This window comes from Fundulus heteroclitus, chromosome 8 (assembly GCF_011125445.2).
Source record: "Fundulus heteroclitus isolate FHET01 chromosome 8, MU-UCD_Fhet_4.1, whole genome shotgun sequence".
NCBI classification, from domain to species: domain Eukaryota; kingdom Metazoa; phylum Chordata; class Actinopteri; order Cyprinodontiformes; family Fundulidae; genus Fundulus; species Fundulus heteroclitus.
In genome coordinates this window covers 33,819,881-33,963,625 of record NC_046368.1, presented here as the reverse complement: position 1 = coordinate 33,963,625, position 143,745 = coordinate 33,819,881, and the positions used below count along the sequence as shown (strand labels likewise).

The 143,745-nt window shown below is 42.3% G+C and overlaps 7 protein-coding genes and 1 long non-coding RNA gene across 9 annotated transcripts in view; 3 read left to right on the top strand and 5 right to left on the bottom strand.

Moving 5' to 3' along the window:
- Positions 1-7,397, bottom strand: part of LOC105918662 (RNA/RNP complex-1-interacting phosphatase) — a 15,647-nt gene extending 8,250 nt beyond the window's left edge. Inside the window, exons 1-3 of the mRNA XM_012853791.3 lie at positions 7,079-7,397; positions 3,867-3,942; positions 3,651-3,782 (exon numbers count right to left, since the gene is read on the bottom strand). Coding sequence (XP_012709245.2) covers positions 3,651-3,782; positions 3,867-3,942; positions 7,079-7,116 — 246 coding nt within the window. The 5' untranslated portion in view covers positions 7,117-7,397. The remainder of the gene's footprint in view (positions 1-3,650; positions 3,783-3,866; positions 3,943-7,078) is intronic.
- A 2,546-nt stretch (positions 7,398-9,943) lies between these two features.
- On the top strand, positions 9,944-14,282 carry LOC105918655 (caspase-3). Its single transcript, XM_012853783.3, has 4 exons — positions 9,944-10,405; positions 11,920-12,083; positions 12,206-12,332; positions 13,752-14,282. The coding sequence occupies exons 1-4, from the start codon at positions 10,201-10,203 to the stop codon at positions 14,063-14,065; spliced, it is 810 nt and encodes a 269-aa protein (XP_012709237.2). The 5' UTR covers positions 9,944-10,200; the 3' UTR covers positions 14,066-14,282.
- A 14,549-nt stretch (positions 14,283-28,831) lies between these two features.
- Positions 28,832-63,564, bottom strand: LOC105918661 (transcription factor 7-like 1-A). Its single transcript, XM_012853790.3, has 12 exons — positions 62,683-63,564; positions 62,486-62,555; positions 61,261-61,397; positions 46,122-46,199; positions 41,571-41,688; positions 41,407-41,488; positions 38,868-38,924; positions 32,150-32,260; positions 31,867-32,032; positions 31,586-31,693; positions 31,453-31,501; positions 28,832-29,680 (listed from the first exon to the last, which is right to left on the bottom strand). The coding sequence occupies exons 1-12, from the start codon at positions 62,854-62,856 to the stop codon at positions 29,193-29,195; spliced, it is 1,638 nt and encodes a 545-aa protein (XP_012709244.1). The 5' UTR covers positions 62,857-63,564; the 3' UTR covers positions 28,832-29,192.
- Positions 63,565-80,206: 16,642 nt separating this feature from the next.
- helq (helicase, POLQ like) lies at positions 80,207-102,459 on the bottom strand. 2 transcript variants are annotated; one of them, XM_021311271.2, is made up of 18 exons: positions 102,263-102,459; positions 100,742-101,369; positions 100,162-100,340; positions 99,142-99,342; positions 98,807-98,879; positions 98,625-98,722; positions 97,973-98,071; positions 96,546-96,691; positions 96,227-96,466; positions 95,888-96,029; positions 95,448-95,552; positions 93,904-94,114; positions 93,319-93,476; positions 93,145-93,243; positions 92,372-92,545; positions 80,860-80,973; positions 80,643-80,777; positions 80,207-80,408 (listed from the first exon to the last, which is right to left on the bottom strand). In XM_021311271.2, exons 1-18 carry the CDS (start codon positions 102,443-102,445, stop codon positions 80,373-80,375), a joined length of 3,021 nt encoding a protein of 1,006 aa, XP_021166946.2. In that variant the 5' UTR covers positions 102,446-102,459; the 3' UTR covers positions 80,207-80,372. The 2 variants fall into 2 exon arrangements, with proteins under 2 accessions (XP_021166946.2, XP_021166945.2); XM_021311270.2 differs by having other exon boundaries at positions 80,207-80,386.
- On the top strand, positions 102,405-106,015 carry mrps18c (mitochondrial ribosomal protein S18C). Its single transcript, XM_012860595.3, has 7 exons — positions 102,405-102,514; positions 104,199-104,288; positions 104,412-104,458; positions 104,536-104,619; positions 105,191-105,248; positions 105,322-105,381; positions 105,832-106,015. Exons 2-7 carry the CDS (start codon positions 104,228-104,230, stop codon positions 105,906-105,908), a joined length of 387 nt encoding a protein of 128 aa, XP_012716049.3. The 5' UTR covers positions 102,405-102,514; positions 104,199-104,227; the 3' UTR covers positions 105,909-106,015.
- Positions 106,016-107,804: 1,789 nt separating this feature from the next.
- Positions 107,805-120,401, bottom strand: abraxas1 (abraxas 1, BRCA1 A complex subunit). The gene is made up of 9 exons (XM_012853788.3): positions 120,264-120,401; positions 118,402-118,492; positions 118,117-118,153; positions 117,975-118,041; positions 115,389-115,585; positions 115,194-115,313; positions 115,035-115,119; positions 108,211-108,328; positions 107,805-108,143 (listed from the first exon to the last, which is right to left on the bottom strand). Exons 1-9 carry the CDS (start codon positions 120,342-120,344, stop codon positions 107,890-107,892), a joined length of 1,050 nt encoding a protein of 349 aa, XP_012709242.2. The 5' UTR covers positions 120,345-120,401; the 3' UTR covers positions 107,805-107,889.
- Positions 120,402-121,407: 1,006 nt separating this feature from the next.
- Positions 121,408-141,243, top strand: gpat3 (glycerol-3-phosphate acyltransferase 3). Its single transcript, XM_036140659.1, is given in 12 exon segments — positions 121,408-121,538; positions 122,984-123,163; positions 123,285-123,351; positions 129,815-130,103; positions 130,880-130,954; positions 131,932-132,021; positions 132,592-132,685; positions 132,753-132,868; positions 140,681-140,736; positions 140,834-140,878; positions 140,881-140,918; positions 141,047-141,243. Coding segments are annotated over 11 exon segments (1,173 nt in total). The 5' UTR covers positions 121,408-121,538; positions 122,984-123,019; the 3' UTR covers positions 141,206-141,243.
- LOC118563983 lies at positions 125,183-127,590 on the bottom strand. Its single transcript, XR_004931568.1, has 3 exons — positions 126,982-127,590; positions 126,546-126,632; positions 125,183-125,516 (listed from the first exon to the last, which is right to left on the bottom strand). It is a non-coding gene; the product is annotated as an uncharacterized LOC118563983 (long non-coding RNA).
- Positions 141,244-143,745: the final 2,502 nt, after the last annotated feature.

Here is a 143,745-nt window from a genome sequence, read left to right as displayed (position 1 = left end):
GGCCGCCCAGCTAGACCGACCCGGGCCTCAGATCCTGGACGTCCTCCCCCCAGGGCTCCCAGAGGCCGAGGGGATAGAAGATGACGCCACCGGGCCAGCCGTGGGACATTTTTCCCATCAGCAGCTACGTTTCTGGGCTGCTCACTCTGTGGATCCATGGGTGGTTGCCACCCTAACCCATGGCTACAGACTCCAGTTCCGACGGCGGCCCCCTCTCTCACGCCGGGTCAAAATGACCATTATCACCGACCCGGTGAAATCCTTGGCACTAGACCAGGAGCTTTCCGCCCTCCTAGCCAAGGGAGCAATCGAGGCTGTGGATCCTCTGCGGCAACCCAGAGGCTACTATTCCACGTACTTCCTCGTGGCAAAGAAGACTGGCGGTTTTCGCCCCGTTCTAGATTTAAGGGGACTCAATCAGTACCTGAAAGTCCTTCCATTCCACATGCTCACCACAGCAGAGGTCCTTCAGACTGTCGTGGCAGGGGATTGGTTTACGTCAGTAGATCTGACAGATGCCTACTTCCATGTACCTATTGCGGCAGAACATCGCCGCTTTCTCAGGTTTGCTTATCAGGGTCGCCATTGGCAATTCCGGGTGCTCCCATTCGGGCTCTCCCTTTCCCCGAGGGTGTTTACTCGTTGCGTGAAAGCGGCCCTCTCTCCTCTGCAGGCCTCCGGAGTAAGGATTCTGCCATACCTGGACGACTGGCTTCTCTGTGCTCCCACTCAGGTAGCTGCCTCTCGGGATACGTCCCGGCTTCTTCTACAGGTGTCACGGTTGGGCCTCAAAGTCAACCTTGCAAAGAGTTGTCTGGTTCCATCTCAGACAACCACCTTTCTTGGGATGCATCTGGACTCCACTACCATGAAGGCCCGTCCGTCTGTTCGCAGGGTGGACGACATACTCCAGTTTGTCGGTCGATTCAGGCTGGGCAGGCAGTTTCCTTACAGCATCTTCCTGCGAATGCTGGGCAAACTGACATCGGTCACTCGTGTCGTGCCCTTGGGTTTGCTCCTTCTGCGCCCTTTGCAGCGGTGGCTCAACAGCTTTCACCTAGATGCCAGGCTGCACAGACGTCACAGGCTCATGGTGACGAGGCTGTGCCTCCGTGCCCTAGCTCATTGGCAGGACAGGACCCTCTTGTCCTGTGGCGTTCCAATGGGGTTAGTGGTGTCTCGAAGGGAAGTGGTCACCACGGATGCCAGCCCCAAGGGCTGGGGCGCCGTGTGGCAACACAGAGCGGTTCGGGGTCTCTGGGGACCAAGGGAGCGCACCGAGCACATAAACGTGCTGGAGCTGCGGGCTGTGCACATGGCCCTCAGGTGCCTTCTGCCCCACCTAGAAGGACGGCATGTGTTGGTTCGAACGGACAACACCTCTGTTGTTTACCATATCAACCACCAGGGAGGCACCAGGTCAGCACGTCTCCTGGAGGTGTCCAGGGATCTCCTGGAATGGGCGTTTCCCCGTCTGTCCACCCTGCGCGCAGCATATCTACCAGGGCGGCAGAACCAGGTTGCAGACTCTCTATCCCGCCAGGCACCTGCTCCGGGAGAGTGGTCTCTTCACCGCGACGTAGTGCGCAAGATCTGGAACCTCTTTGGCCAGGCAGAGGTAGATCTGTTTGCCACAAAGGAGTCAACCCAGTGCCCCCTATGGTATTCCCTGACAGGGGTCGGGGGCGCACTGGGCCAGGATGCGCTGGCTCATCCATGGCCACAGGTTCTCCTGTATGCCTTTCCACCCCTCTCGCTGATTTGGCCTACTCTACGGAGGGTTCTCGAGGGAGGCCACAGGGTGTTGCTGGTAGCTCCGTTCTGGCCAGCACGCCCATGGTTCCCGCTGCTTCGGAGTCTGTGTCTCAGTACTCCATGGCGTCTTCCAACAAGGAGGGACCTGCTGTCTCAGTTGGGGGGACAGATATGGCACCCCAACCCTCAACGTCTCCAGCTGTGGGTCTGGCCCCTGGGAGGCTGACTGGGTGTTCAGAACCTGTCAGACACACCATTTTGAGTGCTAGGGCGCCCTCCACTAGGCTGCAGTATGACAACAGATGGCGTCTTTTTTCTCAGTGGTGCTCTGCCCACAATGAGAATCCGGTTACCTGCTCGGTGCCCACAATTCTGGAGTTCCTCCAGTCTCTCCTTGATAAGGGCCGCTCTCCTTCGACCCTTAAGGTGTATGTTGCGGCAATTTCATGTCGTCACCTACCTGTCGACGACCGTACAGTAGGGCGCCATGATCTGGTCTCTCTTTTTCTGCGCGGTGCTCGTAGGTTACGCCCGCTGCCGGCTCCACGAGTGCCCGATTGGGACCTACCATTGGTTCTTGCGGCCCTGTGCCATTCTCCATTCGAGCCTTTGGCACAAGCGGACCTCAAGTGGCTTTCTTGCAAGACCGCCTTTCTGTTGGCTATCGTGTCGGCTAAGAGAGTCAGTGAGTTACATGCTCTCTCTGTCAGCCCTACATGTATCAGGTGGGCTTCAGATGACTCCGGTGTTACCCTGTGGCCTAATACTGCATTTGTGCCTAAGGTGTTGTCTCCTTTTCACCGTAACGAGCCATTGCAGTTGGCTCGGTTTCAGCCCCAGTCAGGTGCAACCGAGGGGTCTGAGTTATTGTGCCCAGTAAGGGCATTGGAAGCATATATTTCGGCCACCGCAAGTCTAAGACGCTCAGACCAGCTTTTTCTGTGTTATGGGGGTCCGAGGTTAGGCTACCCTCTTTCCAAGCAGCGTCTGTCTCATTGGATAGTGAGTGCCATCTGCCACGCCTACGCTGTAGGTCGCCGCTCCCTGCCAGTCAGGGTGAGGGCACATTCCACCAGGAGCGTCTCTGCTTCCTGGGCGGCTTTGAGAGGGGTCCCTCTGGAAGCAATATGTGCTGCTGCATCATGGGCTTCCCCGACCACCTTCACGAGGTTCTACAACGTCAATGTGACTGTCCCTCATCCACTGGGTCAGGTCCTTTTACAAGGTTCTGCTGGGCCCTCTCAGTGAGATATGTGCTCAGGATTCCTTGTGACATAGTTGGCATTAGTCATTCAGTGCTTTCAGCACCGCCTCTGGCGGTCAGGAGGGATGAAATAGAACGAAAGTTACGTATGTAACTACGGTTCTATGAATCCCGGATGACCGCCAGAGCTTCTCTGTCACTCAGAATCCTTGCTTCTGCGAGAAGATTCTGTAGGAACAGAGCCAAGGATGACAGCAGGCTATATAGCCTCCGAGTGGTCATCCGGCGTCACAGGTGTGACTCTGTTGGTATAATTACTCGAACTGCGCATGCCCGAAGGGAACATTCAGTGCTTTCAGCACCGCCTCTGGCGGTCATCCGGGATTCATAGAACCGTAGTTACATACGTAACTTTCGTTTTACCCTAGTGTGTGCTTGTACTTGCAGCTGACATGAGAACATATTTTTCATATTTTACCACCAAAGTGTAAAGTGAGGAGCTTTTTTGGACCTCGCGTTTTTCTGAGCTAGGGGTTGGGTTTGGGACTACGGTGTCAATATGGCTTAGGTGAGAATTAGGGTCTGGTAATGGTTAGGGTAAGGCCCTAGAATTGGTTAAAAATTAATGGAAGGTCCTCAGTAAGCATTAAAACAAGGATATGTGTGTGGTGTGTGTCTAGCGTGTGCTCACCTGCAGTTTGTAGTAACGTGTGGTGAAAGTCAGATCGATGATCAGCCCCAGCTCTTGGTCGTCTTGTTTCAGAGCATCCAGCAGCTCCCAGGGCCCAAACACCTCAGCGCTGGGAAGCATCCGAGTCAATGCCTAGGCAGGAGCAAACAGAGTGTCTTACTGGGGAACACAGACCCGGTTCTGTTTCCACAAAGCTCACTGTGACACATTGCTCACCTGTTTCAGAGGCACTTTGAAGGCAATGAAGCGAGTCCCTTTCAGCCTCTTCCCCACAGCGGTGTAATCCTGCCATCTGTCAGAGACAAACTCCCAGTTAGACCGCCTTGCTCTGTCTTCAGAACTGTCTCGGCTTCTTTGGCTTCATTTGTTCCACAAATCACCAAACTGCACAGCGCTACAGGTAGCTTCTGACCCAGGCCTGTGTTAAAGGGCCATTTCCGTTTCTTTGGTATTTGGACTAACAGATCGACTCCACAACAACATCTACAACAGCCAGATTTCTGAAACCAGACCCCAACTGTCCAACACTAAATACAGATTCCTAAAGCTTGGTTTTTTATTTTTTTTTACATAGTTCCTCTGTGTTTTAGGGTCGTCACGATACAAAAACTTCAAACTCGATATCGATACCCAGGAAAATATTCGATACCCGATACCATTTCGATACCATGGGTATAAAAAGATGACTCACCTTTTTCGATCTCAACATGGAACATGCTTTCTCAACAGAGTCATAGATGCTAGTTAAATAAGTGTGCAAATAAATGCTAAATAAATAACCAAAATATAACACATGCCTAGTAGCATGCTAGTCACAGCTAATCACACAACATGATTGCAGACCATCGGTCGCGCTACCATCGCAGTGTTTCCCGCAGCACTATCTTGGCGTGGTGGCCGCCTCGCCAAACTCACGCTACCGCCTCGCCAATATTCCAAAAAAACGAACTCCATATGCTTGCATGTTTATTTGACATTAACACGCAGTTTTTTGTTGTTGCTTTCTTGCGTGCATATAGTGAATGGCAGGGAAAAAACAGGCAAAAATACATGGATACTTTGAAGCGAGAAGCAGGTCGACTTCACCGTCGGTCATCCGCGCAAAACTTGTTCCGGCCGACAACTCACCGCCTTGCCTAAGCAAACTCCTGCGGGAAACACTGCATCGGTAATGCATTTAATGTATTAAATTGTTAACATGAACTTTACTTCAGTAGGTTGTCGGGTTTCATCATGAAGACCAGGGTATCGGTCTTTGAGATGTTTGCCCAAGTTTGTTGTGCTGCTCGACTTTGTTGACACTAGTTTAATTGTTTGCAAAATATTTAGCGTTGATACCATGACAAATTAGTACTGTATCCGGATACAGCGTTTGGGTATGGATACTTTTCAGAGTATCAATATTTTTTGGAAACCTTACTGCATTTACAAAAAAAAGCGGTTCTATAAGTTGCTGGAGTCTCTAAACACAAGATCCCTGTACATTTCAAACCCAACAGGACCCTCAGACAGAGGCTGGTCCAACCTAAGGACAATAGGGAGTGGGATCCGCGTTGCATTGTGGGACGTGGCGGCCATGTTGATGGCTACGAGAACGTTAACATAACTCTGACATAACGTTGTTGAACGAAGAGACTTAGAAGTAGAGTTGAGAAAGAATAGATAGAAAAAAGATTATTTTTTTTTTGCATATCGGACGTCTTTGGCTACCTTGTTTGTGGTGTGAGCGCCTATACTTCAGAACAGTTCCGAAGCTACAAATCCTTGGAGTCTCATGTGCAGTTCATGAATGGATGGGTTCAGGAGCTGCAGATCATAAAGCCAGCAAACGGTGGGAACACAGTAATTCGTACAAAGGTAAGCTGTGTTCAGACGGGCTCTGGCACCTGCTAGTTTAGTAACTGCTAATCGTTGGTGCTAACAACCACTCACGCATGTAATGTACTTTTAACTAGCTGCTATGTGTTTCAAAGGTGTAGTCAGTAACGTTAACTGGCAACCCTCCCTAAACCCTCCGGGTTTCTCACATATTTGAGCCTTTTCCCGTCTCTGGGCGCGCCTTTTCTCATGGCGATCATGTGTTGCGCTGTTACAGCCCACAATATAGCAACGGTTTACCATGGTTGAAATCAAGTTAAGGTAAAATTAATCAAATTAAAAACACGGCTGAGAACGAGTACAGTACGCAGTAGTCATAGGCAGTAGTCTGAGTAGCGGTAAAGGAGGCAATCAACATGGCGGCCATGCAAAGTAATTACGTCATGACGCCCACACCCTATACCCCCAAGCCTAAGATGAGCGGAGAGGTGTATGCAGTTCAGTGCAGTGAGGAAAGTTCTGATCTTTATGTTGGAGAAACCAAACAACCTCTCCACAGACGCATGGCTCAACACAGGAGGAGCTTCCTCCTCAGGACAAGACTCTGCTGTCCACCTGCACCTCAAGGACAAATGACACTCTTTTTGAGGACCAAAATATTCACATTTTGGACAGAGAAGCAATGGTATGAGATGAGTGAAGGAAGCCATTTACGTAAAGCGAGAAAAAAAAAAACTTTAGACAGGGACTATGTCTCCCGGCTGGCCTGGGAACGCCTTGGGATTCCCCCGGAGGAGCTGGCCCAAGTGGCCGGGGAGAGGGACGTCTGGGCTCCCCTACTGAAGCTGCTACCCCCACGACCCGACCCCGGATAAGAGGGAGAAGACGGATGGACAGACTTTAGACAGAGGAGGAGGGCTCAGGTTTCAACTTTCACAGCTTACAACACAGCAATAGATTTGATTCCTGATAAGTTTCACCCCAGTTCACACCTCCATGCATGTGACCACATTTCTCCTGTGAGCCAGGCAAATGATGAGTCTAACGACTCTTCATCGAGAGAGGCTATCAGTTCCAGTACACGTGAATCTAAACTCTAAAAAGGCCTCCCAGCAGGCCCATAAAGCTTGGAACTCCACACTAAAGATATTTTGAATTGAGAAAGCTTCCTGAATGGGAAGCAAACGTCTTCAGCTTCAGAATAGAAGTCCAGTTGTTTAGTTTTTTACCTCTTTTTTTGATTGATCATGACCTGGATGACTGAGAATCTTCACCAACAGTTTAGAATAATCGGCTAAACGTCAGGGTCATCTGCTTTGATAACATAAACACGAATCGTTCTGTATTTTCTGCTGGACTGTAAACCTCTCTCCCCAATAAAGAGACAGCTTCCAGCTGAAGAACGAACTGATGTCGTGATTAATTTGCTCAAAGTTCCCCCTAATGAATCTGAGAGAGGTCCATGCGGAGGTTTGCCGCTGATTGGCGCATACACAACAAAAAATATCTGTGGAACGATAAGACTTCCTTCGTCGTGCATCAACAACCAGACTAAAGCCTGCTGAGGATGAGGAGGAGCACAGCTCTTCACCCGGCCGGACCCCTCTCACCTGTCCGGGATGTCGTTCTTCCTGTGCGGTCGGGACATGGTCGCAGCTTCCCGGCTTGTTTGCCGTGTATTTAAAAGTTCTAAAGCCTGTAAAACGCCGCCTGGAACCGCGTGAAGAGCAGCAGGAGCGCAGGAAGCGGTTAACACGGAGCCATTCTTCTAAAAAGCCCGACACACATCACGTCCTGTCCGCCTCGGTCCGGACGCAACTGCTCCTCATGCTCAGCGGCCAGCCTTTCTGATGACAAAAAGTAAAACTAAACTCAGCCGGACACAACAGCAGGCGCATTTAACTGACGTCACAAGGAGGTTCCGGTGCGTCTTCTTCCCATAGATTGTATTGGGGGTTAAACAAATGTAAGGTGCGCATTACCGCCATCTATTGGTAGGGAGTTTGTTGCAAACTGCTCATTCTATTAATCTGCTGGTATTCATAAGCATGTCCTATTTTTAAAAAAAACGTAATTAGCATTTGAATAACTTTACTTCCTGGTTCTTTTTGTGGTATATTTATTGCATTAAATGTTTCTTTAATCTTTCTAAATTCTATCATACATCTTTCCCTCATATTCAACACACTAAAATTACGAATGAATTGCAAATAGCGTACTGTTGAGTCATGTATGTCCAAATCTTAATCTTCTCTTCTGCTCTCCATTTCTCATCTCTCTCATTCTCTTTTGGATCTTAATAATACCATCATCTAGTGTTTTTTCATCAATCCATTCATTCTACCACTTCTCCATTAGTTATTGATCAGTTATATTTTTCCATCTGATTTGCATGTAGTTACTGTGAAGTTAAATAGTTTTTAGCCCTTTTTGCTGTTTTATTTCTTTCAACCCCAAAGCGTGCTGGAAGCCATAAAAATGTAACTGCTGATCCCATCTTTTTTATCCTAATAACGTTTGCTGTATGTCTAACAAAATGTCCCATCTGCTCTCTGTTTCATTGCCCCCTGGTGGCAAGCATGTGGTGTTGCAGAGACCATCATCTGCTCAGGTGGATGCTGTAGATCTGCTAGTAGACAGCAGGAGAGAAAAAGAAGACAATGTTCCAGTTAAAGAAAATAAACTTCCATAAATACCTAACGAATAACATTATAGCTCAGTCAATTCTTTGACATTTTAGTTAAGACAAAAAGAAAGAAAGAAAGAAAGAAAGAAAGAAAGAAAGAAAGAAAGAAAGAAAGAAAGAAAGAAAGAAAGAAAGAAAGAAAGAATAAAAAGAAAGAGAATTATTCCTGTATTCATAAATAAACAAATGCATTAATAAATACTTCTGTGTGTCCATGACTTCAGGGAATTTCGTAAAAGTTTTAGTCAAGTCAAAGTTCCCTAACAGGGCTCCTGAGTTCTAAGAGTTCTCTTCATGCTGACAGTTCCCTCTAAAGCTCCTAAAATCTCAGACCTTCTAGCATATCAACTATTCTGTTGACTGACAGTTTAAACAAACTTAGAAAACAATTTTTTTCCCTCATATCTGATACTTGCATGCATTTATTTATTTGTAGTTTTGATCTGAATGCATGTTCCATTCTTTATTTATTTAGATACAGCTGTATTCAGGTGTTCAGACAGAAACACACCTGTCAACATTTCATTTCACCTTGAGGATAAAATACTTTCTTGATTCATTGATAATTATACTTATATTAAATTTGAATTTATTCTAATAACAAAAATATGTTTGAAAATAATACATACAATCATGTTCATTACATTAGAATATTTTTGAAAAGTTCATTTATTTTCATAACTCCATAATTGAATAAAACCCATTGTATTGCTTATTACACACAGACCGCCATTATTAGGCATCTTTTCCAGTTAATTTTGATGATTTCTGCTCACAGCTAATGAAAACACAACATCTAAGGTTAGAATATTAAATTGGACCAATAAAAACATTTTAATACAGAAATGTGGACTTTATAAAAAGGATTTTTAATACCTGACTGAGGTTTGTTATTTTTAAAAGGAGCTTTTAATCTGACAAACAATCCTCATCAGGAAGCATTTTCTAATGTATTGAATTTGATTCTATAAATCAATAGTTTTTATTACCATCTTTATAAACCACTTCGAATTATTGTCTTGAAGTATTTGTAAAACACAGTACTGTATAATGGTATTAGTAAATTTCACAATATTTAAAAAGATTTTACATAATCACATTTTTGTATTAATCTCTAGCCTTAATAGGAAATTACAGCAGCTTTATAAAAACACATATGTTAACCTGTAACTAAAATTTTGTCGAATCAATAAACATGTCTAACTTAACACAAATCAAAATAACCAGATTAAGATGCTGATTAAAACAGCAGAGGAGCTAATTACTCTGCGTAACCTAAGGGAGTCTAACTATAAGCTTTATTAGAAACCTCTAAAACCACCACTAACTGTGCAGTCTGAGAGGGACGTGCTGGAAAGATAAGCATAAACCTGGTTGTTCACAGCAGGAAATGTTTGAAACTGTCTTTATTGCAGATTTTTTTATCTCTGGTTTCAGTTTCCATAGAAGGCGTCGCAGTCAGGAACAGCAAGATTCCTCTGTTTCGTTATGTGTCAACACAAATATTCCCAGAAAACTTTGCGCTGACGTGTTCCGACGGATCAGAAGGTTTCCGCCTGAGTGAAGTGTTGAGAAAAGCTCTGGTGGACAGCTTTGACGACAGGCTGTGATGGAACGAATGCTGAGCTTAATCAGATGTGACACAACCGAGTGCACTCGGAGTAGATCCCCGCTGAGCCTTCTCTATTTTTCCTTCCAAAGACAAGTGCTGTGCCACCTAATAAGTTGAAAAAGGCCCAGCTTTAAATCTGCTTCACAGCCTGTAGAACGGCTGAGTCGAGGTGGGCAGAGGAGTACGTGTAGATTTTCTATCACCGATTAAACAAATAATAGCATTGCAGTAATGTGACTACTTGGCATGTGACTTTACAACCTAACCTGTGAGGAAACTCCATATAGGGTGTGCTTCTCAAACAGGTGTGGCTAGAGCTTTACTGCCCTGCTTGGAGTTTAAATGGAGAGTGATGCCCAGACTCAAAGTCTAACAGTGATACTGCACACATTCAAGCTGCTACACAGCGTTCCACCTGGACAACCATCCCACTCATGGAACTCATGGAAGGAAGCGAGGAGCGCAACCGGGCCGTGGTGATGTCTGTGGCAAAATTTAACCATGGGGTGCCCTTGGGAAAGAGGCCTGGGGCCAACCGGGATGCCAAGTCGCTCCACCGCAGCCTGAGCAAGCTAGGCTTCAAGGTGGATCTGCACAGCGACCTGAGCAGCGAGGAAATCTACCAGCTGTTTTCTGAAGGTAACAGATTTATACATTCCCGCCGGTTTTTACTTTCCAATTCTTTGCATCCATGCAGTTTCCCTTTTACCACAATAAGGGAGAGGATGTCATTAGATCCTGTTTTTAGATCTAATGACTAAAAACTTCTTCATTGCACGTAATATGCAGTTGAAATAATGATGGAATATCTCCTTTTGAATTTACAAGCAAAAAAAAAATATCTTGAGAATGCAGAAAAATCTCTGTTTGATGGTTGTTTTCACAAGGAAACGCGGTTTTGAGGCCTGTCATACAGTTCTGGAGAAATTCACACTACTGCAAATGTTCTTATGAAATCTGCACCTCCCCATAACAGCCATTCTATTTCAGTCCGTTGAATCGAAACCGAGTCCCGCATCCACATTCTACCTAAGGAGTAGTGATCCGGTGATCGCCTGAGCCCAACAGCACCGTGGCAGATGGCTGGATGGAGAAAAATGTAGTTTCTTTGGGATGTTTAAGGTCCAAAAAGTTTTAATTTGGACATTTTGTCATTTACTGCAAATAAATGCTTGAGTTGAGCAAATATAGCTATAGAATTGGGAGAAATGGAGTCAATAATAAAAGAAGAATGTTAATTTTACCCAAAACACAAAGCTGAATTACATAAAAGTAAGATTTTGAAGGTGTCTCTTAAAGAGTTATACGTCTATGTAAAATATGAAGTGGGTTAATAAAGTAGACGTGGCAGGGCTGAGCCTCGGAGAACACCTGCTCCATTTTATTCCACCCCTCTCAGTGATCACGGGACCAACTTTAAGGGCCTAAAACCTCAAAGCCCCATATATTTCTCCGAATGAGGGTTTGCACTAGAACTCCTTCCTGGACCTGGAGAACCTGTTTATTGGGCGTGAAATTCCCAATAAACCTCAAATCTTGTTAAGTATAGACCTTAAATCTTATCCAACAGCCTAGTCGGTAGGAGGTTCCTATAACACTCAGAACATTGGCGCCTACTCATGACTGAACACCTTTCTGACTTATGGTATTGAAAAAACTACCAACAGAAATTTAGGACTCTTATGTAACGTTTCTCCTATTACTAAGTTGGATCTGGTAAGACAGAAGAGAAAACAGCAGAAAATTATCTTTAGCTCATTTATTCTAGCTTCCATTCCCTTTTCAGTGTGGGACATTAAATCAGAAACTGAAAATGTCTTTCCAACTCAGATAGAGAGCAAACTCAATGTTCAGACGGAGTTTATGTCATTTTATCACTAGCAGATAAAGCTTTACAGCCCCATGATTGATTGAAAAACAGGAAAGAGAAGGGCAGGAACAACCTGTGACACGTTTCCCATGAATGCTACCTGTTTAACATGCAGCCCTACACTTGAACGGCTGTTACACAGAAAGTAGCAGTGAGTGTGTCTATTCTTGACTTTTTGAACATTGTGTACATTCACATGACGCTTGTTGCTGGACCTGCTCCCTGTCAGTGACAGTCAGTGAGTGATACCTCTAATGACTGGCTTTGTGTCTGTCTGCTGCAGAGAGCAAGCGGCCTGTGAAGGACTGTTTCCTTGCTGTACTTTCGTCCCACGGGGAGGAGGGCTGCGTGTTCGGAGCAGATGGGGAGCCCGTCTGGCTGTCTCGTATCTTCACGTACTTCGACAATGCATGCATGGAGAAAAAGACCAAACTGTTCCTCATACAAGTATGCCTTCTTCATTCTTGGCAAACAGGACAACCGTGAAGATTTCATCAGAAAATAATGTACAACATCTCAGGCTGACGTGTTCTCTGTTGATTTGATGGGTCTCCGCTCTAACCTCACAGGCCTGCCGGGGAAAAGCTCTGGATGATGGAGTGGAGGTGGATTCCTGTCAGCAGCCACCCGACGGCAACTTCTCACACTATTTCTCTATCCCGGTGGATACAGCTGTGATGTTCGCCACAGCACCAGGTGAATATGCAGCTGTGCTATGAAAACCTTTGTCTAACCACTTAACAGAGATAAACAGAACCTCCAAAAGACTGACCTCCAGCATGACGCTTACATGATCACATGAAAACATTCTATAGAAACCCTCACATTATTCTCAATGGACACTCACCAAAGCCAGGCTGCGTCCAGAGCTCTCTCAGACACCTCCACAAAATGATGAGCCAAGCAGCCTTCTAAGTGATCACCACACGCTCCCAAACGCCTTTAGACAATAACTAAACCTTATTATTGCAACAAATGCTCTCCAGACTAATGGAAATTGAGTGAAATTTTCTCACTGTTCCTTTTCTGTCAACACATCTACATGCCAAGATTGAACCCACTCCTTTGGGAGCAGCAGGGAGCATTCTGGGGCCAAGGGTCTTGCTTAGGGACCCAGATTGGCAGTCTGTAGGTTTTAAAAAAGGGAACGTGCATCCCTCCCAGGAAGCAAGCGCCCTGCTCCAACACTGGGTCAGAACATCCGGCATGTTCTTTGAAACTCAACAACACCCACATGTGTGCCAATACTCTGCTTAATTTCCACTGACTTCAGTCGTACTGTAACCTGACGCCGCCAGATAGATTTGCTTCGCATATCCATCTGGAAACCTTCCGTTGAAGTAATTTTGGGAAGGGGCGAAAATACTGGTTAGCTGATTGGCCTATGTTGGTGATAGACAAGCCAAATAAACCAATCAGATCAACGAAGCATATGACGTACTCGTCAACATGCTTCGTCGTCGCTCGACGAAAACACAACCACAAGCCAAGCTACTCTTGCTGCTGCAGGTAAAGGCTCGTTAGCTCGGCAAAGAAATACTCTGTAATTCCGATAAAACTTGCTCGATAGCCACGCTAACGCTAGTTTCATCAGCTGAAGCCGCCATGTTCTTTAGACTGAACTGTCGCGCTTCTCGTTGCGTCACACCTCAACCCGCCTCAAAGCCAGCGCTGATTGGACGTTTGTTTGGTGAACGGCTCCAAATTTTCTTTAACGGAGAGTAGCCAGACTGATTTGCGAGTGAAACCTTGAAAGCTCGCGAGATCAGGATGGTCTCACGAGGCTAGTCGTACTGCGCATGTTCCTTTAAATTGTGCTATTTTCAGAGAAAATGCATGCCATTGTGCTGAACACAAACAGTAAAACTGCAACAAATGTTTTAATTTTCATCCAAAAAAACATCCTGTGCACAGGGCCTAAGACATTTGGACTGAGAAATCTGCTCTCCGGGAGCATTGCAATTACATTTTGGAACTAACCAATTCTGAGCTCAGAGTACGAACAAAATGCATCACAGATCTTTCAACCATGGCAAGATGCTGAGATTATAACATTATACGAGTGACACATGACCAAAATGAATCGGTGCATTAATCCTTTGTCTTTTCTATCAGGTTACGGTGCTTTCATGAACTTCTGTGGATCAATCTTCCTGCAGACGTTCTGCTCATTACTAGAAGAGGAAGGCTACTCGGGCCTAGAGCTGACCAGGCTGATGACCCGACTCTGCCACAGGGTCGCCTACACCTTTGAAGCCAAAGGGCGGCAGTACGACGGAAAGAAAGAGATGCCGTGTTTGCTGACACGCCTGACCAGAGACGTGTTCCCATTTGCAGACATGGGGAAAGACAGCAATGCTGCAAGAATATCAGCCACATCACTGATAGCTTCAGGGAATGTTAGAACACGTATTGCTTCACTCAGTTAGGAGCAGCTCACCAGTATGCGTGACTCAGCATTTAAGAAGACTGCCATTATCTGGAAGAATGGCGAAAGGTGACTGATAAATCAGATTCACCTACACGCCTCCTTCAGAACTTCTGTAGAAATTCAGTGAAGGAGTTTTTCCTCCTACCTCATGTTCATACTTGTATATTTGTTGTACGTGGGAAGGTTTATTTTTAAGTTATTGATCTTTTTATTGTTTAATAAAGTAAAACGAAAAAAACCTGTGTTTTATTTTGTCTTTTTTTAATAAACGTAAATGGAAATAAGTACAGCTTTAAAAAGACATAGCATGACATATGTGAAAGAAACGTAACTTGACAAGGGTCTCATTTATAAAACAGTGTGTAAGATTTATACTAAAAGTTTGTGCATGCCCAAAAATGAAAAAATGCCTTACACAGAAGAAAAAAAAAAAAACACATAAAACCACGAGCCCAAACACCAGCTGGCAATTTTTCGTTATAGATCATAACTGCATTCAAAATGAGTATTCTTCCCCATTTCTTATATTTGTTTCAAAGCATCCCAACTTTTTACCCAGCTCTAATTTTAAACAGATAGATATCATGTCAGACTTTCTCTGAAATGGGAAGGTTCCTAGGCTGTCTGAGTAATGTATACAAAGATGTAAATCATTGGTAGGGATGGCATTATCGAACCTCAGATATCATTAATGGGCCTCTGGTTTTAGAATTTTTACATTACAGTGATGCTCCCTCTCCTCCTGATTGGCTAGTCATGGAGATCAACTCTGTGAAAGCACTGTCTCTCAAAGCTCTGCTCTATTCTTTCATCCAATCTTTGACCACAATCTGCTTGCTGCTGCTTGTCGGGACTTTGATGTATTCAACTGGTTTCCTTATATAGGACATTTTTGACCAATCTGTATAATCTGACCCAATCTGTATAATATGATTGAACTTGACTTTGTAAAGTGCCTTGAGATGACATGTTTCATGATTTGGCGCTATATGAATAAAATTTAATTGAATTGAAATTGAATCTAAGCAAATAACAAAGTTATTAAAATATCCTGGGATGTGGGTTATATTTAGATGGTATTTTGACTCACAGTGTTACTCTGCACATGTCCCTTTAGCCAATTATTTCCTCCTCTCTCCACCCCCCGCTCCCTTACAGACAGATCTTTTTCACATTGGTCAAATTTTGGCATTAGAATATTCAAGGTTTTTTTTGTTATTTGCAAGTTTGCCATTTTGTTCGCAGTAATTTTGCTACTTTTTCTAGCTGACCTGAGGACCTGAATTTAGACTCTTTGCTTTTGCCTGTTTCAAATGTGCATGTTTCCATTTCATTTATATATAAACAGATGGCATCAATACATTTACACTCACACAGCCAAATCAGAACCCTCTGGGAGGGGCCAAATGTATCTGATAAGCTCTGGCCCCAATATTGGCATGAGTTCAAAAGCCCTCTATTTGTCCAAAACATAGAAACATAGGTTTGCTCAGTGCAAGCTGGTAATATTAAATGACCAAAGCTCGATTATCCAAAATATATGACAATGTTTCACTGACCTGCGATCAACACCTCTTCCAAACCTCATTCACATGTTTTGGTCGTGTTTGGTGCTACCGAGTTATTGGACTCCAAAGTGATTGGTGGGAACATCCATCCAAATCCTTTCACTGACTTATTTGGGGTTGTGTCTGGACCATCCTCTGTATCCTTCTCCCAGTGGAACTCTGGCTTTTATGACCCTTTTAGCTATGAGGACAGTCTCAGATGAAAAACATCACAACCTCCCTCTTTCCCACACCAGCGTAGAGATGTTCTGTATTTCCTTAGACTTGCAAAGATTACAAGGTCCTTGCATGGCTCCTCTGATAGATTTTTGCAAATATGGCACCCACTATTTCAGAGAAATTGGACAAATAAGCTTTCCTTCGAACCCAGACTAGTCTTATTATCATTCTTCCGTTGGTCAGTTCCGCTCCATTTGACCGTATACACATATTGGTTTTCCTCCCTTTTGTTTCTAAAGGTATTGTGGGCACAGAGTATGATCTGACTTGTTTTTTTCTAATACATCTCCCAAGGTGAGTGGAGGAGTAGAGTTTATGTTAGTTTTTTTTTTTTTTTTTTTTTAAGGAATGGCACTTTATTTTTGCTTGGAGATACACTACATGACATGATGAACTGTGACTCTGTACAATTTCTATGAAGAAAAAAAAACATCTGAAGGTTTCCCTACCTGGTTCCAACAGATGTTCTGCCCTCTACATATCCAGATTCATCCACAATACCATAACCATCTTTATTGTCATTGCAACATACATTCCGACGGAATGTGTCCTCTGCATTAAATCCATTCCTTGGGTAGTGGTGAGTATTCTGGAGCTTGGGTATTGCTCAGGGAGCCAAAGTGGCAGTCGAACCAGGAATCTTGAAGCTTTTCCAGGACACAACTACTAGGCCACCACTCCCCCACAATAAATGTGTAAAACAGAGATAAAAGCCTGATTTGGGTTCCACACCGCATTCAATGTGAGCCCGGCATCAAGGTCCTATTACAGCACTGATTTTAGGTTGAGGTCTGGCCCTTTGCATCATGGCGAATCTTTGAATTTTTAGCAGTCCTGTTGAAGATTTCCTGTTGTATTTCAGTTCACTTTTTCGTTGCGCGATCTACTTTGAACTAAGATCCTGCCGTTGGACCGATGGCTATACATTTTTCTCTAGAATACTTTGGTATTCTCTAGAAATCTTTTGCTTCATTTGTCTCCCACATACAGCAGCTCTTGGTCCCTTTTTCTTCAGATCCACAAGACTACGCAAGAGGAAAACGCATGTGAACATCATCATCTCGCTGACTGAGGTAAAGACTGAATCTTCAAAGAAACCTGGGATTCAGAATCTGTACAGTCTCCTGTCTGACCCTATAATTCCACATCCTCCGCTCCATTCCAGACCGCCTCTGTGAGTCTTCTGCGGTTACCCCGTCTAGCTCCGCTCCAAAGTTCCTTGGGGCCCAAGGAGAGCATGTGTGATCATTGTCATTACACGCAAAATGCAAATCTATTTGGAGAGGATTACCACATTTGAAATGAAATGTTGAAATAAAAATTGTCCTTATTTGGTGCAAAAAGAGAGGTTTGCATCCAATATATAGATGACATAGTTAATTTTCTTTGTTAATATATATATATATATATATATATATATATATATATATATATATATATATATATATATATATATATATTTATATATATATATAAACATTTTTATTTGTGGTTACAGATCTTGTAATGCACCAATAATTCAGTGGGATTATTGGTGCACCAATAATTATTGGAGACCCAATAATTCAGTGAGACAACAAATGTGGCTTTTAAGACTTTTATTAATGTGAGTCGGGAATGGACTGGAACACACTCTGAGAGCACTGAAAGGAGGACAGACAGGTTCATGGCCGAGACCAACTCAGTGGAGTGAAATAAACACTGAATGAAAGCCACAAACCTTCTCAATGACTGGAAGGTTGCACTGGTCTTCACAAGCGAGTCGTCGGGTTCCACAAAGAAGAATCGGATCAGCGAACTACTGATCCACTCATGCACGTCACAACAATTATGTGTGAAGGGGACGTGTCCCCCCACTTTTGAAAGCTATCTGATTGAACCCCCTCACATTTACAGAAATATGACTTTCTAGTGAGACTTTCCATTTGATAAGAGGATTGATAGGAGAATACCATAGATATTATAAAGGTAGATGCCCCACGGAGTGGCACTGCCTATTGGAGCTGACGTTCAGCTCAGCCGCCATTTTGGATGGGTCTCTCACGTGTCCCTAGTGCATTTATTTGTACTGAGGAAGCTGTTTGTACTGTTTGAGAGGTGAAAGCTCCACCACGACCTACAATACATCGGAGTTAAACATCCGAAAAAGCCTCCACTGCGGAGCACTGAGATGTTTAGCCAGCTAGTTGAATGAGCTAGTTGAATACCTGGTGACATCTAATCTCCACCAGGCAGCCACTGCACATCTGTCTGCTACACAGAGAGTGTCTGACGATGAGCATCCTTCCTGCTCCCAGCTCGGACCAGCTCAGTGAATCAGCTCGCCATTACACATAAAACAGTTAAATGTGCTAAGAAAAATGTAGCGAGTTTGTACAAAAATGCCGGGTGGACGTTCAGAGGTTTGAACACAGGCAAGGATGTGGAAGCAGGCGGCAGGGATCACCCTTGGAGTCATTCCAAACACAATTAAGGGGTTGTCATGGGGTTACTGAGAATATTTACACTTAACATTCACGGTAACTCCCTCATTGCACTTTTTTAAAAAATTTGAAAGCCCATGATTCGTTGTCAGTATACTTTATTTGTGCTGATCACATGAAGTAACCCACTGAATTTTATTTGGAGCAGGGACTCAAACTCCCCTAAACTTAAAAGGATGACACACGCTTCATACTTTAGAAAAAGACTACAGCTCTTTTTCTCACCTACACAATCATATATCAGGATTGATTATATACTAATTGTATACAATATGTCTCGAATGGAAATATTGTTTTCTCTCACCACACAATGGCTGGAAACTATATCCACCCTCCACATTGTAGACCAGGCAAAGTGCTAAAAATTTAATAATGGCCTTTCACAAAACGATGCATCATTTGCATTCATAGACTCAGCATTTAAGGCAGTCCTATGTGGACAATTAATACAACATTGCTCATATCCCAAGAGGAAAGAGAAAGACAGGTTGGCTGGGCTGGAACAACAACTAAAGAATCTTAGACACCAATATGCACACGAAGGCACTTCTAACCAAATAAATGCCTGAAGCTGTGAAATAAATAGTATTCTTCAAAAGAAAGTGGAATTTGCTCTGCTCTGTGCTAAACAGCAATTTTACAAATCTGGTGAAAAGGCAGGGAAATTGTTGGCTCACAGGGTTAAGCAACTGAGCACACAAAATCCATTCCATCTATTCCAAATAATAAAAACCAATTAGGTAGAGGGAAGAGAGAAACATGTAATACTTATCAGGAATGTTACCAGGAACTGAAATTGTCACAAAGGGGTATTTCTACAGACAATCTTAAGTGCTTCTCAGCTTTAGAAATCCCATCTATTTCTCCTAAAAGATAAGCACCTACTGGAAAGAGACATCTCTGTACAGGAAGTAAATAATGTTATCAATGGTATGAAGTTAGGAGGGACGCCTGGGGAAGATGCCTTTTCAGCAAACCTTTTGTAAAATAGTGTGTGACATACTTCCTCCTAGGAAGTCAGTGGTGTGTAACAGTGCACTGGAAAACAGCCAACTCCACATGAGTATGAGAAAAAGCCCCATTACACTGTTCCATAAAAGGGGAAAGGCAAACAACAATGCAGCAGCTACAGACCTATGTCTCTAGGAAATGGAGATTATAAACTCCTTGTTGCAGCACTGTCTAACAGACTAGAAAATGTGCTTCCAACAAAAATATATCCAGACACCCCAGGTATATGAGGGTTCCTGCCAGTAGCGGCACTAGAGAATTATGAGTGAGGGGGCAAAGAGGGATCCAGAGTTTTTATAGGGTGTCCAATGAAATTTGAAGCAGCAAATAATAGTATTATAGATATGAAGGATTTACTGATTCCAGGCTATAACAGGTAAAAATTGTGAAATGCTGCTACTGACTGTTAACTAACTGCTTTTAATGATTCAACAAATATCAAACAGAAGCTCAGACTAAGTTGAAACAAACCACAGAAAACTTCTTTCCCAGAGTGGAAAATATAGAGCATCATCCTGGACCTTGTCTTGGACCCTCATCTTTTGTCTTGTTATTAGTATTAATATTTCAGTTAATAACACTGTATAAATAAAATGGTATCTGTGTTTTATTTTGAATAAATCTATCTTCATTTAATTTAGTTTATCTAACATTACATATTACACATATTTCTCAGAAAAATAAAGAAATTAATTAATGATACATTTGTGAACAATTGCTATAATTTCTTTTTATTACTGCAACCCAGAGCTTTATGTTTTGAATTAGCACAGAAAATGTGGCAGAGGAGAGGGAGGCTACAGTTTGATAGACATGAAACCACACAGAGCAATCTTCAATGCCACGATTTGACAGACTTTGGATCAGATAAACAACAAACCCCAAAATATGAATCTTTAATCATTAACAATGCTGATCTTGGGAGGGGGGCATAAGGGGGCATAGTCATTTCGAGGGGGTCTTAAGACTCCCCATATGCACCTCTCTTCTGCCGCCGTTGGCTCCTGCAAATAAGATGGTGAAATATAGAAAATCCAGACCATGTCAAAGCTTATTCACTGGATGTAGAGAAGGCCTTTAATGGGTTGAGCATTTATTGGGCTTGAGCCAACAATATCAGCAATATGAACGTTACTGTAGAAGAAAATGACATTATGTCATGTCGAGTCACCAGGAGCATACGTTGTCGTTATATGCAGATGATGTATTAATAGTCACAATTAATCCCCAGGTTGTTGTTCCAGTAACGGAACACATATACTGTATCTGGTTATAAAATTAACTCAGCCAAATCAGAAATTATGGCAATATAAAAAACCTTTACAATCACTTTGGGGGGGAATGGGAGTTGAGATGGGTGCCCTGACTTCACGTGCTCCATATTACCTACACAATCCATTACAGAATTGTTCTCATCACCCACCAGTGTATTCATGGCAGTGCTCCAGAATACCTCCCCACACCTCATTCATCCATCCTCGCCCTTCACCCACAAAACGCCAACCTTCTCCATCCACCTCAAACTTAATTACAGATGATTGGTGAACAGGCTACACCACAGCTAACCCCATTCCCTGGATGATTTCACAGCTAACAGAACACCAGACCAGGTGTAGCTACTATGAAGAAACAAAAATGACAGAGAACAAAAAGGTAAAAGATGATATAACAACAAGCAATGCAAATTGGAGAACAGTAGGAGAACTCAGCAAAGTGAGAAAAATAGACCCTGATGTTCTCCAGCAGTCTATGCCTATAGCAGCATAACTACAGAGGTAGCTCAGCGTATGCTAAGCCACTCTAACTATAAGCTTCATCAAAAAGGAAAGTTTTAAGTCTGGTATTAAAAGTAGACAGGGTGTCTGCCTGACAGACCAAAACCACAGGAGAGGAGCCTGATAGCTAAAGGATCTGCCTCCCATTCTACCTTTACTCTATGAACCACCAGTAGACCTGAAGTCTGAGAGTGAAGTGCTCTGTTAGGAACATCCAGGGTAAATCAGAGCTCTGATATATGATGGAGCGTGATTATTAAGAGCTATATACGTGAGAAGGAGAATTTTATATTGTATTCTTTTTACATTATTTATTGTTTAGTCCTGTAGCACCTTTTTTTTTTTTTTAGGTTTTTACGGCACTAGTGGCTTGTTTTTCGTATAGTGGGCTGACAGGAGCGGGGGTATGAGAAAGGGAAGAGACATGCAGCAAAGGACCACAGGTTGGAGTCAAACCTGGGTCGGCCGCGACAAGCACTAAGGCCTCTGTACATGGGTTGTGCGCGCTAACCACTGTGCAACTGAAGCACGCCCCCTTTTCAGATGCAGACTTTTAGAAATATTTCCTTCTTAGACACTGTGTAGACTGAAACCTGGTCCCAACCCAAATACCAAAATTCAAAAGCTAGTACTACAGGAAGCTGTGTAAATTAAAATATAAGCCTTTAATGGCCTCCTTAGAGGAAATAATACCTAGAATGGAGCGACTCAAATTGGCATGGGAAAGAAATATTGGAGAACAACAATGGGACAAAGTTATATCTGGTTGGTACGCTTCTGTCAGACAAATCTGGACACATCTTATTAATTAAAAGATCCTCAAGCGATATGCCTGTGCAAATTCTCAATTATCCGGGTCATGGCAGCTTGCACAGAACTGACAAAAACTCCTGGATAGGTGTTGAAGTGTTTTCAGAAAAATACTGAGCTGTAGTCTGGGTGCCTTCAATTTAAGACTGTTTAAGTAATGATGATTTATGTTGCCGTTGCCATAAAGGACCAGGAACAATGCCACACATGATGTATGAATGTGACATATGATTAAAGGTCTATGGGATGAGATTCTGTCCCTTGGAAATTAACTTTGCAATGTTTCCTTAACCAAGAACCCAGCCTTATGTTTCCTAGGCACAGTACCCAAAAACCCTCATATAAAAAGGGATCTGCTCTGTTCTGTCTCTCTTCGAGGTCGGTCGTGTTTTTCTCTTCTCTCCAGCTTTCACCCGCCCCTCCCCCTCTCCTGCTTCTGCTGCTATGTCTTGTCTTTCTGAGCTCTTCCTTCATATCAACCGAACTCTGAAAAACATGGATCTGGTAAGCTGGTCTCTCAATGCTATTCATAATTTTTTTTCCACGGGTAGGCAACGAAAGGGGGACCCGTCCAGTCCTGATTTGACTCATTTTGTGGGATACATCCTATATTCTTGGATGGAAAACGGTGTGTCTTTCGATTTTGCCCTTCCTGGATGTTTGAAACGTTTGCATGTTTTGATTCAGGATATTTGGATTTCTACTTATTGGATTTGGTGGAGTTTTGATGTATCAGCAAATACAGCGGCCAATCGGTAGCCAATTGGCCACGATCAGGCTGCTGGCTGCATATGACACGCTCACTAAGGCGGTGAACGGACAGTCCTGGAAGGTGGAGGAGCAGAGCCAAAAAGCTGGATGTTCTGGTACTCAGACTGGCTTCGGTGGTTGAACTCAAAGAGATGATGGGATAAAATCTGGAAGTGAAGTGCGGAAAAGCCCAACAATTTGGAAAATTGGATTTCACTATTTGGAGCCAGCAAAAGACTTAAAGCTGACCGGAAAGTCAGTGCAGCTTGTCTCATAACAAATGACATATTTGGATTATGCCTTCCCTATCTAATCGATCCTGGTTTGTTATGTTGACAGAGCTCAGAACTGTTCCCTGCTCCCTGCTCCCTCCTCCCCCGCTGACACCTGCGGATGCTTTCTGAACTGTTGGCCGGCTGATAACATCAAGGACAATGGCCTCTGGAGAGCGTTCACGGAAATATAAACACTTTCACCCAAACAGACACACATAACTGATGCTCATATAAACTGATGAACTTACACATGACTAGTCTCAAATGTTTACCTTCTGCTATATGTCTCGTCTTATTTGTGCTTTTTGTGCAAGAGGTTTTTGATATCTCAAACTGTATCCTGTTACAGGATAGAGTATGAGTTGTGTTTTTTCTCTCCCTCCTTCCTTTTTGTTGCCTCTATCTTTTTCACAGAGTAAAAGCGGTTCCTTGGCAGCAAGGCCTCAGTAAATCGTCTCCCCCTTAAACGTTTGTGATGTTTGTGATGTTATGGCGATTGTACTGAAACAGCAATTTCCCTCTGGGATTATTAAAGTATTTCTGATTCTGATTGCAACAGACTGTGGTGCCAATCAGCCATGCCAAAAAGATGCAGAATCAATTTGAGACAATGGGAAATAACAGCACCATCATATTTTGAGGATTGGGTGGAGCTAATGTGTACAATGACAGCATGTGAGGAAATGACATCCAAACTGTCAGAACAACCACTCATTCTTGGGAAAATGGAGACCTTTTCCGGATTACATCAACACATTCTGATTTGTATGGTAGCACTTTAGAAGATGTCGCCCATGTTTTAGTAGATGCAAATGAGGACTACATATAACCATATATGTGTGTGCATGTACGTGTGTAATATGGTTAGCCCATACTCTCTTTTAGGGTATTACCCATAATAATAATACCTGTTTGACATCGTATGTTGTAACACCTGCTGTAACCAGTTAAACAGGAAATATGTGGGTTCGGAGAGGTCATTTTATATTGGAATGGTTTATTAAATGTCATACAAGTGTTTTGGGATTATCTGAGCTGCTTTGTAGCCTGCTGGACACAAACATATAAGCCATATAAAAAAACTGCTTTGGTTGGGCCGAGTGACTGTGGCTCTGGGTAGTAATTTTGTAATTTTGGTTGTAGGTTTGATTCCAACTTTCCCCTGTCACTTTTTGATGTATCCCAGAGCTGCTTCCTGCCAGCTGGCTTCGTTATGGGATTTTGATGTAGACTTTCTCCTGGTAATTTCCTGTATTTCCTCCTGCAACACTTTCTGTAAAAGTTCTCCTCCCGATTGGATACTCAACCTTGATTGTTCAACCAATCCTGAAAGAGATTTACTTACTTAAACAGGCACTTCTTTATAGATCGAGGCAGCTGTGTTTTGTTGTGCAGCTTGCCGTGTATACATGGTGTCTCCGTTTTTGTTATGGCCTTCGAACCAGGTTATAACAGCATTGTAGAGCACATACAGTGGTAAAATGAAGTGGGAGGGACCTAGCTTGGATTGCTAGGTGAGGGGCAGTGCCCGCAGATTATGACAATAATCAGGGTGTTTTCCAGACACCCACAAAACATTTACTTATAGCCAATATAAGTAAATATAGTTTTTTTTAGTGCTTGGACTATTTCTAGAAGCAACAGAAACCCAAATGGAAGTACATAAAAGTGCAAAACGAGTATTTTGCATAATAGGTTCCCTTAAAACATACATTGGCACACTAAAAACTGTAACATCACTCCATTGGTTCCAATTGTATTATCCATTTCTTTTCTCCACAGTTTTTTTTAATTTAGCTTTTTTTCATTTTTACTTAATGGTTTACTACACAGGTGTCAAACTCAAGGCCCGCGGGCCGAATCCGGCCCGTCAAGGTAATTTATCCAGCCCTCAAGAGCCAAAAAAAAGGCATATAATTTCATAAAGTAGAGGTATATATCCTTTTAAAGTGTATAAAGTGGCTAAAACTGTGCCTCATGTAAGTGTAACTCACCCCAATATCAACTTTTCTTGCAGATAAATTGGGCCTAAGGTTGCTATTTTACTGTGCATTTTTTATACTTTTATGTGAACTGCAATGAAATTATGAAATGAAAAGCATCGTCTATACACGTGCTACCGGCCCTTTTAATGACTTCATGACGCCAAAGTGGCCCCATATAGAAATGAGTTTGACACCCCTGGTTTACTAGTTAGTAGTTGTTTACCAGTGTTACTAGTCAAGTCAAAGTGCTGGTGAAGGTTCTCAGTCATCCAGGTCATGGTCATTCCAAAAAAAAGTAAAAAACAAAGCAACTGGACTTGTTTTCCTTGCAATGGCCTTTGTTGTTGTTTTTATCTAAGCCATTGCAAGGCCTTTGTTGGGCAATGGTATAAAGCTTGTTACTCCGCATTACTCCAGACTTTTTGAATTGAGAAAGCTTCCGGGAGAGGAAGCAAAACGTCTTCAACTACGGAAAACAAGTCCAGTTGCTTTGTTTTTTACTTTTTTTGTGGAATAGTCAAGTCAAGTCAAGAAAACTGGTCCACAAATTCCCTCCTTCAGTTGTTCTAGAATACCAGAGCTCACCAGGCAGGTATGGTATTCTACAATGGCTGGTATGGCTGTTTGGTTATAAATTACTAATAGTCAGGTGGTAATAATTACCTCTGGTACATATTGATAATGATTTATAGCTAAACCAATTATATTGTCACACAATACTTTCATTTCTGCTGCAATGTACTTTTGAGAGATACCAGGTTTCCCCTCTGTAACACTTCTAAATAAGCCAGTTATTTCATCGCTTCTTATAGTTTTACTGTAACACACTCGAACATTTAGCGTGCTGATTGGCATAATTTCCAATTTAGCCCAGGGAGTTAGAACCACTGCTTATTTTCCTCCTAAAAGCTAAGGAAGTAGAAAGGGTATACTTAATTTTCTTTAAGCACAGTATTTCCTTTTTGTTTTCTTTAAATAAATTTATTTTGATATATTGAATCTGTTTTTTGTTTTGTAAACTTGAAGTTTCCATTACGTAATTTCAGAACCTGGAAAATACCAGATCAGTTTGATATGTAAAACACTTGAGTTAAAACAGGGTGTGCTTATCTTTTATGAGTATAGAACACAGCCTGTTAATTTGTAAAATATACCTGTCAAACGTGTAAATAAGGACTGTGTATGGCTGTAATGTGTATGGAGGATTTGTACATTCGTGAGCTCATTTGGTTTGGATGATGAATGAATGTCTGCTAACTTCTGGGAAACGGTCCACCAGATATGAATCAACTGACCTCATCAAAGGTGAAAGTACTGGAAAAAATTTCTACAGCAGAGACTAATTCAGCTTTATGGAACTAAGCAACGTGACCTGATGAATGGAACGATGGGAAACTGTATTATCAGTAAAATAACTGGTTTATCAAGACAATGCTCAATGGAAGCCTGTAGGAAAAATGCAACAAATTTTAAATGTTAAAATACTATCCACTGCTACCACTGCTGATAATGTGCAATCCTTCTGCATTTAGCTTGAAATTTAAACATCTATGTCTGGCAAAGACAAGCAGAATGAGTCCATTAGATCTAAAGAGGCCTGTTAGTTGATGCAAAAATATTCTGCAGGAGTTAGGGGCAGATAAGCATAGAACTTTACTTCTATGTTATTTACTCATTCATTCATGGTTGCCAAAATGTCCCAGCATAACACTGTTGTGTTATGCTGGGACAATGAAAAGGCTCACACTGGTTTGCTCAGAGATGAGATGAAAGAAGGGTTGTACATGGATGTATACATACTTGCATAATGTTTGTGTGGGCTATAGTATGTAGGTAATAAGTGTCTGGATGTGCATAGGCACATATTTGATAATATGCAATCCTTCTGTATTTAGCTTGAAATTTAAACATCTATGCCTGGCAAAGACAAGTAGAATGAGTCCATTAGATCTAAAGAGGCCTGTTAGTTGATGCATATTATTCTGCAGGAGTTAGGGGCAGATAACAAAATGTTGTGTTATGCTGGGACAATGAAAAGGCTCACACTGTTTTGCTCAGAGATGAGATGGAAGAAGGGTTGTACATGGATGTATACATACTTATATAATGTTTGTGTGGGCTATAGTATGTATGTAATAAGTGTCTGGTTCATTTTAGATAGGTAAATTATTTGCTTGCTTACTTAAAGCAGAACTGTGCAAATTTTGACCAAATATTAGCTTAATTTGAGCTATATTAAATTATGTTTCAAGTCAAATCTCAGCACTTGGCACATATTGATGCTCCGTGCGCACTGCTCTTTTCAAAACTCACCTATGTAACTTGAGAGTCGGATTTGTCACTCAATGGGTCATCTGACTTCGAGCGCCACTTTAAGGCAGTCTGAGCTTCTCTTAAACGAGAGAGCTAACCTTACGTGCTTCAACTTATTGAGTCAAAGTTTGTCATGGCCAAGGGAAGCAAACAGAGAACTGTTTGAGGAGGCCAAAAAGAGAAAACGAGACAAGGATTGTTCCAAAGGTTGGAGGCTTGGATCTTGCAGAATCCAAGCAAATTGCTCATTGATGTTTGATGAAAAAGCTGTAAGAATGCAACACCCATTCTCTTTTTGCATCGTTATTAGACTGTTAACTTATCGTTTTGCCTCCTCTATGTCTGAGTCTATATTTTTCAAGTTTTGTAGGAGCTATATGCTAAAAGTTGATGTTAAGACTACAAAAGAGATATGGCACCTGATCAGGCATGTTTTTGGTTCTGTGATGAAGGATTTAATCTAGAGGGGTGAATGTGGCCTGATCTTTACAACTAACTCCATAATTTCTGGTCCAAAGTGGTCTGCTATCAGATCCCAAAACACAGAGGGAGACTGTTTAATTTTGGGACAGATCAGTGTTGCCAGTGGCCTTCAAGGGTGCTAAACTTGGAAGTGACAGGCCTAGCACAGCTAGTGACTAAACGTTGCAAACCTTTGTAGCATCAAGCAACATTGATGTGGTTCAACAGCAGACCAATTCTTAAATTGTTGGTTGTTGTATTTTTGTGACTCCAGGAAATGTTTTGGGAGAAAGAACTCTGCCACTTTAGGATCCTGAGGAGGAAGTGATCTGCTGGTCACTGTTCTCAGCACCAGGTTACACCCACTGATCAAACACCAGAACGGCCCACTACACCCAATTATGGCATCCATAATGGAACCTCCTCTCTGCTAGAGGCAAACCAATTAGTTTCTGGAAAACTGAACACTCAGTTATCTCCACCCATTTCAGGTGCTAGAATTGCATAAGTTGTCTCTCGTTCAGGCCGCTCAGACAACTTGGGAACGCCTCACACGTTTTTCACAACAGCATGAGTCGTTCTTTCCTTGAAAACAATACTTCTGACTTGCCAGGAAATAACTCGACTGATCAGGTGAGGAACCAGAAAACTGCAGCAGTGCAAAGCTGGAAGATTTGTAAAGAAAACATGGATTTTAAAAATTATTAATCAGTAGTGTGTTGATTCTTTGTTGAGTGATGGTCTGATTTCATTTATTATTTTTTTTAAATCATCAATTCTTTCTTAGGACTCTTCTGCCATTATAAACATTACACTGTTTCAATCATCAGGAACATTTCAACTTGCTCTTTTAGAAATGCTTGGGCTGCGCTGTCAAAGGCAGCTGCTAACTGACAACAATCTCTAAGTGTTTGTTTTCCAAGTTTTTACACTAGTTTAATGTTCAAAAGAGAAACCATTTTAGGCTCCTGTCAAGAGCTGATTATAGAAAAAAAAAAAACATTTTTGCTATTGAAAAGAAGCAAATGGCCAAATTAATGACATAAATCCAAACACTGTTAAAAAAGACAGGAACACCAAAGGGATCTAAAGGCCAGAATAATGAACGAGAGCGTGATAGCACTCAGTGGGAATTTATTAACACAAGGAACCAAAACCCTAGCTTTACATGAAGAACTACAATGTGAAAAAAAGCCTTTCTGAAACCAATGTTGTGCCACACGTCACATTCACGTCCAACAAATCGTTTCCTCCTCATCAGTAGAAAAAGTGAAATAGTCAAAAATACAGTTTTAAATGCAGTCAAATATTGACCAAATATGTCCTTTTCATACTAGTACAAAATATAATAGGTCTATAAAAAGGGTTTCTTTTTAAAAAGAAGCTTATTTACAGCATTTAGAAAGAGGCACGTTTCTCTGTTGTGTCAGATCCTTCAAGCTGACTGGCTGTTCAGAGCGAGGGAGTTGGCAGCTCATCTGTGAGAGGTTGTAGGAGGTGGGACAAGGAAAGGGTGAGAGACCAGCAGAGGAGGCTGTGGGGATCTCCTGGAGGAGGACGCGGGGGGTGAAGAGGTGGGTGTGTCTGTGGAGGAGGGCGTGGAGGGTCCTGGAGTTGCGACGTTGTGGCTCACAGGTTGGGCGGTGCGGCTGGGCTTGGTGGTGAGGGACAGCGGCTGCAGCTGCTCGCCAAACGGCGAGCTGTGTCCGCTGTAGCTGTAGGAGGAGTGCGTGTGCTCAGTGTGTGTGGCAGCCGGTCCGGCGGGGGAGGCCAGCGCAGTGGTGGGGGTTGCCGGGGAGTCCAAGGAGGAGGCAGGGCTGGCTTGGGAGAGATGGGTGTGCGTCAGATGGGACACGGTGTGTGGATGCGTCAGGTGAGGTCGCGTGTGTGACGTCTGTGTGTGTGGCGGCTCCTCCCGAGGTTTCTTAAGCTGTGGAGGGAAGTCGTCTGCAGCTGCAGCAACTACAGAACAGAACAAACGCATCAGCACACTGAGCACCGCAGAGCATCTGTAAGTTACAGAAAAGCTGAAAAACCCAACCCAATTAGTCCAACTTTCTTACAATCAGGAGGGAGAGGGAAAGCTATGAACAGAAAGTGGGTCTAAAAGGAAGGTCAACCCTACGTGAGCGGCGCTTTGTCAGCACATCTCTACAAAAAACATTACAAAACCCTACACTGGTTGCATTTTAATGGGATTCCATGGTTCTGGACCAAGACCATACCACTGTAGCTCTGGCTGTCCATTTAGGCGTACGGTCCGGCTGGAGGGTGTACCTCCACCCCAGACTTTTGCTGCCTCTAACAGGTTTTCTTCTAGGATTTAGCTTCATCCATCTTCTCATCAACTTTGACCTTCATGAACAAGTGTCCTAGCAGTATGCAACCCAAAGTTCTGCTGATCGCCCCCCTCCCCCCAAACAACGGGTTTCATCTTCCATAAAGGCCAGATGTGTGGAGCGATCAACTGACAGTGGTCCCACCCCAACAGGTGTCCCACCTGAGCCGTGGACCTCTGCAGCTCATCCAGAGATAGCAAGGCTCAGGGATTGAACAGTGCCTTGGGAGATGTTCAGTGCTAATATTGTTATAGAACCCAATCCTGCCTTAAACTGGACCAGAACTTTCTCCCTGACCGTCCTGCGTTGTTCCTTGGCCGTCTTCAAGCTGGTTATTCTCTAACGTTCTGCTTCTGGCTTCTGAGGAGGCCAGAAACAGAACACCTGCATTTATGCTGGACTTTATTTGGGGGTATTGAGGTAAATGGACCTTCATGAAAATATCCGTTTCAGATTTTTGTTTTTTTAATGTTGAAAACTTTCTGCATTTTCCTTCCATTTCACTATCATGAACTACATGGTGTTGGTTTATCACATAAAATCCAAAGAAACTGAAACTTTAAGGGTTTGGATTAACATTACAAGGCGCTGTGACCAGATCGCGTGTATCCTGGTAACTGCATGAAACCCAGAACCGTATGTTATGCTGATCCTTCTGAGCGTCTCAGTAGATTTCCAGCAGCAGAAAAAATAGAAACTGCTGCGACCAAGGAGCCTTTATGATCATGTTCACACAGCAGGCTTTAGCACTAATTTAGTGCGTCCTACAAAACTCAATTATGCAACGTTTGACCTTTAAATTAGGAATTTAACACAAGATTTGCGACCACGACCCGACCCCGGATAAGCGGAAGAAAACGGACGGACGGACACAAGATTTGCCTCCTTCAGCTTGATGACAATACCTTAAATAAAGCTTTTATTAAAATACAGAATTACAATCAAAAAGCCAAAGAATACAGAAGATAATTAATATTAAACCAACCTTCTCTTGATTTAATAGCCACACTGGGCCCGTCTCTTCAGAACAGTTCTACCTCACAGTGTCTGAATCTGTGGTTGTCATGGCCTAACTTGAGGGACTTCCAGGCTTTAAGGCACATTGTGTTATTTTAACCCTCGGGTCTTGATGTTATAATAGAGATTTGTTTTGTTACTTTGAACCACAGTATATAAACCAAGTAAATAAACTGTGCTTGTGTCATCTCATAGATAAAGTAAACAATGTTCACAAATGGACAAAAAAGTCCAGTTTCAGCCGTGTATGCCTGCAGCGTGGACACAGTATGAGGTCCTTCTGCACTGTATTCCTTTCAAACCCTACAAACCATCAAACACAAATAGACATCCGTTCACCACAACCAGGTCACAAATCCTTCCAGAACATCGTCTCACCTTCAAGCTGAGTTTCACTCTTCACCCTCTTCCTCTTCTTCTTCTTCCCCTACACAGACATTGATCAGATGAGCATCTAAGCCAACACGAGCTGACGGTTAAAGGTTGTGTGTTCACCTGTCAGCGGACTCACATAGTTGTCTCTGGCGGACCAGTTGGGGTACAGCTTGGAGTGAAGGAGTCTCTCTTTGCGAGCCAGATCATAATACTTGGCTTGTTCCTCTTTGGGCAGAGAATGCCACTGTAGACAGAGGACACGCGTGAGTTAATTTAGCAACAGGCAGCAGCTGCATGAAGGTCATGTAAGGGCCATCTTAAGGTCTTAGAGCATTCCTCTTTGCTGTGAATTCAACATGGTTTTTGACATGGATCATCTGTAACAACAAATGCTGACTATCTGGTGAATGGACTGACCCGCTGGCCCAGGATTTGGTTGATGGTGGCGCTCTCTTTCACTTTGCACTGAGCCACAACTTTAGGCCTCTCCTCCCTCATGTAGAGCATGAAAGCATTCAGCGGCTTCTTGATGTGGGGCTTTCGCTCCTCCTCCCTGTCATGCTCAGAGCTGGAGGTGGATTTGCTGCAGGGAGAAACAGAGAGTGAGAGCTTCAGAGGGAAACACCTACATCAGACCCACGGCCCCAGGGGCCATATCAATACATGGTGGGTGGGGATCCTGATGAGTGGTTGCCGTTACCCAGGCTGTTGGCTGTTACTGCATCCAGGCTCCTGCTTCACTGCGGCAGGATGAGGCATAGACGACTGGGGGGTCGGCACCAAGCGTGGAGAGAAGCTGCTCGACACCAGACTGTAGAAAAACATTCTCAGAGTTCCATCAAATCCTCACAAGCTCATCAATAGAAGAGCGTTACAGGAGCAAAAGCTGCTGATGATTTCATCATCATTGTAGCATTACATTAAAAGGTTGATTTTGTTTTTGAAGGTTGATCACAGGGTATTTTACAGATAAAAAGAATGAAACATTAACATAACTAAAACATTCTGAAGGTCGTTAATCTGAATCCCAAGAGCCGTGATAAACACAGGGTTCCCACACCAGGAGTCATTGGCTATTCTGGTGGCTTCACTTGAGCACCCTGCAGTTGCTGCGCTGCTGTTTTTAAGGACATGGAGGCCCATCCTCCTAGGTGCATTCTAAGTCAGATGCAAATCAATGAACCACCATCACTTTCCTGGGTCGTTAGAAGCTATCGCTTGGTGTGAGTGGAGTACGTGGTCATCTGAATCATGATGAGACTGCTGATGTAATCTCTTTGGACTGTGTTGGCAGACCGAGCTGTAAACATTGGGGAGTTGGAATCGCAATCATCTCCCTCTTTTTAGTGATGGTTTTTCTCTCTTGACCAAGATAGCTTCTTTCACCCCTCTTTCAGACCACCTGTTCTCCCTATCCAAAATCTGGACATCATCGTCGTCAAAAGAGTGCCGTTTGTTCTTGAGCTGCAAGTGGACTGCTGAATCTTGCCCTGGGCTGCTGGCCCTCCTGTGCTGTGCCATGCCGTTATGTAGCTGTTTAGTTTCTCTAATATAGAGAGCAGTTTGGGTAGTCCTCACTGCACTGGACCGCATACACAACGCTACTCAGCTGTAGTTTGGGTGTTCTGATTTGGGATGAACCAGTTTTTGTTTGATAGTGTTATCTATTGCTATGCTGTGTTTTGAGAAAATTTTCCTGAGTTTCTCAGACAGGGTTTATACAGGAATGAGTAACCCTATATATATATATATATATATATATATATATATATATATATATATATATATATATATATATATATATATATATATATATATATATATAGTACTTGATGGCCGTGTTCAGACAACAGAGCACCTCCGCATGCCGTGTTGCATTGGATCCAAATGTTGTTCGAAGACCGTCTGATTTCCCTACGTTAGTGGCGGTAGAGCTTGCTCCAGCTGCTGCTGTGCTGTTTGCGGTAGCTACTGCGGACATGAGTGCGTTGGTTACAGAAAAGTAACTTGACATTGTTAGCTGTTGTCTGCCCCTTGCAGCTGATCTGTGGCTGTCCGCAGTGGTCCCTAGAGAAGTGGGTATACTGTCAATGTTTGCCCTTTTAGACGCAGCTCAGAAACATGCCGTTTTAGAAACAATGACATGTAACACTGCTCTATTTAGTTTACCCAAAAATCCATGACTAGGGTTTACTCATTTTAGCCTAAAATATTTAGCCTAAAACATCTACATTAAAATATTTCCTTGAGCTACTACGTGAGGTGTGAAAATACTGTTGTCTCTTTTATAAAGATTTTTTGTAAAATTTTCTTTGGTTTATATTGAAGGACTTCCTACACTACATCCAGAATCAACATTTCATTATTTTACTGTAGGTTTTTCAATATAGACCTAGGTGATAAGGCATATGGAAAGTCCTAAATTGAAGGAGAAAGAGAATCTATAGAAAGAGATAAAGGTAATGATGAGATCAAAACTCAAATCACTTTGTCTTTGCAAATCATAAATTGTTAAATATACCAGTTGAAACACCCAAAGAACTGTAGATCCTGTTGATTAAGACCCAGTGAGAAATGAATGTTTAGCCCCTCGATTTTAAAATGATTTTAAACTTGACAGTCAAAAAGGAGCCTCAGTCAAGTCATTTTTATCATCATGTAAGGAACAAAGCAAAGGTATAACCTATTATTTCAAGGCAAAAATATGGAAACCCTACTGTAAGCCTTCATGGCTGGATTAGTGTAATTCTCTGTATCTCTGAATCGGTCAGTCCTCGCTCAAACGTCTGCAGCTGGTTCAAACGCCTTTTAATGGAAAAACACTTTACCCCATCTGGCCTCCCTTCACTGGTAGCCTGTTTATCTTAGAGTTCAGTTTAAAAAACTTTCATTTGTTTTTAAGGATTTAAACAGCTTATTATCATTGTTAATTTAAATTGTTGAGTCTTTACCCAAGTCGTTTTATTAGATGTTATTTTGTTTTACCTTGTGTTAAAGTGCTCTTTAAATAATGATGACAATGATGATGATTATGATCACAAGAAACTTTTGCATCATCACCCAGAAGCTGGTACACCTCACTTAGTAACTCAAGGAATTATTTTAAATTAAATATTAAACTGTTTATTGGTTGTTTTTTTTTCTTCAATCCCACCGTTGTGTTTAGTAATTTCTGCCAAAAGCTGCAGCATTTTCATTTAATCCATCTGAATGCAGTATTTGCAAGCCCTACTCTGATTGGATGGAAAGAAACCTGTCTGTGATTGGCTGGTGAGGTTAACAGTTTTTGAAGTCACGAGCGCACAGACAGAATCCAGTGAGCGCACAGCTGGTATTGAGCATGGAGGTAGCAGGTCAGACCGGGCAGACACGGAAGCGAGCGCGAGCATAGTGGGTTGAGAAGAGCTTATCAGATTTGAGCGCGCGCGCGTGATGTTTAAACGATGAAACCTGTCTCACTGTGCGCTCAAACAAAAGACACAAATATAGCTGCAGAAGTGGGTATACATAATTCTGGCTGAAAAATAAGAGGATATACGCTGTATACCCGCGTACACCCTGGACTACACTGTCCGACTTCATGTGAGATTGTGAAGCATTGACACCCATTGTGCAAAGCTTAATTTTTTTTACAAACAAGGCAAAATCCTTCGTCATCTTTACCGTCGACAGGCTGCAGCCATGTCCCGAATTCGTTTTTCATCCACTTTTGTTGAAATTTGCATTTTCCCACTCTCTACCTCTTTCTCCGCCTCGAGCTCTGAACATTGTAAAAACATGCGGCTTTACGATCAACCGGAAGCAGTTCCGCGCAAACACGTGGAATGAGTTATATCTGATAATATATCTGACAAAACTGTTTTTATGACCGTATTTTTTAGAAAAAAAATAAGGCATTTTTAATGCCACAGATAATTACATTTAATGACTTTTAATGCCAATAAAGGCCTTAATTTTAAACAATTTCATTTAATGACTTTTAATGCCCCGCGGAAACCCTGTCAGAAACTCCTGACACATATGGAATGACAAGGTCTTTGCATCTCTGTTTTCTCCTCTGTTTTCGACACAGGGTTGTTTTTTTCTGCCAACTTTGTTGGCTGATTTGACAAAGGCTCAATTCGGATAACGACGTGCTTGAGTACTTTTTGCTTCTCCTCTGTGGCAGAGGGAATGTTAACAGCCTGATAAATCAGAGTTCTGATAACAGAGAGTTGGCATTCCAGTGGGTGATGTGAATCAAAATGCAGATATTGGTCTGTGTGTGTGCGTGGGCTTCCAGTAAACCTCAGTTTTCAGACTCCCATCTTCCTCAATGTGGAAGACGATCCACATTCCAGAAAAGATAACATGTTCTGGGCCTCCTCTCTGGGAAACCTTATGTGGCTTTCCACTGAGTTGATGTCATTGGTGAATGCCTCCACTTCTTTGGTTTGGATTTTGACCCAAGAGTTCTTGATGAATCTTAACCAGTGAGTTGGTGGTGTTCCCTTGTAAGCACTGAGTACCCTGCTCTCAACCTCCTGCATGTACAAATTGGCCAGAATAGGTGATACTAGGGAGCCCATGGTACACCCATGTTTCTGTCTATAAAAGTTTTCTCTGTACCTGAAATATGTTGTTGAGAGACGGAGGTCCAACAAGTCACAAATCTGGTTTACTGTTAACTTTGGTCTATAGCGTTATTACAGTAAGTAACAACACTGTGACAAAGTGGGTGAGAACACCATTTGTCAGTTTAGATATTTTTAGGTAAAATTCTTTTTTGCTTGATTAAGCCATATTTTATTTAGTCTATAGTCTGCAAATGTATACTATCCCGGGTTTGTTTATGTTTTGCATTTCTACAGGAAATGTGTAATTATAGCTTCCTGTTAGTGCTGAGGTCACAGGAAGGGACCAAGTGAAGAGGGACAAAAGACAACCATTTAAATTTGATGTTAAATTTAGGCAATCTGTAAAATCATTCTGTGGGGATTTAATTTTACATTGTTATAGCCATACTCAAAAGATGTTACTAAAGCACATTGAAAGAAACTATAGTAAGTTCAAGCAGAAACTGTTTTAGGGGTACCTGTTTTTGGAAGAGTCCATTGGAGGCCATTTTGTCTGCCTGGAAATCATGGTATTTAAGCAGAAATTTGAAATGTTCAGGAGGGAGAAGAGAACCAGGGCAGTGTAGCTGAGTGGACTTGACGTTAATTTAGGTTGTTTTAAGTTCAGTTATGGTCTGTTGAGCCTGTTAACTTCTGAGTTACTTTTTGGGATTTTTGTAAATATTTTTCTACTATTTTTGCTGTAAATAAACCACCTGCTACACTGGACATCATCTGCCTACTGCCTTCTTTAGCCACTTTGGCCAGGCTATCTCACAGACACGTTGACAGCAGTTGTCCTCCATATAAAATTTCAAACCCCCAAAAAAACATTCAAGGACTTTCATAGAAGAGTGTATTTTTATGGCTGTTTTTAAACACCTCTAGGACCGTGAACCTTTTTTTTCCCCAAGTTCACAAACAAGCAAGAATTGCAAGGACCCATTGTAACCCTGTAAAACACATCCCCAATAATAGAAGGAAATCACAGACTGGAAAACAGAGCAACTCTGAGCTAAAACCAAGAGGCTCACAGAAACAGTGATGTGAAGCAGACGTGTTGTCAACATGTCATGTCAACAGGCAAACATGCCATTAATTTATGATGACTCATCAACAGGAGGTTCTCCATAATGTTCAAATAGTAGACACGTTTACGAAGGTGTTTTAACCGACCAAAAACTCTTTCATCTACGTTTAAACTGGAATTTAGAGCTCAGCCTGCTGAGAAAAGAGAAAACAAGCAGAGAAGAGGCAGGCGTACTAAAGTCATGTGATGCTGTGGCTCTGTGGAGCCAGCCACGGTGGGTGATTTTTCCAGAAGTTTCCCCAAGTCCCTGAATAACTGCGTATGTGCAAGAGCGTCTTAGCTTGCTCTTCAAAGGGATTGCGTGAAAAAAATCTCTCAAATCCACTCTGGTCTTATTTCTTTCTACTGAGTCTTTCCTCTTCCACACATAAACATCAAGGTGGTTCGCTTCTTGTGACTCTCAGCCATGTTTAAAACTTAGAGCAGTGAAGCTTCAATGAAAAGCTAACCGGATACATAAACACTAGAAGTGCGCATGCGCAGCCAGCAAGCAGGAACAAGCATGGACACTGGTGTTATGCAAGCGCGTCAGAATTCCCCACTGACCCAGAACTTTAGGGTTAGAGGGGGTGAGAGCAGGAACAAAATTATGACAAATATATACTATATACTCTTCAGGCCGAACGGGAGAGATTGGTTAGAGTTGTTACAGGCCTGTAGCTCCCAAAGAGAATGATTTTTGTAACCTCCTTTTTCTGAATACATAATGTATTAACTACTTTCAGGATGGAAGGACGATTTTGCCCAGCATTACAAAAAGTGTTTCTGAGCAGGATTACCAACTATAGCTTTAATATTAGCCCCTTTTCCATTGAAAGACCCAGGATTTAAAGCCCCAGGCTTTGTATTACCCTGGTAAACGAAAGCCTGGAGCTTTTGGGTTTTCCTGTTTCCATTAGCTAGGGGCAATTTATGTAAAACAGCCGAATGACGTGTGGGACACAGTGATGAAAAACTGCTGTAACACTCCGGTCCAGCGGGTGGCGGCAAGAAGACAGCGGTCAAACATATTATTATAAAAGAATGTGGACAAGGACACACATCATTAACTGCCAATTGGTAATAAGCTGTCTGTCTAAGGAAGCCCAGCAAGCACTCGGCATGAGTTTGCAGCAATCTTGCCTGCTAAGCAAGCATCTAAGAACAGCGGACGGGAAAGACTCAATTTAAACAGGTAAAAAAAAAAAAAACTCAAGCAGGACCAGAACCAGCAGCTATCTGCTCCAATCAACTAAGGGTTGAGCAGACAGGAGGCAGAAAACCCAGAAGCACAGTTGGGGCAGCAATAGATCTGCCAGTGAATTCTTGAAATCAATATTTCATGCTTGTTTTGTTAGGTTCCTTTAGAACATTTAAATATTTTATTCTATGTTTTTATGTCTATTGATGTTTATCATTTATTACTCAAGTATAATGCAGTGTTGGGTGTGTACCTGTGCTGCGTAAACCAGGGCTTGTATGGTGACTGACCTCTAGTGGCAGACATTTAGCACTAAAACACAAAGTTCCTCTGCTGAATCGGATCTCTGGGAATTTTAAACTACGAGATCAACAGAGCCTCTTCAGTGAGAGGAAAGTGTCCAGGCATTGTGTCTGATCATGTTAGAAGGTAGGAAATGGGCAGCTGGTGGAAATCTGACATCAGTCTGTGTCGTTCACAAAAGACAGTCTGAAAACAAAAGCTACAAAACGACAGACTGATCCGGCATCATTCAGCAGCTGATAGTTCATACCTTGACAGAGCTGCAGGTGAGAACCCCCCTGCCATGGGATACATGGGCTGGCCTGGCCTGCGGATACAAAGACAAACACATGGTTAATCCGGCTGCAGACGGCTGTGCGTCACCGATCAGGTTAACGCGTTGGCCTGCAGGAACACATTCTGCTGTGATATCTCACGTCTGACAGGTTTAACGAGTCCAGAGGAAAAAAATTATCTGTGGCAATGCCTGCTCTGAGCCCAGTGGCACACAGAGAACCCTTTCCCCAACGTCACTTTGTTCCCGCTTCATGACGGAAGGGTGAACAAGTAATGACCGATACGTGTCAACATAGTGTCTCCTGTACTGAATGTAGGTCTGGAACTCCTCCAGAAACCGGCTTTTCTAACCCAGGGTCACAACCCAGAAGTTAAACTCACATCTACAGCTGCATCACGTAAAAATATTAAACCTTTCAGTAAGACATTGTAAAAAGAATCCCCCCAAAAACCTAAAAAAAAAAAAAAAACAGCGTCAAACACTACAGAAAGTAGGTGCTCATCTCTTCCTTGTTAAAAACCAAAAAACAACTGTCATTTTCAGTTCTGGGATGGCAGAAAAGCAGCAAATTTTCTCAGCAACTAAGGTCTATGTGGGATAGGAACACTGCTGGTGGCATGGATCAGCAGCAGGGAGCATGAATGCTCTGTTGGATTTAGCACCTCCCAGAGATACAACCCTTAGAGATCAGTGATCAAAGGACATAAGCTGTGTAGTTTCACAACACGCTGATTGTCTTCTAGAAAACCTAAAGGGAGAAAACTGTTTATTTTACTGGGCTGGGATAAAACAGACCAAAGAACTGAAATACGGGGAACCACATTTACACAGAACAGTGGAGATGCATTGGAGATGCATTGAGCAAGGCCAGAAAAATACTTTTTTTTGTCTGATCATTTGAAGCGTCAAGTCTGAGTGTTGCTAGGTCCCACTGACGGCGTTGTTGTTGGAGGAAGTCTCAAACCTTGCTACTTTTAGTCTCAGCAATGAGCTGATGATGAAGTCAGATGTCACGCGGAGAGAAGCTTTTGATCAGGAAACTGGTTCCTACAACATGCCAGAGGTTCATGCAGGCTGGGAGAGAGCGAGAGAGAGCTAAACGTTCAGCGTATGGCGGTGAGGGTGAACAAAGCTCAATAGAGGAGCTTGGTTTTATTCCTGTAGGCGTTCAACAACTGTCTCAGTAATGCTACGTAACAGAAGGGATGGGTGACATGGACCATTAGGCTTAGCACCATATCTCATGGTGTTTACTGGAATATTGGTGATAAATAAAAATCCAATAGATTGCATGACAACTACTGAACATCCCAGCAGGCAAAGCCCCACAAACGCTCCTCCGATGTGTGATGCCTGCTGGCAGAAGCTCTGATACTGTTGCTGCTCTCATGGAGCCAGCAGTGGAAGAAACTGGAACAACTTGTGATCGATGCAGTTTTCAGGGCATGAAAACATCATCGTGTATAGTTTATTACTGTTGCGAAAAATTTGGCTTCTAATGACAATAAAACCCTTTCCCAATAACTGTAAAAAGTAAAATATCATCCTGTTTGCTGACAGTTTAAAACCCTCTGATCCTTTAGTGGTGTATTAAAATGCTAAAACCATACAGTATATCAACTGCCTTAAGACGCTGTGAAGTCTGTAGTCTGCATCAGGAGGCCAGAGCTTCTTACCAAAACTGGAGAGCAGAACTTTGACCTTTAGGGCGATTTTATAAAGGCAGGCCGATCGGTGCTATGTGGCAGACAACAAACATTCTGACCCTATGACTGATTCCAATCTCTCTTCAGCATGAATGTTTTAATGATCATTAACGATGCCTCCTAAAATCACTAACTGCATGACAGCATTACGATGTTCCTATTAAACATCACATGGTTCCATTTTATTGCCACATTTGCACAAGAAATGGCACCGTAACTGCTATCTAATATCAGTATCTGTCATCACAATCACACAGGAGTTCTTGGGTGTGATGTCTGGAAGCATGAAATGCTTCGGGTGCCTTGCATTGCTGATGTCCAGCCAGGTGGATGGCCTCCAACCCCCACCTGAACCCCTTGTAGTTCCTCTAGTGGCTAAGATGTTACAGCTGATGAACACTGATGACCGCGTGGCGTAACTTAGAGAACGTTTTGGTATCGCTTTGCAACCCTCAGCACCAACAGCATAGTTCCATGTTTATGGCATATTGTGTGTGGTTGGGAACACGGAACGGGTGCCTGAATAGAAAACACATGTTCAGCATCTCTCAGCCGCTGCACTCATTTTGTGGTGAAAACTACTTACCGATCCTGTGTTATTAGGTGTAAGGATAATTTTAATCGTAATGTTTGAGCTTTTGTGATCACTTAAAGTGACTGCAGCAAAGTAAGTGACCCACACAATAAATCACCACCAGAGAGATGCGGGTGTAGGAGAATCAGCAGCTGTAGATCAGGAGTACTGATCAAGTGTCCATGCTAACACTGTGAGAGACACTAGCAGAGTCAGTGTGTGCTTCACTCACAGCCATCCTAGTGGGTGTGGGAGGGGAGTCATGCCTCCAGGAGAAGATGGATAACAGGCCGTGTGAGGGCTCCTCGACATTCCTGCTTCCCAAACAGAAGCACAGCTCAGAGTCAGAGAGGAGAAACAATCTGGTGCAGCGATGTGTGGCAGCTGGAGGCTTACCTGGCTCAGGAGAGAACCCCGGTGAAGCCCTCTGCGGGGAGAACGCCTCAGGACTGTATGACAGCAAAGGATGGAGGTGGGTCATGTGGGGGTGCTGCACCACAGGGACACTGTTGGACTGGAGACGACACAAGGAAGGCTCAAAAACAACAAGAAGCAGGGTTTCTGCAGACATCACCAACTCACATTTAAGACTTTAAAGTGTAACTCACTCCCATGAAAAAGCAAAATCCCACCCCCAGACAAAACTTCATCAAAGTGGGCGGGGAAACGCGGGAACGGGAGGAGGCTGTGTTCAGCCGCAAGCTTGATTTGCCATATTGATTCATGGAGAGAGAGCTGAGTCAGGCTGCTAGTTACGCCACGGTTCGGTCTTTTGGGGTGGAGGATCTTTCACCCCCCTCGTCCCTGGAGGTTGAGGGAGGCTTGTGGAGCCCAGCAGGGCTGAACATTATCAGTTTGAGCTGCTGGCTCAAGGTGCTGACTAAAAGAAGCCCGAAGCCGGTGCTGCTAAGGCAGCGGTGGACAGGATCGGTCCAGTTCTATATTATAAGTTATTTATTTCCTGCTTTGTAATCCAGGCGGGATCACCGGCAGTTTAGTGCATCATGATTCATTTGTAATGTGGACATAAAGCAGGGTTGATCTTCTCTTTGCTCTGACTGTAGGTAGCTTTCAATACGAGGGAAGGCAGAGAGGGAAGTTTAGAAGTTTGAGCCGATACAGGGAGGCTGATCTGGGGCTGTCAATCTCTGCCTGCCGCTGGCTGTTGAAGCTGCGGAGCGCAAATGTCCAATATCCAACCTAATACTAACATAACCGCGGTTTCACACCAGCCCCTTCTCTGCTGCCTCAAGACACTAATGGCAAAACAACTGGTTGCTTTCACAGAAATTTGCCAATGACACATAAAAAGTTGGTTGATTTGTTTCCAGGCGCTTTTTTGAAGAAGAAAAAAAGTGGCTAGAGGGTTTGAAAAGTGCAGCAGTGCTCACTCTGGAGGCACAAGATGGAGGGAGCTGTGTTTTTTTTTTTAAGAGGGAGCTGTTATTATACTCCACAGCAGCAGAGCTAACGATGTCTATCTCTGAATTACCTCACTTCCACTGAAAGCAATGTTAATCCGAAATTCAATGCAAGACCCTCGTTTAACCTGAGGAGGGCGAACATCGATGATTTTAGAAACAAAAGCAAGATTTCAACAACTATGCACACATTTTTTCAATATAATGACCAGGATATGTAGACAGTACTATAAGACAACCATGTTAGCAGTTTATTGGCAAAAAAAAAAAAAAAGTTGATTTGGGGGTAAGTTACCCTTTGAAGGGGAAGTCCGGTCAACAAGGAAAAATCAGTGGCTCATTAGCTATAACTACAACAAATATGTTTGTGGTTATTTAATGAATTTAGCGTTAATAAGAAAATAAAAGCATAAATTGTCGTCTCGATTGTATGGGGGCGGCCATTACTGATCAAATATGGGCAGTAATGGCCGCCTGACATCACATCCTCCGACGTCTTTGTGCGGTGAGGCACTGCGCTTTACCAGCTAAATCAATAGGAGCTGTTGTACACAGCTGCGATTAACAACAATTTTTTTCAGATTTCCAGAGGACTTCACCATTGACATTCGCGAGAGCTATAGTTGGAGCAACAATGCTCACGTGCATGGGTGTTGGATGTAACAATACATCGGGTAAAAGTGAAAAAAAACAAAAACAGTTTTTTTCCACTTTTCCCATTCATGATCCACCGGGTTCGTTTTTTCTTGGAATAACTACCTGAAGAGAGAGGATTTGCCATCCAACTTGTGGCCAGAGAGAAACAACGTCATATGCAGCCAACATTTCGAAGAAGAATGTTTTGTGAATTTCTCCATTGTGAGATCAATAAAGACTATCTTATCTTATCTTGAACATGACATGAGAGCAAGGATTTTTGGTAGGTTATTCTTTTTTTAATGTAGAATTTGCTGGAACATTTGTTTACCTACCAGAGCGGCGGAGGGATACGACACACTTAGAAAGCATGCTCACTGCGGCGAAGCCCACTTATTTTATGCAACTTTGGTCTTATTTTTCACTTGTAAATTTCATGAGTTGCGGGTTGCAGATTTTTTTGGGCTTGTTTCTGAAAGTGAAGTCAATTGTTTGGGGTCTAAACTAAGTGACGCCGAAATATCCCTCCGCCTCATAATGCACTGCAGCTCATCCTGACAGCAACAGAGAGAAAACTCAGAAGGAGCTGATCTGACCGTATTTTCTGCAGTTTACGGTTGCAATAACAGATGATAACTGCTGAAAGTAGATTAGGCAGTGCAGATCACCATTTTGAGCAGAGATTGGTTCTAACGATGACTTTTATACTCATCTTTAACATTGCAGAACCCAACCCATAAACCGTACTTTAATGCTTGTCCCTAAAATGTAAAATTTGTATTAATTTAAATTGAAATGCTTAATACCATGTTCTATCTTTGTTTAAGGGGTTAAAAAAATATTTTGGCATGAAAACGGATATTTATTTACAAAGGGACAGATAGGGCATTGGGACTTGCTCTACAGCTGATCCCGCACAGTGACGTCACAAACTGGGAGGTGGCAGTACTGTTCATCACCAATATATAAATAATGAAGCGCACATAAAATCCTTACATTTTCTCATAAATTGATGGTGTGTCTTACAATTCGAGCGCCTTATACATGATTACTGTTGTGCTCTCTGACCAATTTTATGTGGTACAATGCGCACAAAAATCTGTTAAAATGTGTAAATGCAACTTTGTAAGCAGCGAATCCGCTCTGTTCAATGGATATTTAGAGCATAACGGTACATTGTGTCACTATCTGATCGGACCCCGGAGCTGTCTAAAAGATTGCCTGACTGTAAAAAACTAGAAGTGCATTCAAGTAAAGGCCCCTCATACTCGCGTGTAGTTCACTCCGTGGAGGTCCGTGCGTATTCAAGGCGTACTTAAGGAAGACTCCACGAATACAGGTACATGTCACACTATAAACTTCTCAGAGGCAAAAAGTCTTTATATCAAACTGTTTTATATCTGACACCGAGCTTGATACACTGAGCTGCTCCAAGCAGGCGGTCACAAGGACACACAGCATCACAGTCCCTCTCTGTTCTCACTGACAGGTGGGAGCCTGCTAGAAAATAAACGGCTCTAGCTAATAACACATTTTACCATCCATTCTGCTGATTTGTCCCATTGGCAGAAAGTATGGGAATTGTAGGAATTTGCCACAAGAAATGTAGGCAGTAGAACTATGACATCGACTATGAAGTGTAAAACGTCCGTGGAGAGTCAGCATGGAGTCTACTAAGCTCACAGCACGCCCAAATATGTGGGAGCATTTAGGCAACCAGTTTTTTCTAATCATGAAATAATTTGGGTTTTTCATGTCGATCAGATAAGACGCAACAAGTCAAGTCAGTCTGAGAAATGTATTTCCTCAGTGAAGAAACGTTTCTCTAGGTGTAAAGCAGGGTATATCAGTGTGCTGGTCACACATATTCTCTAATGTTAACATGTAGAAATGCTGGGAGCATGTTGATGTGTGGCCAGGAGATGAAAATCATGTTTAAGAAGAACGATAAACAAACAGCATGACCTAAAATGGTCTGTTATACAAATTTTAAAAGATGACATTTTTAATTCTAGTTGTGAAACCCTGTTTATTTATTCATCCAAACTGTTGTTTGGATGAATAGTTGTTTTGTCGACCGATTTCAACCTTTACCTTCACTGCTCAACTAACAGGATTTTAAGCTCCATGTTAGGAGACATACTGCCCTCTCCAGGCAGACAGGAGGTACAGCAATGATGGTTTATACTGGATTATCTAAATCCTCTAAAATCAGGGTCACCAACCTTGTTGAAACTGAGAGCTACTTCATTGGTACCATATCATAAGAAGGGCTACCGGTACTGACATTTGAACTAGAAGAGTCAGAATTCACCTGAACTTGAATAAAATTTTCCTGCCTCGTTATAGATATTGTTATTTTTAAAATCTATATAAATGCAAGTGTGATTAAACAAGAAGAGTACAGGAATAAAATCAAGTTTTAGAGGCTCGTGGGCACCACAGGTGGTCCCTGGGGGGGCTACACCATGTTGGTGACCCCTGATCTAAATGATCAAGCCCTTACTTCCTCCTTCAATTATAACCAAACTGAACTCTTACTTTATGCTCTCCAAGCTTGTTCAACATTCCACATCCTACCTGCTGCTAAGGCAGCATTAAATACCATGTTTATCTACAGAGCAACAGTTTACCTGCATAAGCCTTTTCAGACCCAGTAGATGGGTTTTCCTCAGAAATCCAAAATGCTGTATGTGTGTGTGTGTGTGTGTGTGTGTGTGTGTGTGTGTGCTCTTGTACTTGCAGCTAAACGAGAATTTATTTTGCTTACTTGTGGTTAGGTTTAGGACTAAGGTGTCAAGTATGTGTGTGTGTGTGTTCGTGCGTGTGTGTGTGCGTGCGCATGCGTGTGTGTGTGACAGAGAGAGAGCGAGACAGAGAGAAGTCTTACCAGGTGTGTGGGAGCAGCAGAATCTCTGATAGCTGATCTTCCTGGAATATCGAGAAGGGGCCACTGAAACGGCAGGTACTGTGAGAAAAAGGAGACTGTTACCAGACGCTGACCCGTTTCATCATGTTGTTCACACAAATGTAACTGCAGTATGAGTTATTAACAAAGACCACAGCTGTGAAATGGAATCTATTAAACATTAATGCCCCTGAGTGGAACATCTTGAAGTGTTTTTTTACCAGACATTCTGCAGATTTTATGAACAATTACCGTTGAGCGTTCTTTAAAGACTGATATGTGTGTGAATATTCCCCTTGTGTGAAGCCTACGTACAGGGCCTGCTCTTTTTGTCCCGTTACAACCACAAACTATCGGGCATTTTACTGGGGTATTATGCCAGAGCAAAACAATGCAGTTTTCCAACAGGCTTGACCTAAAACATACACACAGAGCTAAGAATACCAACACACACCACACTCTTCACTCTTTGTCTTTTAAGAGACTTATAAAGCCATGTTAATTTCCTTCCACCTCCTAATGGGGCACTGATGTATGCTGCTCTATCCCATTAAAACCCCATAAAATCCATTTATGGGTGGAATGAGACAAAATGTGGAGAAGAAGCATGAGGACTTCTGCAGGGTGACGCCCCCTGTGGTGATGAGGGGGGAAAGGCATGTTGGGAACTTTAAATGACCCTCTCTAAGAGAGGAAATATTTACCCAGCAAACCTAGGATGAGATAACACAGTTAAGTGTTCCTCATTTGCCACTTGTTTACATCTCCCCCCACCCACCCCCAACCAACCTTCATCGATGAGCATGCAAATTGCACAGGAGAAAGCTAGACTGCAGATAAGAGCTCTGAGCTGGGGCTCATGAGCACCATGACACAGAACAGAGTCTACTCCCTATATAGATCCTCGCCAAACTACCAGGACTACACCCCCACCCGTTACAAACAGAACCCCACTGCTGAAAAGCCCTTTGCTGCTCGTTCAGCTGTGACAGATGCCTACAGGCCCTCAACGGTGACCTTTGACCTTGACTGGACAGGGGGCAGCAGCTCTGGTGCCAGCTGACTTCAACCCGACACCTTCAGCTACAGATTAATCGTGAACATTCATCTTCTACGTTGTTTAGTGATCAACATTTTAGAGACGCAGAATTAAATCAAATTCCAGCTAAGTTAGTGAGGGCATTTTCTAAAAAGGTCAGCAGCCCTGTATTAGTCACTGTGAAAGGAAATACCGATGGTTTAACTCAAAATAAGCTGCAGCTACAGGTTCAACCAGTCGTTGCTACAGGTCCAATCATGCTGCTTCCTGTGGGTTTAATCGCTGCGAGGTCCTGCTAGTCAGACGGCGTGGTGGCCAGCGGGTGGCGGGGGACTCCCTCTGTGAAAGCAGGAGCTTTAGCAGGCTGCTGCGAGCAGACGAGAAAACTATCACAAGCCGGAGAGAAATCAGTGACGACCTCAGAGTCCTTCCCACGTCTTTAATTGATCTGCTCCAAGAAGCAAAACCGTTTTCTAGTTTTGGATCAGCCTCGTCGGTTCCGTGAAGGAAATATGACACCCTCAGCACCGGACCGCCTCGTTTATAGTAACTACGGTAATTTAGCAGAACAGAGCGAGTGCAAAAAAGAAAACTATACAAAAATATGGTCTTGATATACAAAGGTTTGAAGGCTGCTAGTGAAAAATATCACGCGGTTTACCAACGAACCGTCTTAAGATTTCAGTCAAAATGTAAAAAAAAAAAAAAAAAAGAAAAAAAAAGCAATTAGAAAATCCACAAATGAAATAAATCAACATTACAAATAAAGCTTTGTGCAGTACTAAATGAATGGCTTTATTCATGATTAGGTTTCTAAACAACACCGTTTATTTTCATTTCACTTTTAATAGGACATGTTTAGGGCTCTGACAAAAGGCAAACACTCCTTAATATAAGAACTAAATACAGGAGTTTGCAAAGTTAGGTCCACTCAACCTTTCTGTTTGCAGACTAACATTTCAATGACTAGACTCACCTACACGTTCATTCTAGTTCAAACAGCCAAAGCCTTTGTCCCAATGACTAAAGAGCAGCACAGCTACTCATGTTGGGCCTCATCAGTCCTGACTCTACCTTCAGGCACAGGAAGGAGCGCCACACCTCCCCCACCCGCACGACGTCTGACTGAAAACGAGAGCAACCCGCAGAAAATCCACCACCCTGTTTCTCCTTGGCCTTCCAGAGGACGCCGAGGCTGAGCGCTAACTGGATCCAGCTGTTGAAATACCGCCACACTGCACCTACTCCAGCACACCAAAGATCCATTACTGAGGGGAGGATGGGAATCTGTGTGAGCACTGGGGAAACTTGTTGGGATTACTGCTGTTCACAAGTGGCTACGGTTCTACACAAAGATCCGATAAGAAGCCACTGGAGGACAGCAGTCGGACTCAACGGCAGAAATCCTGAGATTTTGCCTTGTGTCATGATTAAACATCTTTACTGGCTCAGGTGATAGAATGTCTGAAAGTCAGACATCAGGGACAGTGTGCTCACTAAAGGTGGATGTAGCCACCAGATCTGAGAGAACGCCTCAGAGGAAGCATCTGAACCACATCTGGATTCATCAGAGATGTGAAAGGTTTCTTCTTGAACTCCAAAATAATATTTTATCACCAAGTAGCTACGTCCTTTCCTGGTTAATATGCTGCTTTTATCAACATAAACCTGTCTCTACACAGCTACAGTAGCCAAGTCAGCCACAATTAAAATAAATGACAATGAAGAAAGGATTTAGATGAGAATGATGAATGAAGTCATGCTGGACGTAAAATGCATCAACATCTAATGATGCAGAGCCTCAGCAGAGGTAGATGTACACCAAACCAATTCTGTGTACTGGTCAGACACAATGTTTGGCAAAAACAAGTCAGTGTAAAGACATGAAACAGAAGCAACAATGCCACAAATAAATGATAAACATTCACTGATTTTATCTTCACCTAAAAATTTGCAACCTCAGCAGAATCTGTACAAGTTGTATAATCAGACTCGAGAAGCTGACGATTTATGTTCCACCCTGAGTGAGGATCAGCTAAGGATCAATAAAACTGAGTTAAGCTGCTCCAGCTTATAGTTGGGCCTGAACACAAACAGCCACAGCTCCACTCAACTGCTGCTCTAACATCCAGATAAAGGACAGCATGCAGTCTGCCTGTGATTTTCTAGCAGTCCTCCCAGCCAGAAAAGTGTTACACTCTGTTCTAAAGTGGTTTCCTGACAACCAAAACTGCTACAATAGTAATACCCCATTTACACTACCCCTTTTTAACCGAGCCGAGACCAGTCCGAGCTCGGTAACCGCGATAACTCTCGAGTGTAAACGGTAAGCAGACTGAACTGAACCAAGCTAGACATAACTGGACCGCGCTAAATGCAGATTAGTCCCATATGTGGTCTCGGCCTGTTTTTTTCTGTCCTGGTTATCTGATAACGAAGAGTGCATGAGCAGACCGCATCATCCCCTTACAGTCAGCTGACTGTCTGCGGTTTTTCCGGCGTGTCTGGCTGCACGTCCCGATTCACACTCCATTCAGACAAATTTCAGACATTCATAAAAATACTAGCTTCCATGCCACACAGTTTCCAGAGATGATTCTGTTTAGCATTGTGATGAACATCAGCGTCTGTCGTTGTTTCCTGCTTCTGTAAATCCTTATTAGACGTTCGTTTGTCTTTTCCACGTCCCAAAAGCCGACTCTGTCCAACCATAACTTCCTGAATGTTACGGAAGCCGCCGTTTTGATTTGCTTTGTCCCGCCTTCAATCCCAGAGAACAGTAGTACCGCTGACCGGAGGGGGCGGGGGGAGACAAACTTTGCGCCGCTGACCGGCTGAGCGGAGCGGCGCTCATATCGAGTTAGGTTTATTTTTTTATTATTATTTTTTTGGAATGTCGGCTCGTTGGTAGCGTGAGGGAAACCCTACAATGTTACTTACAATCGCATCAGCAGAAACGCGAGGTCCGCGTCAGCCTTGCAGCCTTCTATGTTTACCAGTGTACGACTCCTCTCTCTGTCCAGAGCCCTTTTCCTCTTTCTTGCCTGCTCCAACATGGGCTTTCGCTGTTTTCTCGCTGGTTCCGCTATGATAACTGCACAAATATCGCCACTGCGCTACCAACGAGCACACCTTTCACTGCGGGCGTGTAGCAGTTCTCGCCGTAAAGCAAGACCGACTCTGGCGATGCACACGAGACTACTGAGCCTGTGAGTGCGGGCCGAGGGCTCCTGCAATTGCAAGTGCGGTATTTCCCCCACAGACCACCAGGGCGGCCGAGAAAACCTTAGTTCAACCTGAAATGACTTATTTAATCATCCAAAACGGTATGGAACATATTAATTAACTGAAAAATGTTGCATAGTATGCCTTTAAGTGCAGCACTGGCAGAAGACAGCTGATGGACCACTTCAAAAGGTCACTGTCCCCAGGCCCACTGCAGTGACAGGGTACAAGTACATGGGAGGGGTGGGCACATCTGACCAAATGACTGGAACAAATTCAGTCCATAGGAAAACCAGGAGGTGGTCCACCACTGTTCCAACATCTGGTTGACGTAACTGTGACAAACTCCTACGTCATCAACAAGGATGATGAGGTAGGAGGAAAACTTCTGACATGCCATTTTGCATTAACTTTTTTTTTTTTTTGCTTTTCATCGGATCCGAGTGCAAGATTTGACACAGTTGATCACTCCTGGAAACTTTACATCAGAGAACACAAAAATCTCATGTGGAGTTCCCCAAGGGTCCATCTTGGCTCTCCCACTAGTCAATATCTACATGCTCTCTCTAGCTCAGATTATAAAAAAACAACATCAGCTACCTTAATTACACAGACGACACACAACTCTACATCACCATGTCACCAGGTGACTATGAACCCATTCAAGCAATGAGTAAATGCTTAGAAGAAATCAATGCATGGATGTGCCAAAATTTTCTATAGTTTAATTAAAACAAAACTGAACTAATAGTTTCTGGACCAATGGAAGAACGATCAAGAGTTAGCTAGTAACCAATGATCAGGCCTTAAATCTGGGTGTAGTGACTGAATCAGAGCTAAACCTTCAAAGGCATCTAAAGACATCCCATCACCTGAAGAACATGTCCATTATTAACGGACTAATGTCTCAGCAGGATCTTGAAAAAAAAAATCCATGCGTTTATCTTTAGTGGAACTGATTATTTCAAGTTCCTGTGCAAGTTTTGCCAAAAAAAGTCAATCAGACAGCTGCAGCTGATCCAGAATGCTGCTGCCCGCATCCTCACTAAGACTAAGAAAGTAGAGAACCAACCCACCCCCCACTTCTGAAGTCCTCACATTGGCTCCCTGTATCTCAGATAATAGACTTTAAAACACTCCTATTAGTTTATAAAAATCACTGAATGACTTAGCACCAAAAGACACTTCAAAGGGATACTGCTCAGGTATGCGTAAAAGGTTTGCTGTAGTAAAACAACTCTTAAAACTCCTAGATACTTGAGCAAACTTGGGTCTGTGCAGACTTTAGGCGAACTTTGCACAGACAGGTACACGTAAAGTTCAATATTTATGACCGCATATGTGTACACGGTGCAAAACTATCAATTGCTCACCGGGAAGAACTGTTTATATCGAACAGTTTTATGTGCGACACTGAGACCATACACTCAGCTGCTCCAAGCAGTAAGTCGTGAGGGTACGTGGCGTCACAGCCCCTCTGTGTGTCTGCTCAAGAAGGAACGGCTCTAGGCACTCAACTAGCTCGTCAAACTTGCTACTTTATAGTTACTATAACTGTAGTTTATTTTTTGATTTACTCAAAAGTAACTTCTTACTACTTACCTCTGACCTTCATAAATCAGAAATCCAACCTTTTCCATCCATCCATCCATCCATCCATTTTCCAAACCGCTTATTCCCTCATGGGGTCGCGGGGGTTGCTGGTGCCTATCTCCAGCGTTCACTGGGCGAGAGGCGGGGTACACCCTGGACAGGACGCCAGTCAACCTTTTTCTGACTAGTAAATACACCATATCTAAACCCTGCCAGGCGAAACTGAAAACAGTCTTCGGTGAGAAGGTTGTTACCGAGGAAATATTTAAATTTAGCAAATTTATGCGTCATGTGATGTTTCAAAAACACAGCCAGAAGCTTCATAAAACTGTTTAGCTATGAAAAAGGAACCCTACATTCAGACTTCAACACAGACCTAGACTCCAAGAGTTGCCAGTCATTTTGCGCTTTTGCTGCATCGTAGGTTTGAGCTTGAGATGAATATTCCCAACATTCAGCTCATTCTGATAATTAGCAACTTAAAACCGGGTTCCAGACTGGGGGGGATTGTTGACCTTTATTTTTAAACATGCAGTACTACATGTATACAGAGACACAGAAAGAAGCCAAACACAGGAAGACACAGGGTCATGTGTTAATGTAACGCCCGTAAACAAAAGGGTTTAAAACAAAGCAGTGATTGTCTAGACTTAGCCCCCCCCCCCACCCCCCATCAGTTCTACCTAACCACGGGGTCCGTTTCAATGTAAAGGAGTTTTTGGTCTGACAGCAACCAAACTGAAAAATAAAGCAAATGAAAAATGTACCTACTCCCAACTACTATAAGTAGTTGGGAGTATCTGGATACAGCTGCTGCACCTCTGCATCCAATGATTGTCCTGGGATGCTTCTTGGACCACTGCAGTTCCCAATGCCAGCAGACCCAGAACTCAATGGAGGGTCTAAATAGGAATATTTTGTCATTGACATCCAGAACGCTCTTTCCTGGAACTTCAGCTTTCATTTACCCGGGCAGTTTTTATTGAGCATTTGGACTGTGGGGCGGGGTGATTATGTCAGACGGAGAGCAGTAATCCCTTCCACAGCAGCGGCGTCTGCAGACAGTGGGACAGACGTGCCCCGATTTAAAATCCCAGATTCTTAGCAAAAACTATAAAGCCAAAGATTCTGTGAAGAACTCCACAGATAGTTGTCCCCACGTGCTCCCAGAGACCTCTGGGTTCCCCCACCAACATGAGGGAAGAGGAGTGGAGAAGGGCCAGCTCTGGACTAAAACCCAGTGTTTTCTAAACATTTGATCAATTCACAGCATTCACACAGTGAACCTGAATAAAAAGTTTATTTGAGTCAGAAAAGGTGAGAAATGTTAATGAACCATCAATTTATTTGAGGTATTTTTTATCTCTCTGCAACACAAGCCATTCATGGTTCAGAACTAACTTATGGCTGTGGATGAACAATTCCTGATGGGTGGAGGTAAACAGAAATCTACCCATTGAAACCCAGTCTGGACTCTCCAGGACAGGTGAGCTTATTCTCAGTAAGCAGGGATGCTTTGTTTACACACCTAGCCGCTCACGTTGTGTACTCTCAGGTGCTGTAACGGTCTCCTTTACTCCTTCTGCAGCAGGTTGGAACCTAGATGCAACAATTGGTCCTAAATCAGGTCAGACGTCAGCAATAATTCAGACTTACAGCCGGTTTTCCTAAAATAGCTATGCTATGGATCACGTGTTACCATGGTGACGCAAGTAAACAAGGGAGTGCAGCTATAAGCAGAGATAAAATGGGAGCTGGCGTGGAAAAATTAGGTGATGACAGCAGGAATGAATCAGTGCTAAAACAAGAAAAACCCTCCGCTCATCACTCACATCCAGAGTCAAAAACCAGATATTTCCTTTCATTTTTGGCTGCCCACACTTTAATGATTGACTTTATCTATCAAACTGTCCCAAAATGTGAACAAAGAAGACTTTCCCCGTACTTGTGCATCAGGGTCAGATTTCCCTGCAGCTGTTCTAGAGCAGTGGGAAGGTTTGTGCTTGTAGTTCTCTGGAAAGCAGAGTTAAAGTTGTTCCAAGCGTCGTGAACATGCATGGGTTCCAGCGCTGCAGCCGCGTGTGCTGCTGTGAGGGGGAGGCGGGTGAGGAAGGGGAGCTTCAGGGAGGAGGACTAAGCGAGCAGACAGGTCGTCTCTCCACGCTGCCTCCTGCATCCTGCCTGCACCCATCAGCACAATAAACAGTCTGTATTATGGTTGGAGTAGCAAACAACCAGCGCCCGTTTGTTTACAAGGACTCTGCTTCAGATGGCCGGGCTCGCCTCCTCCTCCTCCTCGATAAACACGCGCTCAGTCTGAGGGGGCTTAGAGAGTCTCCTCTTTGACAAGAGGACTGATAAACAGCAGGATCAACTCTTGGTCCAAGGTTGAATGTAGCCTTCAGAGGAAAGAGTTTTTATCTGAATCTGGCCAAACTACACCAAGGTCAGAAGGCAGCGTTCCTAGCAGAGAAGGCAAGGAGTGTATGAAGTCAGCAGCTTGTCGCTGAATGCCCCAGAGGCCTGCTGCTAGGCTGAGGTTAAAGAACATGCATCACCAACACAACATTCAGTTCTAAACTAGGACCTATGCTGGGCGATAAATTGATTTAATCAATTAATACGAAGTTACAATTTTTTACGATTAAACTTTTGGAAAATCTGGATTTAAGTAAGTCATTGGGCTTCCATGAAGAGAACAGCATGCAATGCTGAATATGTTTAGGAAAATATATTGTCAAAATATTGTAAAGAGGAAACGTTTTTTTTTTAACCATAATACGAGGCGCTTTAAATTTACCCATTTAATTATTTTTTCTTACGTTAGTTTGAAGTTACATTAGTGAAGTGAAGCCTGTTCTTAGCTCATTGTGTAAACCCACTAGCAGCAAACATTTTGCTATGTGTCCATTGTTTACAACGGCGGGGCCGCCATCTTGTTTTACCAGCATGTTTCACAGCTTGGAGTTGCACTTTGAATTCAGCTCAATCACAGACGAAATGCTTGCAATAATAGCAATTTTTTTTTAAATTGTTTCCCTAATTTTTTTTTTGTGAAATGAAAAGCAGTAGAAAAAAACATACATTTGTGGGGTTTAGTATAATAAAATTATACTAAGATTTTATTTTTAAGCTATAATCACCCAGCCACACTAGAACTGGTCCTAGAAAACCACAGCAAAGAAATAGTTCTGGTTCCATTGCCAGAACACCTGCTCAGAAAAGTCACTGTGACCCTTAAACAAGTCTGGCTCTAGATTCTGTGGCTCTAGAAAAGCCTTCAGTACAGGCAACTTCACACTTCTAAACTGCGTTGAACAACAGTCTGGAGAAGAGAAGCGGCTGCTGACAGGTCAGCTGACTTTCAGCCTGATCCAATCATGTTCTCCACAGTGAACAACCTGAATATTTTTAGCTGTCTTGTAAGCGACCTGTTTTTAGATAGAGAACACACAAACACTGAATTCAAACTCAACCCTTTATTCAACCAACTTTTTACCAAAACTACAAGTTTTTAAAAAAGAAAAAAACAAGGCGTGCTCTCTGAACTCTTTGAAGGGGGCGGAGCTTGGTGACAGAGGTTCCTGGGTCTGGGTTTGTGATTGGTTGGGACGACGTAATGACTGTATTATTAACCTACATGGCTAGAATGGAAAAAGGAAGGAAAACTCTTATTTTATTGAACTTTGTATTGACCCTTTTTTCCTGTCATTGATATACGTCTATCGATCGATATATATTGTTATTGAATTATCATCCAGCCCTATTGCAATTACTAGTGGTCCCCATGCTAACTGCCTTTATAAGATGCAAAAGACAGCTTTAGTAATCAGCTCCATAATTATGTTTTATTTGCTGTTAAATATCAGTAAAAGCCTGTTTAAACAGCTCTTCCACAGAGACATGAGGTCGTCTCTGTCCTCAACATACAGGAATAACTGCTCATGGCAATCTTGTGAATGCTGTTCATCAGAAACCAGCCAGAAAGCAGGCTGGTTTTTCTTTCCCATTTTCCCTGATCATTTTCCTCAAATGTATTGAAATTCCTCGGCCCGCGCGTCACTTTCCACGGGCGCCATTGTTTTCCAGCAAACTCTCGCAGTACTGTCATCTCATTGGTCGGTTGTTGTGGTACAGGTATAAATTAAGCGCTGTTATTGGTGGAAATCTGGCCACATGCAAACCTTTAAAATGAGCCATTTTTGTGAGTGAATTTCATAAACGTTTCCAAAAACGAGACGAATCATGACAAAACGCAACTGCTACACTAGAGCTGGACGATAATTCAATAACAATATATATCGAACGATAGACGTATATCGATGATACAAAAAAAAGGGTCAATAAAAAGTCCAATAGAATAATAGTTTTTCTTACTTATGCATTCTAGCCATGTAGATTAATACTCATAATAGTCATTACATCGTCCCAACCAATCACAAAAAGCAGACTCAGAAACTAAGTGGTGCACAAAACCAACCCCTTCAAAGAGTTCAGAGAGCACGCGTTCTTTTTTGCTTTTTTAAAAACTTGCAGTTTTGGTAAAAAAAAATTGGTTGAATAAAGGTTTGAGTTTCAATTCAGCATTTGTATGTTCTGTATCTCAAAATAGGTTTCTAAGCAACAGCATAAAATGACCAGGGCAGCACTTAAAATATATGTTTTGAATTTGTTGATAATTATCTATATTGATTATTATGATTTCTATTTTATCTATATGCTTTTTTTTCTATATCGTCCAGCCCTACGCTACACGAAAGCCGATGATCAGGGGGCGATCTCTGCATTTCCTGTTGCATCCTTGGCAGTGACCACCACCCGTGCAGATGAGGAGGAGCGGCCAGAAAAACACCCCAATGGCCCGTCTAGGGAGGGGGGCGCCCCGCGCCAAACGTCACGGACAAAGCTGGTGGGACTGGTCCCCCCACATGGATGTTTGAGTAAGAATAAACAGAGCAGTAGTTTGTTAAGCTATACCATATGAAGGTAAGCATTGTGTATTTGCTCGCAATTGTTACCTTTCTACTAGTATTTGTACATATTGTTAGCAATAAAAGTGTCATTTGACCTTAAGAAGAACTTGGTGTTGGATATTTTATCAAACTTAAGTTGTATATTTAGAGTGGAGAGAAAGCTTGAGTTGCAGGAAATGGCCTCCGTTTGTACTTGAAACAGTGAAAATGCTCGAGCTTCCTCTCTAACGTACCGACACGGAGCAGGTCCTGGGTGGAAGTGGGCTTAGGGACCATTCAGCCCCGGCCACTGACGACAATGAGCGAGCGATGGAAGGGACGGCTGCTACAAAGCTGAAGAATGCAGGTGTCTGCGCGAGGAAGCCTGGCTGTGCCTAAATACGCAGAGGCACCACCTCCACACAAACCCAGAAAGGAAAAAGGAAAATGCCAAAGACAGCCAGTCATAACCGGACTGCAGCTCAGAGAGTCTCTAGATGCTGCGATGGGCAGCACTAAACGTCTACTTACACACTGCAAAAAGGAACTAAAGGGAAGTCAAATTTTGTCCTGGATTTGAGCATTTAAGTTTAGATGAGCTGCCAGTGGAACTTAAAATAGAAACAACTCATCTCCATCTTATTTGAAGTGCAGTCTATCCAATTATCCTATTTTAGGGGTAGAAATACTCATTGCATTGGTAGATAATCTTATTTATCTGGTCAAATCAAGGACAAAGACTAATTTCATGAAAACTTTCCTTACTTACTACCTCACTGTAGTTTGAACTTGCTGAATGATGTGGAACAACTTCAGCTCAGCTTTCTGCCTGAGGTCATCAACCCCAACTGTCCTGCGCAGCAACACTTCACCCTAACCACCCCCCACCCCTCTCCCCCACTTCCAAAGAGGCAACATGTTAAATATGGCTGTGAGCGCAGATGTATTAAAGCACCTAATCCTAGCTTATCCTCCAAAGAGTGGCCGGGAGGGGAAATTGGGCAACACTCTGCAAATCCTGCCGTGCACCTAGCAGCTAAAGCAGCTAATCTGCTGCAGAGAAGCAGACACAATCAGAGCTCATCCCTGCTGCAGGCCGAGTGTGTCCAGGCTTGTCTAAAGCTGCACCGTTACAAACCGCCTCGTCCGCACAGCCTGCAGGCGCGCACGCCGACACCCAGCCACTCAAACGCAGGCGCACAACAAGCCTGCAGGCAGCCGTTTCTGGCTCTCAGGCAGCTCAAATGCTACATTCCTGCCGCACGGAGCACAGTTTCAGCTTCGGACCTTTCTGATGGCAGCTTCTGATAACGTTCAAGTCCTTCCACATCCAGAAACCACAGAGCCCTGAGGCGTATGGTACGTCTACTGCTTAGACCTCTTCAGGTGGTCTCACGTCGCCACCACAGACTCCAGTGGCTTTCAGGAGGACTCGGTGTGGACGGGCAACAGGAAGCAGAGCAGAATCATGAAGCAGAAGGAAAACGATGCCTAGTTTTCAAGGTACTCAGGGAATGACAATCTGAAAAGTGTGATGTGCATTTGCATGAAGCCGCCTGAGATCTAGTCACAGCGGATAAACCTAGAGCAACCCAGCAGTGCAGCATGGTGTAAGGTACGCAGACCGTGTGTGCCAATGCTGATGCAAGTCATGACGGCTGAGAGGGGGATCAAACCGGCAACCTGACAATTGCAGGACGCACTCCCCAACTCACAGAAGTGGGATTTTTATCTCTAAACTACACCCAGTAACTGTACTTAATTCTATTTTCAAATACACTGATAGTTATTGATGGTCTGTAGGAAGCGACAGTGGAGAAAATGGCTAAATTAACAACCCTGACAATGTTGTGTTATTATGCAAATTTCCCCCGATAACAATAAAACAATGTCAGAAATGCCCAGCACTACTGGATGAACAAACACATACCCAAGTATCTGGTGCTAACCTCGTCCTGCTTTGGGTTCATAGCAACCAGACTCTAGCCAGGGACGAGTTTATCCTGGTTATTAGTCAATATATACAGCAGTCCAAGCAGTTCTTAGCCAAATTTCCCTTTAGACCATATCAGAATGGCAAAGGAAATGCCGTGTGCTGTGAAGCCATGTAATCGGGGGGGGGGGGGGGGGACCAGCTTTGGCTGCAAATACAGCAGCAAGTCTTGTGCGGTAGGCCTCTGTCAGTTACTGACAACATGGCTCAAGCTCAGAGTGGACGGACAGCATCTGTGAGGGTCAATATTTAAGAGGGCAACATGTTTTCTGTTGGATTTAGGACTGGACTTTGACTAGGCCACTGTAACACAAATGTGCTCTGATGTGAGCTATTCCACTGTAGCTCTGGCTGTGTGTAAGGTAACCGCTGGACGGCCAACATTTGCCCAGTCTCAAATCTGTTGCACCCTCTCACACGGTGACCCCAACCCTGAGGCCACGGACCGGTACCACTCCACAGGTCATTTAGTACCGGGCCGCACAGAAACAATAAGTAACTTTCATTATTTCCTTTTATTCCTTATTGATTCAATTCAATTTTATTTATATAGCGCCAATTCATGAAACATGCCATCTCAAGGCGCTTTCCAAAGTGAAATTCAACTATACAGATTGGTCAAAAAGAGTTTCCTATCTAAGAAAACCCCGTAGATTGCATCAAGTCTTGACAAGCAGCATTCACTCCTGAAGAAGCGTAGAGCTACAGGGACAGTCGTCTGCATTGTCCATGGCTTTGCAGCAATCCCTCATACTGAGCAAGCATGAAGCGACGGTGGAAAGAAATTGGATTGTTGGATTCTGAACCACGTTTTATTTGGAAAAATATCCGGATTGTCCCCGTTCCATCCGTCTATGACTCACTCCAGATGCGTGTCTTAACAAACGTGCTGACAGCAGCACGCATGGCAGCTAACCCTGTTGCTAAGACTAAGAAGGCATTAACCACAGGGGAAGAACTGGTCCCGCCGCCACCAAAGACATTTTGCAGGAAGCTTCCAGAAGAGGCGGCAGCGGCTCTAAACAGACACGAGGACCGTTGTAGAGACAGAAAGTTTAATTACAGAGAAGACTGGACGTCAGCAACACTTCAGGTGTCATGGTCTCACACCACCCCTAGGTGGGGCCGACTCGTTGCAGAGAAACAAGCTCAGGTCTCTCACAGCAGAACGGTGAAATGCAGTTGTCATGCACTTCATATCTGTGGATGTTTAGGTTAGATTTAGAAAATGACAGTTTTTATGCTGGTCACACCTATTTTACCTTAAAGGCCGGTCTGTGAAAACATCGCAGACATTCAGACACCAACCAGGCTGGTTCTGAGAGTAAATGACACACAGGTGACCTTAACTGAATTTAGAGGCAGGCGATTCTGATTTCCATGTTCCCCGTTTCTGTTGGAAGACGGCCCAACGAGTCGCTACGGGGCCATTAGGGCCGTGAGGTTGGAAGTCTCTGATGGTTAAAACTTGAGAGCTTCCCATAGGAACGGCCGGGGACGGAGTCATACTCTCATACTCTGCTCAAGTTATTCTGACCCGCTCAACAAAGCTGCTCCCTCAATCAATTCAACTCCAGCAGATGACTGATGGAAGATCAGAAAAACTACAGGAAGTCTAAAGAACCACTTCGGGTCATGTGAGTCAGTGTACAGGAAGCAGCTGCATCAGTTAGAACCCATCTGGGCCACTCAGAACCAAAACCTAAAGCCCAGGATCCATTTTGGTTCCCAGTGCAGCTTCGTTTCCTTATATATTTGTCCTTTCCATCCTATACAGTGACCAACTGCTTCCTATTGAACTGTCTGTCACGACTCATCGAATGATTCGAAGACCTCAATTCATAAAATCCATGGAGGCAAAATGATCTGCCTCCAAGCTTCGTGTTTATTTATTCAGAGCACTGTGCTTCGGCCAGGCGGCTAACGCTAATGATAGCCTAGCCTGCTAACGCATGGAGGCCCAGTGCGGTTATCCACCATGGAGGGAGACAGCGACGGGCAAAAAGCTGCACAGAGAAGGAGACCTAAAGTTTGAAAGAAGCGGGATCCCTTTAAACTTTAAAGCCTGGTGCTGCGCAACCTGCAGATTGTGCCAATTTGATTTTTACCCCGTTAATCGTCAGGATAATCAATAGAATGCTGGATTACAACAATGATCGGCTGCGACTCAGTCAAGAACCAAACAAGAGAGATTCAAATGTTCTAGAGAGGATTTGCAGACATTTAGGAACACAAGCAGGAAGGAAGCGCCGTAACATCCTGATGGTTAGCGCTCAAACAGCAAACTTTTATGAATCTGAGTGCAGGGGGGAGTCTTACCGTCCGGCCGCTCGAAGCGAGACCTCCGTTTGTGAGGTAGGGACTGCAGAGGTTCCCGAGGTCCGGGATCATGAAGATGGGATAGCCGACATACGGCGACGGCTGGTATAGGCCAGCGCCCTGCTGCTTCCTCAGCCCTGGGAAACAAGCTCAGCATCACATATTGGTCCACTTTGTTCCTGAGACATCCTACAACACGTCTAATTTGAGTTAGACCTATATAAACGGATTTTTTGATAAAGACTAAAAGAACTAGAAAGCAGTTCTTTAAACAAGCCTAACAGCTTTACTGTCTCCGTTTCATTTTTTTCCCCCCTTGGCTTCAGCACAATAAGAAGTCATTCTAATCAACAAACAGATAGAATGTCTGCATTTTAAATATCTGACATTTAACCAGAAAGGCTGCGCTTCTAATCCCCCCTAAACTGTGAGTTGATAGAAACGCTGTGGAACTGCCGCAGAGATCCAAAGCCAGAGCGCCGTTGGTGTGTGGCACACACGAAGGTTCGTCTGGTCACTGCTAGCTACACCAATGGCCACCAGGGTGTGATTGGGCAGCACACAGTTTAATGGACGTCAACAGTAACCTAGAGACGCACTAATCAGGCTTTTCCAAGTCAATGACAGACACCCATTTCCTAAGTCTATTTTCCCCCTAAAACTATAACGCATAAGAGAAAAAGCGTACAACAGGTATTTTGATAGTTAGTGGATTCTGACAATGAAACGGAGATGTAAGCTGATGCACTTTAATGTTTTAAAGCATATGTCGCTAACCATTATCTGATTTCTATTCAACTTCTAAGTGCTTTTATGTAGATTCTGCTGCCTGCATTTATAGACTAATAATGGCAGTTTAAAGAACGTGTAAAGAATAGGCAAAAAAATATGTCAGTGTTTCACCTACAAATTACTGATTTGAAGAAAGTAGTCAGCCTTTGTGATCTCTGATTGGTTCATCTCTATCACCAGCCCTACCTTTCCCAGAGTTTGTCAGACACACCGCCCTGAACCCACAATCTGCGTCTGCACATCTAAGTTCCACCATGTCAGACAGAACAGATTTCAAACTGTAGTTAATAATTGTGTGATTTTTTTTTTGGTGTGTGTGTGTGATCTGAGAATCTGTTTGCATGTTTTGCTCTGATAACGTTGAGAAACGTTTAAAAACGCGCAATCTAAAGACGAGAGGACTTTGCGCATTAAAAACCCAGCTTCTCCTTACCTTCCTCAAACAACTGGCCAAGCCTGGCCCTGCTCCCGGCATCTGGATGGGGCTTGGGGCGTCTGTCTGCCTGCGCGCGCACACACACACACACACACACACACACACACACACACACACACACACACACACACACACAGTGTGAAGACACCCGGAGCACAGCGGGAAACACATTCACGGACCTCTAGTGAACTCACCTCCGAATCTGAGCCGCTGGTGGTCTCGGACTCGTTGACCAGGGACGACTTGACGTCATCCAAGTCCCGCTCCGAGGACACGTTGGGCTTGTCCTCCTGCTCCCCCTCGTCTTTGAAGGCGATCAGCTCATCGCTAGCCCCCAGGTCGTCCCCGTCTCTGCTCAGCTGCGGCATGCTGGGACGCTAGCTGCGGAGGCTAACCCGGACCGAGTTTGTTTAAACAACCTGCGAGCCTGGGATAGCTCCCACAGAGCATTTAGCTCACGTCAGCAATATGCCGAACACCCCCGATCCCCCGTTTAGGCAGAATCACGCCTGTTGTGCCTCTCACGTCTGCCGGTAAATATCGAAACAACCGTCCAAAGTCGCTACCAAGTTAGCTAGCTACCTGCGGCGTTCACGGACCCTTCCGCTGCTGGCGTCCAATTCCTGAGCCGTGGAAGTCGCTCTGTCGTTTTTTCCCACTTGGAAAACAGTCCACGGAAAACACGGCTCTCATAAAAAGATTCAAAAGTACACGCAACTCATAACCCACTGGGAAGCCGTGACCATTATAGGACTGTGAACAGTCCAAAAAAAAGTTTACGTCCACTTCTGCTGCCCAGTTACTTTGTTGGAAAAAGTCGAGGCTCGGTCTGATTGAATTCCAGCATCTTTAGTCCCATCTGAAATGAGCATAATTCCCTAAAAAGTGGGGTTTCAGCCGTTCTGACTCCTTTGCAGCTTGTTGGTTTGGCGGTGCGGAGGCGTGGGAACCGCCAGCCTGGTCGGTGGCTCTGAGGTGGAGTGGAAGTGGAAGGAAAAGGCTGCGGAGTGGAGCTGCTGTTGGAGCCCAGCGGGGCGGGGAGGACTCTGACTGATCTGAGAGCAGCACAGCACAGCCTACTGCGCTGACCAACACTTCACTAATCTGATCCCACGCCAGAGCCAACAGGTTGCTACTAGTTGTTTGCAAAGAAAGGATGGGAGGAGTTTTAAAAGGAAAAGGGCACTTTAGAGTTTAAAGGAGCAGTTACACACTTTTCTAACCGGATGAGCTACGATTGGGAACGTGCTAGTCCTCATTCACCGCAAACCCCCATGGTCTTATAAACACATCTAAAGGTTTACAGATCGACTTGTAACGTTGGCTTGAGTCATACCAAGCAGAAGACACACACACAGCGCCAGTAAATACAGGCTTGTTACTTTGTCATAATCTTCCTAAATTCTTGGAAAAATCCTGAATAAGTTCAGTTCAGAATTTTTTTTAGCTACTATATCATAGACAGCAAAGGTTAGGAGAGTATAGAAGAATATGCTTTAGGTTCTTAAATAGTACTATATTGGTAAAGTGCTTATTTTAGAATTTGATTTTGATTTGTTCAAAGTAAAACTACAGATTCAACTGTTAAATATGGGGTTCCTCAAGGTTCAGTGCTGGGAACAAGGATGTTTTCCTTTGTATATTAAGAATCAAGCATCATTATTGTCACTATGTGAGGACATTTGTTTTGACACAGACACCGGCTCAGGATGTACACAGAAAACATATAGCACGCAGACCACTGATCTCTATTATACACTGGAGTGCTAATCGCCGGCTGTTAGAACGAGTCGCTTTGAAGTCACCAGCCGCCATATTGGTACTCCCTATTTTCCCCCAGTAACTGGGGAATATGTATGCTACAGCATCGAATAACAAGGATTTTCTCATGTTCGGGGGGAGGGGGGGTCTTAAAACTTTTAAAATGTAAAATGCTATATACTTTTATGTTATGTACTAATCAAGTACTGAGAAAGTCATGTGCTGAAATATTTTGCATGGTATTTGTATATATATATATATATATAAACATATGCACATATTTATATATACAGATATATATATATTTAATATGAATAACATGTAAAATATTTCAGCACATAATTTCCTAGTAGTTGATAGTGTTAGTACATCCACTGACTGTAGAATTACCTGTGAAACATTTTTCACACAGCCAGAAAACTGCTTGTTGTTGCAACCAAATCCTATGGGATTCTGTGAGAGTAGGGAGTAGCAAGATGGCGGCCAGTGACTTCCGTTTTTCGGGCAAATCAGCAATCCAGTGAATAAATAGAGATCAGTGACGCAGACACAACTGTAAACCTACCAAGACAAGGTCGTCCACCTAAACTCACAGGCCGAACAAGGAGGGCATTGATCAGAGACGCAGCCAAGAGGCCCATGGTGACTCTGGAATGACCTGCAGAGATCCACCGCTGATGGGGGAGTTTGTCCACAGTACAACTATTAGTCACGCACTGCACAAATGTGGTCTTTATGGCAGAATGGCAAGAAGAAAGCTGTTGTTAGAAGAAAATCTTTAGAGGTTCCATTTTGCAGTTTGCCAGAAGCCATGGTGGGGACACAGCAAACATGTGGAAGAAGGTGCTTTGGTCAGACAATACCAAAAATGTAACTTTTTGTCCAATATCCAAAATGCTATGTGTGGCAGAGAACTAACACTGCACATCACATAGAACACACCATTCCCACAGTTAAATATGGTGGTGGCAGAGATAGTGATGATGGTTATAGTTGGCGTGAAGATGGATGGAGCCAAATTCAGGGCAATCCTGGAAGAAAAACTGTTTGATTCTGCAAAAGACTTAAGACTGGGGCAGTGGATCACTTTCCAGCAGGACAACAACCCTAAACATAAAGCAGGGCTACAATGGAACGGTTTAAAACAAAACATATTCCTGTGTTAGAATAGCTCAGTCAAGGTTCAGACCTAAACCCAATCGAGAATCTGTGGCAAGATCTGAAAACTGCTGTTCACAAACACTCTCCATCTAACCTGACTGAGTTTGAGCTGTTTTCCAAAGAAGAATGGGCAAAATTGTCAGTCACTAGATGTGCAAAGTTGGTAGAGACATATCCTAAAAGACTAGCAACTGTAATTGCAGCAAAAGGTGGTGCCACAAAGTGTTGACTCAGCAAGGCTGAATACTTTTGCACAATGCCCGTATAATTTGTTTATACACAATTTCCACAAATTATATACATATTTTTAAAGAAATCACGTATAATTTTCTTTCTAATTCACAGTTGTATACCACTTTGTGTTGGCAGGGAGGGGAGTCAAGAAGACAGTCTGACCTGCTCCACAGTTTGCCTGACAGACTTAGAATTTGGGTAACCTGACTCTAGCCAGATTAATATCGCTCCGCCTAGCTTCACTCACATCCATCTGGGACATCTCCCATAGAGAGTGATTTTTCCAACCAATTTTATTGTCCAGCCAATCAGGACGCAGGGCTGGAGTTTCATAGATGTGATGTAGTGGAGAAGCGACCGTGAGACTGATTCAGACAATGGCGGCTCGCATCGAGGAAGCAAGCGCATTGATGCTGCTATTTCTTCCGTGTTGTCCAATCTACCTAATATTGTTTCATTAAAAGAACATCAGAGAACGGCCCTGAAGGCTTTTGTTGGTGGAAACCATGTTTTCGCCCTTCTCCCGAACGGATTTGGCAAGTTTTGTTTTCCGGCCCATGGCGGAGCGGTTAGCACGGACCATGTTAGGAGGCCTTTAGTCCTTGACGCGGTCGGCCCGGGATTGACTCCGACCCTTGGTGCTTTGCCGCCTGTCTTTTCCCCCCTCTTCCTGCCAGCTCACTGTCAATAAAACGCGTGCCACTAGAGCCGCAAACATATTTAAAAAAAAAAAAAAAACGTTGCTCTCACAGCGTCACGGGTTGTCTTCGGTGTGAGTGGTTGAAATAGCACGTCGATAAAGATGACAGACAAGTGGCTTATCCAATCATATGCAAGGATTTTTGATAAGGCCCAGCCTTCAATAAAGGCAATTCCTATGGATCAGTCCCAGATGGATGTGAGTGGAGCTAGGCGGAGCGAAATACATCTGGCTAGAGTCAGGTTAGAATTTAGGGCCATATAATGACATTTTTGCCTCAGCCATGGTGAGAGCGACAAGAAGTACTTTAAAGTGCAAAACCGCAGGGTTTTGACCGCTGTGAAATTCATTTCATAGGTTGGATATTGGATATTCTCGCTGCACTGATTTCCTTCCTCCGTTTCCTCTACTGCAACCAATCAGAGAGCCTGCCTTTTGCCGCACACACAGGGGCCATGCACTCTTTAGGGACAAAACATAACACCTTTCATTGTGTGTAAAATAAGAGAAAGCCTTGTTAAATCCACCGATCTGATTTAGGTTATTAAATACAGAACCCCTGTCTGAATATAGAAAGCTATATTTCATTTGGACCCACTCCGTTCATGGTGGTCCTTAATGTCAATGCTTTAGTTTAACTTTTCCCTGGACTTCTTCAGTGAGAACTTTCTCATTTCTCCTGGCCATTGGCCAATCATTAAACAGCATTGTGTTCAGAACTCGGCTCTATTCTGCTCTGATGGACCCTACTCCTGAGCAGGGACGGCAAAAAACAGCCCAGGGCTAAAAGAAGTTGTTGCTGTAAAAGAAAGCGGGCGGAGCTGAGTAGAACCCGGTCAAACTGAGCCAGTGGAATTGAGGCTATTGAAAACAAATAAATTCACTTTCAGCGTTTCAACTTAGTTCTCATTAAGCTTGAACTTAGAACACCAATTAAGACAGACTATGAACAAATAAAAGCCAGGCTGTAACTTTAATAGATCCTGGAATTCTGAGGAACTGCTGCCTGTGGCAGACTGGTGACTAATACCCAATGGACGCTGGAGATTAGATCAAAAATGATTAAAGCACAGAAGGATTTATACGACACTGGTGAAAAGAATATTTCAGCCTCCCAAAACTTGTGCTTTAAGAGCCCAGAGGAGCCTTAGGGTCTGTGTCATTGCAGAATATGCTTTTGAAAAGTTTCAACTCCAATTCTTAATTTTCATTTACATCATGCAGGTTTATTCTTCAGCTGTTTAATTTGATTAAAATGAGACATATCAACCTTTCCTTCTGTCCATATCAGAGAGTTATCACACTGTAAAGGTGCAGCAGGCAGCAAGACACATGAATTTGCCGTGCTGCAGGACAAAGAGCACATAAACATACCCATTATTGGTCTCACTTACAACTCAATTGGGCCCCCCTGCAGAGAGCAGCCTGGCAACAATTAGGATGCATTACCTTGTAATCCACCCTATAAGTTTCTTTGTTAGTTCTCTTCTCCTTTTTAACATTCTTGTTTGCTCTTTGTGCAGCTTGGCTCACAAATTACTAAATTAATGAGGTCACAGTTTTCTACCAGATTTGGTTTTGCTTTTATTATTAAAATGAGAAAATAGATATTACAGGTTTTTAAGGTTAATTATGATAAGAATATTTACTTCTATGTTTCTTTTTTGTACAGTTGCCAAACTTAAGCAGTCACAGCTATGTTGCTACATCAATTCCCTCAGCTCTCAGCAAAATGACTTTATGCAAATATATATAAATAAAATTGATTCTAATAAAAGTACATAACTGAAACTTAAAAACTTCTACCTGTTAAACGCTTCTGAAACATTAAATAAAAAGATGAATGGACTCAAAAACTTCTTTCCAAAAGCTGTCACCCCCTGCTGAGAAGTTAGTGGTCTATTACATGTTATAAACACCACTGGTAATGCCTGTTTGCACACTAGTTTCTCAGGGAATGTCTGGCTGGACACCCATCCATGCAGATTGCGCAGTTCAGTAAAACGAAGGTTTAAAATTATTGCACAGTATTTACTGTGAGCATGAGTGTATCATCAATGGAGCGTTTGGGTAATTAATTCATGCAACAACACAGTAATTTGTATCGTTTGGACTCAGATACAAGTTTGATCAGACTCTAAAGACTATCTGCATGCTTTAAGATTTTCAGGAGGCATGTTGGTCAGTGCAGTCCATGGTTTAAATAATTCTGAAATTTTCATTAGTTTTATTATTTTCATTATTTTTGACTTCTCATTTTCAATTCTATTTTAGTTTTAATTAGTTTTAATATTTGTTTGCTAGTTTAGTTTTTTATTATTTGAAAATGCTTAGTTTCAGTTTAGTTTTTATTTGTTTGAGTTATAGCTTTAGTCTTTTATACAACTTACATACCAGGGGAAAGACAGACAAAAAAAAATTGTTGTGTGTAACAAAATCCCTAAAAACAATCAATGCAGTACAGGGAAAAAGCAAAAACTGCAACCCGAAATTAGACTTAATGTTAATACATTATGATAAAAACAGACAAATGAAAACTAAATACATCTTCTCTTAATATTCACATGGTTTTAATTTGTTTTGTAAACTCTTATTACAGTTTCGTTTTTTTTTTTTTTTTTTGCAAGGTCTTGTTTTTATTTTTATTTCAGTTAACTAAAATGTTTTTTACTTCCAGTTTTTGTAATTTTGCTCATGTCTGATGAATTTCTGATTTGTCACTCCCCTTAAACTTTAAATAAATAGAAATGTTACATTTAAACTGATTTTAAATTGCATTCACTGTTCAGACCAACTTTTCAAATGAAGCTTATGCACAATAATTCTAACTCTAAGGAAGTAATTCATTCATTCACAAAACTCCTGTGCAGCTTTGGTGGCAAATGGTTTTAAAATATTAGGCCCTTGAAATCAGTCACATTTTTGCATTTTTGTCATCAATGAATGACAACATTTTGTCGGTAGACCAAACTATACTTTGCACTTTGTGATTTTATGGAAAACAGTCTGCAGTGCTGCTAGCACATCCCCTGCTCAGTGGGGATTTCTGTTACGTGAAGACCTGGTGAGGATTTAGTTTAGATGTCATAATATATGAGACTTGGAAATCAAAGAGAAGTAGGTAACAAACAGGAGTAGATGGTAACAAAATGGAAATGCCTGGGTAAAGGGAGCTGGTATGTAGTGGTGAAGGAAATAAGTGACCTGGTCCGGGGGTGAGCTCACATTTGATTATCAGGACAGCATAGGTCCAATCAAAAGCCTTCTTTCAGATCTCTTAATGGGAATTTGGACCATAATTGGGATGAACCTGAACACATAGACAACAGTCATCTTGTTCTCGTAGTTATTAATGCTTTCTGATCATTTTGGACCTAGCATTGGTCCTTCTAGTTGCTCTTCAGGTCAAACAAAAAGGATTCTTTCCCCTCCATCTTAGCTGATACCCAACAACACACACAGCCCAAACAGGGTTTTTTCCTCTTGGTCTAAAATTAACTGCTCACTGTGCAGTCCAACGTCTTTTGTTTGGAGGTAAACTTGATGGGTGTAACTGAACAAAGATATGCAGCAGCCACTCCATGCGTCTTCCCTGTCTCCTCCCTGGGTAAAGGATCTTCACAGTCTGGAGCTCTGCCAAACACTGAAGCCTTTTTATAATCCCCTCCTGCTGATACACACAGCTGCTGGTGTGTACGCAGCCCCAGAGCACAATGGTTGTTTCAGTGTGCACAAAGTTTATGTTTTTTTTTCCTTCAGTCTGCCTGACAGGGCTGCAGAGACCCGTGAGGAATGAAATGGAATTCTGGAGCAACACAAACCCAACTCTCTAAATCAACCGTGAACATTTGCAGGTCTCAGGTCCGTAACCCCCTTTTCCTGCTCGTAATGGTGGATGTGAAACTGGAGACCCGGGGTGTAGTCCTGAATCCAGATGTGCTAATTCCCTCTCTCTCTGCTTTTCATACTTATTCGCTGACTGGAACACAAAGAACACTTCTCAGATTGGGGTAAAGAGTTGGTGCAGCAGAAACACTGAATGAAGCTACTGTCTGGAGAAACAAATAGATTAAAAGTCAAAGGGGGGGGACTGTTAAGTGCCTTGAGATGACATGTTTCATGAATTGGCACTATTTAAATAAAATTTAATTGATTTTAATTGAATTGTTATAGCCTCTTGGAATATTAGTCCAGCTTCTATATAGGACAATTTCTTTAGTAAATTTCTATTGTTTGTTTTTTACCAAAAAATGCACAACTGCACAGTGGTGCAGTGGGGTAGCACTGTTGCCTTGCAGCAAGAAGGTCCTGAGTTCAAATCCTGTCCTGTTTGTCTCTGTGTTGCTCTGTGACAGACTGGGGACCTGTCCAGGGTGTACCCCCCCTCTCGCCCAGTGAACACTGGAGATAGGCACCAGCAGCCCCCGCGACTCCATGAGGGATTAAATGGGTCAGAAAATGGATGGATGGATGGATGCATGGATGGATGGATGGATGGATGGATGGATGGATGGATGGATGTTTTTTACCACTTCGGTAGTAAGAGTTTATATCTGAGTTTGGTATTTTATTGTTTTTTCACACTCCATCGTGTTTTCCTAAACTGCCTTCAATTGTTCACTGTTGCTTGCCTTGTCATTAGTCTGGATTTTGGACTGGTGATGTTTGACTTCCCTGCAACATTGCATTCCCCATTTTATATTCAATTCAGAATTTGGTTTTGAGCTGTTCAGTTTCTGTATTGTTCACAAGAACAACTATAGATGTGTTCCTTATAAGTTGTTACTTTGTTGCAAATACAATCTCAGGTTAACAAGAGGATATCTTGCATATTTTACATTATTATAAGACCAAATACGGAAGTTGTGTTTGAAAAAAAAGATAAGTTCACCTTGTGATTCCATAACTTATAAAAACCACCTGTCACATTCATACTTTCCATGAATGACCCGGAAGCAACAAAAATGGAGACGGTAATGCAATATGAATGGTTTATTCTGAGGAAGGCAAAGAGGGGATAGTGGAAGCGGACTTGGGTTCTGGCCGGCTGGGAAGGCTCTGGTCGAGGACTGTAGGAAGTTAGAGAAGAGACATGAGCACCAACAAAAGACAAACCAGCTAGATGGTGCATCAGAGGCTGACTTATAGAAATGGTGGTGGTTGATGAATTGAAGGGAGAGTGGCAGGTAGTGGTTGCTGATGGTGAGCAGAGGTGTGGTTCTGGGATTGATGGTAGATCCACAACGGAAGGCGGACAGCTCAGGTGAAGATTTGAGGACGCCAGCGGGAATGGAAGAGCAACGACTGACTGGAGTGCCAGAAAGGCTCTAGGGATTCGGAACTGCCATAAGACTGGATGATGTTGTCCGAGGGGAGTTGGAACCAGACTGGAACAAGGTAGGATCTGAGTGGGAGGGGAAGGAGGTAATTATTTAAAGGGAGAATTTGGAAAGAAGGAGAAACCAGGAACTAGGATGGTCAGGTACTGCTCAGGTGAGCTAATGCTCTGACACCTTCCATCCATCTCCAGCCGCCTCAAGTACTCCTCCTGATTGGCTTAGGTGAAAAACACCTGTGGCTGACGTCCACCTGTTGCACCCTGCAGGAGCAAGGTAACAGCAGCGTCACACCTCTACTTCACAGAACTTCATACCTGACACCACCATGAGAAGCAAAAACTGGATATCTGCAGTCTTTTACGGTAGTGTGGAGAAATTCTGTCCCAGTTCATTGAGGTTAATATGCGCACATCTCACTTATGATTCCAGCACATTTTGATCAGGTTGAGGTCTAGATTATGACGGGGCTGTAGTAATCCCCGTGTGTGTGTGTGTGTGTGTGTGTGTGTGTGTGTGTGTGTGTGTGTGTGTGTGTGTGTGTGTGTGTGTGTGTGTGTGTCTGTTATTACAAATTACTCCTTTTAAACAAACCATGCGTGTACTCTGTTTATACATGGTTCTCTCTCTAAAAAAAAAGTACCAACCGACTTCCTAATGAATGTCTTTTGGAAAAAGCAGACCAAAGATGTGCCTGGCTGGAATCTACAGAAGCAAGTACAGAAACAGCCTAATACAGCTCCAACGTTCAGAGACAGGGGGCTGGTGATTTGGGCCTGTTCTCCAGTAATTGACTAGACCATGCCCTCATCTGAAAACCAAATTATTTAAGAGTCAGTTTTGAGGTCATCTTTGTCATCTGCCTTTTGGCTAATGGTTATCCCAAACTGGGTACACCTGTGGGACAATGATCCAAAACACAGCAGCCAATCTATAGCCGAGTGGCTGAAAAAAGAAAATAATGTAAGGGACTGATTAGGTCATACATGACAGTTGGGCTATCTAACTGATAATACTGTCTTTCTCTAAAGGAACATGCTCACAAACAGATTGTACATGACTATGTGTGCCACTGGTTTACCCCCTTAACTGGCAACGGGTCACCAGTGACCCATCAGAATCTATTATTGACTTCTATTTTAAAAATTCTTGTTTCAAGATGTTCATCTTGGGCCTCTGTCTTTGGTTGACACCTGTTTTGACCAACTGTGTTGATCCACAACAACCAATCAGTTTAGACGCTGATTACGTGAAATTACCGTCACGTGGATGCATCGCTTGTGGGGCAGGACACCTAAGACTCCATAGCAACAGCATGCGTAAAGTTCATCTGGTTGCTGTACTCTCGGTACATCCTTGTGTGTTAAAGTCTGTTTTTGGTTTTAGACGTACGTTTTTACCAGGAAATATATGTTACGCTTCTGAGAAGACCCAAATAGCAACAGAAGAGCAGGTGGAGTTTGTCACAATGATTTTTCTGATTACTTATCAGAAAGGTTTTTGGAGAGCGCCTAGACATACTTACAGAAAAACAGGTCTGGATACTGCATTCAAATTTTAACCTGTCACACAAAAGACAGGCTCCCTTAGTTTTCAGCTAGAATCTCCTTGCATCAGCCTGCAGCTGCATGTTAAAGAAAGAAACAAGAAAATAAGAGCAATAAAATTGACAATTTGTGTGTTCCAACTTCAATAACTGGAGCAACACAAACCAGTGTTGCTCCAGTTATTGAAGTTTTGTAGATTCATAATTCATTATGAATCTACAAAAATGGAACTAGGTAAATATTAACAACGGTAAACCTTTAATTCCAACTTTATCAGTATCAGTATGGTGTTCTGGTTACCAGAACACCATACTGAACATCTTAGTTTAAAAAATTTAAGTGTTACCTCTACAGAGACACCAAATGTGTGCCTCTACTCCAAAGGGTTCAAGAGCAGCATCTAATTAAATTTGGGTTTATTTATTTTTTTGCCGTTTTTGAAATTTAGGGTTCATCAGTTCATTAACTAGATACGACCGAACTGCTCCCATAATGAACAGTTTATTCTTATACCTTTCTGTGGTTTATATCAAATAACTTACTCGGGTTGGCTGGGGAGCTTCAATTGTCTAAATAGTAATCTCCTCTTCAGGAGACATAAATTTGATTGTCTAAGTTGTAACTTGGGAATCTAGGGCTCCACAGCAGCACAGTTTGTAGCACTGTTGCCTTGCAGCAAGAAGGTCCTGGGTTCCAATCCTGGCCTTCCTGCATGGAGTTTGCATGCTCTCCCTGCGCATTTGTGGCTTCTCTCTGGATACTATGGCTTCCTACCATCATCCTACCATTGTCCAAAAACATGACTGTCACCACCAGCAGGACGTTTGTCTCTATGTTGCCCTGGGGTGGACTAGCAACCTGTCCAGGGTTGTACCCCGCCTCTTGCTCATTGACCACTGGAGACAGGCACCAGTCTCTGCACCCTGCACAGATAAGTGGGCAGATATTTGATTGAATTTGACTTTGTTAAGCTCTCTTGTTCTCTTGTTAAATTACATGTGTTGTGAATTGGAGAATTGAATTGAATGGAGAAAATCGATGGACAGAAGAACTTGGGAATCCCAACTTTGGACAATAGATAAAATCATCCCCATTATTGCTTATACAGATGGCTCTCGAAGCAGCAGAATCATGGAGTGGTCACATTGCTTCTGCACTCTGGATTGCTTTTTGTTAGAGAAAATAATTTACTCCATAAAACATGAGTTTGATTAGTTACATTTGCTACATTAATTTCTAAACCATGTTCCTTGTGGGGTTTTTGGGTCTGTTTTTGTCATGAGCAGTTTTTTACAATAGTGGAGATAACTGTGGCCAACAAGCAGTGCTCTGGATGTGAAAAATGGCTCGGCAATGAGGTCATGGACAGCTGTAGAGAAAGCTGGCTGCTGGAGGAAGACAGCTGGTGGACAAGCACCTGGAGCTGAGCATTAACATCCCCCAAAGTGTCTGCTCAGGGCCTCTAACTCAAGTTTTTTTCCCCTCTTGCAGTTTTTCTACAGATTTATGGATCGCGGAGTCTTCGAACAAATCAGTGCAGACAAAAGCTGATGTCGACGATGCTGCAAATGGCTGGATTATTTCCCACAACGGTTATACTGATGTCAAAGTCAGGGAAAACAGAGTTCAATTGTACCATATCAGCTCCCACCATTAGCACGTTTCAGTCGGACGTTTGGGCAACAAGTCTGGCTTTTATAGTTAAGTCTTAGCCGCAGCTGTTGTCAAAGGAAATGCTCTAAAACCTCTTCACACAATCTTTAAAGCCATTCTTATGTGATCATCTAGGGAATTTAGAAAATTTGAAGAGATGTCGTCCTTGGCTTACACAGATTCACAGATCTTCACTTATTCTGCTTTAGGTTTCTTATTATTAATAGAAACAATTAAGTCTTTCTGTATATTTGTTAATGTATGAAAGAAGTCTAGTCAAGGATTTATTTAGCTTATTCCTTTGTTTTCATATGTCTGTACGGTTTTTCTGTTCATGTACAGGGATCAACTGCAAATTTCTGCTTCAGATATGCAATGTTTTAGATTTCCGTCAATCCCTTTATACTCAGAGAAAGAAAATCCCAGTTACCGAGATTGAAAGGTAGAGATCCAAACATCTCTTATGCAAAATACGACAGCTAGTTGTTGGCATAAGATCCTATTAAAAAGAGCCAGAAAACAAAATGTAGGCAAGACAGGGGATGATTATAACATGGGGAGAGCTCAAAAACCCTTCAGTTCCAGCAATAAATACGTAGTTCCCTAAAGACCAGAAGTAAGTGACTCCAGAAATTCACCATGTTGATAATATAACGGTTTATGGTGTTACCTGGGAACAGCGGTACTAGTGGCATTACCGAGGCTTTTATTCCGGGAGCATTTTCCATGCGCTATGGCTTTGTCAAGTGCTGGAGTGCTTACAAAGACACATTAGATTATGTGACCATAAAAACATACGAAGTAAAGACACTTGTTACTGGTATAAATCCATACGAGGTACGAAGTGGACAAATGCAAACTGTCTGCCGAGTTGGATTCACTCCCAGCAGTCACCTATTTCGAAATTATACATTATTAATGTCATGGTTATGGTTCTGTTTAGTTTGATTTTACACTTATGAGGACTTTTTCTGTTCATTCATTCACCATTTCAGCCACCAGCAGTTATTCCCTCCAGCTCAGTCTGCCTCCAGCCACCACCCCACTGTAGATTATCTCCACCTGTTCCCACTAATTAGTCACTCTGCTCACCTGTTCACCAGCCTACTCATACCTGCCTCTGCCTACCCTTCTCTGCCAGAACGTCTCACTCACTTCCTCCTGCTCCTCATCGCTCACTCTCTTCTTCACCCTCCCCACGTTAAGTAAACTAATGCGCCCTGTTTCAGCTGTAATACAACAGAAAAAGGACACATTTATCCTGATACATCTTCACGGCTAGTGGCTAGATGCTCAGCGCTCCTGACTCGGTGGGAGTTCTTAGTGCAGCCATCCTCAGCACAACATTTACATTACATTTACATTTTGACCTTGTCTGACTCACCACCCGTTAGTGTTGAGTGACATCAGTTTCTCCAAATTATGTCAAAAAACTTTTGAACCAATAGTAATACGGATTTGCAATTTTAATGCAAGACCACCATTTAACCTTAGGAGGGCGCCACACTGACAATTTTAGATACAAAAGCAGCATTCCAACAAATATGCACTATTTTGTCAAAAACAGGTACAGTTATCGGCTGGGTACAAGGATGGATGTAGTATGACAAAATATGAAAAGGTTCAAGGAGTATACATTTTCAAGGCACCTTTGCAAAACATTGTTTCTTATCAAGAACCTTCCACCATGGAAGCCACAACCTCTCATGACAATAATGTTCTGTAGGATAATGCCCTCTGTTGCACAGCGAAGATAATATTACTGTATATAATATGTCAGAAATTCTGACTCATGGAGGTTACACCTACAGCAACGGGCACCAGCAGCTTGGGGCAAATTTACACCATAAGAAAAAAAATTCAGTACGGGTATTAGTTATAATAAATAGTATAAATGAAAAAAGTGTGTAAATGAATAGGGTAATTTAAACATTTTTTTTTACAAAACATTTGTGACAGTGTTTGGGTGATGTGTCGCTTGTGTGTTGTCTTTAGGTGGCCACTGGAGGGTGCAGCTGAGGCAAAGCTGAGCAGGGCACCTCTGCACACCTCTGGTTCATCTTCATCATGAGAGGAATTGGCTGCCAGTCGAATAGAGATATCTTTTTTTATGTACATTTACTTTTCCCCTCCACATCTAGGGAGGGCAGCGCCCGAGCGCCCCCTATGGGCCAGCCGCCACTGAATATATATATATATATATATATATATATATATATATATATATATATATATATATATATATATATATATTGTATAGTGAACCCTGGCTATATCGCGGTTCACCTTTCACGGTCATGCTGCTTCATGGATTTGCGTTGATGAGCCGTTCATTACAGTTGTCAAACATATTCGATGGTGGCATGTTGGTTTATAAGAATATTTTTGCCCAGAAGAAAAAAGAGCAACAACAACTACCGATAACTATGTTCTTTCCCAAAAAAGAGCTTTAGAAGAAAATAAAAAAACGCTACAGAGCAGAGTCAGGATGCAGCGGCTCAGTCAGAAGAACAGCGAAATACACGTCTGTCACTATTTGTCCTACTGTACTTCGTATTTTTTTCATAATCATTTTTCATTTTCTCCCGTTCTAATCCAATGACTCGGGTCGCGGTGGGGCGGTGCTGATCTCCGCAATTTGAAGTCTTCATTTCGTATTGATGATGAAATTATTATTTTACAGCACAGTAGGCCTATTTATTTGTAAAAAACAAAACAAAAAACAAACAAACAAAAAAATAACGTTTATACAGTACTTTTATTTGTTAAAAAAAATGCTTGGGCCTGTAAAAAGGGTTTGTTCTTTGGTTTCAATGTATTATGGAGTATTGTATAATCACTGTAAAAAAATTTTAAATAAAGGTTACTACTTCACGGATTTCAAGGGTCCTATCCTATTTGGAACTTGTTTATATATATATATATATATATATATATATATATATATATATATATATATATATATATATATATATATAGTGTGTGTGTGTGTGTGTACATAAATATGTGTACATGTACAAATGTGTTTGTTTAGATAGTAATAAAAAACGTGATCTGTTATCAAGTTTTATACACAAACGAAGCACTAAAAAAGTAGACCAGTTTGGTCAGATTCGATGCAAAATGGGGGGGATAATGAAGATGAACTTAACAAATATTCTTTAATATCTTCAAAACCAAAACAGCACAAACGCTAATTTTAACGGCACAAACCTGCACAAACAAAGCACACAGGGGTGTCAAACATACGGCCCGCGGGCCGGTTCCGGTCCGCCGAACAATTTAGTCCGGCCCGCTGGCTAAATGCATTATCATTATTGAAAAATAAAAATCTTTTTATTATTATTTATTTTTTTTATCCAGTGTCCTGTCTGACAATATGGCAATAATATTTAACTTGTCTTAATGCCAAAAGAGGTCATCAGATTTGACTTTCACAAGTGGAGCAGTACTGCTTTTGCCATAGTGCTCTGCTTGATTTATAAATGTGAATAGTTTTATTATGATTCATGCGGGGAATATCTCAAATGATATGGACACTACAATGGGAAAGTAGGACAGGAAAGGAAGAACAAGAAGAAAAAAGAAAAGGTGAAAGAAAGAGGAGATAAAAGGAAGAGAATGATAAAACAATTATTGAAAAAAACATGTACTTCGTTTAATTGAAAATCTGCAGTTCCTATATTTACCACGAGGGGCACTGTGTTTTAATCAGCAGATGGTAGCACTGAGCTTTAGATGTGGAAAATTTATTTGAAATCATTTCTTAATTTTTATCTGTTGATGTATTTTGTCATGCAGGACAGTGTTTTTAAGTCCCAAAAAATGTGAATAAATGTTTTTCAACATTGTACAATCACTGCGATCAGTTCTTATGCATAATGCACTTAAGTAAATGTTTAACTGAGTAAAAGTATTGCTGAAATTGCACATACTTTTCTTAAAAACGCTGAGGTTATTCATAATATATTGTGTAAAAGTGAAATTAATTTAATATAAAAATCAACAACAAGTTCACTTTTATTACTCGTGTAATAAACAGTTTACTCGTGTGGCCCTCTTGAGATCAGATTAAACTGAATGAGTTTGACACCCCTGCACTAACCATTCCGTCTATTTAACTGAGTTTTTTCTGTGGGTGGGGAGTCAGCTTCACGCAGCTCAGACCGAGCACTGTTCCAATTGCCGAGAACGCCAAACCGAGAACGCGCCGATTCCCCAGATGTCGTTCTCCCCCCGCCCTCTTTATCGAGCATGCATCAGAGCAGACCACTGAACTATTATTGTTTCATTCATTTTAATTCATCAGAAAAACATGGTATACTATTTCGCACAGCTATGGAGTATTTTAGAGTTTGTGTTGGCCGATATGGTGACCTCTTTCAGAGGACAGGTTTATTCACATGGCCATTTTAACTACAAGCCATATATTTTGGACACTATGGACACTTTTGTACAAAGATTGACTTGTATTTCACAATGTTTGTGTGTCTGATGGAGAGGATGATGGCATGAAATGCTGCTTGAAAGAGATTTGAATTCCTCTATGGAAAAACCCTACTTAGCCCCAGATTATAGATGTCATCTACTCTGCTTGTTGTCATAATTAAAGACTTTTGTTATATTTATTGTGATGTCTCTTACTTCAATTTCTGTCAGAAAATGTTATGTAAAATTATTAAAATTGTCAAATAAGAAGTTAAAAAAGTAATCTGTCCAATCAGGTTTGTATTTAGCAAATGACTGCAGGAGATAGGCACCATTCTCTATTCTACGTTCAGCTGATGGAGTGAACATTGCTCTGAGATATATATATATATATATATATATATATATATATATATATATATATATATATATATTATATCTGTATCTATTCAGAGTTTATTACGTGAATAGAAGTCTAGCTGGTGGTTGGTTGCACCAGATTTCATTGCATTTGCATTTTGCACTGGTTTGTTGGTCTCAAACATAAAATGCTAATGATTTTGGAAAGTGCCTTGAGAGGACATGTTTCATGAATTGGCGTTATATAAATAAAATTTTATTGAATTGAAAATAAATTCACAACATAATCAGATGTGAAAATGAGAAGTGATGTGAACACTTCTATCAGGCATAGAAACCACATGCTCTCTCAAAGTTAAAGCAAACCAAACTGCTCATCTTGCTGCAATATATAATTTTCATCTTTTTACATTTTCAGCTGAATTGAGTAAGAATAATTCAATAGTCTAAAAACTTAAATTCATACGGCATACCCTTAAACAGGAAGATATTTATCTAAATAGTGTGTATCTATACTACTACAGAAAACACAGAGGAATCTGGATTATACAATATTTTAATAGGAAAACCTAACATTCAAAATAAACATCTGCAACAGTCAAAAAGCAAAGAATTTGGGCTGTTTGTGGGTTTAAAGCTGCGGCGGCAGGTCTGCGGGCAGACTCAGCAGCTCGTCTACTTCCTCCTGGAGAGCTGAAGCCTTCTCATTCAGGAGCATCTGGAAGAGAGAGAAACGTCATCTGACGGACACAGTCGCAGGTTATTTTCACACCCTCAAAGAACAGACTGCTTCTGTCCTAGTTTACAGAGATCTGCGGTTGAGCTCCTGGTATTTTAGTGCAAAGTGACAGATAATGTTGGAGCAGTGAAGCCTGTGTGGAGTTCTGCTGCACCTCATTGAATCCCTGACCTTATCAAAGCATCTTATCACTCAGGAGCAGGCTCGGCTCTACGGGGACACACAGGACACTCACTTTAGCGGATGCCACCATCAGGTCGGCTTGCTTCTTGTACAGGTTTTCTACTGTCCGGCAGAGGACGGCTGGATCCGCGTTGGCCAGGTGAGTCAGCGTCTTGTAGCCAGCATTATACAGCTGCTTTGCTCTGAACTGCACAGGAGGAGAACGATGAAGAAAGGGTTCCAGCTAAACATGTAAAAGCCCAGACCTCCAGGACACAACAGCTCCTGACCTCCAGAACTCCTGCCACCTCCATGAGAGGAATGAGCTTGTCATTCACGCAGTAACTCAGACGTTGAGTCAGCTCCACCAGTAGAGCTTTAAACGGCCACAACTCCTCCAGTTCCTGGGCACAGACACAAACAATGTTTATTTATTGTTTCTTTCTGACCTGAGATCAACCTCAGGCCTTAGAATCACTGACAGCATCATAAGAACAGGGATAGTCAGGGATGAGGACAGGAGTCATTTCACTGTCTCCCTGCTTCTCCTCTTTCTCACATTGTACCAGATGATGCAGATTTTATTGAGCAATAACCGATTCTCAGAATCAGACTCAAGTTTAATCGCTAAGTAGGTTTGCACTTACAAGGCATTTGACTTGGTGTTGATGGTGCAGACAAAAAATAAAAATACAATAAAATAAAATGGATATATATACAGAGGCTATATACACTCAGTAAACTGTGCATTAATGTAACGCAGAAGCTTGTAAGTCCTGGACGGGGGAGAGAGACAGGTAAGAAAGTAATATTTTTGGCATACCTTGTTTAGTCCTTATACAATTGAAAATACAGTCTTATCTCCTTACAGAAAAGTAGCATTTCTTTATTCATTTTAAGTATGCCTAGGTAATATAAAATAAAGGCAGAGATGATGATTTACAAAAATCGTCTGGTCTCTATTGTGAAACATTACTTGGAACCATACTTAAACAGTACGTATGCCAAGAAAAAGATTGAAATTTATGAAACCATGCACACACACACCAGCGTGCAATTTCCCTTTTAAGATCCCAGCTGGACCTGAACATCTGTGTACCAGGTACCCAGGGCCGGATTATCCATAAGGGCCAGTGCCCAGGGGCACCAACCATGGGGGGGCACCACATGACACATGCTTTAAAAATATATTTTTCATAAATTGTTATATTATTTACTTGAAATTGTTGAAAGACCATGCATTATTCGTTTTGTGAACACTGATGTCACAATAATAATAAATGATAAATAAATCAAGATTTTTTTGATTTCAACATTTTAAAATGAGATATTTGAATATTGCTCACTGCTCATATGCCTACATGTAGTTGTGTAAGTTAGTAAATAGTAAATTACATTACAGAAATCCCCTTGATTATGTCTGCTGTTTTTGACCGGAGGACAGCACGGGTAAGGGGGGGGGGGGGGGGGGGTGTGGGGTATAGTGCCCAAGGGCACCACATTGTCTTAATACGGGCCTGCAGTTACCGCCTCATGTTCTGCCCTCTACACACCCAGATTCAACCATAAACGGTCAATGCAAAGCACCTCATGAATGTTGATGTTGATTAAAATGGGTCAGCTGATCATTTTTGTTTTCATGGTGAAATGCAAAGAAACTGAAAACATTTCACATAAAGGAATTTATTACATGTGTAAACCACTTTTAGGAAGTCAATGGGACGCTATGCACCTCCTCTATGCTCAGGGGTTTGGAGAGCATGTTAGGACTCAGCACCTGGGGGGTGCAGCCACTTTCCCCTGTATGTTACAGCAGAAGGCAATGCTTAGAGTCTAAAGCGGCCAAGAAATCTTTGATCCCTGAAACTGTTTCCTCCTAATTCAATGTCCAATCTCCAGTAGTGCCAATGCATCCACCTCGCAGCATTATGCCCAAGTATATTTGACTGTTTTACAGCAATTAAAGTAATTGCCGCACACCTTGTCATTATTATGTGTTAATCTGTGGTACACAGATCACGCTGGTGAACACTGGGGAGAGGAACCTGATGGTAGAAACCCCTGATTAAATGTTGTGTGGACTTTATATTTAGAATTCAAGATGGATTATGGGCATTTCTTTATTATTTATTGGAAAGGTTCTTATGCTTTAAAACACAAAAAAAACAAAAGTTAGTCTTTGGGGTGGGGTGGGGGTGGTTGTTAGACATTTGATAAACCACTGGGTAAACCTGGGTGGATGCTAGCAAAGTCGCCTGACAAATTTGAAAACATTTAATTTTTTTGGTACTTACTTATCCTTTCTTTTACGTTAGGTTTGCTTAGCAATTGCAGTAGCATATAATGCCAAGCCCAACACTGAGGAGAACCGGGTCAAATTGAGCCCTGCATTAGTCACAAGTTTTAAACACAAATATAGAAAGTTTCTTCGAAAACCTCTGACAGGTCATTGGAAGGCACAGCTCTGAAGACAGCTACCTGAGAAATGTAGATGAAACTACATGTAACAAAAGTCCAGTCACCAGACCGTTCTTTTGCATGACCTGGGGTCAAGCAGGTGGGTGCTATGACATCAGGTGAGAGGATGGATGCAAGACGAACACTTCTCTCTTATTCTTTGATCACTTCATAAAACCCACAAAGACCATAAGAAGGTTTTGCTTGTGCTAGATCACCATCGTTCCCATTTATCAGTGAAAGCCAGCAACTTCTGCAGAGTAAAGGGGGGTTATGCTACTTACCTTCCCTCCCCACTGCAGTCATAAAGTTAGGCCACTGAATCGCAGCGTCCATCTAACATTTAAGAAGATGGTGAAGAACACTGCAAGTGATGCCTTGAGTTTATACAGGAATTGCAGAGTTGAATTTACTACCTTGTGCTTTTTTTTTTTTTTTTTTACTACCACTACAATATGTTTTGCTACCAAAAAATGTAAACATTTGTCGAATAAGCTCTGATGTAGTGAACATTTACCTCACATGACTGATCAGCTATTTCTGCTGCCGGCGTTTTCTTGAATGTTCCCATAACGCTTGAAAACATGGCTGGAAGCAAGAACAGGTATGTGTGGACTGATGAAGAGACTCAAGCATTTTTTTAGTCTCATCCGTCAAAAAAACAAATAGCAATACTTTAATAAAAACCTTGATCTGATTACTGATCTGTGGTCTATGCTAGTTAGCAACCTCTACTTCCTGTTTGTTACAGCACAACGTCAACTTATGACATGTTGCCTCACGTCCCCTGGTTAAATTACTGGAAACCAGTAGATGGAAACACCTCTGATTGGTATTTTTTTATGTTGTTTTCCTCTTATTTTGTAGAAGTAGTTGCTAATTTTTTACAAAGAAGGCTGACAGGAAAGGTGGTTTGAGAGAGGGAGGAAGACATGCAGGAAAAGACCACAAGCCGGAATCGAACCTGGGTCGAGGACTAAGGCCTCCGTATATGGGTTGTGCACACTACATTTTCTTTTTTGCAACGTTTCAAAACTGCGCAGAAAATTAGAATAAGAATTGGATGGAAATACAGCCAGACAAATACACAGAGATAGAAGACAATCCAGAGACAAACGAACAGCAGTGTCCCCTCGAATATTTTCTTCCACTAAACTTTCTATTACCATCTCAGAATACTGCTGTATGAGCAGCCAGCTTCTGTCTCTCTCCATCTTTCCCTTATGCATCCATGTCTACTTTTGTGTTTCTGTCTCTGTGATGTTTTTATACAGGGTGATATTATGGAGGCATCTCTTCTTTCTTACTTTATTGAATGAAAATTTCTTTAAATCTACATCTGCCAGAGTTTAGAATAATTTTGAGTGTAACTTTATTCAGTGTTTATTTTATTTTATATGAAATCTGTTTCTGATCCATTCATGTGGTCTAAAAAATGTTTTTTTTGGAAGAATAAAGTATTAATCTGTTTTCAGACTCAGGATGGTGCCTTTTTGTTTCCGGCAGGCAGACTTTTGGTGATGTGCAACAATCAGAGCAAACTGTGTTTTTGTAGGATACCTAAAAATTACCATAGAGCCGTTTACTTGTAGACAACGTGCTATTTTTAGCATTGTTTATGAATCGAGTTTAAGCAGACGCAATCATCCTCGTATTTGTATTAGGCAGACCCGGTCCCGATGCGAGGAGATACAACTTCTGTCTGGGGTAGTTGGGGCACTCATCGCTCTGATAACTGCTGCATGTTTCCCCCAACAGAACAGGCTCCGCGGCTCGTAGACGCTTAGTATTCCCGACTCTGTGAGAGGTTTTAATGCAGCCATCGTCAAAAATTTGGTAGACTTAAATAATGCAGATATTTGCCAAAGCACCAGGCGACCCTGCTCGCTCTCTTCTGGTGGGAGTGTAACTCAGAGATGGAGAGCTGAAAGAAGCAACGACATTGAGACAGAAATAGTCTAGAATGCGATTTGGCCGGGGGCATGAAGCTCTACTGGGGCATTGGCCTCCTACCGCATACACCCCCCCACACACACCCCCCCCCCACACACACACCTACCTACTGCTACATTCTTACCAGAATGAGATTAAGGCTGTCAGTTTTAACGTGTTATTAACGTGTTAATTTTGTTATACCATAACGCTGACATTTTTTTTCCCGCACGTCAAAACACACACACTGTTCTTTATGTTTTTTTCACCGCAGCACTTTCCAGACTGTGTTTCTTTTACCCGTGGCGTTCCAAGAATCATAAGTATGCTGTACATATTTTAGCATAACAGAGCCATGCTCACTGTTGCCAAGTCCGATTATTATATGCGACTTTGGGCTTCTTTTTTCTAAAGTCGCTTTTAAATTTCACGAGTCGCGAGTTGTGGTTTTTTGGGCTCATATCTGAAAGTGAAGTTGTTATTTGGGATCTAAAATAAGTGACGATAAACAGGAGTTATAAAGAGACCTGCTTCTGCGCCGTGAGTATAACCAGCTGAAATATCCCTCCACCTCATTATGCGCTGGAGAACATCCTCCTCTAGACGTAGGAGCCAATGAGAGTAAAGGCAGAGAGAGCAACTCTGCCTGTGTTTTCTGCAGTTTACAGTTGCAGTAACCGGTGATAACTGCTGAAAGTAGATTATGTGGTGCAGATAACCATTTAGAGCAGACATAGGTTCTGAAGTTTTTACATGCTGATAACATTGCAGAAACCAATCCATAAACCATACTTTAATGCTTATTAATTTGTTGTCTCTGTATTTGACAAACTAAGGCTGAATTACATTGCCAAATGGAGTTACAGTGTCAGCACATGAAGCTGTGCTAAACAGTTCTCTTTCAAGTATATTAAGCTCCTGCCCCAGTTGCAAGCAAAGTGTAAGACTCTGGAATGACCAGGAAATTTTAAACCTTTTTCCAGGCTTTAAAAAAAACCTGTGTGTGAATGTGGCGATAAACAGCATGCATAAATACACAAAGAAATTATTGTTGTTGGTGTGAAAGCTCAGAATTAGATGTATGAGAGTGAAAAAACTAACAATAAAACTTGAAACTTTATTGAAATGCAAAATGTATTATTTATATGTTAATGTGTAATACCATGTCTATCTCTGTTTAAGAGGCAAAAAAATATTTCAGCATGAAAACAGGTATTTATTTACACATTTGTTTACACATCGTCTAAACATCAGGCCGTTATGATTAGTGATTTAGCCATTATTGGCCAGAGTTTAAAATTTTTTGGCACCAGGATGTTTTCATTCCAATTCCAGTGCTTGAAAATAAAAAATAAAAATATTTTTTGTACAAGCAGGTTTTTTATTAGTGTCATTTATTGCAAAATTGCATATTAAAATGCTCAAATAGGCTTTTACACTTTCAGAAATAAAAAGATAATATATGCAATTAACTATTGACATTATGCGATTAATCGCGATTAAAATTTTTAATCGTTTGACAACACTACTCAAGGTATTAATGGGTGCAAGAGCATATTTATTGTAACAAATGTGAACATCTTCCTCAAACTCTAGGGTCACCTGTGGAGTACCACAGGGTTCAGTCCTTGGACCAATTCTCTTTACTATATATATGCTTCCGATAGGCAAAATTATCAGACAGCATAGGATTAATTTCCACTGTTATGCTGATGATACTCAGCTATATTTATCCATAAATCCTGATGAATCCAATCAATTACTTCGACTGCAGTCATGTCTTGATGACATCAAAAGCTGGATGACTTTAAATTTCCTGCATCTAAATTCTGACAAGACCGAAGTTTTAATCTTTGGGCCAGAGTCCTCAAAAAATAAACTTCTTAACCAATCATTTAATCTGGGTGGCATTAACCTGGCCTCTGGTAATAAAGTAAAAAATCTTGGTGTTATTTTTGACCAAGACATGTCATTTAAATCCCATATTAAACAGGTTTCCAGAGTTTCCTTTTTTCACCTCCGGAATATCGCCAAAATTAGAAACATTCTGTCCAGGAGTGATGCTGAAAAACTGGTCCGTGCATTTGTTACTTCAAGGCTGGACTATTGTAATTCTTTACTATCAGGAATTCCACAAAATGCAGTTCAAAGCCTTCAGCTGATCCAAAATGCTGCAGCAAGAGTTCTGATGAAAATCAACAAGAGGGATCATATTTCTCCAATTTTAGCTTCCCTTCATTGGCTTCCTGTTAAATCAAGAATAGAATTTAAAATTCTTCTTCTAACGTATAAAGCCCTTAATAATCAAGCTCCATCATATATCAGAGCTCTGATTACCCCGTATGTTCCTAACAGAGCACTTCGCTCTCAGACTGCAGGTCTGCTGGTGGTTCCTAGAGTCTCTAAAAGTAGAATGGGAGGCAGATCCTTTAGCTATCAGGCTCCTCTCCTGTGGAACCAACTCCCAGTTTTGGTCCGTGAGGCAGACACCCTGTCTACTTTTAAGACTAGGCTTAAAACTTTTCTTTTTGACAAAAATTATAACTAGTGACTCATGTTACTCTCAGCTACCTTTATAGTTTTACTGCTATAGGCTTAGGTTACTGGAGTATATCAGGATCTAATTTTCTCACTATATTGAGTTCTACCGTTCTTCAATTATGCATTATGTGTTGTCATTTCTGCTTTAACTTTCTGTTCTCTCTCTTTTCTCTTCATAGTAGGTACACCTGGTCTGGCGTTCTGTTAACTGTGACATCATCCAGAGAAGACGGCTCACCTGCTACTACCATCTAATGTAGAACAGATTACTAGATCAATGTGTGCTTCTGTGCTTTTTTGTTTCTCTTGTTGTGTCTCTGTTCTGTCTTCTGTAACCCCAGTCGGTCGAGGCAGATGACCGTTCATACTGAGCCCGGTTCTGCCGGAGGTTTTTTTTCCCGTTAATGGGTGGTTTTTCTTCCCACTGTCGCTTCATGCTTGCTCAGTATGAGGGATTGCAGCAAAGCCATGTACAATGCAGATGACTCTTCATGTGGCTCTACGGTTCCCCAGGAGTGAATGCTGCTTGTCGGGACTTTGATGCAATCAACTGGTTTCCTTATATAGGAAATTTTTGACCAATCTGTATAATCTGACCCAATCTGTATAATATGATTGAACTTGACTTTGTAAAGTGCCTTGAGATGACATGTTTCATGATTTGGCGCTATATAAATAAAATTGAATTGAATTGAATTGAACATTTTTAACATGGCAGCAAAATAATGTAAGCCATCACAAACTATGACAAATCAAAAGTCTCCTCATATACATTCCATAGTAACTGAACTGAATTTTTTATTCTTTGAGCACTAAAGTGTACCACTTTTTTTTCATTTTCGCAAAGCGGTCAATCCTTCCTTCTCTACTGCTAAAATAGCAAGATGATGAAGCCTGTCTTGTCCCATTGTGCAGCTCAGCCAAGTGTGGAGCTGTCTCAACACACTGAAGGACCTTTCAGAACTACAGCTGTTGACTGGGATTGTTAGGGAGATCTGAATGATCTGCGCCAGCGTTGGAAACATGGTGTTATCCAGCAAGTTGAAAATGCACTGCATATCTTTGATTGCAAGGCTTTCTTTTTTGGAGGCTAGATCATTTTTGGCCACTGAAACCTCCTGATTTCAGACCAATACTGTAATGATCTGCCAGACCTGTGGAGTGCTCCTCAGAGAGAAAGCTGTCTGATTCTGGGTCACAGGCCTGAATACCTCTGAGAATTTGTCCATTAAGAGATGAAAAACACTCATCCATCTCAGCGACCATCCTGTCAAGGCAAGGGAGATACAGCTTTCTTCCAAGCTTCTCTGAATCACTGAGGTCACTCACTGCTCCACAACTAGACTCCACCACATAAACATCAGCTTCTGCTTCCCCTTTGTCTGCGTGTAGGTCATGATTCAGGGATGTGATTTGCTGCACAGAGGGTCTTCACTGTATGATACAGCTGAGCAGCCTTCTCGTCTGTACGCATCAGAGTATCCCACACAGCTCCCTTGTACTCTGTAGCCTTAGCCAGGTCTCCAAATATTTGTGCAGATTCTTAGTTACAGACAGAAAGACCTTGCACATCAATAACAGGTATACTGTGGAAAATCTGCTGAGTTTCATGTGGAGTTCCACCGCCATGGAGGTGTTAATGCTGGAAAGGCACTGAAGAACAGCAGGGAAGTTCTGTAAGAGGGCATTCTTTGACAACTGGACAAGTTCAGATGGCTGCAAACCCAGCTGCTTTTGCACCTCTCTGAAACTGTGATGGTTTACAAGAGAGACACTTACAAATGAGTATAAACTCTGCAAGAGGTCAAACAAGTTTCTGGCCTCAGGTATTGGTTGGCAGATGTGAAACACCACTAAATGTAAGTGATGTGCATGGCAGTGCACATAAATGGCATCTGGATGCTTGACCCGGCATTTGGCTTGGACCCCTCCAACTGCGCCACTCATCACAGCTGCACCATCATAAGCTTGTGCAACACACCTCAGACCTTCAATGCCATTACAGATCAACTGGTCTTCACTCACAGTAGTTATGCTTTCTGCATTAAATTCCCTCTATTCCACCACTGCCAGTAAACACTCCCCCATTACTGATGTAAACGAACACATATAGCCAACTGCTCTCTTTCAACCTCTGGCTTCATCTGCAATAACTGAAAACCAATAGCTGCTGTAACCTCATCTGCACAGCACTCAGTCATCTCATTTTGGGATGATGGGGATACATATGTACTATGTGATGGGGATGAGTACGACTGGAGAAATGATTGAGCTGCTTTAAAAGTTTCATGCACTAAAGAAAATGTCCCTGATTGTGGCTTGATGCTCCCTCATGGTGGCCAGGGGATGGAATGTTTGTTTGGGTCAGAACTGTGTCACAGCCACAATACAGCAGAAGTGTTCCCCTCTCTCCTTGATTTCTACCTCATGTGCTGAATGCAGCTGTTCAACTACACTACCATGAACAGCATTGGCTTTGAAGCTGTGCCATGCCTTTGTACTTTCTTTATGGGCAGGTGTTTTCTCATGCTCTCCGAAGAGACCCAGAGCTTTTTTTTTTACAGTTAGTTAAACCAGTGCTCACAAATGAGTCATGTTTCACATGTTTACGAAACATCCTACAAGAGAAACAAAAAAGCTGCATCTTTAGTTACAGAACATTCTAACTAGGGAGTTTCAAATTATTTTGAACGCTTTTTTTTACCCCTAAAGCTGCGCTGGGGATAGTGGGAAAACTTCAGTTGTTTAGCATCATCATGCATTCCCCCTGAGTCACTAATGTCCCCTTCTTGTTTGTGGACACCGGTTGCTGCTCTCTCTTCTTGACTTTCATCTGTTTCTCTCGTAACTGCTCCCTCTTCATCTTCAAGGTGCTGACTTTCACCTGTCTCTTGCCTGTCAGTGTCTCCTCCTCCACCCTCCCATACTCTAGCACCTTGATCCTCAATCTCTAAAGCAGCAAAAAAAAAAAGAAAAAAAAGAAAAACAGCTAGTAGGCATTATGTTAATAGACTTGCTAATAATGTTACTAACTTAACTGGCTAGCTCAAACAACTAACTCATCACCAGACCTTACCCTCTCTCTCTCTCATCTCTTCTTACTGCTTCCCTGTCTCTACAGATTGGTAGGGGAAACATTGGACATGAAGGAGGAGAAAGGTGGGATGAAAGTGTGATCTCTGAAAGATTAAAATGGAACCAAAGTTGTGAAAACTTACATTTTCCCACGGTGAGGCACGAAATGACTCGCTAGTCTCAAGATATTAAGCGGTTCCGACAGTACTGGACGGCAGAACCAATAGAACCTAACAACGTCGGCTCAGGTCCTGCCGTAGTAATATGTTTTTATACAGATTTTATAGTTAAACAAACTTAAAACAAAAAGTCAGCATCAATAGAAATGTCAGAATATATTGAAGGGGTGATGAAACATGTACTACCAAGTCAGGTTCTGTTTAGCTTTTACTGGCCTTAATTTGAGCTAATTTAATTTACCACCTTTTACTACCGCACGGAAACCCCATACCTGGCTGAAGATGAATCCTGCCGAAACAACGGCGAAATGACATTCCAGGTGTTATGAAGACTGCTCAGACGTCACCTGCAACCCCCAGAAACATTCCAGCTGGTTTCCAGCCCAGGTATTTGTCCCTTGGACCCTGACATTTTTGAGGCGCGTGACTATGCATCCTGACCAGACCGCCCAGACCCACGTTCATCACAGACAGGTGCTACTTTCCAGCCGTACTCTCCTCCCACTCACCTGGCGACAACCTCTTCTCCACAGGCTCACCTCCAACCCCTCTATTATTCATGACGTCACCTTGTCCCATAGATCAGTCAAGCACCTCAGGATCGTCGACAGGTCAAACATTCAGTCTATCGGACATACAGCCATTTCCAAATACAGGGTCAAGGAAATCAGCTGACAGGAGAACAGACCTCACTGATGTCTAACAAGCACTGATGGGAGAGGAACAAAGAACAGGGAGCAAAAATCCAAGATTCTCCTACCAAAGAATAGAAGCACATTAAAGACAAAGAAACTCCCAAAAACCGTTGAACGCAAATCCTGAAGATTCTGAGAGCTCAGAGGACGAACATGTGTGTGCCATTGGCATGGAACTATTTGGCAACTCAAAGCCAAGGGAAGAGTTAGTTAAACATGGCCTCTGCAGTCACCTTTTCGGCCCATGAAGCTTGCCCCACAGGGCCAACATTCGTTTGACAACATTGTGAATCAGATTAAGAATCCAGACACACACACGCACGCACTGACACACACACACACACACACACACACACACACACACACACACACACACCCACCGGTGTTCTCTACACCGAGACAATGTAGTGGGACATTCTTTAAGCACTCATATACTGTGGCAGGTTGCAAAAGAGGAGCAACAGGTATTCTATATTAAAAGTCAAGATCGCTGATAGTTTTTGCAGGGTTTTAGAAATAATTTATAGAATGCTAATGTAGTCTTTTAGAATAAAAGTTTGAGAACTATAATTAAACATGGACATGGAGGTCCACCTGAACTGACAGGATAGGCAAGGACAGCAATAATCAGAGAAGCAGCCAAGAGGATGATGGTGACTCTGGAGGAGCTGCAGAGATCCACTCAGGGTAGCTAAATACAAATGCAGACCAAACTTTTCCGATTTTAATTAGTAAAAAAATGTAAACCAGGTATTGTTTCACTTCCAGTTCACAATTATGCACTAAATTATGTTTTAAATGAAAAAAAAAAAACAACACACATTGAGGATTCTGGTTGTAAGGTGGCAAAAGGAATCCTATATATAATACTTTTGTAAAGCCCTGTTTGCAGAAGTGTGTGTACTAATTGGGGTGGAGGGTACCTCAGTGAAGTGCAGCACACAAGAGCAGAAGGCCGAGGCGGAGCTGAGCAGCGTCTGCACGAAGCCTCTGCTCAGCTGGAACCTCTCGGCTACGCTCCACACGTTGGTCTCCTTCAGCAGAGAGAAAAGGACAAGAGCCAGGTACATCCGCTTCACCACCACCAGGTCCATGTTCTGAAACACACGGTTGGGTTTTCCACTTACTAACACTGTCACGCTGCTGTTGGGCATTGCTTGGTGCAGTGTGGCATCACTGTACAATCCATGCTGGATACGCCGCCTCATGTCAAATTCTATCACGGTCCCAGATTCTACTGTAGATTTCTTTCACCGACATGTTGTTAAAATGTTTACGTCGTTACGATTTTGAAGTTTTTCAAATCTTTTTGTGCTTGCTTCCTTGAAACATTCCAATGAACGTTTCCTAATTTCCAACTTTTCTCACAGGCAGTGCTCTGAGGTTCACCTGAGCAATGTGTATGTTTAGCCCACAGGACTGAGTTTAGGTCAGGATCTTTATGGCGGCGTCTCAGAGCCATTCAGTGTTTGATGACGTTAGCCCTCTTACCTTCTTTTTTATACTCTTTTTTTCTGGGGGTTTTTACGGCACTAGTGGCTTGTTTTTCATACAATCTGACAGGAAAGGGAGTTTTTAGAAAGGGGGAAGACATGTAGCAAAGGAAATCGAACCCAGGTCAGCCACATCTAGGACTAAGGCCTCCTTAATGGGTCGTGCTCACTACCCCTGTGCCATCCAAGCACGCCGCTGTTACCTTCTTGACCGTCTGTCCGGCAGCTTTTCTGGCCACAAAGCTCTCTGGGACTCCAACGGCAGAAGCCATCTTCTGCTCTGAAGCAGACAGCAGGGTGAACTGCAGACAGGAAGCGGCTGGTTAGCGGGGAGCACCGAGGACCAGCTGGAGAGTTGTCTGAGGGAGGCTGCGTACCTGTCTGAAGTAAATGATCCAGTCGGGTTTGCACTGAGGGATCAGGTCGTAGGGGGTCACGAGGTAGACCAGGTGCAGGTAGCTGTTGAGCAGCAGCCCCTCCAGACCTTTAGACAGGTCTTTGTAAAGGACGTCACAGTAGGTCAGATCCACTGAACCTAAAGAACACAGGAGTCCCTGTAAAGACAGGATGTTCTGACCAGGCTGGCCAGCCCTGAGCACACACTGTTTGAGCAGGGGCTGTTTACGCTTCCTGGAACATAGCGGGTTGGAACCATTGGCTTACACCAGTGACGGTCACAGAACCAAACTGCTCAGAAACAGTTTAAAAAACCTAACCTAAGAATGGCCACGTATTCAAACACTCAGTGCATTCTCTTATAGAATCCTACTTAATAGTTTTATTCTAACAAAGTAAGATGAGTACCAAAACACCACCAACAGCTCACAACCCAGAGAACCCCCAGACCCACCGTGAGCTCAGGGAGCACTGACAGACCCCACCCAGACCCCCAGCCCTGTGGAACATCCCCGTTAATGGTCGCTCGTCTCTGTCCACCTGGTAAAATCTACAGAAGAGTTTACCTTTGTAAGCCGCCCGGCCCAGTTTGGTTATCTGCAGAGTTGGGCCGAGTGCATCTGCTTCCGCGACGGCGATGAGGTCTTTCCCCCTCAGCAAGTCGACACACTGCTGCACGACGTCCCGCAGACTCCTATCCACGCATAGCTGCTGCTGCTGCACGAACAGCAGCGTGCCGCACAGGAACTCCTCTATCTGCTGCAGCGACGAGGCGATCTGGAACAACATGAGACCGGCTCAGATTCATCAGCGCACAATCACAAGTTCAACGGCCACTTCAAGCATTTTCTCATTCCTAAAAACCCAATCATCCAAAACTGGCAAAGAGATCAACTGGCGCAGAACAGTAAGAAAGATAGAACTAAATAAATAAATTGAATAAACAAAGTGTTTTAAATAGGGTTGAAATGATCAGGATTGTGCTTCCAGCTCTGCTTTTTGTTCAATGGTGACCTGTCTCTTTAAGAACTAAGACAATAACAGTCACTAGTTCTACTCATATTCACCCAGCCTCACTCACAACGTGAGTACATGTAGGCACAGGGGGTTAAAATCCCTTGCACAAGGGCACGTGTTGAGGAAAGCTGGAATCTTACAGAGCCACTGCTGCCTCCCACTGTTTCAAACAAAGACTGAACAATTACCACTGATTAATAATAATAATAATAATAATAATAATAATAATAATAATAATTCCCAGTGGAAACCATCTCCAGCATCTTCTAGTAGTGGTTCGATCTGTTAGAGCAGCTGCCATTCCAAAAGCTGCTGTCCGTGTGGATATTCTCCAGTTAATATAGAGATCTCCAAAAGGATTCCAACATTCCCAGATCCGGTATGTTCCTTAACAGCAGGATAAAAGGCCTACTTGGCTATAATTTGTTCAGCCTTTCTGTTCTGAAGGCCTCACTCTCTCCTGAGAGCCTGAGTGATCTGCAGACGTGTTGTAGAAAATAGTTTTCTGTTGGATAGCTCCTTAGCTCGCTGGGCTTTTCCTTTAAATTCATTTTTAAACAACTCACTGATAGGGGGGGGGGGGGGGGGAGAGCGCTTCCAGCTCCCAAGCATATACAACCCTGTCCTAAACTCATTCCAAAGAGACTGCATAAACTGCTTCATGTCATTGGTTTGCCTCTGCCTTGGAATGCTCCTAGGAGGATGGGCCTCCAAGTGCCTGAAAACAGCAGCGCTCCACCTGGAAAGACTTCTGGAGAGGTTTCTCTGAGCCGATGTCTAGTTGCCTCAGACTCAAGCTCGTTTACTGTTGCTGTTTAGGGACCTGCTAACCGGTTAACAACACTGTCTTCATGGGTCATTCTTTTCCCCAGCTGATTCCTGGGAGTTTCTCTGGTTGAAAACGTAACTTTGTGATGAACGTGTCCAGGACCATCTACATCCAACTTCTGGATACCAATAAGAATAAAACACATCAGAGCTCACATAGCAAACAAAAAAAGACGTGAAAAAAAAACCCTGATTTAACTGCGAGAATGTTATTTTTGCTGCACGTGCTTCATTCAAAATAAAAAGAAATAGGACAGAAGCTTACGTTTAATCCGATCAGTGACAGGATCAGGCTGAGGACGCCTTTCCCGTCTTCTTGCATCAGGTTGCTGTAGCAGTTCTCCATGGGGGCACACACCAGTTCTTTGGCCTAAAATAAAACCACAATCTGTTAGGTCAACCACCAGCTGACTTTTCGATACTAGTAGATACTAAACATTTGATTCTGGTTCTGGTCTAAGCGGATAGACCCCTAAATCCCCTAAATCCCTTTCTATGGGTTAGTTAGCTCCATGGTTCCGTAGAAAATAAATGTTTCTTATGTGTGCAAACTAACCCTTTATTATTCTCAACAGAGTTTGTGTTAATCTTCATCCTATGTTGTCATCCCTTGTAGCGACGGGCCCTGGACATCAGGAGCAGAAGGTACTGCAGCCACGTGCCTTCAACATTCCTCAGATAAAACCCAGCTGGTGGTGAAGTTACCATATTCCTGTCCTTCTCCTGTAGGATGAGGATGCTCTCTCCGACTGTGTCGATCCCGGCTCGACCGGCCCTGCCGACCATCTGTTTGTACTGGCTCCTCTTCAGGAAGTCCGTGGCCACGTACGGCGAGTGCAGGATCACCCTGCAGGCAGCACAGCGATCGGACAGGAGCAGAAGCGGTAGCGTTAGGGGAAAAAGCTGCTGTGTTCACTGTGCTGGTCTGAGCATGGGGCGTTTTAAAAAAGAGGGGCAAACAGCAGCGACATCATAAGAATCAGACTCAAGTGTGGAGGCTGCAGAGGGGTTTAGGGCTGAGGAGTGAATACGTTGTGGTCTGACCTGCGGGCGGGGAGGTTGATCCCTGCTGCCAGAGTGGAGGTGCAGGCGAGGAGGCAGAGCACGCCGCTGGAGTAGGCCTCCTCAACCAGTTTCCTCTCCTCCGAGGTGAGGCCACTGTGGTGGTAGGCCACACCGTAGGGCACCACGTTCCTGAGCACCGGGCACATGGAGCCATTCCCACCGTCCTTCAGCGCTCGAAGAAGGGTGGCCTTCTCAGCCTCACGGTGCAGCAGAAAGTCTCTGAGAGAGGACAGGGAGCTGTGAATAGCAGCCGGTGTGTCTACGGGTGTAGGGAAGAGACGGTGGGCGGTCCACTCACTTCTTTAGGTACTTGCAGATCATCCCTGCCACATTCTCGCAGTTTTTCTTCGTAGGGCAGAAGACCAAACAGGAATGCACTGGGATGACTTCAGTCACCAGAGCGATGATGTGATCCGGGTCGATCTTCTGCATTGAGCTGGAGTACTGCAGAAGGAATCTGTTATTATTAAACCGTCCCTGGAGCAACCATTTCAGGAAGGTGCCCCACAGGTTTCTGCTAAAGCAGAAAATCTACCGGCTTTAATTAGGGACTCTCTCTGTTTGAAAGTCTGGATGACCATTGATCCAGACCACTTAACATCCATTCCCCCAGACAGTACTGGGTTTTTCAATTCAATTACATTTTATTTATATAGCGCTAATTCATGAAACATGTCATCTCGAGGCACTTTACAAAGTCAAAATCAGTCATATTATACAGATTGGGTCAGATTATACAGATTGGTCAAAAATGTCCTATATAAGGGAACCAGTTGATTGCATCAAAGTCCCGACAAGCAGCATTCACTCCTGGGGAACCGTAGAGCCACAGGGAGAGTCGTCTGCATTGTCCATGGCTTTGCAGCAATCCCTCATACTGAGCAAGCATGAAGCGACAGTGGAAAGAAAAACTCCCCATTAGCGGGAATGAAAAACCTCCAGCAGAACCGGGCTCAGTATGAACGGTCATCTGCCTCCACCCACTGGGGGTTACAGAAGACAGAGCAGAGACACAACAAGAGAGACAAAAAAGCACAGAAGCACACATTGATCTAGTAATCTGTTCTACATTAGATGATAATAGCGGGTGAGCTGTCTTCTCTGGATGATGTGACAGTTAACAGAACGCCAGACCAGGTGTACCTACTATGAAGAAAAAAAAAAGAGAGAGAACAAAAGGTTATAAGCAGAAATTATGACAAGCAATGCATAATTGAAGAACAGTAGAACTCGATAGAGTTCACGGACCAAAACTGGGAGTTGGTTCCACAGGAGAGGAGCCTGATAGCTAAAGGATCTGCCTACCATTCTACTTTTAGAGACTCTAGGAACCACCAGCAGACCTGCAGTCTGAGAGCGAAGTGCTCTGTTAGGAACATACGGGGTAATCAGAGCTCTGATATATGATGGAGCTTGATTATTAAGGGCTTTATACGTTAGAAGAAGAAGAAATTAGAAGTTTCACTGATTTGTTAGAGCACAATCGAAGTCTGCACTGTGCGATGGTCCGTCCTGAATGCAGAACATCAATATCGAATGGAGATCTTGAGTGATCAATATGAAATATGAAAACATGTAAATCAGCTGGAAACGATCGCTTGCGTTTTGGAAAACAGATTCAGTCAGTTTAGTATGGGTCTCATTCATTTGTTCTCATCCTGGTAATTTGGGGGGGGGGGGGGTGCAGACAGATGTATTACATGTAATAACTGAAGAAAAACTCACTTTAACATTGAGCATTCGGGAGAATCTGAAGCAGTTCTCTTCCTTCGGGTCAACTTCATAGATTGTGTCGTTTAGTTTCACGTATTCTTTCAGCTGGACCTGGAAGAGTCAGAGTGGAGTTAATGCAGGTGAGTCGGACCAGTCCGGCTCACACAAACACATAGTTCACTCAAACTGCACAGTCAGGGAATTTGTCCCTGATACCAATCAGTCATCGAAGGATAATGATCCCAGTCAGACACTTTATTTAAAACAACACCAGGTAGATGCGTAGATTTACTCACTGCTTTGATATGACTGGTGACTTATGAGTGCAGACAAAATGTTGAGAAAAGTAACTACCCCAGTGCTGCATTGGCTTCGTGCTTTGCTTTAAATGTCAGTAAACTGAATTAGTAGTAGTGTCCGCACACAGTGCAGGTCCCATCGCATAGACGGGAAGCTGAAGCTGCCCATCCAGCCCGTGTTTCACTGTTACTCTTTAGATCAACAACGTCCTGAGGGCAACCTTTAATACAGCCAGGCTGCGTAAATGAATAGTCGGATACAATTCTGCAATCAAAGCGGACCCCCCCCAGAGACACTCTCCAAATCACAGGTCAGCCCGGCGCCGTTCTGTTGGACCCAGTTGGCTGTTTGTTCCTTCACTTACGGGCCTGAAGTCATTCGAGTAGTTTTCTGCCCCCAGAAACGTCTGCAGATCCGTGATGTTTCCCAGAGTGGCGCTCATTCCAATAATCTGGGTTGCTTCTGGAAAAAACAACAACACAGCAGCGTTTCACCTCCATTCAATGACGATCGACTCTACGGCGTTTCCCAGGAGGAGCCACTCACTGCTCATGTACTGGACTTTGGCCAGAGTCATTTCAATGGCAGCCCCCCTGCTGCCATCACCCAGCATGTGGAGCTGCAGAGGGAACACAAAACACTGCAGTAAACTTTCTCTGCCGCTTTCCCTTCGCTTCAGTTGCCACTAGGGCAGCAAAGAAGGTTTTAAATCCTAAATGCAAAATGTCCATATTGCTACACAGTTCTGACTTAACTGCTCCTCTGAGAGGGTTGCTCTTTCAGCACATGGCCTGTTTTACGGTCTGTATATGTTTGAATAATGAATGAATCCGATCAACTGTCTCAGGCCTAGCTGCTACTGAACTGAGAAGAGTTTGCACCTCATCCACCACCACCAGCCCGAGGTTCTCCAGCCTGCCGGTCTCTATCAGCGAGTTGACCAGACTGTGGGCCTTCTCTATGGTGGCGACGTACAGGGACCTCCTGTTTCTCCTCTTCACTGGCGGAAACCGGCCCTTGCTGCCGGCGTATTCTTCCACCATGAAGTCTAGCTCCAGGCCAAACCTCGCCAGTCCGCGGACCTAGCACGCAGGATGACAACCCCAAACAGATTGGTGAGAAAAAGGGGAACTGGTGTCACACAAGGCTGATATACTGGTTAATCCTATAAGCCATATTTGATTACAATGCGCAGACTGAAGACTAAATCATATGTGAAAATCTGTTTCTCACATGAGTTGTGTTACACAAATAGCTACTGAAGGCTTTGCAGACTTGCAAAGCATTCAAACCCGGGTATAGAGCTGGACGATAATTCAGCAATACATATCGATCGACAGATGTATATTGATGATAGAAATAAAGGTCAATAAAAAGTTCAACAGTAACAGTTTTCCTTCCTTTTGCATTCTAACCATGTTAGTTAACATCATAGTCGTTACATCCCTTCAACCAATCACATACACAGACCCAGGAACGCTCCGCCCCCTTCAACGAGTTCAGAGAGCATGTGTTCCATTTCATTTTTTAAAAACTTGTAGTTTTGGTAAAAAGTTGGTTGAATAGAAGGTTGAGTTTGAATTCAGTGTTTTTGTGTTTTCTGTATCTAAAAATAGGTCGCTAAGCAACAGCATAAAATGGCCAGGGCTGCACATAAAATATACATTTTGAATTTGTTGAAAATTATCGATATCGATCAATATGATTTCTATTTTATCAATATGCTTTTTTCCCATATTGTCCAGCCCTACCCGGGCAACCTCGATTCCACCTGTCAGTGTGTTGCCTATCCTCCGAAACTGCTGCCGTGTCATTGCTGTGTGTGTGACCAGAGCTGCTGGAGGAGACATTCGCCTCCACAAATGATGAGGGGCTGTTTGGGCTGCGCGTGTGGAAAGCACCTTCTCCTGCACCAGAGATATGTACGGTAAGATGAACAGGCAGTCCTTCCTCCTGCACAGAAGCTCCCTGAGGATGAGGATCTCTGCCACCAGCGTCTTCCCTCCGCTGGTGGGGAGGGAGTAGATCAGGTTCCTCCTCTGCTGAACGCAGTCCAGGTTCAGACAGGTCTCCTGCCAGTCTGACACACACACACACACACACACACACACACACAACACACACACACACACACACACACAAAACACGTTAGAACTCTTCCTTTCAGACGGACGCTGCGCTATTTGGTAAAACCTTGTGGTTCTTTAGAGGCACGCGTCAGTGATTTAGTACAACATCCTGAACTCCTTCTCAGCATCTAGCTGAGTAACCGATGTGTTTCAGCCGCAGGCCTCCCAGTCTGCTAGTGTACTGTAGGAAAATAATCCTGGAGTAGTGCAAAACATCAACAAGAGCATTCTGGGAAAAAACAACAACAGAGATTTTCAACCACCTGCCCAAAACCATCAGGGTCACACCCTGGGATCATGACAGCTGCATGCGTTTCTGCACAGGGCTTCTTCTGATGCGTGGTGTTCTCACCATATAAGCTCTGGATTCCTCTCAGTTTGTGCATTAGCTCTTTGACTTTGCTGGGGAGTCCAAAGAAAGGCCCAAGGTCGGTGGTCTCAGCGGATATTGTTTCCATGGCCTGCATGGCGACACTGATCTCCTCAGAAACGACCGCCTCCTTCAGCACCGTGATGCGAGACACACCGACAGGAGACGCTGCGTTATGGAGCATCGTCCTCTTCAGCAGGTCCGAAACTCTCCTCGTCGCCTTGCTGGGTCTCTGGTCTGCATCCTCTGTGTCAGCTCCTCCTGCAGCCTCGGTGATCTCACCAACGCTGTGGGACGGTGTGGAGATTTGGTTTCTGACCTGCAGTCTGCTTTTCTTCGCCCGATCTTGGATTTGTTCCTGAAACTGCAGCTGACTGGGCGGCAGGTCCTCAAGAGCGTTGTCCTCCAGCTCGTCAGCCGCCGGGTCGGCGACACAGCCCTCGGGGGATTGGGACACACGGCCTTCGGAAGGTTGCGGGGTCCCGAAACTCTGCAGCTTCTCTGATCGCAGTCTTTCGTGTTGATCTGCATCGTCCAGCTTGGCAAGGATGGAGCTGTCCTCGAGGATGCTGTCATAGTCCCCAAAGAGATCTTCGCCATCACTGCAGTACTGACACCGACAGGCAAGAGGAGAGACACAAATCGTCAGTAAGCAGCTAACAGGAAAGAGACATTCAATCCTCCCTCTAAAGCGGCCATTGGGAGCTTATCAAGGTGACTGTTGGCGTAGTGCAAACAGAACCACCCTTGGTCTGGCTTTTGTCTAGTTGTTCAAGTTAGATTGGATCTATTTCAAAACTAGAGCTGGTAGAAACAATTATTTTCTAATTTTGAATCAATTCTCATATTAATTCCTGAAGATGGATTCATATAACTAAGGAACGATTATTTTTTTAAATGCATTTTCCACTGTAAATGTGTGAGCCGACACTTCTGGCTCACACTCCGCTCCAGGAGGTGAACTTTTAATGTAATAATGTCATTTTTAAGAACAGACCAGGGTAGTGTCCAAACAGATGTAGATATCTCTGGTGTCCTCTGGTTTCTACCCTGGATCTGTTTGGGAATTCTGCCCCACAGCATGTATGTGAAAACAGTTGTCTCAACATTCAGGGAGAGGGTTTAGTCCTTACAGCCGCCATTAACTATCATTACTTTACTAATCTGCTGTTGAATGTTAATATAATACTAGTATCAGTATGCTGCACAGCTACACAGTCATGTAATTCAAGTAACACCTGAAAAAATGTTTTAATACCAGCAATCCAACTTGAGATCGAATCAGATAGAAAAGATTCAATTCTAAATCTGGAGAATCGCAATGGAATCGATTTGTAAAATTTGAATCGATGCCCAGCCTTAATTAGAACTTTATAAAGCCCAGATCGGTAGTACCGTGGACACTGAGAGGGAGGGAGAGATTCTCCTGCTATCACAATGCATTCTATTTAGTGCGGTTCTGGTTCGTTCATCCCAACCCACTGACCCACGGGAGCCCGGTACCTCCACAGCAGGAGGCTCTGCCATGACTCTGCTGCTGCTCCTCCGGCAGGGGGGGCGTGGCGGTGACCCTCCTCCCCCCCTGCCCTGCTTTCGGACAGGTGTCAGGTGAGTCTTCTGAACGTCACGCGACCTCTTCCTGGAGCAGACCCGTTTTATTCTGACCTGGAGCCTCCCGGAGCTCATTCCTGCCTCACATCCTGCTAACGCGGACTTCCTCCCAGAGCAACAGGAGCTGTCTGCTCCCAGCAGCTGGTAACGTTAACCAACAACTAGGATGAAGCTAGCTCTGGTTAGCTGTGACCGCCGCTCTGCATTCACATTCTGTTTCCTCCAACGAATAAACGGCCATAAAAAAAACAAAAAAGCTCGGTTTTAAAAGGTGAAAGCACAGTAGGCTAACTGAGGAGGTGCAACATTAAAAACAAGACGCACAGACCGCTCCGCACATTCAAACTGATCACCGCTGACGTCAGAGTAAAGGGACTCGCCGAGAGCGGAGAGGAAGCCGCCGTTACTTCCGTTTTCGTACTTCCACGTGTTGGATAATGTTTGAAACCCGCGCGTCGTTTTCTAAAATAAACTTATTAAACAAAATAAATTGTAAGCTTAAACTAACTTTGATCTAACCCGACTGTTGATGGGGAACAAAAACAGTTGAATCCTCTGATTCAGCCTGTTGCTGTGACTGAAAGGTGCTGACTTAGTCCAGTTGTTCTGCAACAAAGTTCTTTAGTTTTGCTGAATAAACAATGTTTTGTCCTTAATATATTTTCATTCTACATAAAAAAATCTAACATTTGTTAACGGATTTTACCTAAGAAATGTAAGAAATATGTTCACCTTTTCAAATAAACAAGTAAATTTAGCAGTTCTTTTGCATGATGCAGATTACCATTGCTCTTGTAGTTATGAATCATGTAGTTATGAATTAAATAATCTGCTGTGAAGTTTCAAAAGCCCAACTTTGATTTGATGTAGTCATTTAATAATTTAATTTCTCTTTGGGATCAATAATTTTTTTTTTTTTTTTTTTAGTTTGAATTCATGCTATCTGAGTGATTATTTACTGCTCAGTTGTAAATAAATATACTATCGGTAAGTATTTTTTTTCTTCAACGTGGACAAGCAGCAGGTGTTAAACAGGTGTTAAACAAATTGTTGTGTGATAGCATGTAGTATACTAGAAATGTCCATAATCCAGTAATCTGTCATATTTTACATTACAACGGGATTTACCAGGAAGTCTACACTCTCGTCTTTTCAGGAAGTCTTAATTTTTGTGCCCTGCTATCAGCCAGTTTCCATCCTCTTATTTCAGCAATGGAAAATCATAAATACACACTACGTGTTAGAATACTCTGTTTGGTGTCTTATTTTTATTTGTCAGGCTTAAGTGACAAAAGTTGGAAAAAGACAGATTATCTTGGCGTTTAAAATAACACAAAACAGCGTAAGAAGACCTCGTTTATTTTTATTTTACAATTTTGTAAACAAAAGCTGCCGATTAAACTGAATGTTACAACCTTGACATGATTATATGAGTTGTTTTACCGAGAAATCGTGAAAATGGCTGCAATGCGCGCTCCCTACACAGGGGGAACAGATTTTCACAGGGAAGCTGAGTTTCGCACACCGGGTTGTGTGGACCTGACCGAGAACCGGAGAGTGCAGCGTGCTTTAGGGAGATATCCATCTTGTCTTGGATTCATCTTTGGAGGAACAAACATAGTCCGTTGCGTATTTCTGTCCGTCACTGAAAAGTGGAAACCGTGAATGCGGATGCGGTACTTTTTAAAGAACACATAAATACAACATATTTAATGTAAACAAACAAAGGACGTTGACTTTTAGAAAAGCTAAAATAAAAGCGCAACTACGGAAAGACTGGGGATATCCGGAACCATAGTGACATCGCCGGTGTTTCCTGTCGTCCCAGTGGTTCTTCCTGCCCTGTGTCAGGTCAAAATGTTGTGTGTTAGAGGGCTCCAGAGGCTGAAGGCTGCCTTATATCTACACAGGAGCAGCAGTGAGTATCTGTCCGGGTCGGGACAGCCAAACGTGGCTCCGCGGTGTGATCCCGCCAGGGTCTGTTTGTTGGTCTGGGTCGTTTCTCGGTGTGATCGGTACTGATCCTCTGTTCTCTTCGCAGCACACAGGAGCCTGACGTCAGCCGCAGCCCTGCAGAAAGATGACGCTGTAAGTGAGCTACGGCTAGGACGTGGTACCTGAGGCCGCAGAATGAGTGTGTGATAACAGCATGTTTGTCTGTGCAGCCGATGAAAGCAGAGACTCCGTCCAAGGAGCCTCGGAGGGGCTGCGTGCTGTGCAGCGTCACTGTGGACTTTAAAAACGTCCAGGTGAGTCAGTGAAACTTCAGGGTTCCAGCATGCAAGCCAGGACAACCGCAGCGCTGGTTTTCTGCTTCTATCAGGGTTTTTTCTCTTCTTAAACCCACTTACGTGCATTTCTAAAGATTGAAGCCCTGGCTGAAAATCTAGACTCGCAGCTTCTGGGGGATGATCATCGTTGATCAGAATCAACTTTAATCACCAGGTTGCTCCACATGTGACCAAGTGACCCTGGTTCCACTTTGCTGTCAGCGAAGTTATAAGGGAAATAAAAAAAATATATATATGTGCATATTCAACCCCCCCCCCCCCTCCCACCCCCAAGAAAATAACAAACAAAACACTAATGTACTGTTATTTACAGTAATATGCTTTAGCTCCTCCTCAGTTCATCCAGCTGTTCAGTGCCTTAGCTTTTTGTAATGTCTATAATTAGGAGTGATGAGAGAAATGTGACTATGAGCAGCATCTAGAGCAGCTGATCTCATCCTCGTGTCTGTGCGGCGTAGCAGCATTGTGTTTTACTGAGGTTACACCGCGAGCACACAGTGACCTGTTCTCCCACCTGTCCCCCCCCCAGCTGCTATCCCAGTTCATCTCGCCTCACACGGGCAGGATCTACGGCCGGCACATCACAGGTGAGCTGCTGCTGCTCACGGCGTCCCGCCCTGAAGGCTGCTCACGCTCACAGTGTCTCTCTGTGTCCTCCAGGGTTGTGTGGCAGAAAGCAGAAGGAGATCTCCAAAGCCATAAAGAAGGCTCACTCACTGGGTAGGTAGTGAGAGCTCTTCAGCTGTTGGTTTGTAAGAACACACGCTGGCTGGACCCGTTTAGCACCCAGACAGAGGGGAAATGAACTACAGCTGCGTAATTACCAGGCTGATGTGAAGCCAATGCAATAACCACAGTGTGTGGTCAGATGGTTGATAGGGTGGGCAGCGGGAGCAAGCTGGTGGTTCTGTGTCGGCAGTGGTCTCACTGCTGCGGGAAGTGACACCCAGCAGATCCGCTATTGTCTTGTTCTGACAGAACATGTCTGGGAAACAGAACGTTTGAAAAAAAGCTACAACTATAAAACTGATTCCAGGGAAAGAAACTAAAGACAACGTTGGGAATTTTCTTAAGTCATTTCTATACTTATAGAAGTTTGATTGACCTGCTTTGTTTCCTTATTTTGTTTAAGGTCAGTAATGATCTTTTATTTTTTCCTCACACCCGCAGGTTTCATGCCGGTGACCCATAAGCACCCTCAGTTCATGACTGATCCCCGGATCTGTGGCATCAAACATCTGGATTAGAGGATCGCTGTGTGCATCCTGCTCTCACTGTGTACAGTTTCCGTTTTTTCTTCAAGCAGGCTTTAGAACTCTACTTTGTATTAAACTTGAAATCTTCCAACATCTCACTTCCTACTCTTTTCTCTTTGGTCTGCCGAAGCATCTCTGATGAGATATGTCACATGGTCATGCCCAACAGAGGGAGGACTGAGGGAGGACTGAACAACAGGCCTAAACAGACCTGTTCCCATCAGTCACATACTCTGAATACAAAAAAAAAAAAAAGTTTAACTGCTCTTTGAAAATTGACCAAAATCAGATGTGTTGAAGTGGAAAATAGTGTGTGAAAAATGTTTATCCACATATAAACATGCAGCGCAGCCCCTCCAGGAGAAAATAAACTATGTACAAGAGACAAACTTGAATATTTGTCTCAAAATCAATTAACGGTTTTAGAAATACGTATTCTGGCAAAGTCTAATAACATCACATCAAAAACGAAAGCGTTCTCGTAACTTAGAATTGTTTATAAATACATAAACCACTGGGTGGTGCCATGTTGTGTTGCTACTTCTGATTTCAGATGCCAAAAGGGGCCAAACCTGTTAGCTTTACACATTTTGCCTGTGTTCTATATGAATACGTGCTGTTGGAGTATAAAACAAGCAAAGACGGCCGTAAATCATTCTATTTGCCATTTTCTGTTTAAATGAGAAAGTAACCAAGAAAAAGGGAAATCCTGCTCTTGGCCAAACTGAGCTAGAAGACTCATTACTTTTTTTGAGTGTATTTTCAATTTTTACTCCTAGAGGGGGTGGTGTTTTCTGGGGTTGACAAGCCCAGCCTGCAATGTAACACCTCATACTAGTACCCTTAAGTTTGTAAGTATGGGAGTGATGGATGTTTATCCATGGAAATGGTGAGCAAGATAGAGGTTTTTCAGAGCTGGGGAAGAGTAGATGGATTCGACCTTGGTTAGTAAATGGGTTTAGCTTACCTAGTCTAAGGTAAAATTAAAATGTGGGCATAGGAACCTAAAACGGGCCTTACTAATTAGTTCATGCTGATTATTGATTTTGTCTAGCCCATTTTTCATTGTGTGCTGTGCCATTTGGGCACACCAACAGGGGGACTGTTACGGCTTAAGAGATTACAGATGCCGGAACTGCAGAGAGCAGTTAACAGAAACAGATAAACCCACAGACATTGGAGGCTAACATACCTAGATGGGACAGAATGACTGTTTAGGTGTAAATGGGCCAGCTTGTTCAAATCTACATTAAAGTACATTATCCACCAATGTGATGCAATAAACAGTCAAATTGTGCATGCCCTTGTAGAGGTGTGCACAGTTGGTCCTACTTAATACTTGTGAGTGATGAATGGACACTCTCTCTTAAGCCTGGAAATCTACATGTCTCACACTGTTTTATGTATGAGAGTTCAGTACTGTAAATATCCCTCTGCCTTGTTAAATATGTTAATGTATGGCAGTTTCAAGAGTCTATATTTCTACAGAAGTCTACAATAAGAGAACACTTTCAGTTTACCTGTATTGTTTTTTCACAGGAGAGAGGGGTAGCCATATTTGATAAATGAACATACCCATAGTTGTACAATCGTGCTACAGTCCTGGAGGGCTCTTTACAGATTTGTAATATTTGATTTTTCACACAGAAGCCATTCACCAGCCAGAGTCACTGAGTTGGTAAGCCAGAAGTCCATGACTTTGTTTAGCAGCTCTGTGGCAAATACTGTGATGCAATTGTTCAAAAAATCTAACAGAGAACACTGAACAACTGAAAAATATGACCCAAGCAAAATATTTGTCCCCTTTAAATTTATCTGAGAAAGAGAAAAGCTTTCTTTCACAAGTTTTAATAGAAAAATTATTTGAAAAGAAAACATATCTACACATTTTGAAATGCAATTAAGCCTAGTATTTATTTGAACTGAGACTTTCCACAGAAGAAATTGGGAGGGTGAGGTGCAGGATGGGGAATCAGCAGTTGTTCCTCCTCCGTTTCCTCCCCCTCCCCTGCAGCGTCTCCCTCTGCTTCTTCCCGCAGCTGTCCAGTACCAATGGACCCTGGTCAGGCTCTGAGTCTGAGTGTGCTGGAAAAAGGTGTTTGTGGGGAACAGGGAAGGCCTGTGGGTTCAGAGTCTGTGTCAGGAAGAGAGGAGAAGAACCAAGCAACGCTCTGACGGCCTCCAGCAGCAGCTGGTTGTTCTTTGGCGGCGCTGGAATGGCGGTTCCTGTGGAAACACACTGGGTGAGGACGGGCCTGGAGTTGGGATGGCTTCAGGTGGCTCTGCGTCTTACCGGCAGCTTCCCTCGCTGAGCTGTGCTGCTTCTCTCTGAGGCTCCTTCTCAGGGCTGACACCTCCGCCTGAAGCGCTTCTACTGCACGCTCACTCACCTCCACCTCTCTGCACACTTTCTGTCCATAAACACACACAGAGCAGGACCATCTGAATATAACGGGTTCCCATACATTTACCAGGTCCAAGTGCACACGCAGATTAGAAGAGCCCCTCTACCAAAGGTATTTCAATCAAGATCAAACCTAAAATAAAACCCTGTAGAAACTAGAGGAAGCTGAAGAGACAGCAGCTAAGAAACCGGGAATCAAATGTGGTTTATTGAACATAAGATCTCTCTTTAAAGACTTTGACCTGATTTGTGATACTCTGATTTATTGTGTCAGAAACCTGGCTGGAGCAGAAAGTTTTAGTATAAATCAACTCAACTAATTATTTACATTTTCAATTCAACCATCTCTTAATCAGATTAATTTAATAATCCCAGGACAATTAATAGCAACGTTTATTTCATATTTCGTTTTCGCTCCCAAATGGCAAAGCAAGAAAACCACTTGGCCTCATCTTTCAGTATTTAACCCCGTCTCTCTCCTAGCCTAGTCATGGCTACTGGCTCAGCTTTTTCTGTGGCTACGCCCTGCTGCTGCGTCAATACAGTGATTCCAGAACATCTGGTGCTTTAGGTAAAGTCGCTATTAAAACAAAAAAGTTGCTAAAAGTCATTGTTGCTGGTCCTTTTTGAAAGAAATCTACCAGAGGAGTCTAAAAAGTCATTAAATATAGCAACAAAGATGCTAAATGGGCAACAGTGGACTGTCGCCTCTAGTTTTCCTTCCCTCCTGAAAGCAGCGCAGTAGCCACTAGCAGCTTCCCAGCCAGACTGGAAGAAGCAGGTGGTGTTGGTTTATCAAATTAAGGTACATTTTAACTTTTCATGATATTTAAAGTCATTTCAAACTCTGATTAAGGATAGTATAAGTGTGCCAATATAGGCTAAACATAATATATAACATTAAAAAATTAAAATAACTTCTTTCTGAAGGTGTGGCGGCTTTAATTTTGCCGTGGCAGTGCGCAATGATCCATTACATGAAGCTGAATCCCTGAGCCTTTTACTTTTCTCTCACATACAAGGTACTCCTGGATCAGTGCTGCCATCTTCTCAAACCCTCAGTCAGTCGTGGCAGATGGCCGTTCAAACTAAGCCTGGTTCTGCTGAAGGTTTCATCCGGTTAAAGGGGAGCTTTTGTATCCACTGTAACCCTAACCCTACCTTAAACAAGAACATTTGAACCAAACTGAATAATAAACTAAACTTGATTGCTGTTGTGATGGCCACACCTGCAGCCACACAGTCGGTAACCTCACAAACCACTTTTTCACTTTAAGTTTTCATGTACTGAAGTATAAATACATAGAATTTTTTTTTTTTAGTGTGACAATATTGAAGGACATTAGTTCCAATTGTAGCGCACACATTTGGTTAACTTATGTATATATAATTTTGTCACATACTTAACATCTGTTTGTGCTTTCTTTTTTGGTGTTGAGGGGAGTGCCTTCAACTGGGCTGAAGCAAAGGACTCTGGTGGGCACATTCCAATCCCTGATTGAGTCACTGATTGGGTGGTACCATCTGGAGTTCCACTAGGGGGGAGAAGACCATGGAGTCCTCATTCTAAGTCTGTTGCATAATCTTTCTTTTGCTTTTGTGATTTGTTTATTTAGTTAATTTTGTTTAGTTATTAGTCATTTAAGTTTAATCCTTAAACTAACTGTTTAGTTATCTTCGTTGTTGCGTAAATGTTCCCTTTCCCTCTTCCTCAGTGTGTCAGTCTGGTCTGATCAGCCAGTATTTAAAGTCTAACTTCTGGACTGAATGTATTTTAACGCAGATGCATTTAAATAGTCACCAGAGTAAAGAAATGTATATTATATGTGAATTATGTGCGCCGTTTGGAAGTAATTTCGATAAAACTTGCTGTATAAGCGAAAGAGCCCGAACATTCCTCAATCAGGCTGCTCTGGAATGTGACGTCACAAACAGAACTAGTACCGTGCATCCGGCTGCTAACACTACGACTTTAGCTACCGATTTATTAAATTTAATTAATAACTCTTACTCTACGTACAAAAACTTAATTAAAAAAATGTCTGATACATCTACAAACCCCACCTCAAGCATCGGCGACTCCGATACCGAATATATATATGAAGAAACGGAGTTTGAACAAGGTGAACCTAAGGAGACTATATCTAACCTGCCCAAGACATAGAGCCCATGCTCCATTGTAAGTACCCCTCAAAATCCTCGCTCGTGTGAATTGCATAAAACACTTGTCACTGCCGGCAATCCAGTCCTTTCGTGTTTCTTTTACGAATTTATCCCATTTCTTTCGGACCTTTTGATCCTTCGGCCAAGTATGTAGCGCTACTTTCTGGCCTGCAGTAGACCGCGGTGAAGTTGGTTTGACATTGGACATTCAAGCTCCGCGGAGTCAGCGGAGCACTCTTGACAAACAAATCAAATCAAATTTGTTGACGCTCCCACCGCATATGGGAGAAGGGAGCAGCTGAGAGACGCTGGCCGAAATCGGAGTCCTTCAACCGGATCAACCGTGAGCTAGATCCCGCTGACTCCGCGGAGCTTAAATGTCCAATGTCAAACCAACTTCACCGCGGTCTGCACTAGGCCTATAAGCGAAACTACAGCCACCAACTACGCACCTAGAAGGCATTTTATTGTGGACTTAGTTTGGCGATTTTTTTTTAAAAGCGCTGGCTCAAAGTAGATGTGGATCAGCAGATTTGGTGTGTGAAAGAAGATACTGGAAAACATGCATATATCCTTCGTCACCGTACCGGTTGTACAGTGTAAACAATGTGTGTTTCTATGCAAGTTCGCTTCGCGCATTCTTGGTGTTCTTCAACTGACGTCACACGTCGGAAATGGCCAATCGTAAACGGAGGCAGCACTCAAACGCAAAATACCATAATCGGTGTAAAAAATGCGCAATATTTCATATTTAAACTTAATTTGAACACTTTTGATACATGAATATTCAAAGTTTACCTTGTTCTGGAAGTTATTCAACGGTTTTCAGGATTTGTTTTCAGTCCAAGAGTTAGACTTTAAGCCCCCTTTGTTTGTTGTGTCATGTCTGTTTGTTTGTTTGAGCAGTTAAGTTTGAGGTTTTTGTTGTGTTTAACCTTGATATGTTTGACTTGAGTTAGTTTGTTCATTTGACCTCTTTTAAGGGCCCTATAATTATTGTTTGGAATTTTTGTTACTTTGGGGAAATAAAACCCAGTTTTGAAAATGACCACTGTGTCCTCATGCTTGACCAGCTCGGTCCCTCATAGCTGTGCTAACTAGGATCAAATTAAATGGATGTCCTTCACCCAGAACCTGTCTGAGTACGTTTAGATTGACTAGAAAGTGGCCGGACCCAAAATTTGTCATAAACTGCTGCTTTATAAATAAAATTAATTGGATGTAGGAAAGAAGTATAAAATGAAGAAAGGATAGAAGAAAATTTAAATAAGAGAGAAGACAAAAAAGGAAAAGAAGAAGATTGTTCAGGAGAAAGAAGGAAGGACTACTAATGAACCTTATCAAACAATTCCATTACTTTGCATCGCCCAAACCCACACTAAATAAATTAATTTTGTGTGAACCAAAAGTGCATGGATCGGGTCATACATAGACAATTTTTAATTAGGAGATCAACGTCATAATATTGCCAGAATAAAGCAGTAATGATATGAGAGTAAAATGGTGATATTACCAGAAAAAAGGTTCTAAAATAAGAAGCTTTGATAATTATCAAGAGCTGACATGATGTGATCAAACTGCAGACACGGCCTGAGCCGAGCATTTTATCGCAGGGGTTACACTGCCCTCTCTCTTCAAGCAGAGATTTTAGTGCAGCAACGGTTCAGTGAAAAAATAATATTAACATCCTGCTTTGTAGACCTGAGGCCCGTTCTTCGTACGTTACTTAAAACATCTGAGATCAAATGACACATCCAAGATGATTTCATCCGGCTAATCCTGATCCGGCTAATTGGGTTCTTCGAACACACCTGTTGTTTATGATTAGTATGGCTGGATTGAGTTATCTGAGATAACTGCGCGTTCATGCGTTTGTTAAAAAGGGGAAATGTTTTGATAGTAGAAACATTGATCAGCAGCGCTGCTATTGGCTGTTCAGCATGGCCAAAGAACGCCCACAGTTTTTCTCTCAAGCAGAACACGAGCTTTTAATGGAAGGTTATGCCGAATTTGAGTCATTATTTAAAACGACAGGTAACACCTCAAAGTCTGTTAAAGCCAGGAGAGAGGGCTGGAAAAAAGCAGCAGACAAATTAATGCGTAAATACTGTCCATGGTAGATGTTTCTATCACTTTCTACAGTATGTATTTTTGCATTTTAATAATTTCATATTTACTTTGTTCTTTTATTACAGAGCCTCCACGGGAGCCACTAAAACATGGGGAACAAGTAAAAGTGAAATACAAGAATATTCTACAAAATGGTAGCCTTTAATTATTATACTTTATTTTAAAAAGCCACTTGTTATGTCAAGAGATCCAATATCGGTGTCATTCTTTAGACACTGAAAGTAAAGGACACGTGCAAACTGGGAATTTTAACAAAAAACTTATTTATCTATAAAAAATGAAGTTTTTCCTTTTCCAAGTCATCCACAGTTTACACGGTAAAACTGTATTGCTCCGTGTCTAGATAATCCATCCATAGTTTTTTCTAATACAATATACGGCTCGACAGGAAGCAAGCCTTTCAAAGTAAAACTAAACTTCACAATAAAATGGCTTGAACAAATCTTCTTACTGAATATGATAAAAATAAAAAGCAAACCATCATACAAATAACTTAAATATTTTCTATTTATGGCTCTAACACAACTTTTTCCTCTTTAAAAGCCACTGTTAAATGATGTGCTTGTCTGTTTCTAACAGCCACCAAAAAAAAAATCTCTCTACAATTACTGTCGCGCTGCGCTAAAGGATTCTGTCTATTGCGCAATACGCGATTAATTCGAAAAAATCTGCAAATTATTCTTGCACCTTCCGCAACAGGTTGCTGTCATAAAAATGGACATGGCTACGACAGACTTCCCTATCTCTTCTGCTTATACTGCCGTGATCTAATCTTGTTTACATGAAATAAGCCTGCTCGCGAGCAGGTTTAAGCTGGCGCACATGTTGCTATGACAACAAGTCCAGGATGAGTTTCGAAGAACCGAACAATCCGAGATCACGCCAAATCGTCAACAATCAAATCCAGCTTACTGAGTTAGCGACGTACGAAGAACGGAGCCCAGGGCAGGATCAGCAGCAGCTTTGCATGTGTGTGATTCATTTGAAACATGGACACACAGAGGAACGAGTCTCCTTCAGCAGGCGGGCTGCAGGCAGCAGCAGGACAAAGCGCTGACTTCAGTGCTGGGAAGGTGGGAGGGGCGGGGTCTGCAGCAGCACTTACTGCTCGCTAAAAACACTATACTGCAGACCGCTCCATGCTTTTACGTGTTGTCGCTGAAGTCACCAACAAAACAGAAAAGTCGCTAGATTTGTCGCTTTTCTTTAAAAAAGTCACTAGAGGGGGCAGCAAACTCACTAAATCTAGAGACAGCCCCATTTGCACAGGATTAGTTTTGCTGGGTAAATACATCACCCCCCTACATCAGCTTTTTATGTGGCGCATTCACACGGGATAGCCAAAGTCGGAGATTTGCTGGAATGTACGGACATATTTGCTGCTTATTATGCATGTGAGTGGCTGTATAATAGAAGCAGTGCAGCCAATAGCTGCTTATAAGTGTCTCTGGGCTCTAATTTTTTCTGAAGTTGCCAGTAGATTTTGTGAGTCTGGCTCGCTTTTTTTTAATGTGCAGTCGCTTAATTAAGCTTGTTTTTTCTCTAACAGAACCCCTCCTCCTGTCTATCGCACTGTGCAACAACAGCTATGTTGCTCTGCTGTTGCATTATACAGACATTCAGAGCCGGTTAATGTCTGTCCCCATACGTAATATGTATTACGTACCCACCCACCCCTGACAATTTCACAAACAGGAAAAGTCGTGGAGGGTAAAAATTTAACACTAAATGCATTAATTTATACATTACAGAAACGGGATCTGTATTACTGTGTGGCGGGTTGCTTACTGGGCTTGTTTTCTGACAGGGTTCTGCCGGACCAGACCCAGGGTTTTCTAAACATGCCAGTGCAGCTTCTATTCTCCACCAAACACAAATAAAAATGAGCCCAGGAAACAAAAAACCTGCCACTTCACATATCAGATCCCGCTCATATCTGTCCAAATCACAGGGACTCCCATTTGCATTGGATTAGTATCATCACAGGACAGAATAAAGCAGTGAAATATTGTAGGTAATTTATGGGGGATTTTTACTTACAAATTACTGAAATGGTGCATTCGCACCACAGACAATCTCCATGATCATTACAAATCACATGTAGACCCTTAGTAAAACTAATCCCATGCAAAAGTTGCTGAGTTGGCAACAGTGGTTGTTTGCACGTGAGTTGGACTGAAGGTGTATCGTTCACAGCAGGCTACAAGCGGTGGGAATTTCTCGTTTTTATCGTGAGATGAGAAATTATTACCGTTATCGCCCACGATAACATATCGGCCATCCCTAGTGTGGATGGATATGAATATTTTCCCACACTCATCTAGAACCAGAAAACAATGAACTGAAATTCCAGACTTCTCCAGTGTGAGTAGGAACCATGACGACGAGAACGTTTCAACGCTCCTTCACACCTCCCTCACCTGCAGCTCGGCCTGCAGAGAGTCATTCATCTTATTCATCTCATCCACCTCCTTCACCAGCCCACTGGAGCAGAAAAACCTGGACCTGGAACAGAGGCGGGAGCTTTTAGGAGCAGGAACACGGATGCTTTGTTCGAGCAGATACCCGTGGAAAGATACCCATGTTTCTTCATGGTGAGGCTGTAGCCTGAGGCGGAGCATGGAGCGGAGACCTTCCAGTAGCCCTGCTGTTCCAGCAGACCCAGGTTAGTCACCAGCACAGGGATGTTCATAAAGCGTCTGGGGAAGAGAAGACACGGACATTAACGCTCAGCTGAAACCATTGTTCGCGGGTAGTCGTGTGAAGAGCGCCACCTGCTGCGAGACGTGAAGGCCGAGTACTCTATCCGGTGGGTGGAGTCCGTCGGAGTAACTCTGCTGGAAGTCAGCAGCAAGAAGATCATGTGAGGGTTCTTCAGAGCGCTCTTCATCTTCTCGTGGACCAGCTTCTCCCTGAACGTCATGTGCTGCTCCGAGTGCCTGCGCTGTCGGTACCAGCCGATCACACTGTCCTGTAGGGTTGGGAATTGATATGATTTTCACGATTCTGATTCCCTTATCGATTCTGTGAAACGATTCGATTCCTTATCGATTCCAATTTGGAGAAATTTTTTTAACCTCTTAAACAAAGATAGACATGGTATTGAGCATTTAAATTTAAAGTAATACTAATTTGACATTTTAGAGACATAAAAAGACAACAAATAAACATTAAAGTACGGTTTGTAGGTTGGGTTCTGCAATGTTATGAGTATAAAACTCATCTTTAGAACCAATCTCTGCTCAAAATGGTGATCTGCACCGCCAAATCTACTTTCAGCAGTTATCATCAGTTATTGCAGCCGTGAACTGCAGAAAATACGGTCAGAGCGGCTCCTTCTAAGTTTACTCTGCTCCTGTCAGGATGAGCTGCAGTGCATTATGAGGCGGAGGGATATTTCAGCGTCACTTAGTTTAGAGCCCAAACAAGCGACTTCACTATCAGAAACAAGCCCAAAAAACTGCAACCCCACAACTCATGAAATTTAGACTTTAGAAAAAACAAGACCAAAGTCGCATAAAATAAGTGGGCTTCGCAACAGTGAGCATCAGCATTCTATCGAAGTGTGTCATATCACTCCGCCCCTCTGGTCGGGTAAACAAATGTCCCGGCAAATTCTACATTATAAAAAAGAAAACCCTACCAAAAAGTCTCGCTCTCATGTCATCTTGAAGACATTCTTCTTCGAAATGTTGGCTACAGATGACGTTTTTTCTCTCTGGCCAGAAGCACGATGGCAAATTGGTAATCCAACAAGAGAGCCCGTGGTGTATCATGAATTGGAAAGGTGAAAAAAAATAATGTTTTTTTCACTTTTACCCGATGTATTGCAACATCCAACGGCCATGCACGTGGACATTGTTGCTTCAACAATAGCTCTCGCGAATTTCAAAGGTGAAGTCCTCTAGAAATCCGAAATAATTGTTGCTGATCGCAGCTGTGTACAACAGTTCCTATTGAATTAGCTGTCGCAGTGCCTTACCGCGACATTTCATCACAGGATGTGATGTCGGGCCACCCTCATACAGTGATCGAGATGACAATTTATGCTTTTATTTTCTTAATGATTAACCCTAAATTAATTAAATCACCACAAACGTATTAGTTTTAGGTATAGCTAATGATCCACTGATTTTTCCTTGTTGACCGGACTTCTCCTTTAAAATGAAGCCAAACTTTCAATCGCTTTACCCGATGGGATGGCATTTCTTTTGTTTTGCTTTTCTAGACATACACCTGGTCATGTCGTACTTGCTTACTGAATGCCGTGTGCGTAACTTGCATGAAAAACATGACGTAAGTCGTGCTGCCCGGCTCTGGTGCTGCCTGGAATCGATAAGAGAATCGTTAAGCGAGCTGCCAAACGGTAACCTGACTCAAGCCAGACGCATGTCGCTCTGACTAGCTCCACTCACATCCATCTGGGACACCTCCATAGGAATTGCCTTTATTCAAGGCTGGGCCTTATCAAAAATCCTTGCATATGATTGGATAAGCCACTTGTCTGTCATCTTTATCGACGTGCTATTTCAACCACTCACACCGAAGCCAACCCGTGACGCTGTGAGAGCAACGCAGGAAAAAACAACTTTTTCTTTTCCTTATGTGTTTGCGGCTCTAGTGGCACGCGTTTTATTGACAGTGAGCTGGCAGGAAGAGGGGGGAAGACAGGCGGCAAAGCACCGCGGGTCGGAGTCGATCCCGGGCCGACCGCGTCGAGGACTAAAGGCCTCCTAATATGGTTCGCGCTAACCGCTCCGCCACGGGCGCGCCCCGGAAAACAAAACTTGACAAATCAGGTCGGGAGAAGGCGAAAACATCGTTTCCACCAACAAAAGCCTTCAGAGCCGTTTTCTGATGTTCTTTTAATGAAACAATATTAGGTAGATTGGACAACACGGAAGAAATAGCAGCATCAATGTTAACGCTTGCTTCCTCAATGCGAGCCGCCATTGCTATCAAAACAGTCTCACGTCATGGTCGCATCTCCACTACGTCACATCTATGAAACTCCAGCCCTGCGTCCTGATTGGCCAGACCATAAAATTGGTTGGAGAAATCACTTTCTATGGGCGATGTCCCAGATGTATGTGAGTGGAGCTAGGCGGAGCAACATACGTCTGGCATGAGTCAGGTTAGCCAAACGGTGCCATGGAATTGGAACACACGGAACTGGTTCTGAACAGGAACTAGTTTTCGATTCCCATCCCTACTGTCTTGTCCCGCCAAACAGGCCAATGAGTCCCACCAGACCCGCCTCAGACCTCATTACACACAACATACTCGCTGGGAACATGACCCTGATCCCATCCTGCCCCGTCTACACACACTTTTCAGACTAAAGCCCAGCCGTTACCTACCTGCTTGTTATCTGCAAGCATCTGGTGCAGGACGTCCAGGTTCACCTCCCCAGAGCTGCTGTACAGACTGACACCCCCACACACCCCACAGTCAAACAGGAAAGACAAGACGGTGGCAACGGTTCATCTATGCAGGACTCACGTGTGTAATCTGTGGCAGGCGACGTGCTTCTGGAGGTCTGTGAGACAAACACTCAAACAGCTCAATGCAGGGAAAGCACTAACAGGACCAGTTTCTAACAATGAAACCAATCCTCAAATGTTGACTGTCTCAGAGCAGAAGGTTCATGAAGATAAAATACCAACTGCAGTACAACACTGAGTGTTACATAAATGCAATGAGCAGAGGAACTGATAAAACGATCCAGATTAAAACACATCAAGGCTAATAAAAGACCTACATGGTTCAGGAAGAACGGGTACTCACTGTAGATTTCCTCAATGTGAATGTGGTCCGACTGAGAGTCACTGATGGTAACCTGCTCATGGAAGCTGCTTTCTCCCAGCACCAGACCTTCCTGACAACGAGAAGAAGAAAAGCCAGACCTCAGCAGCGTGGAAACAGCAGCTGGGCTCCTACATGTTCACAGCTACAGGGAAATATCCGCTCAGGGTTTTTATGTAGGGTAAAAATCATTGCGACAGAAAGTGTTGGATCGCTCTCCTCTGCAGAGTTCACTGAACCTGGACCATGTCCGGCTACAGACCCCGCTTTTAAACCTAGTCAACAAAGAACTGAGGGCAGGGCGGTTCCATAAATATGATGTTAGGCCTTTTCTTCCACTCCAAAAGCAGTTTTGATGGGATTATTGACCTGTTGGAGCTGAGTCCAGTTTCAACCTGCTAGCTGCTGGTCTGAGTTGAAACTGGACCCCTCCCACTCTGTTATCTATTCACTAGCAGCTCTGGTAGGAATGCTGCCACCACCAAGCCCTAAGTCACACCTGTTGGTGACCTAGGGCTGGGGCCTTCAATCCTGGTCCTCAGGATCCTGCATGTTTTAGACGCGTCTCTGCTGCAGTATGCCTGAATCAAACGACTGTATGACCTCCTCAGCAGCCACCAGGAGCCGCAGATGCCTGTTAAGCTACCGTTTATTTAAATCAGGTCTGTGGAGGCAGGGAAACACCTAAAATAGGCGCTGATGTCCAAGAAGGGGCTTCTTTCTTGTTTGGCACCTTTCAGCCCAGCATTTACATGACGTGTGCAGAGGTTTCACATCTGAAGACCTACATTTTCCCCTCCTTTTCAATCTTAACTCAGTTCTGTGCACTTTCCTGCAATTTTAATTAGTTATTTCAGTGAGTATTATGGAAAAAAAAATATGCCTTTTCTTATCCTGCCAAACAGAAGCCATCAAGCCCTGCAGACTAGGGCTGGCTGCTCGATGTGATGAAATGTGATTGCGGTATTATGGTTGAACACTGGGACAACAGTATCTGTTGTGACTACCCCACATTTTCCTCACACTCCTTTTCCATTGAGATTTCTAGCTGGTCTCTGCGTCGAGGGGAGCGAAGCTACCCAGCAGGCCAGACGTGTTTCAAACACAAGCCCAGAACTGCATCAGATGGATGCGGAGGACAGCCTCCGAGCAGTTCTCTGAAGCAACCCTCTGGAAGCCCTGACACTGCCTTAACCCCAGAGATTTGATATGGTGGACAGCGTTAATGCACAAACCATTGGGTCTTATCAATTTAACATTATAGAGCCTTCAGCCCCAAGGAAGATGCACAGAAATAAATGTATACATTTTACCCTTAAGAAATGAACAATAAATCACATCTTATGCATCTGTTTCTTTTAATCATTGCAGTTGTTAGTCAAACAATGATTCCACCCTGGAAAACAACAGTTTCAATGAATAATTAAAAGCCCAAATTCTGAGTGACCAGAAAGTAGAACTACTTCCATCACTTTAGGGCCAGATTTACAGTTAAAGTCCCTTTGATGCCTCCTTGTTAAACTAAACGTATGCCGAAACATTAGTACAGGGCGCCACAGCTCTGCTGGTTCATTTAACCGTTTTTTAACTAAGCGCTTTCTTCTTGGGGAGCGTTTCTCATCGACTCAGCGAATATTTGAACCGAATCTGGTGCGTTGGCCGGGCTGTACTGGAGCAGCTCCTATCCAATGAGCGCTTTTTTCTGCGCAGAACGCAGCGGTCAATGTAACTATCTTTAAATTAACTTTCTTTCATGTCTGTGAACGTTGTTCCAGCAACAGCCTCGTACCGTCAGCCGGGTTCGGTAAACCCGATCGTCAAGAGTTCGGAAAGACTTTTCTCACCACGTCTGAGTCGCTGTTGACATGTTGGAACATGAGAGAAGCTAAAACTGTCCCCGAAACACGAACACTGGGCTCCGACATGATGCCTCTGACTACAAACCGCCGCCTTCTTCTTCTTCCTTTCCTTAATTGGCGGATTGCAAACAGCTTCAAGACACACACCGCCACCTACTGGACAGGAGTAGGTAACTCCAACACCTCCACTAACTGAATTATTTTTTCTCAGTTTTATTTGTAGAAATGTGAATAATGCTTTTCTGACATTATTAATTTCTTCAATGTCCTTCTGTTCCCATGATTCCTTTCAAACTTCATTCTCTCCCTGCCTCTTCCACCATTTTTTTTAATTCTATTTCAGCTAAATATACTACACATTTCATTACTAGCTACATGGTCGACATTTTCTTTTCCTCCACAGCCCTCGCACATTTCATTTGTTATTTTCCCTATTAAATAAAAAACATATTTCAGAAATGTATGGCATAACCGTAATCTCATCATTATCACTTCTCTCTTCTTCTTTGTCACTACTGTTTTTTTATTTTATTTTATATACTTCTTCTTCTCTAATCTCTTCCTTTCTTGTCTTCATTCCACCTTTGCTGCCAAATTTCTACTTCTTTTCTGTTAAATATAGACTTACCCTCACCTTTCCCAATTGGAATATGTAGAGTTATTTTATTCCACAAAGCCCATAGCTTCAAATTTTTTGATTTTTATCTAAATACGTCAATGTTCAATAATTGTGTAATATTTTCTGTATTTTATTCTATACTTATTTTTGCCTTTCTGATAAGTTAATTCTCTGTTGCTATAGAACTAACTTTAGATTAGCTATTTTTTTTATTACTGGTTTAGTCTGTAATTGTCATTTGTAATTATGTGTTTTTGCCACTGTCATGCCAATGACAGTACAGTTATTATAAAAAGGTCTGTAAAACTAAATAGCTGCATTAGCTAGCCTGTTGTAAATTGTTCAGGTTTTTTCCAACTCAACTTGTTTTCATTTTAGCAATCTCATTTTTCTTTTCAGATACTTTGCACTAATTTCTTCGCCGAGTGACAAAGCAAAGCTCGCGCAGGTATGAATTATTTTTGAACGTTTTTCTCATAATTTTTAGTCCCTCCGTCCAGATGCTGACATGAGGCAGTGTGTGACGTCAGAAGGGGCGTGGCCTCAGCCAGCCGTCAGAAGGGCTTCTCTTTGTGGACCAGCAGCACACCCAGGAGCTCCGCTGGAGCAGCTGGACGCCGCGAAGGTCTCGTGTCTGTCAGGTATGTTCTAGTCCTTCCTGATGCCGGTTCTGTCAGTGTTAGCCAGATTTGGTTTGGGTATTTTAAACATAGCTCCGAGTAACGGTACCGCAGGAAGTCCTGTCCCTTTAACGGAAGGATTACTCTAAATTATGTCAGACTTTTATTTACCCAACTCCGTTGTTATGTAACTTATATTTTTTCCTAGGTAATATTAACTGTGTTACATTGGTTGCTGTTTTAAAATGCACACGAACCATTTGTCTGAAACTAGTCTGAACTTCAGATCTTAAGTCCGATTGCGAATTTAAGTTCTGGTCCTGGTCAGCTCGGATCACCCGGTCAACCCATGAACAGCTTCATTACAACTGCATGCTGCCATCAGAACCCTTGCTGTTGTTTGATGAAAAGCCTCAGATCAGCTTCAGATTACTTGGAGTTAAAAAAAAATCTAAAAATTAGTTTAAACCCCCAGAATAACATGTAACAACATTAATGCTGATTTACATGAAAACAAGGATTTCTTTGAAATCAAGCGGTCTCATCAAACCTGAGGTTAAATGAGCTAACCAGGATCAGTTACCTTTAAACATCTTTAAACAGGCGTTGGCTCTCGCAGAGCTTTCTGCTCCTGTTGTTTTAACTGGATAGAAGCAGATTTAAGTAATAACTAAAACCCTCTGTATACCACTACAAACAATTAAGGACACCTATCCTTCTTAGCAAAGGTTTATTAAATTGATTTTAGAAAAATGACACAATGTCTCTCTCTTAATGGTCTAGAATCAGATGTAACCTTCAGAATAGAGCTGGTCACAAGCAGCTTTGCTTTACTTTTTCTTACAGAGAAAATACTCCTGGATCAGTGCTTCGGTTATGTTTGTATGTCTCTGCTCTGTCCTCTAAAGCCCCCAGTGGGTCGTGGCAGATGGCCGTTCACACTGAGCCTGGTTCTGGTTCTGCTGGAGTTTTCCTCTAACTAATGTTCACCGTGGCTCCATGCTCATCCAGCTGGAGTGAATGCTGCTTGTCAAGACTCGATGCAATCTACTGGATTCCTTAGAAACTTTGAACCAATCTGTCTGTATGATTTGATTGAACTGACTTTGTAAGATGCCTTGAGGTGATGTGTTGTTAATTGGCACTAGGCAGTAATACAGAATTAAATTGATCCTGGTTCCAGTCAAAACATTTCGAAAACAACGGTTAGTGAAAACACGTCCTCTGATCTAACCTCTTATATCCTCTGGTGCCAACTGTAGATTTCTCAGCTCCTTGCACCAGATTATGTCTAAATCAGGTCATTCCTTCTCTGTGCTGAGCTTAGTTTTTAACCGTTTTTGTCAGTGAGTGATATTTTGACGTGCTGAAAAAAACCTTTTGGACTATTCTTCCTAGGGGATAAGACAGATGTTTAGTTCACAATGAATCCCAGCTTCTTTTACTGAGCAGGACCATGGTTAAAGGTTTGCAGATGATGAGGTGACCTGGGAGCCACAGCGATGGAGGACCTTTGGTGTGTGGCTGGGGCCATTTTCCAGCTGTGGATGGTTGTAGTGGTGTTCTTCATCATGCTTCCCGCCATGTTTGGCCTTTCTCTGGGGGTCACTGGAGTCTACATCCAGATTCTGGTTAAAATACTTGAGGTAATGTCTCAGTTCTATTTAAGGCAACAGTGTGTCTTCAGGGGAAAGTTGTGTGTGCGTAGACATCTGGTAAAGCAGTCTGTTGTTCAAAGTCATCTGAAAACGTGTTAATGTGTCACAGTGGGCCACAATACGCATCCAGAAGGGACGGCAGGAGCAGCCCAGCGTACCGGTCCCTCTGCATACAGGTTAGTCTACACAATAAACACCAGAGGAGTCATGCTGATCAGGCTAATGTAAAGCTACAAATACACTAAGATGACAGAAGCAGGAGGGGGTTTGATGCGGGCATTGAGATTATCTGCCCTGGTCCAAAAACATTCATGTTTGGTTGATCTGTGTCCCCCCGCTGTCCCATGCTGACTGTGGGAAAATGATACACATGCTGCTTGGATGAAAGAGCAAAACACCCAGTGCTAAAATTAAGAGTCACTAGGGCTGGACGAGATAGAAAAAAAGCATATAGATAAAATAAAAATCATATTGATCGATCCAAAAAAAGTAAAAAACAAAACAACTGGACTTGTTTTCCAAAGTTTGAAGACGTTTCGCTTCCTATCCAGGAAGCTTTCTCAATTCAAAAACTCTGGAGTAATGTGGAGTATCAAGCTTTATACTACTGCCCAACAAAAGCCTCGTAATGGCTTAGATAGAAAGCTTCCTGGATAGGAAGCAAAACGTCTTCAAACTTCGGAAAACTAGTCCAGTTGTTTTGTTTTTTACTTTTTCTGGAATGACCATGACCTGGATGACTGAGAATCTTCACCAGCATATTGATCGATATTGATAATTATCAAAAGAATTCAAAATATACATTTAAAGTGCAGCCCTGACCATTTTATGCAGTTGCTTAATGACCTATTTTTAAATAAATGGATTGAGACTCAACCCTTTATTCAAGCAACTTTTTACCAAAACTCTAAGTCTTAAAAAAGAAAAAATGGAACACATGCTCTTTGAACTCTCTGAAGGCTGGTGAAGGTTTCCTGGGTCTGTGTTTGTGATTGGTTGGGAGGATTAATAACTGTAGTATTAACCGACATGATAGGATAGAATTCACTGTTCTGTTATTCTTTTTTTTTCTATTTAACCACACAGCTATCGATCGATATATATCGTTATTTAATCAATGTTAGCCCTAAGAGTCACCTCACTTTAGAGACAGAAAGCTAGGTTTTTAGGAAAATAGGGAAATAGGCAGAACAATTGAAAAAATATCTACAAAATAATGAAACATAAGCAAAGACATGAAGACAATTAGAAAATACATCGACTATGATTAAAACGAAAAACATTTTACAAGATAGAAAAAACCTTGATTAAGTTGATGCAATAAAAAAACAACATAATTCCATAAACTATAACCTGCAGGAATAACCTTGATATTAAAAAATATATATACCATGCTTTATAGTTCACATACAAATCAAATTGTTATAAAATAATTTTGAAAATACAACAATGCTGCATTGTTGAGTAATAATAATATAAGACTGAACTTAATAAAGACAGAAACTTAAAATTCCCATGTTTTCAGAGTGTTTGAAGACCTCTGTTCCATGCTTCACTGTGTTGATGAACATCAGTCAGCTTCAGGCCTGCTTTGTGATGCATGCTGGGATCTCTCTGTTCTGTGTTCAAAGGTTTCCTAATACAGTGGGACTTTTAAAATCTGGTTGCAACATGTGGAGAAGTTATGCCACGCTACTGTTCCGCTAACATGAAGCGGCCTTTGGCAGTTGTTTGGCTTTCGGTACACGATGTTCTGCTGTGAGATGGATTTGTTTCTGCAGTGCAGAGAGATCACATGACGCCGTACGTGAGGATCGGGACTGCCCATTGGTCAGCTGCGCTATCTCATGTTGGGCTGTTGTTCAGTGTGAGAAAACTCATGGCTCGTCTCAGGATGATGATGCAACAGCAGATTGTGTAACGTTGGCCAAACAGCAGGATGGGATCTAGCTGAGTTTAAACGGACACACCAAGACACACAGAAACACACTGAAACCCTGCTTCTGAGTAACGTAATGTGAAAAATGTAGTGCCGCTTACTTCAGAACTTTAGCAAAGAAGTTTTAGGACACAAAAAAAAATAAATAAACAGAAGTATGAAAAAGAAATGAGTCCTCAGGAGTCGTGTTGTGCAACAAAAGGTTTAGTTTGGCTACCAATAACTATTAATAAGTAGAACAGGCAATCATTAACAAATATGTATAATAAAAATGACCAAACAATAGCTAAACAGCTCTTAGTCTGGGTCACTGTTTTATGAATTCCTGCCTGGTGAGGTCTGGTATTCTAGAACAATCCTGAAGGAGTGATTTCGGACACTAGTGTTCTCAAACAGCAAGCCCTGCAGACATATATAGAATAAACACAACTTCCTTTTAAAATACACACATTTACTTACAAAATATTTCAACTTCAAGTTAAAATACTTTGGTCAACAAAATCTTTAACTAAACTACTAAGTAAAATGAAAACAATAAGCAAAACTAACAACCGGTTTCGGCCCGCCGAACAATTTTTTTATTTATTTATTTTTTTGCAGTGTCCTGTCTGGCAATGTGGCAATAAGAATTGTTGTCTTAATGTCAAAAAGAGCTCATCAGATTTGACTTTCACAAGTGGGGCAGTCAGCTTTCGCCATACTGCTCCGCTTGATTTATGAATGTGAATAGTTTTATTATGATTCATGAGGGGAATATCTCAAATGATATGGACACTACAATGGGAAAGTAGGGGAGGAAAGGAAGAACAAGAAGGAAAAAAGAAAAGGTGTACAATACTTCGTTTAGTTGAAAATCTGCAGTTCCTATATTTTCCACGAGGGGCGCTGTGTTTTAATCAGCAGATGGAAGCACTGAGCTTCAGATGTTGAAAATTGACTTTAAATAATTTCTTAATTTTTATCTGTTTGATGTATTTTGTCATGCAGGACAGTGTTTTTAAGTTCCAAAAAATGTGAATAAATGTTTTTCAACATTGTACAATCACTGTGATCAGTTCTTATGCATAATGCACAAGTAAGTGTTTAACTGAGTAAAAGTATTGTTGAAATTGCACATACTTTTCTTAAAAACGCTGAGGTTATTCATAATATAGTGTAAAAGTGAAATTTATTTAATATAAAAATCAACAACAAGTCCACTTTTATTAGTTCTATTTAATCTTGCAATGAGTTTACTCGTGTGGCCCTCTTGAGATCAAATTAAGTTGTATGCGCCCCCTAACCCAAAATGAGTTTTGACACCCCTGATGTAAGGAAAAATGCTCAACAAGGTGTCCATTATCAGAAATTAATGGACGAAACGGAGGCGTGGGGTGGATAGTAGAACAGTCAGGAGTGAAAAGGGTGAAGACAACAGGGCTGAGCACCCACCCCTGCACGATTCCAGTGTTGAGGGTCAGTGGGTCAGATGTGTGTTTCCCTATCCTCAGCACCTGGGGTCTGTTGGTAAGGAAGTCACTGAAAGAGAATGGATGTGATTGGTGCGTGCATGAGTATGTGTGAGAATGTGAATGTGTGCAAAAGTTATAGAGAAAAGAAAACAAAAATACATTAAGAAATAGAAACATAATGATAGTCACAGAAACAAATAACTAATTAAGTAAACTAACAAACTCTTGAAAAGTAAGCAATTAAATGAATAAATGTATGACACCACCATGCTTTAAATGTTTAGTATTACCATATTATCACAATCATTATTTTTCAGGGCTATTTACTTATTTATTCAATATAATTTTTACACTCGCTTCACCATTTCTGTCCCTACATACTCATATACATATCTGCATCCATACATACACATTACCTTTATTTTCATATGTAATTAGGTGTGTCTTCAGCTAGTGGCAGATCACATCACCAGCGATGCTAGAGGTGGGACACATCGTGTGCCCTCCCGGAGCAGAGATGCTGCCTCGAGAGGACACACCTACTTACCCCCTCTTTCCTTCTCTTTTCCCCTTTCCTACAGAGACGCATTAAAAACAAAATTGGTGTATAGAGAGGCGGTTGATATAGATAGTACCATTGAATTTTATATTTGTAGAGTGACTGTAATAACACTACCCAGACTCTGGAGCTTGATCATGTTCATTCCTAAAGTGCACTTGGGTGCAAGACCAGGTGACATGGACCACAGAATCACTGGAGTACAGCTGAGAGAACTGAGCTCCCTCTGGAAAAAATAGGTGCTCCAGAAGGCTAAGCAGGTCATGACTCATCCTGCCCATGTTCTTAGTTAGGAACGTGGTCGTGTATTGTGACCTTTGTATCTACTTCTTTTTCCTGGTACCCAAATGCAAGATTATGTCATTGACAGTGTTTCAGAATTCTTGATTGTTGTCTTCTTGTCTTGTTAATGCGACTGGTAGGCTAAAACTGAATTTCCCTATGGGGATAAATAAAGTTGTCTGAATTGGATTGAACATATAAATCTATGCAGCTTTGAGTGCAGTGAGAACAAATTGCATTTGTGAATCCCATTTTAGATAATCTATCACCAGTATAGTGTGTTCTGTGGAGGGTCTTGTATTGAACTAGTTGAAGATTAGCATTTTTGGTCATGTAATCAATATTTTTTACAGATTTGGGTCCAAAAGTCAGCATCGAGAGGAAATGAAAGATATCTTTCCCATTTAGTTATTGGTAATGGTATTGATTGGCTTGAGTGTATATTAACTATCCGGTAAGCTTTGGAAAGTATTTTCTTAGGGGAATTAATATTCACTATTTCTATTGCCAAAGGGGGCTATAATGGGTAAAACTTGGGACATGCATGCTCCACTGTTTAAGTGGTGAATCAGCCAAACAGCTCTCTCTGTTTCCACCATCTTCACTGTTGAAGACGCTTTTAGCCTCACTAAAAGTCCTCCTCACTATTCGTAACATTTTGTCACTTTAAAAACTCTTAAGGCATAAGATGCTTTGTGAATAAATTTTATGTTACTGAGGTAAAATTCCAAGAAAAATCTTGGAATTCAGGTATTTCTAAGATTTTTCCTAAATTGACTTCACTAAGAGCTCCTTCCATTCTTTGCGAATATGGGCCCTGATCCTACAATCGCCCCTGTTGTTCCTTATCCTTGTTTTGATGGCTTTGTACATGAGTATGTATTTATGTTGGACCAGGAAGGGCTATCGTAAAACTGTTAACACAAAGTGGAAGCATTAAATTGCATAATACACCACTGTACCCGACACGCTTAAAGCTGGGATGCAGCTGCTCGGCCATGGAAAGCCGGTTCATGAGCTTTTTATGTGCTGGTGAGCTGATATAATCTATTTATCCTTGTTTTTACCCACTTGTTTATTGCTGATGTGCAGATTGGATAAGGATTTTGCGTACTGTTACATTCCTGGTAGATGTTTAGCTTGTCAGCTGGGTTCAAATTGAGACGTGGTTTGTAGAGAATATCCTGTTACAGGCGTCTCCTTCTCATACCTCAGAACATCTCCACAGCTCCAGGTCTTTGGTTGGGTTCTGATCACCTGTTGTCAGGATCAATGCTAATCCAAGGAAGGAAAGTCAACCTAAGGCTGAGTTTTGCTTTGGACAAGTCAAAGTATCAACAATGACCCCTATCCACCTCTAACAGCTCCACACAGTTACATGATCATCAGAACTGCACCACATGCTGATGAAACATGGTCTGTGGGTGTGCAGTACCGAAGGATTTCATTGGGTGGAAGGCCCCCAGGTTGGAGCTGTGTGGTTCTGCTTGCAAACTTTGGGTCTGTCTATCCTTTTCATTTGGATATTTCTCAGCAGAATTAGACTCAGCTGTGATTTTGGCATTAAACAAGAGGTAAGCAACCTCATGATCCTCAGAATTCCATTAACATTATCACACGCATTGTTCAGTTCTCGTCTATTTTCCCCTCATTTCATCTTAGTTTTCCCAGCACACAATCAGCAATCTGAGGCTAAACTGGTTACAAAGCAGCTTCACCAGCTCATAGATCTCATTATGAGATCTTCTGTAAAGCAACACAAGTTAACCGGACTAACTGGAAAAAACTGAAGCACTTTTCTACCCTCATGTTTAACCATTTCATACCCATGAACCCAACTATTGCCCATCACTTTATTGGAGACAATCCTAAATACTTTAGTTTCTGAAGATATTATTTTACATCCTATTGTCAGCTGACTCATGGCAATATATGAGACTATGATCACTGATCAAACCAAAATAACTCTAGCAAAAATACAGTTGCTGGATGATTGATGATCTGATTTAAAAAAATATGTATACTTTATTATTATTATTACTTTAAACAGTTTTTAATGAAATCTATGTTAATGTATAGATTTAAACTCAGTATTTCTTTACGTTTGCTGTTAGTTGACTGAATTCTGCAGTGCTGTGTTTCTCCCTGGGTTTTCCTCTCATCCTGACTTGCCAGTCATCTTGTGAGGTTCTATTTTATGTTCCATTTATAGAATACACCCGCGACAAATGATAGCGACGAGTCAGTTTTACACGCCACGTGACTCTGAACCTGTTGTAATAACAAAAATTACATCAAGCATAAAAAACAATAAATGAAAGCTCAAATACCAGCTCATATGTTCCTGTTGGGAGATGAGCACCAGCTTTGCTGTAGAACTACCTCTGGGTTTGGTGATTGTCTTGCAGGGATCATAGAACGAGCCCGGGGCTCCATGGAGGAGCAAATGGGCCAGCTCCGGTGCCCTCGGCCCCCAGCAGCAGGGGAGTTCTGTTTAAGTGACGCTATGTACTTCTGCAAGAAAGGTCTGGAGAGCATTGTGGATGACCAGGTGACGCAGCGATTTTCCTCGGAGGAGTTGGCCTCTTGGAACCTCCTGACCCGCACCAACCAGAACTTCTACTACATCAGCCTCCGCCTCACCATCATCTGGGGGCTCGGAGTCTTTGTCCGATACTGCATCCTCTTCCCCCTCAGGTCAGTCTGAATGTCAGATCAAATGAAAATCTGAAACACACCAAGCAGTGCTGGAGTTCCTCTGACAGACCTGTAGGGATTTTTCAGTTGTTAATCAGAAATGCAAAGCAATCTTCCACACAAAGTGTAGTTTGTAAGAAATGATGTAGGTTTCTATTTAAAATCAATCTATAAGTGTCATTCTAGGGTTCAAGGAGGACCCGAGCGCAGTGTGTGGCACAGGCAAAAGTTTAATGAATAAAGAAAATTTAACATATTCTCACACAAGGAGATCAGGTACGAAGCAGCGGAAGTGGAATGGGCACGGTGAGAGGAATGGAGAAACGGGGAGCATGAAGTCAAATGGAAGAAACCAGTGAGGAACAGAAAGAAGAAGAAAGACTACAGTATACTGAGGCAGGCTGAAGAAAAGTGAGTCAGAAACAGGTGAATGATTTCAGGAGGATACGAGTAACAGCTGAGGGCGGCCAGTTAAAACAGATGAGCTGAGGGGAGGAGTGCCAAGAAGAAACGCATGGAAGGAGTCTAATAAAAAAGTTACAGAATGAACTAAGAACACAATCCACAAGCATATGAGCTCAAATAGCGGCAACCAAAAAAAATAATCAGGAAACGAGAAACAGAAAACCCAAAAATTCAAACACCTAAGAAAATTAAGCATAAGGAAATAACTGAAGAAAGTACAACCGAGGAAATATAACAGCAATGAAATAATCCAAAATACATACAACCCCCAGGAGATCGTGACAGTTAGAGGTCTTTGTGTGTTTCTGCAGGATTACTCTGGCCATTATTGGTCTCTCGTGGCTTGTGATTGGAACAACTCTGGTTGGATTTCTGCCTGAGAGCAGGTAAAATAAGAAATACAGTGCTTTGTAAAATTATAAAACAATCCAATGTCTTTTATTTTCATTTTTTATTTGAATTCTTTTATTTGCAATTTACCAACAGAGAGCAGTGTACATATGTGATGTGAAAGTTTTAAATAAAATTCAGAAAAAAGTGACGTGCACTTGAATTCAGTCCCATTGAGTCAGTATTCCAGAGAGCCACTATGTTTGGGGTCATTGTCCTTCTGCCATGTGTTTAGCTTAATTTATCTCCCATCACCTGAGACCAGCTTCCCTTTCCCTGCTGAAAGAAGCAGACTCAAAGCATGATGCTATCACCTCCATGTTTCACTGTGGGTATGTTGTGTTCAGGTTCATGTGCGGTATTTGAGTTTAGCATGTTGACTAAACAGCTTAACTAACTTATTTCACTAGAGCACTGTGGTCATTCTATTTGGTGTATTTGTTGGTCTTCATGAGACCCTTTGCTCATTGATGTTCTCTACAACGTAAGCCGGATTTATAATAAGATCCCAATTGGCTGCACATTTTATTTAGCAGTATGATAGTGAAGGGAGCTGAAAATAACAGCAGGAAGTACTGGTAGGATTTTTATATGTCATGTCGGCTCTGTGTTGGTTTATCACATGCAATCTATGATACAGTGTGGTTTGTAGCTGTAACTCAATGTAAGAGAAAACTTAAGGGTTGAACATTTTTGCAGTGATTCAAATAGGATTGTCCTGTTTTTCAGATGAGTTCTGAATGTTTCCTTATTTGGGGGAGTGGTAGCCTAGTGATTAGAGAACAGATTTGACTCCCGCAGACTGCCTCTCTCTGGGTCCCTGAGCAAGACCCTTAACCTCCCTGAGCGCCACACGGTGGCAGCCCACTGCTCCCTAGGGACAGGTTAAATGCAGAAGAAGAATTTCATTGGAATGTGTGTTACAATGATGAAGATTATTATTGTAATGTGTTTTTATGTGTGTGCAAATCAGTGCAAAGAAGTGGCTGAGTGAGCTGGTCCACCTAACCTGCTACAGGATCTGTGCCAGAGGACTTTCTGCTACCATCCACTACCACAACAAGTCAGTTAATTTGATGATCCAGTCACGCTACAACCTGAAACACTTTGTTCTACTTTTTATTAGTATAAGTTATTTGTTCAGAAAATTAATAGTTCAAAGAATAAAGTCTAAACTAGAGTTTTCAAGGGGAAAAATAAATGATCTTCAAGATGTTTAGTTTTTCCCCCCAAATTAACTAATTGTATAAAAATGTTATACCGAAAAACTATTATTTTGCTCTTATCCGATTGAAGAAAGAAAAACTTGACGGCAGTATGTATAGACTCATTGTGTTCTTGTGTCTTTAGGACATTAACTCCTGTTGATCTGATGTTTTTTTCAGACCATCCACATTCATCCTGCTCTCCATTTGTCTAGTTTGTTATTAGACAAATGTTAGTTTTGTGACGGTTGGTTTGTACAAACCAACCGTCACAATGTTTTTAACTAACAGGTCTTGGCAAAAAAACAAAAAAAAAATTGTCTGACTGTTGTGGTCAATGTTAGGCTATTTGTATTCTGCTGTTCATTGACCTAACCTGAATAAATGTTGGTAGATGTGCATTCACCTCCTTGCTGATGTTTCTGCAGAGAGAACAGACCTCAGAAAGGAGGAATCTGTGTTGCAAATCACACCACACCAATTGATGTGGTGATTCTGGCCAATGACGGTTGTTATGCCATGGTGAGTCTCATATCCACAGAAAACCAGTGGGTCTGTGACATCCTTTCTAATCAGACCTTGTCCACAGGTGGGGCAGATTCATGGAGGTCTGATGGGTGTCCTTCAGAGGTCCATGGTGAGGTCCTGCCCCCATGTGTGGTTTGAGAGGTCAGAGATGAAAGACCGGCACACTGTGACCAGCAGGTGAGGATGAGAGTTACATCACTGTCCACAATAACTTTTTTGACTGCCAATTTGAAGAAGTCCTCAAAAAAACTCCCCACTCGGAGTTTTGAATTCATTAGCAACAGGAAATGTAAGCATTTATTTCAGCTAGTAATTCAATTCAGTTTTATTTATATCACGCCAATTCACAACACATGCCATTGCAAGGCACTTTACAAAGTCAAATTCAATCAAACGCCAGACCAGGTGTAACCACCATGAAGAGAAAAAAAGGCAGAGAGAACATAGTTAAAAGTTTAAATGACAACAAACAATGCAAAAGTGGGGAACAGTGTGAGAATTCAGTACACTGCAAAAACAGAACTAAAATTAAGTAATATTTTCTTAAAATGAGTGTATCTGTCCTTAATTTGAGCAGTTAAATAAGATGATCTGCCAATGGAATAAGATTTTTGCACTTAAAATAGGAACAACTCATCTTCATCATCTTATTTCAAGTGCAGGATGTCTAATTATCTTATTTTAGGGGTCAAAATACTCATTCCATTAGCAGATAATTGTATATACATGCTCAAATCTTGGACAAAAACACAAATTTTAAGAACATTTTACTTATTTTTAGATCTGTTTTTGCTGTGAGAAGAGTAGACCTTGATGACCTCCAGCAGCCTAAGCCTGTAGCAGCATAGCTACAGAGATAGCTCAGGATAACCTAAGCTACTCTAACTTTAAGCTTTGTCAAAAAGGAAAGTTTTAAGCCTAGTCTTAAAAGTAGACAGGGTGTCTGCCTCACGGACCAAAACTGGGAGTTGGTTCCACAGGAGAGGAGCTTGATAGCTAAAGGATCTGCCTCCCATTCTACTTTTAGAGACTCTAGGAACCACCAATAGACCTGCAGTCTGAGAGCGAAGTGCTCTGTTAGGAACATACGGGGTAATCAGAGCTCTGATATATGATGGAGCTTGATTATTAAGGGCTTTATATGTGAGAAGGATAATTTTAAATTCTATTCTTTATTTAACAAGGACCCAATGAAGGAAAGCTAAAATGGGAGACATATGATCTTTTCTTAATTTTCATCGGAACTCTTGCCGCAGAATTTATGATCAGCTGAAGGCTTTGAACTGCATTTTGTGGACTTCCTGATAGTGAAGAATTACAATAGTTTGACTAGAATGGACTAGTTTTTCAGCATCACTCCTGGACAGAATATTTATAATTTTAATATTTGGAGGTGAAAAAAGGAAAACCTGGAAACCTGTATAATATGGATTTAAATGACATGTCCTGGTCAAATAAAACACCAAGTTTTTTTTTTATTTTTTATTTATTTATTTTTTTTTTACTTTTTTTAGTTTTTAAGGACTCTGTTCCAAAGATTACAACTTTTGTCTTCTTAATTGGTATCATATATTAATTATGTTATTAAACCAATCTCTTCAAAAAAACATACATAACAAGTGACATACAATTACCAAAACCTCTTAGATCAGTGACATATTGTTTTTTTTATCTTAGAGGTTACCAACCAAGTCATGAAGTTGCAACTTTATTTATAAATCACTTTAAAAATAACAAAAAATACTATTAAAGTGCTGTACTTGGCATCAAAGAAGCCAAACTAAGAAGTAGCAAAACCCTGAAATAAACCTGTCAGGACTTGTGGTAATGAAGGACCCAAGTGGAGAGAGTGGCTGTGACAAAAATAGAGTGTTTAACAATGAAGACTTACAGGTTCGTCTCTTACAGGTACAACAGGCCAAGAAGCACAGGAAATTAAATGGATCTGTTCCAGATCAATTTGTAGAACTCATAGCAGAGCAACGGAAGAATCCAGTGATGACGAAAGAGGACCAGTAAGCTTAAATAGGGAGGAACAACACTTCGGTTGAACGCATTCAGTTCACACAGGAGATCACATACAAGTCGTATATATTTGGAAATGTGAACGGACACGCAAAAAAATCTGATTTCACAAAAAAATCGGAATTAAGCATTAAGACCTGTAGTGTGAACGTAGCCTTAGAGAAAAGAGAAAAGAACAGGAGGAGCTGACCAGAGGAATCATGAACTAACATCGTGTAAAAACACAACACAAAGAAATCTTAGAAAAGAAAAAAAAAACTCTTAAAAAAAAGACTTCAAGGCCAGGGAGTAAAGCTGTGGGTTTAAGTAAGATATAAAAAAGGAAGGGAGGAAGCCTGTCTGATGTGTGTTGGTGAATCATTCCAGAGTCTTAGAGCAGAAACTGAAAACTCTGTCATCTCTGAGTTTTAATTTAGCCTTTGGAATGATTAAAAGTCTCTGGTCAGCCAAAATAAGACAGTGAGATAGTTAATCTGGATGCAGCAATTCTGTCAAATAAAATGAGACAGCATAATTAAAAGACTCAAGAACAAACAAAAGGATTTTAAAATCTGTATGAAATCTAATTGGAAGCCAATGAAGCCAAATTGAATTGAAATTTTGTGCTCTCCTTTTCCTGTACCTGTCAAATAAATAAATAAATAAAACACTCCTGGCCCATGTAGACTGCCAGTGTCTCTATGTAGTATCCCTGAAACAGCCAGACACCCTTCAGACAGAACAATGACCCCAAGCCTAACTAAAACTCCATCAAAGCTTAGTTTTAGATAGAAGATACCCTGGAAGACACTAGCACAGTCCTTATACTCACCAGAATTAATCTCTGTTCAACATTTTTGGGAGGATTTGAAAAGTTAAGTATTCTCTGGTTTGTGTGTTGCAAGTGTTAATAAACCGGAGGTCTTTAACCAAGGGGACTGAGCTAAGATTCCTCAGAAATGCAGCTAGCCTGGTGTGTTGCTCTGAATCCGATTAGCAGCAGGTCATAACAGCAAAAGGGGGCTCTATCAGTACTAAAGATGCAGGTCATTAAGGGGTTGAATGGTTCTGACAGCAATAGTCATTACAAGTGGCATTTGGTTTTTATTTTGAAGAAATCATTTGTAATGCTATTTGTGTTGAGCTATTTGAGTAGTTTGTGCTTAAAAGGAACAATAAGTAATAATGACGCCTAGTGGTTAAAATTGGAACAACACATGCACAATGCCTTTCACAGAGACCTCCCTTTTACTCAACGGTTGTTGGACTGAGTTTTTACTTCCACAGGATAGCTATATGATGTATTCCATTCTATTTCTGGTCTGCTTCTCTTACTGGCTTCCATGTTTGCAGGCTGCTGCTCTTTTGCCAAGATAAAATACCAAATGCCGCGCTCTGTTTTGGGAATCCTGGGAACTTTCATATGATTGGCTCAGAAACCAGGAAGTAAACACGAGCTACACTCTGAACCGTAGTAGTTCTGGGGTCCGTTCTTCGTACGTTGCTTAAAACATCCAAGATCAAATGAGACATCCAAGATGATTTCATCCGGCTAATCCTGATCCGGCTAATTGGGTTCTTCCAACACACCTGTTGTTTATGATTAGTATGGCTGGATTGAGTTATCTGAGACAACTGCGTGTTCATGCGTTTGTTTAAAAGGGGAAATGTATCGATAGTAGAAACATTGATCAGCAACGCTGCTATTGGCTGTTCAGCAAAGAACGCCCACAGTTTTTCTCCCAAGCAGAACACGAGCTTTTAATGGAAGGTTATGCTGAATTTGAGTCAATAATTAAAACGAACACCTCAAAGTCTGCTAAAGCCAGGAGAGAGGGCTGCAAAAAGCAGCAGACAAATTAATGCGTAAATACTGTCCATGGTAGATGTTTCTATCACTTTCTACAGTATGAATTTTTGCATTTTAATAATTTTATATTATTTGTTCTTTTATATCAGAGCCTCCACGGGACCCACTAGAACATGGGGACAAGTAAAAGTGAAATACAAGAATATTCTACAAAATGGTAGCCTTTAATTATTATACTTTATTTTAAAAAGGCACTTGTTATGTCAAGAGATCCAAATTTCAGTGTCATTCCTTAGAGACGGGAAGTAAAGGACGCATGCAAACTGGGAATTTTAACAAAAAAAAATCTTTATCCATAAAAAATTAAAATCTTCCTTTTCCAAGTCATACACAGTTTACACGGTAAAACTGTATTGCTCCGTGGCTAGATAATCCATCCGTAGTTTTTTCTAATACAATATACGGCTCGACAGGATGCAAGCCTTTCAAAGTAAAACTAAACTTCACAATAAAATGGCCTGAACAAATCTTCACACTTGAATATGATAAAAATAAAAAGCAAACTATCATACAAATAACTTAAATATTTTAGATTTATGACTCCAATATCACTTTTTCCTCTTTAAAAGCCACTGTTAAATGATGTGTTTGTCTGTTTATAACAGCCACCAAGAAAAATCTCTCTACAATTACACTGTCGCGCTGCGCTAAAGGATCCTGTCTGTTGCGCAATACGCGATTAATTCGAAAAACTCTGCAAATTATTCTTGCACCTTCCGCAACAGTTTGCTGTCGTAAAAATGGACATGGCTACGGCAGACTTCCCTATCTCCTCCGCTTATACAGCCGTGATCTAATCTTGTTTACATGAAATAAGCCTGCTCTCGAGCAGGCTTAAGCTGGCGCACATGTTGCTATGACAACAAGTACAGGATGTCTTTCGAAGAACCAAACGATCCAAGATCATGCCAAATCGTCAACAATGAAATCCTGCTAACTGAGTTAGCGACGTACGAAGAACGGACCCCTGGACTTTACCTCTAGGCTGGAAGGAACAAAACTTGATGAAGACATTGTTGATGGAGAGGACCGATTGTTTATAGGGAACGTTACTTCCATCCTGGCTGAGAAATGAGAATGAGGTTGATTTTACAGTAAATATCTTACTTATAGCTCCTTTAAACAGCTGTTTATTTGTGTAATTTGTACTGCTTCTCATCCTCCACAACTTATCTTCAATAAAAACTCTTAAAACGTGGCCTCCGTGTGAGGTTGAAATCGGGTTCAAATCCACAAATCTTAACATATTGTATGATCGTATCGATCGGAAATCGTAACAGACTTTCTTATATTGGGAAATATTGTATTGTCATCCAAACAAATCGATAAAACATTGTATCTGGTGATTTAATACCTGTATTAATTTGCCAGTAAACCTAATATTCAGGAGGGGCTGTTTCTACCATTTTCAATAGAACTGGCTCTAATGACAGCTGGAGGCAGGGGTATCATAACCAACAGCCAATTAAAATGTTGTTAGCATATTGCTCAAAACTCCAGAGAAAACTTTCTCCTGCTTAACCTGAGACAAAAACAATTAAACGCTGATGTCCAAAATAACTCTTAAGAAGTTTCGTTAGAACATGGAAGTCATCGTCTCACAGTTTGGTTTGAAATCTCTTATCCCAGTAGTAAAAACCTAAGTCCCCTCAGAGCTGGATCCCACTAGCTGGATATGAATCTAAAGGTTTCTGTTAACAAGCACTGATGGCTGATATAAAATGGCAAGGAGGCGGTGCTTATAAGTCCAGCCTGAAAACATGTGTGCGACTCCTTTAGTATCCCTGCTTAGGAATGCTGGCCAGGAAACAATGCACACGAACACAACCTGGTGATTAAAATAACATTTATAGGATCAAGAGTTAATTTGAAGACAACACAAACTGCAGGAACTGCATCTTATCCAGCTGACAGCCAAGATTCCCAGTTTAGCTTAGGCCATCCCTCTCGATGACTCATTCTAAGTCTTGCTTTTAACAAAGCTCAGTGTTCACGTCACACGGTCTTGGTCACACTCATGCTTTGTGACCACAATACAGAAAGGAACCAGTACACATTTCATGCAGACTTCCCCACCGAGTCACAGTTAAAGATGACTCAGGAATCCTGAATAAGGCTCGCAAAACCTATTCTAGAATCAGAGGTTGAGGAACCCCGTGTGAAGCTGCACTAAGGAGATCTGTTTTCTTTTAAAGGTTCCATATCATGCTTTTTTAAGCCTTCCAAAGTCAACTACAGGCATATACAAGTACCTCTAAAAGAAATCAGAATATTGCGCCAAAGTGCAATATTTTTGCCATTTTTTTTTTGTCATTTCAGAAAGTGAAACAGTTATTTTATAGAGATTCATTACACATAGAGCAAAAATATTTCAAGTTTTTATTTCTTGTAATTGTTATGATTATGGCTTACAGGTAAAGAAAACCCAAACCTCAGTGTCTCAGATAATTAGAGAATCACATTACAGTGCACCGTGGCTTAAAGGCCATCAGCCTGTGATTCTGCATAGGTGTTCTGGAAGCCCAGATTGCTTTTATAGCTGCCTCCAGGTCATCTGCCTTGTTGGGTGTGGTGTCTCTTATCCTCCTCTTGACAACAGCCCAGGGATTTTCTATGGGGTTCAGGTCAGAGGAGTTTGCTGACCAATCCAGAACAGGAACACCATGGTTATTGAAGCAGCTTTGGATCCCTTTGGCAGTGTGGGCCGGTGCCAAGTCCTGCTGGAAAATAAAATCGTCAGCATCTGTTTCTGCAGAGGGAAGCATGACATGCTCTAGAAGTGCTCTAGAAGTTCCTGCTAGATGGCTGCATTGACTGTGAACTTCAGAAAACCGAGTTGACCAGAACCAGTACATAACATGGAGCCCCTAACCATCACTGACTGTGAAAACATCACTCTAAACTCTTGACTTCCAAATGAAATGCAGAATTTACTTTCATCTGAAAACAGTACCCTGGACCATTGAAAACTGTGTTCAGGACATCTGTCCAGTTCCTTTTCTCCTTAGCCTAAGTAAGACACTCATAGCCCATGTGTAGCATTTGCCTGTGTATAGTAGCTCTTGAGAACCTGACATCAGCCTCAGTCCACTTCTTATGAAGCTCCTCCCAAATTCTTGAATAGATTTCACTTGACAATCCAATCAAGGCTGCAGTTTCCCTGTTGCTGGTGCACCTTTTCCTACCACAGATGTTTCTTTCACTTAATTTTCTATTAATATGCTTGGACCAGAACTCTGTGAACAACCAGCTTCTACAGCATAGACCTTTATTGGCTTCGCCTCCTTGTGAAGGGTGTCGATGACTGTTTTCTGGACATCTGTCCAGTCTTATGATGTTGCCTACTGGCCCAGAGAGCGAGAGACTGTTTAGAGGCTCAGCCGCTCGGGGAAACCTTTGCAGGTGAAAGACTTGAAATATATCACTGTGTGTAATGATTCCATATAATATATAAGTTTCACTTCATAAGATGACTGGCAAAATTTAATGCACTTTTACGCAGCAATATTCAAATTTTTTTAGATGTAGCTGTGTATAATGTAAAGTGGCACTACGGGGTTATTCCATTTGTTATGAAATATTAGTTGTTCTCTGTTGCTATTTTTGCCAACCAGAAAGAAAGGTGCTTACCCTCACTGCTTCGCTGCCACTCCCCACATGGGGTCGCCTGGTATCAAAAAAAAAAAAAAAAAGCAGCTGCTGTAGCTTTGGAGATTAGGTGCTAAAAGAGACACTTTTCTCAACTTCGAGCAGAAATGATCACGCTCTGCCTCACATTACCCCTTTTGGGAATGTTGTTTACTGGATAGGGGCGGCGTGGTCAAGGTAAGTTCTTCCTGGAAGGGGCGGGTAATGACTGTAGACCGGTAATGAACCACTCATTTTCCAGGAAAAGGAAGGGGCTGCTGTTGAGAGAAAATAATTCACAATGATTTCTCAGAAATACATTAATCAAGCAAAATACCACTTTGGGCATGTTTTTGAAGAAGAAATAGCATCCTAACAAAGTTAAAAGCTGATAAAAGTTGATTTAAGACCCTTTAACTAAACTGAAAGCAAGTTAAAGGGCTTGTTTTATTCTTGCGAGGACTCATGTTTTACGTTCCTCTCTGCAGGCTCAGAGATCATGTCGCTGCAAAGACGAAACTTCCCATCCTCATATTTCCTGAAGGTCTGTGTCTTCTGTCACATTTTGCATGAGGATTATCAGGATGATATTTATGGTTTGGTGCCTTGTGACTGTGGCTTTGTTTTTGTTTTTGCAACAGGAACATGTGTGAACAACACCTCTGTCATGATGTTCAAAAAGGGAAGCTCGAAATTGGAGGAACAATTTATCCAGTTGCTATTAAGGTAGAAGCAATGGCGTTTTGAGTCCATGCTTACTTGTGTGGTTCTCACCAGATCTTCCAGTTCAGTTCCAACACCAGCAGGTTTTCTCTGGGCTTTCAGACCGTTTCTGTTCTCTATCTCTGTTCCAGTATGACCCTCGGTTTGGAGATGCTTTCTGGAACAGCAGCAAATACAACATGGTTAGTTACCTACTGCGCATGATGACCAGCTGGGCCATAGTTGTCAATGTCTGGTATCTCCCTCCCATGACCATACAGGTAAACCTCAAACTCCCCACTTTTACATAGATCAGATTAGCTTCAAGGAGAGCCACTGAGACCAAGGTCCCAGCTTACACTGCTCTAGATAGTTTTCTGAAGAACCAAAACAACTGGCTCTACACTGTCTGTGCGCTTCCACTCCTGTAATACCTGTATACCTTAACAGCATCAGCAGGGTAGTGATAGAATCAACCTAAACTAGATCAAAATTTAAAAGGGGAAGGCTTAAACAGTCCTAGACTGAAGGTTCTCATCACAAAATAATTGTAGCTGGCATTTCCTTTGACCCTGTTTCCTTTCAGCCACTAGCTTCTTTAGCTTGTACGCTAAGTTTAATGTAACAGAGTAAGGACAAAGCCAGCCACATGTGGAATAACCCTTAAAATGCTCTACAGTTGTGGTTTTAGAATAGGCATGTCCATAAATTTATGTGATAATTTTAATGATCTGCAGATATCTTGACCATATGCACAGCCTTCTTCAAAATCTCTGCTTTGAAAAATGTTTGGAGCACTGTATGATAACTACACCTTATTTGCATTAATTAAGCTTGAAAACAATAAGGATGACTCCTACTTAATAAACTACAATTGAACACATTCTTTAATGCCCGATTCCTAAAAACTAATTACATAACCTTACCAAAATCAATCAGATTGTTTTTATAATTTGAAGGATCTCATTCTTGTGACACAAAATGTTTTTGCACAAACCTTAATTGCACAAAGGAACCAACCTTACCTGCTGCAGGTTGGATGTTTTCTCAGCCTCGTTTGCATTAAATTATATGCAGAATTTCAGCAGCTTGTACTGTTTAGAGGGAATTTGCAATGTTTTATTCAATCATATACCTGTTACGCTGCGTTCAGACCAAACGCCTTTTTGAGCATCAGGCATCGGATTTACATGCAAAGTCTATGGTGAACGGCAACTTGGGGGGCTTGTGAGAGGTACTGCAGGGCGTCATACGCTACCCGTTTTGAAGCTTTTGATGTACATTAAGCGCCTCTAGAGCGGCCCAACTTACACCGAACTAGACGGAGCATTCTGGTGTGTTCTTGTTCCGACTGAGAACCTATAGGCTCAGAATCACCAGCTGCTGTTTGAGTACTCCAGTTGCACCACTGAATGCCATGGCCTGAATAAACACCAAACAGGAGCTCATCAGCTGCAAAATGCAAAAAAAAGACCCCCTCCTCACAATGACAATGTCTTTCAGATCCTGGTTATAAATAACATAAAGAGGATCTGGGACAAGAGGCCAGTCCCAGGGGAGTCCAACCCACACCAGAAGAGGGAGATGGATGGATGGATGGATGGATGGATGGATGGATGGATGGGATGGATGGATGGATGGATGGATGGATGGATGGATGATGGATGGATGGATGGATGGACGGATGGATGGATGGACGGACGGACGGTGTCATGGTATCATCGGTGGGATGGGGGAACCCAAGGTTCCTAAAACTTTGGTTCTGTTGTTGGTGAGAAATAAAAAATAGAATAAAAGTGTTGAGCAGCTGAATCTTTTCCTCAGCTGAACTGAAGCTCCACCGTATGAACCAGTCATAGATTACATGCTACTGAACCTTATTTATTAACTTTTTTAAACGATTGTAAACATTAAAAATCATTTCACTGCAAGCATTTCTTTTAAATAAAGGACACCAGGCTGGTAGGATGGTAATGCTTTTATTGTTTTTATTTCCTCAGCTAAACTATAACATGTTGGTGTATTTTTCATTTTTACCTAAAGGTGGCAGTCTTATCTTTGAAAAAATTCCCAACCCCAGACATTTTTACCAACTTCACCCCTTTATTGTTTTTGGATCTGTTTGTCAGGAGTTTATCATGAAGTTCTTTATTAAACATTTCCAATATTAAAGGACATTTCTGGTGTTTAGCTCACCTTTTGATTCCCTTTGCCTTGTCACATGCTGCCTCCTTGAAGATGAAGCATTATTCTTCACCAAATTGCTTTTGAATTATTGAGCAAAGTTGCTTGCAGACTCATCCCAGCAGAGGAAACCTTACCCATGGTCTCAGGATGCCTCATGGTCAGCATATCACAGACCGCATGGCAACCTCCACCTTTTCCGCTCTGGGCCGTTCTATGTTCAGTTGTGCCTCTTAAAAATGCGGGAGAAAAAAATGGTCAATGTTTCTAGATGTAAAGGTAATTTAAAATTGCTAGCTTTAGGATGCATAATTTCTGCAATATATGCATAACATTTCCAGAAAGAAAGAAACTAATGGTGTATAGAATATTTTACTATAGATAAATGAGGTATCTTTTTGTCAATAGGTTGCAAATTACTTGCTTTTTCATAATTTTGATGCCATTTGCTATAAAAAATCAAATGTCCAATTGTCCAGTTTTTTTTTTTTTTGTTTTTTTTTTGATAACCCCTGTTGACACCAGACAGGCATCTGAAGGAATCCGCCTCACTGTGTGGTAAAAACACTCGCACCTGCCTGCTACCATTCTCCAGCAAGTCCTGTGCTGGTGGCGACACGACTGCTTTGGTGAATCTTCTGCAGGAGGCGGTCCTGACACTTACTGG

Excerpts from the sequence above, each read along its gene's own strand:
- LOC105918655 (XM_012853783.3), top strand. The coding sequence starts at position 10,201 with ATGGAACTCATGGAAGGAAGCGAGGAGCGCAACCGGGCCGTGGTGATG. Across the intron at positions 10,406-11,919 it reads CTACCAGCTGTTTTCTGAAG|AGAGCAAGCGGCCTGTGAAG; the intron begins GTAACAGATTTA and ends TGTCTGCTGCAG. Across the intron at positions 12,084-12,205 it reads CCAAACTGTTCCTCATACAA|GCCTGCCGGGGAAAAGCTCT; the intron begins GTATGCCTTCTT and ends CTAACCTCACAG.
- LOC105918661 (XM_012853790.3), bottom strand. The coding sequence starts at position 62,856 with ATGCCGCAGCTGAGCAGAGACGGGGACGACCTGGGGGCTAGCGATGAG. Across the intron at positions 62,556-62,682 it reads CCAGCGGCTCAGATTCGGAG|GCAGACAGACGCCCCAAGCC; the intron begins GTGAGTTCACTA and ends GTGCGCGCGCAG. Across the intron at positions 41,689-46,121 it reads CTGCTGCTCCCACACACCTG|TCCAACAGTGTCCCTGTGGT; the intron begins GTAAGACTTCTC and ends TGTCGTCTCCAG.
- helq (XM_021311270.2), bottom strand. The coding sequence starts at position 102,445 with ATGAGCTCCGGGAGGCTCCAGGTCAGAATAAAACGGGTCTGCTCCAGG. Across the intron at positions 96,030-96,226 it reads ATCAACCTCCCCGCCCGCAG|GGTGATCCTGCACTCGCCGT; the intron begins GTCAGACCACAA and ends TGCTGCCTGCAG. Across the intron at positions 80,778-80,859 it reads AGGTGGCAGGAGTTCTGGAG|TTCAGAGCAAAGCAGCTGTA; the intron begins GTCAGGAGCTGT and ends CCTCCTGTGCAG.
- mrps18c (XM_012860595.3), top strand. The coding sequence starts at position 104,228 with ATGTTGTGTGTTAGAGGGCTCCAGAGGCTGAAGGCTGCCTTATATCTA. Across the intron at positions 104,620-105,190 it reads TGGACTTTAAAAACGTCCAG|CTGCTATCCCAGTTCATCTC; the intron begins GTGAGTCAGTGA and ends TCCCCCCCCCAG. Across the intron at positions 105,249-105,321 it reads CTACGGCCGGCACATCACAG|GGTTGTGTGGCAGAAAGCAG; the intron begins GTGAGCTGCTGC and ends TGTGTCCTCCAG.
- abraxas1 (XM_012853788.3), bottom strand. The coding sequence starts at position 120,344 with ATGTCGGAGCCCAGTGTTCGTGTTTCGGGGACAGTTTTAGCTTCTCTC. Across the intron at positions 118,042-118,116 it reads GCCTGCCACAGATTACACAC|TCTGTACAGCAGCTCTGGGG; the intron begins GTGAGTCCTGCA and ends TGGGGGTGTCAG. Across the intron at positions 115,314-115,388 it reads GCCTTCACGTCTCGCAGCAG|ACGCTTTATGAACATCCCTG; the intron begins GTGGCGCTCTTC and ends TCTCTTCCCCAG.